The sequence below is a fragment of the Pezoporus wallicus genome, unplaced genomic scaffold (assembly GCF_028554395.1).
Source record: "Pezoporus wallicus isolate ANWC-B61680 ecotype Strahan unplaced genomic scaffold, APGP_CSIRO_Pwel_v1 contig_10094, whole genome shotgun sequence".
Lineage (NCBI taxonomy): Eukaryota > Metazoa > Chordata > Aves > Psittaciformes > Psittacidae > Pezoporus > Pezoporus wallicus.
Genome location: NW_026639160.1, coordinates 331,916 through 476,094, shown reverse-complemented (window position 1 = coordinate 476,094; position 144,179 = coordinate 331,916). Strand labels below are relative to the sequence as shown.

At 40.7% G+C, this 144,179-nt stretch overlaps 2 protein-coding genes and 1 long non-coding RNA gene across 11 annotated transcripts; 1 reads left to right on the top strand and 2 right to left on the bottom strand.

The window, feature by feature from the left end:
* Window positions 1–72,197: 72,197 nt before the first annotated feature.
* SEMA4D (semaphorin 4D) lies at window positions 72,198–113,146 on the top strand. Of its 4 annotated transcripts, XM_057413816.1 has the most exons (19): window positions 72,198–72,219; window positions 78,133–78,523; window positions 80,540–80,685; window positions 81,836–81,898; window positions 84,273–84,371; window positions 85,562–85,655; window positions 86,591–86,704; window positions 87,617–87,768; window positions 89,229–89,404; window positions 89,514–89,670; window positions 90,407–90,629; window positions 91,059–91,174; window positions 94,344–94,516; window positions 94,741–94,784; window positions 95,908–96,234; window positions 98,751–98,957; window positions 110,770–110,979; window positions 112,361–112,458; window positions 113,011–113,146. In XM_057413816.1, the coding sequence occupies exons 2-19, from the start codon at window positions 78,430–78,432 to the stop codon at window positions 113,038–113,040; spliced, it is 2,523 nt and encodes an 840-aa protein (XP_057269799.1). In that variant the 5' UTR covers window positions 72,198–72,219; window positions 78,133–78,429; the 3' UTR covers window positions 113,041–113,146. The 4 variants fall into 4 exon arrangements, with proteins under 4 accessions (XP_057269799.1, XP_057269801.1, XP_057269800.1 ...); XM_057413818.1 differs by lacking the exon at window positions 95,908–96,234; XM_057413817.1 differs by lacking the exon at window positions 98,751–98,957.
* LOC130601627 (uncharacterized) lies at window positions 111,720–113,727 on the bottom strand. The gene is made up of 2 exons (XR_008972726.1): window positions 112,906–113,727; window positions 111,720–111,819 (listed from the first exon to the last, which is right to left on the bottom strand). It is a non-coding gene; the product is annotated as an uncharacterized LOC130601627 (long non-coding RNA).
* A 1,057-nt stretch (window positions 113,728–114,784) lies between these two features.
* On the bottom strand, window positions 114,785–142,484 carry SECISBP2 (SECIS binding protein 2). Of its 6 annotated transcripts, none has more exons than XM_057413801.1 (17): window positions 142,294–142,484; window positions 140,342–140,534; window positions 138,171–138,300; window positions 137,550–137,767; window positions 136,423–136,510; window positions 133,030–133,154; window positions 132,302–132,460; window positions 129,148–129,249; window positions 127,257–127,376; window positions 125,948–126,080; window positions 123,259–123,428; window positions 121,564–121,702; window positions 120,405–120,534; window positions 118,437–118,657; window positions 117,561–117,715; window positions 116,927–117,128; window positions 114,785–116,176 (listed from the first exon to the last, which is right to left on the bottom strand). In XM_057413801.1, exons 1-17 carry the CDS (start codon window positions 142,467–142,469, stop codon window positions 116,067–116,069), a joined length of 2,571 nt encoding a protein of 856 aa, XP_057269784.1. In that variant the 5' UTR covers window positions 142,470–142,484; the 3' UTR covers window positions 114,785–116,066. The 6 variants fall into 6 exon arrangements, with proteins under 6 accessions (XP_057269784.1, XP_057269785.1, XP_057269786.1 ...); XM_057413802.1 differs by having other exon boundaries at window positions 132,302–132,457; XM_057413803.1 differs by having other exon boundaries at window positions 138,171–138,297.
* Between the last annotated feature and the right edge of the window lie 1,695 nt (window positions 142,485–144,179).

The window sequence follows — 144,179 nt, the reverse complement described above, 5'->3', positions numbered from 1 at the left end:
CAGAGGCACATTAGAATAGGGGAAGAGGTGAGAGGAGGTATTTCAGATTCCCAGCTGCTTTGCATTACAAGCAATTGGCTTCTGTGAGAAATGGTTATTTTGAAGCACTGAAAGGAAGTATCTGCATGTGACATTTCAAGGCTTCCCTCCAGGTTATTCCTAAACCAGAGAGCCCTTTGCTAACTGGAATCCATTGCTCTGGGAAGAGCTCCAAGTGGTGAGCACTGAAGCAGCTCTGCAGACTTCCCTGCATTTATGGTTCAGAGCTGCACCAGCACCGCCCAGTTAAAGCTCACCCCCATGCAGTGGCTAATGCCCACTGCTCATATGTCTTATTATTCACGTACTGAAATGTCAAGAACACAAGTGGGCCTGACCAAGCAGGGCATTGCTCTACCCTGCAGATGAAAGGCTGTGCACTCCAAAGGTGTAAAGATGTGGTTAAGCATGTACAGACACCTGCGGCCCCAGTGAGGGGAGAGGAAATCCTGGTGGAAGCACCAGGACCTGAAAAGCAATACTGGAAGGAAGACAGCCCGTCCGCATGGTGCCTGCATCCCACACTGGTGGTGGGCTGCCCAGGCCCCACAGCAAGCCCCAGCCATCAAACCCCAACCCATCACTGCTGCAGTGCTGCCCATAAGCCTCACCACTTTGTGTCCTGCAAGAGCACGCACCACATGCCATCATGGGGACCAGATCCAGCCAGTGTCAATGACCACCCCTACATCCACATCAGCACAGCCACCCCCATCCCTGCGGGACTGCCACAACAGAGCAAGCTAGAAAATCCACAGTGGAGAAGCTGTGTGAAGGTTTTCTACCCGTGCCCTTAGCAAGCTCTCCCAGTATGGCAAAGAGCAGGTTTTCTGTGATGTTTAACCCAGCTGCAGGCACCGTGTAGGTCTTTAAAGTCATCGTGACGGTCCACTACTTAAATCTGGATGTTGACATGTGGGACAAACATTGCATGTGAACAAAATCACACCCTTTCCCTAGCAGCTAAATACCCAAATGCATACTGTGTTCATATATAAATATGTATGTCACTGCATGCCTAATAAATAAGTTGAAAACAGATTGGAATGTATGAGATTTTCATTTTTTCCCCCTGCATTATAAGCCTTTAATGAGTGATAATTCAGCACTGAAAGCAAGTAAAAGCTTGCTTTCTAACTTTGTCAATTATGAAATGAAGACACAGAACTGGTGCAGCTGGCAGGCAGGCTCCTAGCTCTGAATCCCACTTCTTGCTAGCAGCCCATGTTATTAATCACTGTTATCAACACAAATAACTATAGAAGAGACAGCATGAGACAGGGTCCTTGTGCAACTTGGTCTCCTCTGGGATGCTCCAGAGGCAGGCGTTATGTTCCCTTTAGAAAACCGACTATTCGTGACCGAATGGGGGGGGGGGGGGGGGGGGGGGGGAGTGTGACAACGATGGATACTCTTATCACTACAATTAGCAGCTTCAGGAAAGGTAGATCTGTATCAGGCCCGGCTAAAATGGAGACATATTTTACCCTGACAGACACACCCTCGGCTGGGCCAGACTTCTTTGAAGTCAACTGGAAAGATGCGGACCGACGGCAGCTCCTGGAACAGCCCCTTTGATCTCGGCGGCTCTGTCACACGATAAACCTGTGCATGATCTGCCCCTACAGAAGTTTTCAACGCCTTCCACGCCCGTTCGCACAGAGGCACACCAGCAGGTCGGGCAGCCGCCTCTTCCTCTGAGCTCGGCGGCCTGTGAGTCTCTCAGTAATGAGGAGCCATCTCAGCACCGCCTGTGCAAGAACCAGGACAAACAGTGCCAGTCAAGGAGCAAAATTCACTTCCTGGATGCCTTCTGGTGCCTTGCAAACTAATTCTGTGCTCCCTGTTCTCACACTGCTCTCATCTTCACAGACTGCCCTCCTCCACCATCTTTTCAACTTTCATTTCTGTTTCCTGCGGCCATTTCCCACCCGGAGGTCTTGACAGCTGAACTAAAGCCCTGCGCTTGAAAGGGGGATGGCTGCAGGGAGAGCGGCAGGAAGGACTGGATGTGATGAGCGATGGTTTCAGGGGGTGTCAAAGGCAATAAGACGTGTGAGGGAGGAGTGCCCCAAGTAGGCACCAAGCACAGATACCTGCACATCACCCCCACTGATGCCCTGAGCCCGCCCTGGGATCCCTTACCCGCTCCTCTGGGACCCCTGTGCATGCCCCCTCCCTCCAGTACTGGTCCCCCATCTGCAGCAGGATGTGTCCCATGCGGTAAACACTGCTGTTGAGTGATTTCTCGAGGCTAACCCTCCTTCCAGGAGGCCATGGCCCCTTTTACAGGGATTATGCAGCACTGCAGCGAAGGCTGCTGAACTCTTCACCTCTTCGGTCACTCGTTTTTACAAATCACGGCACCGCTGCACTTTTGCATGTCATACACCCGGGGACCTGCCCAAAGAGCTTGCTTCCAGCATAAGGGAGAATAGAAAGAGAAATCAATATTCTAGAGGTTAAAACAGCCCTCAAAGGCCAGACACTCAGCAGCTGTAAATCAATGCAGCAGTATTCACTGCAGGAAAGCTTATGCCAGTTTAGGATCTGGCTCGAAAACAATTCAAATCATAGAATCGCAGCAACAAGATGGAAAAGAATGAATAGATCATCTCCTCCACCCCTCGGGGCAGGGCCATCAGGCTATACTGAGTGCTTTGTGCTGTGGTCAGTAAAGCTGTAGCTGGTTCAGGCTCTGCTAAGGCTTTCCATTTCTGTTTTCCTTGTGCTTCTGTTCTTTGACAAATGTATTTTGAGTGAATAATTTATGCTTGGGATATTTAAGGAACAGAAACCTAAATCCTCTATTTACTGAATTCAAGCAGAGCTAGCCTGGAAGGAAACAGCTGCAATGCTTCATCTCCCATTGCCTCCTCTCTGCTGACCTGCTCAGGACCTTCACTCCAATCCAAGGAGAGCATCCTCCCTAGGGGAAGCTGTTAGAAGAGTAGCCAAAATCGTTCATAAATTACAGTATTTAAAATTGATTGCTCAATATGTTAGGGGTCCAGGTGTGCTACAATATGTTTTGGTTTCTTGCATGTTTCGCAGCAAAGATGAAAGACATGCCATATCCTCAAAAAAAAGATAGAACCGTTCCTGTGAGTTCATGTTGTCAACTCCTGCAGCTCAAACCTTGCTTCTCTTTTGAGCATGGACTCCAAATAATGCTGTCTGATGCCATCTGGTGAATCCACAGGGGATGAGTAAACAATACCAAACTGATTTCTCTGCGTACCAAAGGAACTTGGCTTGCATTCACATTCCCTTGGAGGTAAATCATTATTATTCTGATTGCTAACTCAGATTCCACTAAGAACAGAAGGAAAGGAAGTGATAAAGGGACCTCCTTTTGCAGCATGGATGCAGTGAAGATCATGCAGACAAGGTGCAGTAATGAAAACGATTTGATAGGGGCTGCTCTTTTGATGTGCCGGTGAATCACAAGCCTTGATTTAAGCAAATAGGTCTGCATCTGCTCTACAGATAAGCGAAGGGGGAAAAGTGTGGGTGAAAAATCTACTGATTTTTAATAAGGGTAGACAGCCTGAGGTACATTTCGTTCTCAGTTAAGTTGTCACATAGTAAAGAAAAAATAAAACAAACTTGAAAATTAGGTGCAGTAGATCTAGAAATTTATAAAATGGGGGGTTGTGTCATTTAGCACACACCATACATTCGAATTATTTCCTCTTGTAGTTAGGTCTCTGTGAACATGCATTTTTCAATCTATCAAAGTTGTGCAATAATTTGACAATGAGAGGGTGCTTTGGCCCTGCAGAGACCTAATAGTGCATAAATAGGCATGTCCATAGGTGTCCCAACATGTAACCAGGCAGCTGCAGAGTTTTCAGAAGGTAGCACAGAGCACAGGCATGGGGCCACAACCATGCAAGAGGTAATGGATTCAGAAGGATGGACAGAAAAGAGTTCTTTGTCCCATGCACATTTCCAGGTGAAGTCATGTCTTTTACTTGCCCCATGGTTTAAGTCATTAGTGCGGTGCTCAGCAGTGAGGTTCTCTCCCAGCACCTGCCTCAGGCCTCCTGAGCATTTGGCTCATCACTTGGCCTGCACACCTTATTTCCTGTCCATACTAATTGCATCTCCCTGACATACCCACCATGGCCCACACCTGACCAGGTGCACCTCCCCAGCAAGGCCAGCACACCCCCAACCAACCCAAAATGTGGATGCACAGAAGGGCTCTGCAGGCGCAACAGAGACGTTGGTGTAGGATACAGCCCAGCAGCTGCACAGCACTGGCCTCATCTCAGTGTGTACAAGAGCACTTCTTCAGGACAGCTGCCCAAAGCAGCAGATGACACACTGCTGCTCAGCACAGTGGTCTGTTGTCAGAAGAAGGGTTGTCAGGCATGTCCTACTTAGGGGATGAAAAATGCTCTGTCTGTAGACACAGGGACTAGATGAGTCATTGTGACAGATGTAGAAGGAACCAAAAATGTTCCTGAAACTTTTTGCCCTATCATGGGGAAACTGTGGAGCAGAAAAATAATAAAAGGGTCACAATGTCCTTGTAGGGACCATGCAAACATCTACAGGGCTGCTCTGGGGAGAAAGGACAACTGGCATTATCCTGAAGAGCAAACTCCAGGAGACAGTTTGTGAGGACAGCAAGTAAAATGTTGGGAAGTAGTTACTTCCTCGATATAAAAAAGAAAGCGCTCAGAATGTGGGACTTTTTCAGCTAATACAGTCAATAACAGTAATATACACAAGGGGAAAAAAAGAGCCTTTCACAGGCAGGAATGAAGAATATCCCTCAAAGGACAGCAGAGCTAACATCCGGGAGGGAGTAAAAAAAAAAAATGTGGATGTGCTGAATCATCCAGGCACCAGACAGCAGGGAAAGAGCAGCCACCAGCATCTCAGGTGGTGGCAGAGAGGGAATGGGAGAATACAGGCCAGGTGCCTGGGCTCCCACCTCAGATGGGGATAGAGGAGAGGGGCCAGCATCAGAGGATCTCTGCCTGCCATGAGGAGCTGCTGCAGGCAGGGATTTGGCAGCCAGTCCAGACAGGTTCCGGAGGGAACCTTTAGGAAGGGAGAGGAGAGATTCTGTTTCACTCTGGGTTTTTGTTTGTTTTTAAACAGCAGCAGTATATCCCAGTGATTATACTCATGTTTGCTCTCATTAGCAGCAGCTAATACGGTATTTTTGCTGTGATACTTGTGGATTTGTTACTCATCAGTAGGCCAGAAACTTCCTTAGCCCTAGGATGTTTGATTTGCGCAATTCAGTTTAGGAAATCTCCCTGGATTTTCCCAGGTTTTGTATACATTTAGTTTTATTGGTGCTTGCACTCAGCACTTCAAACCCCTCTTTGCATTTGATATGTCTTCGAGGCTCTGCTCCACAGTACTCAAAGGCCAGCTGGGAAACAAAAGGAACCTCTGAGATCAAAAAGCTTTCAGCTAACACACCATCTAACATGTGACTTAGCCTGCAATAGACTTACTTTGAGGAAAAACCTGCTTCTGATTTCATTTTTTTTAAGGAGAATTGAGTGGTTGAAGATGTAACCTATATTTGCCCTTTCCCCCCCCCCCCCCCCCCTTCTTTCACGTCCTGGTGTTATAATGGTGGCTCCTTCAATTAGAAGAAGACATGCGTTAGCTAGGCATGATGAACTTTAGGCCGTGGGCAACACCACGACCTGCTAATATCTTTTTAAGCATAACTGCCCTTGGTTATACTCGTGGATTCACATCTGATTATCTGTTACGTCGTATTTTACATTTTAGTTTCAGTTAAAACTTTCACTGTGTTTTCTAACGCCTTGTTTCCCCACCCCTCCTCCCCACTAGGACATTTATATACTGGGGGAGGCTTCTCAGTTGATTCTTCCCGAATACAGAAGGAGTGAAGCGCTCTCCTGTGCCACGGCTGTACCGGTGAGGTCTGTCTGGCTGCACAACAAAGGCAGCAGCGCGCTGCTGTGTAGAACAACTGACAGGCTCACACACACAACATCGGCTTCTCCCCGCTGCCGACGCCGGGAGGGGCAGGCAGAAATGAGGAGCTGCCCCCCTTACCCCCACCTCCACCGTAACGGCCCCTGATAGCTGCGCCCGGAAACATGGGTACATCTGTGCCTGGTTTCAAAGGAAAGAATTCGGTGCAGAACATGCATAACCATCAACCTGAAGCGCAGGGGCGAACCGCCCTTTCAGATGCAAGCAGGCGGGTGACGCACAGCTTCAGGTACACGACAATGCCCTCCTGAAGCGCGGAGGATGTCGCTATTACCAGCCTCCCCTCTCCCATTCCTTTTCATCGCTGGAAGTTAAGCTCTGATGCTTACGCAAGCAGCAGCAGCCGAAGATTCTTGGCCTTCGGATCCCTCTTTAGCATTGTTGTATAGCCTAAAAGCTTCATTCAAATGCAGACTTTCAGTTCTACCTGATTATTCCAGCACCAGCAGACATCAGGAGGTCTCACAGAAGCCGGGCTGGTGGTAGTCCCTGTCACTACCTGGAAACACATTGCTGTTTCCACTCCGCCTTTTTGGAAAAAGGCCAAGAGCAGAACGAGGAGCACCAACATTTGGAAAGTAACAAATGTTGTTTGGGATATTTTGGAGGGAAAAAAGCACAAGCGCTAACATTTAAACAATTCAGAAGCTCACAAAGCACTCCTGAGGGGCTTTCTGGTCAATCCACCCGCTGAAGTGCCGCAAGTCTCATGTGCCCGGGCAGCTTGATCTCGTGCAGAGATTAAGTTCTTGGCGGAAAAAAGGAAATCTTCATATCCTTCTCCACAAATTACATATCCTTGGGTGGCAGCCAGACCAACAATCCCACAAGGTAGCACACATCTGTCATGAAGATGTTTCTTTCTCATTTTGTCTACAAAGGAAATGTATTCCAGAGATGAAAGGGCACTTCACCAGGCTGACAGAACATCTCTGTGGAAAGTCAAAGTTTCTGAAAAGAAAACCCCAAAACCAAAATGGTATACTTTTTAAATGGTAAGAAAAGCTATTTTTTCTGCCACATCCTTCCTTCATGAAAATGGCAAAGCCAACAGCAGTATTTTCTGCTTGCTGCAGTGCCTCCTTCTTTAACAGTCTGAATTTTGTGTAAAAGCAATTTTCCTCCTCTGTAACTGATATTAGACTCATTAAGCATGTAACAAATTAAAAATGCAATTATTTAGTAATGAATAACCATATTAATTCATAAGGAATGCAGTTATGGACTGCCTCTGCAAGGGTTAAAGGTCTTTTTGGCTGCTTACCACTTACTAGCAATTTGTGTAGTTAACCTAGTGCAGACTGAGGAGTCAGGCTGGGAGTTGCTGAATGTTTGCAGTGCACATGTAGGATGCAAGTCTGACATTGTATAGAGTAAATGAAGATGGAGTAATGCAGAATGCTTATTTTAACTGGGAACTTTATCCCTCTTAGAATCATAGAATAGTTAGGGTTGGAAAGGACCTTAAGATCATCTAGTTCCAACCCCCCTGCCATGGGCAGGGACACCTCACACTAAACCATCTCACCCAAGGCTTCATCCAGCCTGGCCTTGGGATGGAGCATTCACAGCCTCCCTGGACAACCCATTCCAGTGCCTCACCACCCTAACAGGAAAGAATTTCCTCCTTATATCCAATCTAAACTTCCCCTGTTTAAGTTTGAACCCATTACCCCTTGTCCTATCACTACAGTGTCTAATGATGAGTCCTTCCCCAGCATCCCTGTAAGGCCCCCTTCAGATACTGGAAGGCTGCTATGAGGTCTCCACACAGCCTTCTCTTCTCCAGGCTGAACAGCCCCAATTTCCTCAGCCTGTCTTCATATGGGAGGTGCTCCACCCCCTGATCATCCTCATGGCCCTCCTCTGGACATGTTCCAACAGTTCCATGTCCTTTTTATGTTGAGGACACCAGAACTGAACATAATACTCCCAAGTGAGGTCTCACAAGAGCAGAGTAGAGGGACAGAATCACCTCCTTTGACCTGCTGGTCATGCTCCTTTTGATGCAGCCCAGGATACGGTTGGCTTTCTGGGCTGCAAGCACACACTGAAGCTGGCTCATGTTAAGTTTGTCTTCAACCAACACCTCCAAGTCCTTCTCCGCAGGGCTGCTCTGAATCTCTTCTCTGCCCAACCTGTAGCTGTGCCTGGGATTGCTTTGACCCAGGTGTAGGACCTTGCACTTGGCATGGTTAAACCTCATGAGGTTGGCATCAGCCCACCTCACAAGCGTGTCGAGGTCCCTCTGGATGGCATTCCTTCCCTCCAGCGTATCAACCAAACCACAGCTTGGTGTCATTGGCAAACTTGCTGAGGGTGCACTCAATCCCACTGTCCATGTCAGCGACAAAGATGTTGAACAAGACCGGTCCCAACACCGATCCCTGAGGGACACCACTTGTTACTGGTCTCCAGCTGGACACTGAGCCATTGACCACAACCCTTTGCGTGCAGCAAAGGGTTGTGGTCAATGTTCTTTATCCCATTCCTTATCCACCGAGTGCTCCACCCATCAAACTGATGTCTCTCCAATTTAGAGACAAGGATGTCGTGTGGGACAGTGTTGAACGCTTTGCACAAGTCCAGGTAGATGACATCAACTGCTCTACCCCTGTCCATCAGTTCTGTAGCCCCATCACAGAAGGCCACCAAATTGGTCAGGCAGGATTTCCCCTTAGTGAAGCCATGCTGGCTGTCACCAAGCACCTTGTTGTTTTTCATGTGCCTTAGCATGCCTTCCAAGAGAATCTGCTCCAAGATTTTGCCAGGCACAGAGGTGAGACTGACTGGTCTGTAATTCCACGGATCATCCACTTTAGCCTTCTTGAAAATGGGGGTTATATTTCCCTTTTCCCAGTCTTCAGGAACTTCACCTGACTGCCATGATTTTTCAAATATGATGAACAGTGGCTTAGCAACTTCATTCTCCAGCTCCTTCAGGACCCGCAGATGGATCTCATCAGGTCCCATGGACTTGTGCATTTTCAGGTTTTTAAGATGGTCTCGAACCACATCCTCTCCTACAGTGGGCACAAGAATGAGCAAGAATGTTTAAGAATGCTTATAAATATACTAGGAGAGCAAATATTTTAGACTGCACCATAACAGACTAGCAATAAACAGAGATTTCCATAATGTTAATTCTGGTTCAGGCAGTAATCGTACACATATGCATGCTGAGAATAGGTAAATTATACCAAAATAAGTTGTGCAGAAACAAGTCATTTTTACCATTTAATGGTGCTGCATAAATAGTTAGTAATATCATACCATAACTGCTTTGTACAAAACCTGATTACACATCATTTCTTCCAATTTGTCATTGCGCTGGTTCATACCAACAGGTTCCCAAAGGAGCAGCATAGTTACCAGCTGGCATTGATTTCTGAGCTCAGGCTGCATTTTCCTACCATAACAGCTCACTTGAGAAATTAAAATGTTTCTGAAAACTGGCAGTGGGGTGACAGTCCAGCTTCCTGGGAAGGGAACATTACAAGGCATTTACTGCTGTCAGCGCCAATTCCATTTACAAAGCTATACCGCATGGGAAACTTCACTGCATTACTAATGAATAACGACTTCTGAAAGATGGGAAATTAACTTGATAAGAAGCCACCCCAGCCCTTGCAGAGCAGGAAAAATGCACCCAGGAATGCATAAACAGGACGGCTGAGTTGGCAGGGTGAAGCAGGAGGGCTCTTAGAGTAATGTAGTCTCACAGAAGCAGACCTTGACTTTCTGAGCAGCTCTTCAGGGAGCAGTTTTCCTTGGCCCTCAATGTCACAACATCGGCAGGGCACTGATTTCATGCATGGCATCACCTTCTGGCCTTCTCCCTCTGGTCCTGCTCACACCCCCCAGCAGCAGTGGCTCTGGTAAGAGCCAGGAAAGGTACCCAGAGCTTCAGACCTCCCTAATTAACTCCTTAGTCATCGCAGCCCTTGATCTTTCTAGTATGGCCTGTCTTCCTTGTACTAATTCCTGAAATTAAGGGAAGTGCTGACAAAAGTATAATTACTTGGGCTGTTTTTTCATGATACAGAGCATTTGGTGGCAATACTGCCTGAAGGTGCTCCTGATCCCCTCGCCTCCCCTTGCCACAAGCTGCCTGAGGAAATGCCCCAGCTTTGAAAAACCCCAAACATACAGAAACCCAGATGCTATACCTAGGAGAGTACGGTGCATGGGAAAGACTGGGAATGAACAGTTGATTTCAGGGGAGAGACCCAGAGGCAGAGCTGGCTCAAGCCTGGATCATCACCAAACACTTGGTGTCCTTACACACAAATGTTCAGGAAGGTTTCTCCTCCTGGAGGAACCCGCTGTATTTTGTGCCAGAAGATAGCCAGCATGGATAGCAATACAATGGCTACTGAGACTAATAGAGTTTTAGTTAGGAAGATGCATTTGAGCCTGGGTTCAGCGGGTGACCAAGTGCCTTTTAGCTTCATGCGTAAAGAATAATCAGTGCTCCTTCCTTTTTATTCTGCACTCTCAGGTCTTACTGGCATTTTTGTCTGTGAGGTTAGAGCCAGACCTATTGGTCTTTCTAATACCATTAAAGCATTGGCATTTTGGCTTTGTGAGTTACATCATTTAATGAAAGGGGAATAACGGCGTTTATTCCTGCAAAGATTAGCAGGAGGCAAAAGCTGGTATTACCAAGCTTTGAGAACAGTTGCTTTCAGGAAAATTATTCTCCAAATGGAGGCTGGGGGCACTGACCACGGTGAACTGAACTGCAACATGTAATTTCATTACTCTCGTGTAAGCTGCCTAAGCTTATTGCTACCTTCAGCAACACAGCACGTTGCCTTGCAGTTCTGCAGTAGGAGGGATGTAAGGGGGTTTAAGGGTTGGTACAATTTTCTCAAGTGCCACAGAAAGTGGCCAACTGGTCATTAGCTGATCACCGCACAGTTTACGGATGTTGTAAATATGCTGGTTAGCACTCAGGCCAGCACTGCTGTTAGACTGGCTCTTACAGAATTCCCATGCATATAGGAAATCTGCTTGATTCCCACATGTGTTTGGTTTTCAGACTTACAGGCTCCATGGCAGGTAGGGGAAAAATCAACAATCAAACCGTCATTCCCTTGAGACCATGTTGCATTATGTTACTGTATGCAATCCTTTTTTATTTATGAGGCTATATATGCCAGTACAGCATTTCTTGTCCTTTCTGGCACTTTGAAAGTGAGTAAGATGAATAGTGATCTTGCACGGTGGGTTTGTATATCTGTCTATATGCGTTTATATGTGACTTTCATGTCTGTGAATTGTTCTGGACAGATAATCATGAAAACTTGACAGCCTCTCCTTCAAAGCAGTACTGTGAGAAGCAATTACATCCACTTTGAATACCAGCCGGACAAGCTTCCCACACCATAAAACACAATATTTCATTTTGAACCTAGAGGAGAGAGTTGCATCCTGCCATCTTTACACTGTCTTCAAATGAGATTACCTGTACTGTGCTCCAGGAAAAAAAAAACCATGCTGGTTATCATTTGCACTAGCTGCAGGAAACCCCAACTGAAATTCGCTGACCTCTGTGATATGAAGGGTGAGACTGAATGATCAATCATCCTTAATCCTTAAAATCTATGAACAGAAAGAGGGAAGTGAGCAGCTCACTGTGATATGAGCTGTTCTCTTATCTGTGGTACAAACCCTAGTACATAAGGCTCTTTGCTTCCTAAACTGCTTCATAAAATCCTGCATTTATAATGGGTGTCAGTACTGGGTGTAACTAAACCAGCATGAAGAGTGGTTTAACAACATGTATAAACAAGACCAAGCAATGCAAATCACAGTTCCTGCAACTCCTTTTGAGCTGTTCTTAGAACAGGGAGGAGCAATATACAATAAAGGGCGAAAAATCACGTCGGTTTTCCCCTTCTCTAGCTTTTACTTCTCGTTAATTAATTCATGCTGTGAATTAGTTCTGGTTGGTGGATACATTCAGGTGTTTTGTGAATCTGAGAGCATGTCCTACCTCTATTCAGATTATGAAACAAGCACAACAAACATGCCTATTGACTGGGTATCCATACTGCATTTGGTCATTTGAGAAATCTGTCCCCATAAGGGTCAAATGAATGCCTGAGGACAGGAGGAAGGTGGAAGTACAAAGGCCCATACATGGCACAAGGGCTGTCAGGGCACTGGAGGTGTGGCCCTGATGTTTTGGCTTTTCTGTCAATCTACTACTCCATACATTGCTGACAGCAAAGTATTTACTTAAAAAATAACCCATAGAAATCAAGGAATATACTCAATCATATTCAAGTTATCATTAATCTGTGCTCCAAACCTACCTTCAAGTGATCAAGGACAACTTGCTGTAAATCAGTCACCAGGGCTGGCTGCAGAACACGGGAAAAACTTCTTGTGTGCTTTCTTAATTTAATTTCCTTGGTCTGAAACATCAAGAGGAGCGTTAATTATGTGGACAAAAATCCTACTCCAATTTCTCAGGATTTTAATGCATGTTTTCAAGCTGCTATTTGTCTTTTTTCCCTAAGATTTCTAATTAGCCACTAGAAGACCAATTCCTGCTGAAGTCCCTTCTGTACCTGCTTGTTGGAAAGGAGCTGGAAACTGGTCAAGAATTATTAGTAAAGCTCAGAAAAAAGGACAAAGAAGAAACTGGCAAAATAAAGGAAATAAACTGTGAACCTTTAAAATAATGTCATTTTCTTGTGTCGTTTTCTTCTGAGCGAAACCTCGGTGAAGAAGGATGTCTTTCCAGGGATTTCCACAAATCCTGCTGAGATGGGAGGGGTGACCCTGGAGGAGCAGGTTGTCCTCTACATCTGTAATTTTTCCAGAGACAAAGCTATCTGACGGGAGAGTTTGTTCCTCAGTATAAGGCCAGGATTTTGCTCGGCTTGCTCTGGTGCAGCATGGTGCTGGCAGCATGCCGTTGACACCTCAGGAAAAGAGGAGAAGGACTGTGATGCCCTGAAAACATGGGAAAAGGGGAGACTAGTGACAACACTGAGGGGCAGAGGGGCAGGTTGTCCTGCACCACCCCCGATCAAAGTTTGTTGATGCTCAGAGAGCTTGAAGCAGATGAGACCACAACACAGAAACTGGTTACCAAGCTGGTGCAGAAAGACCATCAAGAGGAAGGTCTTTCCCTTCCACGGACATCAGCAAATGTTATTACAAGGCCTAGAAAGGGACCCTGTATAATACTACTACTATCTGCAGTCTCCGTTTAACTGAAAGAAAATAATTGGCAAGACTCAACAAGGACGAGGACACAAGAAAAGACAATAATGCCTCCCAATCAGGACACATTTTTTAGGCTTAAAATCCTTCAGAACAGGCATTTTATCTTTTTTTTTTTTTCACATAGTAAATAATTAGATTGCATAAAACTTTGACATGGTACAAGTGCATACTATGCAACCAGTCCACTGCATTGAGGCTGGAGATAATGTGGCTTTTCATCTTCGTTTATTGTATCACCAGGACTCTTTTCCTGAGATCCTACCACAGATAAAATATAAAAATTGGCAATCCAAGCCTGCTTTTTGGAATTGTATTTACTCTTTGGGAGATCTGTCACTTAACATTCATGAAAGTATCTGTTATTCTTGAAAAAATATCAGCAACTTAACATGTTTGGATTTGGGTTTGGCTTACTTTTTTCTTTGCTTCACACAGAGAATCATAAGCAGCTCTTTTGATGCTGCTTACTTTTTCATTATTTCATGTTACCTAATAATTTCATACTACCAGACTTCCTGGCTGTTAGGCATAAAATGGTTTCCAAGTGACTAACTTGCAGACAAACAGACAAGGTTGGGCTCTGGAACAGGTAAGGGAGTGCCAGCAGAAGAACCCAGTACTGCATGTCTTGCCTTGAAACGATGCGATTTAGTGTGGAAAGAAAACAGGAGGATCCGTACAAAGTGTGACAGTGGGACAGTGACTGGAAGGGACCGATATGATACTGATCCCTAAAATCCATTCACACTGTCTTTGACAGAGCTATTTGTTCAGCTGTAGGTCAAAGGAAAAGTGGGCATGAAAAGCAATAAGTACCATTTTCTTATCCTTTGTTGCAGAGTCATGTACTTTTTTTCCAATAAAGGAGTGTACACAATAGACATAGACTGAATACACAATGCGAGCAGACTACTAGTGACTCTAAAAAGCATTGCTCTAAAATGCCTGCCCCTAGGCATATCACGCAACAAATCCCAGAAGCTGGAAACTCCAGGCCTGCTCTAACAGTGAGGACAGATATAATAACCAGAAACAACAGGCCTTGAAAGCAACTTCAAAACCCTAGGAAGTCTGGGAGTGAATTTTCTTTATTGCTTCTAATTACAGAATATTTCTTATCTTTATCTCAGTGCAAAAATGTATTTTAAATGTGAGAATGGATAAATAACTGAGCCCAGCTGAGTCATTATGTTTTTCTAATGTTTTTCTCTGATCTTTTTTCTCTTTTTTTTTCTTCCTTTTTCCTTTTTCTTGGCTATTTCTTAATAAAGATGCTTGCTTTGTACTAGACTTTTCCTTCTCTACTATTTTCATTCCTGAAGCCAAACAAACAATAGTGATTATCAGCAGATAATGTCCTTCATGATTCTTTTGTTGACATTTTTCTTAGCCTTTTTCTTATCTCCATTATCCTTAAATAATTAGAAATGTAAAATATTAATCAAATAAAAAGAAAGAGCAAATATTATGTCACCCCACCTTCTGGGATAGTTCTGAGGTAGCTATGGCTACCATTTTGCAATTTTTTTTCAAAAACTTGAATTTGCAAGGGTCACATTGTATTACCCAGATGCCTGCTAAGAATTCTGGGCACCTCCTTTCTTGCCCTAGGAAAATTTCCTTGATTTTAAAGCATTACCAACTCAGAACCAAAAGATCAACATAGAAATTGTTCCCAGAGAAATGGTTAATCAAATTGCTTTATCTGTAACTGAAGATTTTTTTAAGTGTTAATTAACAAAAATTAAAAGTGTCAAAATAAGCAGTCCTTCTGGATAAAAACTTTTAGCTAACGATGTCTTGATCATTTTAAGCACAAAATAAATACTTACAATAACTGAAACCTTTTCATTGTAAATGGTTTTGATGTTAATCAATGGAGAAATTCCAGGATTATATAACAAAAAAATCCCAACTTGCTCTACAATAAAACTTCCTCTTTCTCCAAGATTTTTATGGGTTTTTTTGTTATTTCTCTGTATGGCCAGGCAGTTCTGCATAAACATAAATAAACTACTTCTAAGGGGGGTGATGTTTTAGACAGCTAAAAGACATCTTTTCCAGATAGCCAAACTGATCAGCATATACTAAATGCAGTAACCGTAAGTCTTTGCATTTGTTGCCTTTCTTGGAGGAGGGAGAGAGACATGCAGATGTGAATTTTGACATTACGCACTTCTACTCACTTAGATAGTTATGCAAGGCATAGTATAGCTATAAAATGCTCCTGATTTCTGCACTCTTAAAGTGATCTTTTCTGTCTTTGTAAGTCTCTTGTCAAAGACTATCCTTGGTCCCTTCCACTCTATCCTTATTTGCCTTTTTGTATCCTCTGGAACAGAATGCTGTGTTCCAAAGGGGGTTTTGTTAGTTGCAGATTGCTCATAGCATCTTAGAGAATCCCATCCTTTCCTGTAATGTGTGTCCTTTTATTTAATTTGTAATAGTGAGGCAATTGGATCCTTCGCTTTTGTTCTCCATTTGAAGTAACAGAAACATAATAGGAGCAACCAGTGGAAAGGAAAACCCTACTGTAAGGCAGGAAAGAAATGTCCCTGTAATATCACACTGGGGAATCATGACCTGGTTTAGCTTCAGCAAAGGGCTGGTTATTAGGGCAACTTAGTTCAAGCAGCAAGTTACATCAGGTTTCTGCATTCTTTCAGAGTGAGAAGGACAAGGGGTGCCAGCAGTATAAAAAAGCTGAGAAAAAGAAGACAGCACACGAGAAGAGTAGTCCGCTTTCATCTTTTGTTCATGGTATATTTCCATTGTTGACTTCTCATTTCTCTGGCCTGTGGTTGTCTGAGTGTGGACAGGAATTAATTGGCTTGGGCATTAGTTGAGTCAGATTCCCAGTACAAGAACAGCAGTAACTATGAGATCTATTATTAAAGTTAATATTCTTTTCTTATCAAGGTTCAAACTTGGAGTCTACAGGTTTTAGCTGAGTAATACAGCTGAAGTTACAGGCACTGGTACAAGCTAAAGAATCTCACCAGTCTTGTGATCCTCTCTGAGTAAACTGGCATGTGTGGAAAGAAATTGGATTAAGATGCTATGTGGAATGATAAAAAGGCAATCTCTTCACTCCCTACATATAGGAGACAGGTCTGTGGTGATTTACAATCAAGTTTGTCAACAAACAAATACCTCATAATTCCATTTCTTAGTTTATATTTGTGAATTGTGATATGAAGGTACTGATCTGTAAAAATGATCATGGAAAATATGAAGAGTTATGAGGAATTGTAATAGTGTAGGCAATAAAAATGTAGGGTTCATATAGGAAGACTGCAAGCTTAGTTTGAAGTTTATAAATGTCTCATCCATTACTGTGAAACCCCACATGCTTTTCCTGTGTTAACTACAGGACACCTTTGTCAGTGCTCTGTTTTCATACTTCTTCATGGTTAGCAGTTACCCCACATCAGAAGTTTGATACTGACCCATGTGAAAAACACGTAATCAGAAATAATTCCTGTGATTGATGATGACTTCATGTAAAAATTTTCATTAACTTTGATCTTTTTGGAAATATAATTGCTTTTTCAGAAGGAATGAAAAACAATACAGTGAGTTTTAGTTTCTTCATTATTCTTCGTGTACTACATTATTAATGTTGCCTCATTGACCTTGTCCCTTGAGGCAGGCACTGCTGGCACCTTTTTTTATTATTTTTCTCATTAATAAACATGTGTGCCTCCTCCACTAGGCCACACAACTCTTCCACTATGTATGGTGGATAAAGTGTCCTTTATCATTGACTTATTATTCACTGACTGTTGAACCTACGATTTTCCTTACCTTTCCCATAGCTTCCTATAGAATGACCACTTGTGTGGTTACATTCTTCATTTTGTACCCATGCATGTAACTTAGCTGTTAAGAAGCCCCAAGTTTGGTCACTGATAGGTGAAAATTAACACAAAATATTCAAGCTGTTGTATTTTGCCTGGAGCAAAGCATGTCGGCGTAATTTGATAGTGAGTACTCACTGTAAAATATGAATGCTTACACAGATCCAGAATGAAGAGAATCCTTGCCACTTTTGCCATCCTTCCCTAAATTAACCCTGTCTCTCATTCTTTTAGCAAACTTTTTAACAGGCTTTGCAGTGAGACCTAACAGAGACTGGACTACAAATAACTCTTTTGTTCATTGGTTAGACACTAGCCTACAGTGCGGTTCCACTCACTAAATCTGTTATTCCAGCTTAGAAAGCAAAAGGAAAATATTCTCTGCAGCCTTTACAGGGTTCTTGACCACTAGACCCATGAAAAGAGGAGAAAGAGACCCTCCTCTTCCATATCATTCTGCCATGCACTTCCTCTGCACTACATTATCTAAATGCAGATGTCTGTGCAGCACCTATTTAACTCCTTCTCCTTATGACTTAGACATGCAATCAGACATGTGGTAAATACAGGGACAGTTTTAGAGTCTTGGAGTGTATCTTCTACATAATTGTCATGTTTATCCATAATGATACGGGAAGCGTTCAGACAAAAAAAAAAAAAAACAAACCACCACAGGGTTAGGAGATAATGCCCCTAGACCATTATAATTTAGTTCTATTACCTCTGCAATTGCAAAAGTGAAGACAATGCATTTTCTCTGCCTGAAGGGGAAGATACAGAAGTAAAAGGTCAAGATTTTGTCTGTGTGTGGTTCTGACAGTGACTTCACGTATAATCTTGCACAAATAGCTTTAAGCTGTTGTGTATCGTGTTGGTAACTAGGATAGAGTTAATGGTATTTCCCTACTCAGCAAATAATTTTAGGTCTCTGTCAATTTAGTAGTTTAATAATGTTAATCAACATTAATTTACTGGACAGTGCCTTCTGTGTGCTTATTTTTTCTGTGTTAAGGTTTTCAAAACTTTTTTTTTACTTTCTGACTCTAGAGTGCATTTAAAATCTGTATTTTTAGCATGCTAAATTGCTATAGAGATGCGTCTTCTTCCTCTAGCACTGACTGATATCAATGACAAACGGATCTGAAAAGGAGTGCCATCATAGCAATATAGCAATGAAACAGTACAGCTTGAAACTTTGTTTAGAATTGTTCACAGTCACATTCATTCAACTCAACTGCTTATTCTTTTATCTTCTCATCCATTCATTCTCTCACGTCCTCTGCTGCTGACCTATTCATTGCATTATATATTGGTCTGCAAACCTCTGTGCACGTTCACTGCCCTTTTCACTGGCTTACTAAATACCTACCACCTGTTCACTCACTCACTCTTGGACTGATCTGCCCTCAGCCTCGGACTGGCTTCCAGGACAGCTTTGGTCTTACTCTCATTCCCTACTCTCTTATGGTATCTACTACCCTGAAGCTTATTTCTTCCTGAGTTTAATTAAGGGGTTCAGATTTAAAAGCACAGTCAGCTTTGGCTTTTTCTTGCTTAATTGTTTTTTGTTTGGTTTGGTTTTTTGTTTGGTTTTGGTTTTGTTTTTCTTCCTTCATGGTACAGATTTGATATAGCTTGCCTAGACTGAAAATACCCATGGGTATATACACTCCTCATGAACTAGGTGTACTATGATTGAGGCAGTCTTTACATGCTATTATTCTGCAGCATACATCATATGTATATTCGAAGATTATTATGCTTTTAATGGAGGATTTTACAAGCATGTTTCATGCCTATCTTTGGAATACTCATTACGGAGTTGCTGTGGACATGTATTAGTAGTTGTTCATTATATGATCTCACTGCCACAGCATGTAGTATTTGAAAGAAGATAATATCTTTTAGCAAAACATAGTCAGTTATAATTGCTGCGAGGACCAGTGCCTTTAGCCCTATACCACTAGTTCACAAACAGTCCAGGCTAATGTTACAGACCTTTGGAAAACCTCCCACATTTGTGTCCCCCAGGCCTCAGAGGCCATTTTTTTTAATCCTGTGAAAGACATCACTTGTAATGGGAAACAATGGGAATTATCCATGGTGCAATTTACGCTACTAGTTGTATGTTCCCAACACTGTTATTATTAGGGCATCTCGTTTTTGTCAACAAGCCTCTGTTGGTAACACTTTTTACCTGAAAGAAGATCCTGAATGTGGCTGAGAATCTGGTATTTGACAAGGTCCAAATATCAATTCCTTGTTTTACCTCTGACCTTTCAATCTGCAATTCTCCACAGGTTTTATTGAGAATGGAGATCGAAAGCTATGCTGTACAAATGAACAGTATAATTCTTAAAGGTCATGAAATCTAACCTGGATAGAGACAGGCAGAAGCAATGGAAAATTTGTGTTGGTGCTAGCCTGTGCTCTGGTTCCTTTGTGCCACTCTGGGTTTCTGGAAGCTTGTGCAGACTGCAGGCTCCCTGAGGAAAGCTGACAAAACCTGTGATTTTTCTACTCTGTGCAAAGAACTGCCTTAGCCTAGGACTCATAAACTGCAACAGGGATTTAAAAAGCACTTCTGTTTCTTCCCTTGGAATATCATTTTGTAGCTGTATCCTTCTGGAGATGCTTAAATTCTTGTCTATACTAGAAAGGTTTTGCTGGTATATTAATACCAGTGGCCAGTCTCAGAAGAGTGCAGTTTACTCTTCTGCTGGTATAAATTACAGCAATCCCCCAAATAAAATACAGCCAGGACTTTTCATCCTGCTACTGTATTTGCATTAGGGATTTTCCAGCTTGGGTCCAGTGTTTGATCCATTTTCACGCTCCCTGCAGATACCGGGATAGATAACTGTCAGAAGTGGTTCTCTCCCTTCCCAGCAGACCCCAGATCCTTAGTTCTACCTGCTCCCCATTGCATCCCAGAGCTGCGTGTGACTTGTTGCTTCTCTATGCCTCATATCTAACTTTTTGATGGTGTGTGGCCCTATTTGATATTAACTGTGTGATGAAGGCTACAGGCCCAGTGTTGAACCAGCCTAAGTTAAACCACCATTTTGAAAATGAAACGATGGGAAGGGGATTCCCCCATGTTTTCCACACAACAACAAACTGTCCATTGGCTTCACTAATGTCCTTCCAACTCTGCTGCTTTATCTGAGGTAATTATCATGATTCTGTGTCTTTAAGAGGCTCTATTTCCTCAACAATTTTATTTCGATAGTATTTCTAAGCTATAGCTAATGTGACTTATAGACAGTAGAAATCTACTGTAGCATTATTGTAACAATACATACTGTGTAATGCTGGAAGTAGAGCAGCCAGTAATGCAAATGCCAACATCTGATAAACTAAGTATTTTATTCAGTCTTGCTTAAATGAATCCTGTTAACTAAGCTGTAGCAATCAAATGACATCAGGTATCACCTGCTTCACAGCAGTAAAACAACCCCAATCATCCATGTGTTGGTTCCTGTCGTTCATCAGAATGGTAGCACAGACGTGCATGGACATGATGGTAATCAATAACTCATCAGTGACTCAGCAAAAGCACCCCGGTGAGATCTGTGCAGTCACTGACCTATTTTCTCTGTTATGCCAAGCTGCTCCTCTTTTAATATTACCAAGCAGTCACCTACGTGGGCCTGTACTTTGAGGTGCAGTAGTTCCAGTAACGTTTGCTTTCAGTATAAATTATTCATATTTCCATTGTGCTGAGAGGCTGCATCCGGATGCAATTTGCGCTGCGGTTTGCAGCGAGCATCCTGCTCGAGATGGTGCAGAGGCAGGAGAAGGAGCATGAGGAGGAGCAGGGGAAGAGGGCAAGAACAGGAGCAGAAAAAAGAGGCGCAGGGCCAGGTGAATGGGACAAGTGGCACCAAGCGTGGGAAGGTGAGGCAGCTGTTGCACGGCCTCATTAAGCTGCGGGGGCACTGCATCTGCGTTTGGCAGAAGTGCCTCCACACCTTTCCAAGCCCTAAATCTCCAGGGAGGCGCCGATCTGCTGGTGCCATTACTAGGGCTGTCCCCGTGCGGGAATCACCAAACTGCTCCCCTCGCCGGCCGGCCCTGCAGGGATGCTGCCGGCAGCGGGAGATCCGCTGGAGCAGGGAAAGCAGCGCTTGTGGAGGATAGGCGGAGCGGCCCTGGCTGAGTCCGATAGTGCGGAGCAGCCGCCCCAGGCCCGCCCCCGCCTGGGCGCCGCCATAATGCGGGGCAACCCAAACTTGTTACACGCGGGTACCAACTGCTGCTCCTCCTCCTCCTCTTCCCGTCGACCTGCCCCCGCCGGCGCAGGGGGGAAGGGGGCTGCGCGGACCAGCCTGCCGGGGGGAAGGCGCCGAGGCAGGCGGCGGCAGCGCCGGCAGGCCCGGCAGGTAGGGGCGCCCGGTGGGACGGGCTGCGCGCCGCCCGGGGCCGCGGGAGGAGGTGGCAACGGCGAGGGGAGGAGCAGGAGGAGGCGGCGGCGGCGCTGGTGGCGGAGGCAGAGACAGAGCGGCCGCGGCTGGGGCGAGTGTGTGGCCGTGCCCGCCGTGCCTCCTGCCGCCGAGCCTCCTGCCGCCGAGGTGGGTGCGGGATCTGCCGCGGCGGTGGAGCTTGGGTCAGCGCCGCGGGGGGGGGGCGGCCGCCCTGGCCGTGCCGACACACCTGCGGAACGGGGCCTCCCGCCCGGCGCGGCCGAGCCCGCCGTCGGCTCCAGGGAGGGGTCTTAGCGGCGGTGAGGTGGGGACACGACGCGGGCAGCGCCCGCCGGCAGCGCGGCCGGAGCGGGGATCGGAGGAGGAGCCTCCCGCAGCGAATGAGCGAGCGCTGGCAGGTTTATAAATGTGCTTTTTCGCTTACTGCCGCCAAGCTCCGTTGGCTCCGGCGGCAAGCGTTAGCTCGCGGCGGCGGCTCCCCTCAGGTGCGTCCCCGAGGCCGTGGGACCGCGCCCGGGGCCTGCGGCAGGCCCCGCCTGCACCTGCCGCGGCAGCGACGCTGGCCGTGAGCCGGTGAATTGGCTGCGAGGCGTTTTTCCCAGCCGGGAAACGGCCCGGTCGTTTCTTGTTGCCGGCCCCTGTTAATGTGCCCGGGCAGTGGAGGGGAGGCTGACGTCTGCTGGGAACCTTGGTCCCTTGTTCGGCGAATAGCTGGGCGCTGAACCGAGTGCTTGCTGTGGGGAAACCGGCTGCAAACGTTCTGAAGAGCTACTCTCTGCTGGTTTTGGCTTTCGGCTGTCAAGAGGGTTTAGATCTGTCAAGCGGTGCTGAATTTGCGAGAGATGGGTAAAATGACATAAGAGTTTCCTGTCTATTCCTATTTGTGCTCCAGCTAATTATAAGGTGATGTGTTTACTGCTTCGTGGTGTGGGGCTGTTTGGCGGTATTCCCTGCTTATAGGAAACCACGCAACATCGGGGTTTAAGGGAGAAAGGAGTGAATGTATGAATGCCGTGACTGTAACTTTATTGTTGCCGCTCGCTTCTGTTATGTGACTGCCATTAGCAAGGAGAGGAACAGGAGTCTGTGCCTGCCCTGCTGTGGGAGGGAGCCTGATAGATCTGCAGGTTGAAGGGCTTTTTTATGTCTGCTCTTTGGCTCCATGCTGAAGCGTTTTTCTGCCGCCTTCTTTCCTCCTCCTTTTATTCATGTACCTCTTGCAAGGAGATATTTCAGCTGGAAATTGTGAAGGATCACCTTTAAGTCTATGACACCCAAGTATTTACAGCAGGCTCTGGAAATCAGTTTAGTAGTAATGAGCTGTTGGAACCAGATAATCTTAAGATCCTTCCCAACCCAAAGCATTCTGTGATTTCTTTATGACCATCAGGCTCAGAAATAGCTACTATCTCATACTCCCTTTTGGAGGTTTTGTTAGAGAACTGTTTAATGACTTTTCTGTTATCAGGAGCACGAGCTTAGTCATTTATGCAAGTACTCCTAGAGGAAGCTATGCTGGCTGTGAGGGCGTATGTGGAGGCTGTGTCGGAGTGGGAGTATCATTTACAAACTGGGTTAGAAAGGGGCATTGTAAGCTAACTGAGTAATTCGGGTAGGGTGAAACAGTGCGTACCATGTTCCCTGCTGTGCTGTACAGGGAACTGAGTGACTACAGTGTGCTTTCTGGGATGAGCAAGCTATGGATGGGCACTTGTGGTTCTTTCAGGTAGCAGAGATAAGGTGCAGGCAGCTCTCTTCCACTGAAAGCAAATGAGTGACATTTGAACATACGTGAATGTTCAAGAAGAAAAAGGTTTGTAAATACTGAGCTGGACTGACATTGAAATCTGTCTCTAATGGGATTTCTTGACCTAGAGAAGAAATAATTCACCCCTCCCCCCACTCCCAAAACCCCAATTACTCTTTGTATGCTTTATGATGGTCAGGGATTGCTACAGAGTCTGCTGACAAAAGCTGCTTGCATACATACCTACCAATATAGGTCTATAACTCTTAAAGACACAAAAGCTATTTTGGCTGGTGGGGAGGGCGGTAGCTCCTTCCACAGCAAATGAAGCATATGATGTGAGTAGATTTATTTCAAAGCTGTAAGACTAATTCGTAAGTTTTTCTGGATGCTGTAAGTACAGGTTTGCCTGGATACCTCGTTTAATGTGCTGTATTTCCCTCTCTTTGGTGATGATTCAGTCCCCTCTCCTCCCCCAATATAAACAGCTATTACATTAAACACTTGATAACCTTTTGTTAACCTGCTCACATAGATACAGCTGTGCCCTGCCAAAAGTGTATGGCTTTGTACCACTTAGAGGTCCGCAAGAAGGGGAGCTGATCTGGTTGCCTGCCTGTCTCCTGGGCAGCTGTGCTTGAGTTACCCACTTTGTGCAGTCTCTTACTGGAGAGGAGCTGGAGACCTGTGGAGAGAATCTGTAATCTGCCCAGGGCCACTTGGCTGGAGCTGGAGGCTGCACTGTACTCATTGTGCTGTGCCTTCTTACACTCACAGCCACCTTAGGGGGTGCGTGTTGAATGAACATCTTGTTGCTAAAATACAGTATCTTAGATGTTTTTTTTTTTGAGTGAAATAAGTGGGGATCTCTTTTAGTCATGCCAAAATTAGTTCTTGATCTGGGCTTCTAGCATTAGATCTAATACTTGTATATGCCACCTAGTTTGCTGGGTAAATTGGTAGATGCTTGTGCCTTATTCTGATTCTAAGGATGACTTTCTGAAGTGGGACTCTTATTTAAATCAGTGGAAATAACCATGCTGTAGATTTTCCAAGATGTTATGTTATCTCTGGACTCCTTGAATGCTATGATTTACTTTTGTTTTCTCCAGGAACAGTGAAATCTCAGGCCATGGTTGTTGCAGTAGGGGCTTTGTAGATCATGATAAGAATAGATAAATAGATAAGAAAATGAAGTATTTCTGCTGAATGTTCAGGGGTGATGTTATTTATGCCAGTTTTTTTCTGTACAAAGGTAACTTGAAATAGGTAGTGACAGGGAAGGAAAGTTGTAGTTGCCAAGGTTGACTAACATTTCTTGTAACCCTTCAGTGTTTCCAAGTGTTGGGTCTTGTAAATATTCGTTTTCTATGATTGAAGTGAGTTGAAAAGTAGTTTCTGAAGGTGTGTGACCATGAAAGCATTATTCATGAATGGATGCTGATCTACTATGCCTCCCACTAAACTGAGATTTAATTATTTGTAGACATGACTGAGAGAATTTTTCACAATGTTTTGCCTTCAGAAAAATTCACAGAGCAGTAATATATTCCAAGTAGCATGTGACAGTAAGGGTGGAGACTTAAAGGTGACAAGAAAAAGAAGCAAAGCAGGTCATAAACTTACCTGAGTTATTCTTTAAAGGTTTCTTTTTTTACAGCTGTATGTAAATTACTGTGTTGGAAGTTTAAAATGAGAATTCAGATTTTCATTATTGTAATATTAAAGTTTTGGGGTGTTCTTTATTGTGCCTAATAAGTGTTTAGTTAGCTGAAAAAGGTGTGCCCGTTTGGGAGGATGTGTAATTAACAAGGAGCTGGGAAGCACTTTTGATTATTTTATTGGATTTTTTTTCTTCCCCCTCTTCTCCTGTCACACTGGTCATTTCTGTGATGATAAAGCAGTATTTTACCAGGGCTGCTTCATCTGGCTTTGCATAGTGCTGTGCTTGAGTGTAAGTAGGTAGGTGGAAGTGTATTAAAAAAAAAAAAAAAAATTAGGAGGGATCCACTTATTTTACTGGGATCTTGAGTTTTAAGAAGGTGAGGTGGCTGCAGAGTTGCTTTTCAGTGTAGCACACAGGTGATTGTGTACCAAAAGGTGAGTCTGTGAACTCCAAGAAGATGCTGCTGCAGCTGCCATTCAGAGAGTTAACTCGCCTGTGCGTTGATGTAGCTGTACAGGCTAGGTGGAAGCTGTTTTAATTGTTTCCCTTCTGATGTGAGGGGTTTGGTTTTGTTTCTTGGATGAGTTAATGAAAAGAAAGAAAATTATTTTTTCTCTTCACAGAACTGTTTACTTACAAAGCAAAAAGTAACACCTTGTATTTCAGGCTAATGCATGCCATCATCTTTGATGGGGAACTTACAGGTCTTGCTGTCGAGGCCTCTTGCTGTCGAGGCCTCCACTAACAAGGTCATGCATTTAGTTGTGTTCTGGCCAAAAACCTTGAATTTTCTGTCTTTTATCTACCTGTGAAGTTCCAGGAATGCAAAGAAAAGGCTGCTCAGCTTCCTGGAGGTACTGCTGCAGCCTGCCTTTGCTGCACGGGAGGTTAGTGCCTGTAATAAGAAGGGTGTTAAGCTCCACCTCTGCTAACCGAGGGTGTTCAGGAGCCACTCTGTCCCCCCACCGCACCAATCTGTGCTGCAATGAGGGTCTGGGTACGTGAACATGTTTCTGAAAATTACATAAGTAAACAAGGAAAAACTAACTTCAGTACTGTTAGTGTGTTTTGGTTTTTATTTATTGGAGTGGAGGAGAAAAAAGAGGCTTTTTCAGGGCAGAGGCATGCACTTTGTACTGCCGCTGAGATTTTTTTGATGAGTAAGTGCTTTAAAGCACCAAACATTAGCCTTTACTTCTAGAGTATGTTCTTACAGTGCCTGAGGGGTAAACAAAACGGATGGCAGATTGATAAGAACTTGGACTAAAGACATGAACAGATAAGAAACTTTTCTAAAGACAATAAATAAAGTTAATTGAAGCCCATGTATCAAGTTTAGAACTAGTTTATTGGTAATCTGGAAATAATATCTGTCTTTCCCTCATCTTTCGCCTATTTCTTTTTCTCTCTGTTCTTGTACAGCAGTAAACTCATAATCTACCAGGCATTTTCTGCATTGATCCTCTTAAAAAATTAGTATTAGCCTATATATGAGGTGAGCCAAAGAGGATTGAACACTGTGCTGCAAAATTAGTACCTGCTGGCCTCATTGCAAGGACAGGCTAGTTGCCTCTGTGAAGCATGCTTTTGGTGGTCGGTATGGCATGGGTTTGGTCTGAGGAGTTTGGTTTGTGTGTTCCTGTGCAGGGTTGTGCCTGCCAAGCAGATGTGTAGGTGGTGGAGCACTGATACAGAAGTGACTAGGAAATGTATGGAATTAGACTGGGAAATCCTGACATGCATCTGATTACTCATCTGAGCTGGGATACAGAAGAGGATATGCAAAGCAGGGGAAAGTTTATGGAGGCAGGCGTTTCTGCTGGGAAAGCAGGCAGGGGAGTAGAAACTTAGGCAAACTTCGTTAGCTCTTTGCTGGTGTGCAGCACAGACACCAGCTGATACCTGGAAGCTAAGGCAGGTCTGACACGACTGCGTCGAGGTGAGACAGATTGGGGAGGCTGGTGTTCCCTGTGCTTGAATGTGGCCTGCCAGGTCCGGGCAGATTTGCATGCATTGCAAATGGCAGAGGGGGAGGAAAAGGGGGAAAAGTGCATGAAACATGATTATAGTTCTTGCTTTGTTCAAGAGTGTTTTTTTTCAAGGGCAGGCTTTAACTGTGTGCTTCTGCTGAGTTTTTCCTCCTTCTCCCAAGATAAAGCAGGCATTCTTCCTGCCCCAAATGGTTAGTTTTTATATGTATATGCTCATTTTGTTGTGCTGTGTTTTTTTTTTAATAAACAAATGATGCTGTATGAACTTTGTCATTGTGTATACAAAGTGACACAGAAAAAATATTTTTTTTAAGAAGTCTTTGTTCTCATTTCTACTGCAAGATAATGAGTTATGCTTGTCTGTTACTGGAAAAACAATGCAGGATATAAGGAAGAGACAGATGTGAAAGTTCTTGGACTTGTATTTGAATTCTCAGTGGAAATTTGACGTGTTATGGAGAGAACAAAACACTATAGACATTTTTTAATTAAAATTATTAAAATTATAAAAATTAAAATAATTTATGTCTCAGATCATGACACTGAGGTTGTGCTTTGCTTAGGTTTGTTGTAGTTTAACTCCGAAGTTTGAGATACTTCAGAAGGAGCTAGCTGTCTCTTGTATTGTTTATCATAAAACAGGCTGGTCAGAGTTTGTGTGAGGACACACTAGATTTAGTAATTTATCTCGGTAAAATGCATTTTACTGTACCTTCCCAGTTTGCAAGTAATCTTTTGTGGTGGTAGGAAAGCCTAGTCCAGCCATGCCTTGTCGTGTTTGGGACTGTCATGTGCATGGGTAACACTGGTTCATGTGCTGGAGTTACAGTGAATAGCAAGAATTGATAGGGTATTTTACAGATATCCTCTGTGCTTTTGCCTCATCCAGTCATGCCTGAATTTATTCAGAAGACATTTATTAAATCACATATAAGAAATAAAATCCTAGGTGTTAATGCAAGCGGAACGCTTGCCTGTTCAGTGGAAACAGATGAGATTCCTCTTGCTCATGTAAGATACAAGGAAGAGAAAGCTTGGAAAAAGGCTTTATAAAGAGCACTGGCTATACCAGGTGGACCAACTAGTATAATTGGAAGAGTTATAGCAATATAGACAGGCTTTTGGACAATCAATACTTTCCCAACCTAATCTAATAAAATATTTCTCCCCCTTCTCTGTAAGCACTGGTTGGTTGTTGGTAGGCCCAGTAATTCCTGCCAGACACTGTAGCGTGGGCCATGAGATATTCCTGGGTGTAAATCTGTACTTAATTTGAGTATGGTAGGAATTGTCTGCAAAGCATTTAAAACCAGAGGAGAGTGCTGCACACAGCAGTTAATAACGAGGGCCCTGACCTTGCTCAAGGTTTGTGCGGGAGGAGCGTTGCTGAGGTTTACCTGTAGGGCAAGAGCCCTGCGTAAGCACGCTGTCCTGACCTCTCAGGAAAAAAGCCCAAAGCAAACCCAAAATACCCGAAAAAAAAAAAGTGGTAGTTAATAGGGCAATAATGCTTTAGTTTGTTGCTTCATGTAGAAATTTGGTGGAGCGGTGTTGTGCTCAAAGCTTTTTTTCCTCTCCCATCTCTGTTGTTTCTTTTAACAAAAAGTGTGTAAAATGGCCCGAGGCGTGAAATTTTGCATTCGTGTTTCCACTCAGCGATTGCATAATTACTAGGGATTTGGTAGAGATGCATATGTATGTGCACACAGATCCCCTTCCTATTTGGCTGTAGATGTACCGTACCTAAAGGGTCAGTTTTGCAGAAAATTTGTCCATGGAAATGTATGTTCAAAGAAAATAAATAACTTTGGTTCCCCCCCCCCCCCCCCCCCCCCCGTCAAAACCAAACCAAACGAAAAACAGCTGCAAAGCTGCTAAAAAGTGTCTGTATTTTTGCTAAGGAATAAGAGCTAAATTCTTTTTTCCTATTAAAATCTAGTCATGGATGAGAGAATGGCTGCCTTTTTTTGTCTTGAAATTATTGTGATTGCTAAAAATCTGTAGTTACATGTTTAGATGCTTGGCCCTACTGAAGTAAGTTTACTGTTGAATTCAGTCTGACTAGGGCTTTACTCTGTGTCAGTGAAATTGATAAACTGCCTTGAAAGGTCATCCTGATTACCTGCTAGGTAAGTGAGACACACAATGGCCTTTTCATTTCACTTTTGCATAGGAGTTAGTTATCAGTGATTATATGATAAATACATAAGACAGGCCTTTTCATAGGCTTAAAGGATTTCCTCTGTGCAAGTCTGTCTCCCTAAAGAATTTAAAAAAAGGAAAAAGAACCAACTTACTTGTATACATTCACAGCATATTAATTATTTAAAATACAAGACCAGCTGTTTTCAGTGAGGGTGAATACTACTGAAATAGTTTTTCTTCAAGTACACAAATAATTAATTCTAAGTGTATCTTGAATCTTGTATTTCATGTGTCTAAGGCATTTATTGCAATGGCAGAAAGTGTGTGACTTAAATATCTATTTCATGCAAACACGTACAGCTGCATAAATTAAATGTGTGTATTTGTATTTGCTCACAGAATTAAGGTGCTGATAAGGAGACATTCTCAAATGGTTGTATTTGCCTATTTGGAATTGATTAAAGAAAAAAAAAAAGATTGCTTGTGTCTGCCCCTGAAATGGGCCTCCTATGTGCATAAATTGATTGTGCATCAAATGGTACATGCTGATATTCAGGAATTCCACTGAGGTTTTTAAGGACTTCTTTTTTTCCTGCTTTAGTACTGACAGCCACCAGGGGAAAAAGTAACCATTTTTCAGAGCCTGTCTTCTGTTTTCTAATTTAATTGTTGGCTTTTATGGGAGTTCAGTTCCTGTCACTGCATGTTTGCCTGTTCATCTTCATCTTCTGGAATAGGATGCAGATTTATTATATGTCAATTGCTTTGGAAAAAGAAATTTCTCAACAGATTATGAAATGGTGCTTTTGATCAGACCAAGCATCTGATGGCCTTTCCGCTCTGATTTCTGCTTAGCGTTTGTCGAGAAGGCTGTACACCTTCATTTTTCTAGTATGAAGGATGGTGCTGGAATAGGTCTGGGAGAATGTCTGGGGAAGGGACGAGTGTAACAGACAGGAATAGTTAATGTTTGTCTGTGGAAGGTGAAGGAGTCAGCGGTACTGATTTCTATGCAATAAATGGGCTTTGGGAGTCAAAGGTGTTAATGTGATCCTGTCATTACATGGTGCTTGGTGGTGAGAGGAGCTTTGAGGTTCCCACAGAGGGAACTTGGCCTGCATATTTCCATGGCAACTGCCATCAGTTATACATTTAGAACCTTTGATTGAAGACACAAAAGGAGGGGAAAACCTTTTAAATGTTACAAAATGTGAAGCTTTAGTTAGATCTTTCATTTTAACAATATCCCTTATTTACATTCCTTGGAGTGTGAAGGCTTTATAAGGAGCACAACTGTCCTTTCCCCATTTGGTAGACTTCGAGATGATGTTTTGGGACAAATATGATGCTCTGGAGATAGATACCTGACTTTGATCATAGCTGCACTAACATCACTTCACCAGTTTAGTTGCTATTTACTTACATGACTATATTTTGTGCCAAAATTACAGTTGAGGTCTGTGTCTCTGATAGAAGGGTTTGAGGTGAAAAAACCCTACCTTTATGTTAAATAAAACTTATTTTTAAAGAGGAAGGACATGAGATACAACCTGAGTTATAGTTTCTTAAGCAGTATAATGGCGGGTACACAAAAATCTTATGCTAGTATGTAGAACAAACTATTCCTGCAGAAACTGGGGCTTGTTGTTGGCTTGCAGACTGTGCAGAAGGCATGTTTTTGATGTTTATGCTTGGTGCATCTTTCTGCCTCTCCCTTCCCTACCCCATCTGCATATTCTTGAAAGTATTCTACTTCATGCTGTGGTGGCCAGGTAGCAGTGCTGTGAAAGGAATACTTTCCATTCAGGTTAGGGTTTCTCGTGCCTAATTCTCAGGTGCAGCATGTTGTGCTTTCTGGGAATTTCTTACTGCTGGAAAGCAGTGGAATTTTGGAAGAAAATTGACTAATTTTTCATTATATATTTTTTTAATCCTGCTTTTTTTTTTTTTTTTGGCCCTACCTTGGTGAGAAAACAAGACAAATGTAAAGGGCTGTTTTGCCATGACTACATGCTGAATTTCTCCAGCATGTCACCATCACATTCCTTCTTTCAGAAGGAAGAATGTCACCATCACTTCTTTTCTTTCAGAAGGAAGAAATGTATGCATAAAGTGGTGATTGGCTGTTTAAACGGACAGGGCAGGCTACATTTGCCAAAACGGGGATTTTTACTGCTACAGATTGTTCCAGCTGAATTTTTAAGGCTAAGCACACTGTATGATTATCAGTAGGCTCATGTGCTGCTTCTGCTTCTTCTTGGTGATTGGGTCATCCAGATCCTGGCAGTGTCTGGATACAGCTCAGCTGGAAGAGGTATGTAAATAGGAGATAATAGTGAAGCCTTTGCTCAGAATTTGCATGGTTTTCTGCTGGCCCCTGAAAAATGTTTCAGTGCTTTCACTAGAAAGAGCAGTGTGGATTTTTAATGTTGTGCTTTAATTACAGCCAGTAGCACTATGCAAATGTTTGTTCAGATGTCCATGTACGGTTGTGATTGCGCAGTGACTTCAAAAGTTCTTCAGATGTGATCAAATGACTTCAGTAGGCTTTTTTGAGACCTTTGTGATTACATGAGTTCAAGATACTCGAGCCTTGAGTTTTGAGATTTTATACACTTTCAAATTGCAACTATGGGATTAATACTGAAGTGCTGTATCTAGTTACCCAGGCAATATGTTGTTACTTTTTTTCTTTACAAATTACCACCTGTGAGTGTGCTTTCCCTTAACAGACAGAGGAACCTTTGATTAGAGTTAAAATTAATCACATATTGACAGTAAAGCCATAAGCATTTTATAGGATGTACTATTTAGTATTGACATACTGTTTAATATTGGCATATGTAAAGTTTCTTGTGGGAAGCAAGAAATCAAGTTTTATTGCTGAGGTGCAATAATTACGCCTATTGATTCCAGCATTTAAAGAGGAAAAATACAGAGTTTCAAGCCAACGTGTTCCTTTCAGCAAGTAGTATTTTGCAAATGCCTTGATGGAACTATTTGTACTATTGTGAGCCAGAGTCAATGTCAGGTTGGTACTGCCTGTACTGGAACAAGACACTTTATTGTTTCCTTGAATCATCCTGAGTGTAGAAATGTGAAGGCCAAAACTGTAATAAAAATGGATTATTATTTATTTTCACTTGAACGCCGTAGCTGAATTTCGATTTATTTTTAATTCTTTGTGTCATTTCTTTTACTTTTGATAAAACTGTATTTGATACTTTGCTCTTAAACAGAAGTGTGTATTCCATAAGACTCAGAATTCAGGCTTCATTAAAATTAAAACCACTCTAGTCTAAGTTTTAATATCAGACTGCCTAGAAATTTACATGGGTAGAGCTGTTTTAGTTAATTTTTAGTGACTAGCATATGTAGGTAACGTAAATCAGGTTATATGTATAGCATTTGTAATACCTAGAAGAATTATGAATAAAGGTTGCTTTTTGGCTGCCTAAAATTCCTAATGTTATCACGTACAACGAATGTACACATAGCCGTCTGTTTGCTTTGTAAACGATGTGCTACAGATACTGCATTGGCACAGATTTTCCAGACTCATTACACTGAAACACCAGCGGGACGTGTGCCAAAGGGTTAAGCGTGTAGAATAAGAGGCAGGGCATGTGATACCCAGCACATCACCAACAGTGAAATGGTTGCATTTATTGGGCTCTGTTGTGATTTGTCAAGTTTGTGCAACAGGGCTTCAAAACTTTGTATTTATACTGCTACTTTTGGTGCTTGGGTTTGTGGCAGAGGCAGAGAGTGGGAGGGTGAAAGCTTTTTGCTTGCATACAATACGTGGCGAAATGCCAAATTCAGCAGAGGCTCTGTTGTGTTAGCCCAGCTGTCAGCCAGTGGCTGATGACAGGAGTGAAGTACCCATGCTTGTGCTTGTTTTGGGATTGGGTTTTGTGGCAGGTGGAAATTGGAGTTCACTGAAACAGCTGAGTGTTTGCTGCAGTGATTATGGCATGCTTCTGGACTTTGGCTGTAACCCCCTACTCAGCTCTTTGGCAGGAGGACAGAGTGATCTGGTCCAGCGACTGAGGTCAGCTACTAAAGGCTTCCACATCTCTGGGAGGTGTGTGGGGAACAGCCTAGCTCTGAAATTCCTAAAGGGGAAGAAACTGTGATAACAGCGGAGATTAGGAATGAAGCTTTACGCTTCTTCCCGTGGCCATCTGCAGAGTCAAAAATGTGTTTGTGAGCTTTAATTCATGTTGTTTAATGGATGTCTTTGCACATATAGGGGGTCATATAGGTGTGATTCATACAGGAATACATTGATTAATCAAGGAAGTCGTGTAGTGTGAACAGGAAACTGTTAAACACGTGGGGTTTTCAGTAGCACTTCCCCTCCCGTGTAATGTCTCTGTCTACTGAAATAATGCAGCTTGCTTTTTTTCTCAACTTGAATGCTTTAAGCACTCAGTAAAACTCACTTGTAATCAAGCTTTCTGTATTTACTTACATTGCTGCTGTATTTTTTCCACTTAAGTTTCTTAATGTGCTTAAGGTTGTTTTAAGGATATAAAGCACTTTTTATTTCATCTCTCTCAAAGCAGACTGCTTTCTCCATTTTCAAAACTCTTTTACTTTAATAGCTAATTATACCTGTGTGAAGAGGTTTAAATGTTTCTGTGTGACTGTGATGTGGTATGGACCAAAGGCAGTCTAATCTTCTGTATTTGATGGAAATGTGAGCTTTAAAAATGTTGGGAATTAGAGAAGAAAGCAGGCTGAGAAGAATCTCTTAAACTTCTCTTAAATCTTTGAGAAGTTGTGGAGGAGATGATGAAGGCATCTGAAACTTTGATCCCAACAATCAAATGTGGTCAAATATAAGCAAATTAGGTAGTTCCCTTTGTGTGGAGTGGAGGTACTTCACGGCTGGAAAAGGACAGTGTTTGTCACCTTCTTAATGATTTCCGTTTCCTGCAGAAATCTGAAGGTGCTGGATTCAAGTGTAATTGATGGTTTTACGGTACTACCAGGGCTGTTGTATTCTGGTGGTGATGGAGGGCCCCAAGCAGAGCTTTGGTGTGTTAGGAGTTTATGGTATATAAACACCTGTGGGAGACACGGTCCCTTCTGTGGGAAATTTACAATATAGCGTGAAACAAGAATCAAGTGAGCCTCATGGAAGGATGAGAAGCAGAATTTGGAAGAGTTAAAGATGCTTGTGTGGTCCTGCCTCATGCAGTTGCTGAGCTGTGCCTTTGGCTGTTGTATCTGAAAATGATCTGTTGTAAGTCTTGCTGCTGATGTGCATCCCAAATGCGTGGGGGAGAGAAAAAGGCGGTAGATGTTAGTTTACTGAATAACGTGAAGTGAAATGGGTGTTGGGCAGGAATGTAAGTCAGGTCTGAGCTGTATGACTTGGTGTCAAACTTCAAAAGTAGATAACTAGCAAAGGGGGCAGAGCTGGGGAGGATGGAAAACTGGATAAAAGCAAAAAATTCAAAAAAACAAGATTCAAGTGTCCTCACAGGAAATAAGATTTTGGTGGCTCTTTGAGAACAGCAGTGGTGACGATTGTGTCTAGGTTTTCTTTTTGAAGTAAATTTTTGATGTGGGGAGGAGGAGGTGACTTGAAGAAATACATGAGTGCAATTTCTAGATGCTGATGTTCTGCTCTGGAGTGAAACAACAGCATGTTACTGATCTTCTGAAAGCTGAAATTTATATTACTCTGATCCACACATTTCTTTCTTGGTATACCCGGTGCAAAGCACGTTTAATTTTTTTTTTCTCCTCTTCAATTTATCAAGAAATAGATTTGTAATTTTATTTTCTAAAGTATTTCTGCAGAGGGGGGGAAATTCGTCCGTTTTATAAATCCAGTGTAATTCTACTGGTACCTTTTCTGCCAGGGTGTGAGAGCTTGCAAATTTGCTGCTTTACTATGTTGTTCACACTGTGATAAAAATTTAAAGATAACACAATTGATTATTGCATCTGTATATCTAGGTATACCAAATGCATTGTGAGTTCATTTCTACAAATGGATTTTCCCCGAGGTTTGTATGCAGCCTGCAATGATCCTTGGTGATAGCTGTATCAGTAAGCTAAGTTTTAATAGGCAGCTGAAGTAGGTATTTGGAAGGTGGTCTTATTGGAATATGGTTCTCATTAGGAGAGAGCAGTATATTTTAAAGTCATTTTAGCTTGTGACGATGCTGTAGTGCTTCGTGGAGATGGTGAGATTACTCCAGGGAGAAGGTGGAAATGCCTCGTATCACTCAGCTGTCTTCGTGCTGATTAGGGAGTGCCACTGTCCGAGATGCCTTTTGGAAGCAGGCAATTATTTTCAGCTGGAGAGATGTTAACCAAGAACTAAAGCCTTAGGGGAGGAAAGGGTGAGCAGGTCTGAGAGAGGGAGGGCTACACTCAAAAAACATGTAACATTTATTTTGCTGCTTCTAAGTACTAGTCTTTACAAAGGTTTCACCATTCATATGGTGCGGTATTTAATACTTGCAGCTGACTCTCTGCAGAGTGAAGTGTTCTCTGTTTCATACTCTGATTTTTATAGTTGCTTAAGTATCAGACAACTTAGTGGTAATTTGCATCCTGCTGTATAGTTAGTGAGATCAGCAGAGATGCTTTTCATTCTTGCAGCCCTTTTCAGATAGTATTGGGGGCTTTTGTGTTGTGTTTTTTTTTTATTTATTTGTGGAGGCTTGTGTGTGTGTTTTATGTTTTTTTTTTGTCTGTTTGGGCTTTTTGTTTTAATATTGATCTAAAATCTACTTTTAAGCAGCAAAGGGTTTATATCCAGCAGGCTGCTGCTGTGCAGTCATTATTTTGTGGCAGACTCATTACTTTATGACAAAATTCAGACCAGTGCCAACTGCTCAAGGCAAGCTTTTGCTACAGTCTTTATAAGATTGCTATGAGAACAGCCATGCAGTTTGGGTTGCAGGTAAGAAATTTATTTTTTAGATATTTTGTAAGGCAGTGTGAATGGAAAGCTCATTTAAAGATTCCTTATTGGGTAAATTAATTGTTACAATAGGGAATAATTTAGTAGGAGCAGAAAATAATTGTCTTAACTTGTAAAATGCTGTAATCTAGGCTCCGAGTGAGTGAGCTTTATAGTGTTGTTGCTGTTGACCAACCGATTTCATTACATCATAACTAACAACGAAGCTGTTTGAATTACTCAGCAGATTGAGATTTCTTAAACTGACTGTGCGTCATGTTGCCTGTGTGGAAATTAGTTGTAAATGATCTTATATTTATATGTACATTGGAGAGGGATCTCTTTCTCTGACTAGTCTTCTTAACATCTGTAATACCCTTAGTTCAGCTTGAGAGTGCCCAGGCACATACATGCAGGCGTTATCCCCCTAAACGGCAACGTGCCTCTCTTACTGTGGAATGGATATGATCTATGGAAGTTCTTTTTTTTTTTTGTTGCTACATTTTTTTATAGACACTGTATGCTTTCTATTGCCATACAGCTTAAATATGAGGAATTAATGAGAAAAACCTTTGATGTGTGTATTGGGCAAATTGCAGCTAACAGGCAGCTGCTTTGTTTATCCTGTGAGTGTGCAAGACTAGTTTGAATCTTGAGAGCTATTTTGAAGTCATCAGGCTTTGAAGACATCAGACTTTGAAGTGATCTGTATTAGTGTATACAGAATAATCTGTGTTTATATAAGTAACTGGCAGTTGAATATCAATATTTTTTCCTAAAGAATAGCCATGCTGAAGTTGAAAGAATAATGGGGCAGGACAATGGGGACAGGGAGAGACCTCAGTTGTGGTTGTGCTCTAGAATGCGTTACTGGGTTTTCTGCTTATTGCAGTTAAATCAAGCTGCTCTGATCTTTTTTTTTTATTAAAACTTAAGAGTATGTGTTACAAAACTAGTATATGCTTTTTTTTTTTGGTTTGGCGCTTTTAAAATTTAACTGTACCTTGATTAGCAGCATCATTGAGGCTCACTTGAATAAATGAGCAGAATTCACTCCATACAAATCCGAAAATCAGTAGAGTTGAGTTTGCAAGTATAGGCAAAGCAAAAGGCAAACGAAGAATAAAATACGCCTTTTAGGGGACCTCGGAATAATATTTTTATAGTTACAAAAGTGCTTTTTTCCTTAATAATATCAGACGAAGTAAAAGTTGATGATGGAGAAGGCTTTTACAGTAAGTGAGTATGGTGCTGACAAAAAATCAGATACCTGTCTTGAGGACATCCATCTTCGTTGAGAAGGGAGTTTTCCCTGGGAAATGTGACGGAGTAGATGATGGCCATGGGTCAGGTGCAGCGAGCACAAGAGAGCAGTGTTTGGCCTAGAGGTGGTAGATCCTTCAGGTTTGCCGCAGCAGGCTTTTCTTGGTTTTGGTTTGGCTTTTGGGGCTGGTGGAAGATAAGGTTTATTTTCGTGGGTGTAGGTTTGAGGGGTTGTCAGTGGGAGATGCCTGAGATACAGACCTGCTTTTCTCCTGAATGGCTGAAAAGTGATGCATAGTGTAATTTTGGGATATGATAAGCTGATACTTCTGATCTGGAGGAGCTGTTTGGAGTCTTGCTCTGCTGTTGGTGCTGCTCATCTCATTTTCTGTCTGGGTATGTAGCCACTCAGGTGCCATGTGACTGGTGTCTTGTGTAACTCACTCTTTTAAGGGCCTTGGTTCATTAGTGCACTTCTTGCAGACTGTTCTGCCTTTGCTTTTGTACCTGTCTCTTGTACTGAAATTAGTTTTACCCATGTGCTTGCAGGCCCTGCAAGCCAGGGGCAAAGGTGCCAGCACTGCAAAGCTGCTCAGCAGTTCCTTTGCTGACCTCCTGGCAGTGGCTGCTGCTGTGGGGCCCCTCACTGGGGCTTCTGCATGCCTGCTGCCTGTGGCCTCTTCTCTCAGCCTGCCTATGGACTGTCCGCTGCTGAATACAAACGCACAAACAGGCTGCTACGGGGGCTGCACAAGGGACCTGCTGGCTGCCCAGTGTGTCAAGGAGTAAGCTGTGATGACTGCTAGCAAGGAGAAATGAATGTTCCTCATGTTAAGTTCTGTCCTTTGCTGCTGCTGCTCTCCTTTTGCACAAAGCACGTTTTTCTGGAGCTTTTTTTTTAAACCCACAAATACTTGTATTTGCAAAATATTTTTTTGTTATGCGAATTTTTTTTTATGTACTGAGAATGAATGCTTTCTAGTGGCAGAGTTATGCTGTAAGCTGAAGAAGTGTAGTTGCAGATTTGGAGTGGACAGTGTTCAGATTTCCTTTTCATTGTTCTCTCAAGAGCTAATGATTAAAACAGTGAAGAGAGGTTTCCAGTTACCATATTTGTATCAGTTGACTGTGTTTTTCATTATAAGTGAAATGTGGCTAACCAAATAATTGTCATCTGCTATGAGAGGGTAAATGGGAGAGATCAGTTTTATGTCTTCGCTTTGTAGACCAGCTATTTAACATAGTGCAGTAGAACTTAGCAATTTCAGCAATTCAGAACGATCCTGGCAGTTTCACATTGTCTTATTGTGTGAACAAAGTGGCTGTTATTCTTCTGGTTGTTGCTGTTTGCCTTCATCAGTGTAAAATAAGGTCCACAAGAACTGCTGTGAAACTAACAATCTCTTTTGAAAGAATCGCAAACGTTTGGGATTAGCCCGGCATTGCTTCAGCAGCATGAACAAGGACCAGATGGGGTGTGTAGCACAGCATGCCAGAGCAGGAGCCAGTGGTGCATGCTGGCTTTCACAGTTAAAATGGCTTGTAAAAATAATGCTGACAAAGTCACCCCATTGCATTAGCTTCCAGAGATGCAAATAATCAAGAGGCTTTGGGAGGGCTGCAGTGGCTGAAGTACCATGTTTTGTTTGGCCTCTGGGAAACATGTAGCATAACCAAAAACAAAATGAAGTTTGGTTTTAAGAGTTTTATGAGACTTTGGGTGATAGCATCATGGTTATGGAATTAAATTATGTGGAGAACATAAATCTGCAGTTTGAATCTTACAAGTGGGAGGAAAAATTTCAAAAAGCTCTATAGGGTGCTTAAATTTGCCTGAAAGACCAAAGTAAAGTGAGTGCATAGCCTGACTTTCGTGCCTGTTGGATTTTCTCATTTTATATTAAATGTTGCTTTAAACTTTAAAGGCATCGTCAATTAAAAGTCTGTACCTTTCTAAATTGTTTTTTATAAATATTATTACTTTATTAACATACAGTCTAATACCTGTAATACATACTAATATATATTATTACAAGTAATTATAGTAATTACATTATTAATCACATAAATATTAATTGTCTGGAAACCTGGTGGAGCACAGGATCCTGACGAGCCCTATTTCCCTGAAGTTGAGACATTTTTCTGAGGACACATGAGGCACCTCGAGAAGATATAACAAGTTATACTTGTTTCTTTGATTTGAGAAACTACCAGTTACAAGCACAGGAACCCTGCAGCTCTTACTATATGATTTAGCTTCTTGCTTTGAGTTTGAGGTTGCAAGAAACAGGTGGAATATTGCAGGAAATAGTCAAGAATAGAGAAGGGAGGCTGCTTGAGCTCAGTGCCAACTGATCAGGTATTTCAATCTTTTGAGGTGATGTGGATTAATTATTTCCTGAATGGACCACCTCTGCCTTCAGAGGCGTAAGGCTTACTGGGCTTCTGGGGGTAGAATGTTTAACTGTATTAAGAGTAGTGCTTCCACTCCAGGCTCAGAGGTCCTGCTCCTCTGCTTGAGAATTTGCGGTCCTTTGGAGGTAAAGGCTAGGTGGTTGTTTGGGGGAGCGGGGGGTGTGTGTGTGCGTGTAAGAAAGATCCTTGCATTGTGTTGGCACATGCTGTTGACTTCTGTCTGGCAGGTGATTTCCAGAGGGATGGTTCTTATGTATTCTCAGTAACCCTTCAGCCCATGTGCCTTCTTGAGGGGAGTAACAGTGGGAGCGCAAATGCTTTGGTTGAATGATAATTTAGAGAGATACGTGGTACAAGAGGGATGAGAGAGTGCCTTCAAACCACGTTGATTCCATAGGCAAAACACCACATGCTGCTGCTCACCTTTTATTCCAGCCCATCCCAGACAGCTTCAGATCCTGTGACAAATTTAAAAGAGTTTTCTGAGGTCTGGCATGCATGCAGAACACACAGTGTCTTGAGGCTGAAGTTTACCTTCCCATTAACTTGATTTTACAGTCTATCACTTTCCTGGCCTATGAGATTTTTCTCCACATGGGATTTCTCATGAAGGCTCTTAATTATTATCATGTGCAGTTTGGGGAGTTTCCTTTGCATTACCGTCAGCTGATGGTCTGTCAGTGTACTTAAGTTTTAATTTATGTTGTGTATTATTGCTGTTTATGAATTATACCTGCACTATCCTAGAGTTTGTCTAGAAATTGAGAAGTAAACAATATAGCACAATATAGACATAAGCAATTAATGTGTACTGAGACATTTTCATTGCGTTAGTGTGAAATGTCTCTCAGTTAAATATGCAAAAATATGCAGAGAACATTTGTAATTATGCCATGCAAGAATGAAGGAGTTAATATGGAGAACTTGCATCAAAATGATTCATGGCAAATAAGAGCAGACTTAGAGGATTGTGGCTTTGTTAACGAGACTTTAAAATCTGGGTGGGTTTTGTCAAAGCCATGTGTACAACTAAAGAAAAATTAAGGAGATTTTTTTCAAAATAATTTTCAGATAGATGACTTGAGTAGAGCTTTTTTCTCTGTAATGACTGGACATTGTGTTTCCAAAGCACATAGGTACTGATGCTTGGATTTGGCTTCCAGCTTGGGAATGGCTTGAGCAGAGTCATTGTGAGAAAAATCTGGGCTGTAATGATTACTTTTTTTCTTTTCTAAATTTTCCACCCAAAAAAAAAAAAGTGTCTAAACCACACAGAGGACTCACTGCCTTGATCTTGTCTCTCTGAGGTGTGTGCATGAAAAGTCTTCATGAGCATTGCATAGGATTGAGAGGCCTTGTCATTCGAAGGCTGTAGCACTTCAAGCAGCAGGCACTTGAGTGGGTTGCTGCCCTAAGAAGGGGCTACACTGCAGAGTGATGAAACCTGCAGCAGCAGCATGCATTGCTTCTGCAGCCTGTAGCTACAGCTGCACTGTAGAAATATAAAGCAAAAATGTGAAAGTTAGGAAAAAAACTTGATAGAACCAGGTAAACCTCTTGAGAAAACCGTTGTTGTGTATCACCCCAGAGTTGCAGCGGCTAGTATCTTCCTTGCATCTTCAGTGTCCCCTCTCTTGCCCAAAGCAGAAGGTGGTGAGGTGAGGTGGGGTGCCTGAGGTGAAAAGGTGAAAGTAGTACCGTAGTACTTCCCTGAAGAAAAGCAAATTGAAAGTGTTATGTTAGCCACTGAGCAACATGGACCTCTGGAATGACTGGGTGAATTTCTGTACTGAGCCCTGGAGTTTGTCCACTACTCTAATTTCCCCCCCCCCCCCCCCCGAAAATGGATATCTCCTCAGTTTGTTTCTCGTGATTGCAAATCCCACGTGCCATCTTATTTCCAGTGGTTAATTACTCTCTGCCTTGACAGTCTGCACATTTAATTGTTAATCTTCGGTTTCTGGCTGCTGGATCTTTTCACTACTTTATTTAATGAAAGACTGCTGTTTGCAAGATCTGGGTTGCTCGCATGTTGCTTAGACTGTAGTAAGGTTGTTTTTTTCCTTAAGCAAATGGTTTACTGTTGAAAGTGTTGATCCCAGTGTTCAGAGAGGTGTATAAATGTTTATTGTTTGTAGTGTTAAAATTCCAGAATATAGCGTTGCAAAGCTGGAAGTCTTCAAATACTGTAAAATGAGATTATGTGAAAGAATAAGTGACTGAGCAGAATCGATAATAAATCTTTCTTGGTTTTTATTTTGTTGACTTATTAAATCTTTGAAATACAATGCTAAGTAGCTCATCACCTAAAAGCACAGTTCTAGAACAATCAACGTGATTATTTTATATTAAGTAAATAATTTATTTTGCTTTTACCTTTCTATGAGAAGGTTGGAGGAAGGGATGGATGATCGTGTTATTGAGTGGTCTAGTTAAATAAGCTAGGCTATTTACACTGTAACTAATATTAATGCCAAATAACTTTCGGAATGAATTTGTTTTCACTTAGTGTGAATAGAGAGCTGTAGTAGTTGCGTGCTGTATTGAATATGAAAACAGTGTTTAAATACAGGTAGACTAGGAATTTGTGAACCAGCAAGTGCAGCAAAACTTGAATTAAGCTTTGTTGAACAAATTAATTGTATGTTGGTAAATGTATGCTGATCTGTAAGCCGGAGCCATGTGGTTTGCTGCCTCACCTCACTCCTTCAGCAAACTTGGCCCTTGTCTGCTTTAAGTCCTTCCTTTTCTAGGAAAGGGGAGGGGGGTGTTTTAGTAAAGAAAAAACAAGCCCCAAGGGGAACAGCAGCTGACATGTGATGGACAGCAGAGGCTCAAGGCAGCACACTACAGTTGACAGTGTGTGGTGTCCCAGTTAAGATTTGGGTCCCCAAAGACATGAGGTAGGGTAAAAGCTGCTTGGTGCATTGCCTATAGGTATACTTTGGCAGTAAAGTAGACCCAGCAGCTGAAGTCCTAATTCTGGAGTATGTGCAAAATCAATTTAGGAGGAGGAAACTGCTGCTAGCAATTGTGTGAAACTGTTCTGGCAAATGATGCTGACTTGTAATGAAAACATGCACCTCCTGTATTTATACCCTTACCTTCATGATGCTGATGTGCTTAAGTAGTGATTCTCATGAGATGTGCAAATGCAGTCTCAAGTGTCCCCCTTCACAGTAGCTTTTTGTGACATACAGTCTGTCTTTCAGTGCAGTTTACTTTGACATACACTCGAGTAGGATTTTCTGTTGAAAAGGATATTTTAGGTATCATACGGTTTACAAAAGTGTTGCATTTAGTTGCTCACACTGAAGTGCTCGCCCCTCCCCACTTGCACACACTGCCCATCAAACATGTTAATCCCCTCCTGTCCTCCCCCCATTGAAGAAGCCTGATATGTTTCCTTTCGCATTAGTTAGGCCTTCTGGGAAATACATGCAGAAATAAAAGGCTTTTCTATAGCCCTTTCTCCCTCAGGAATGCATAGAAACCTGCTCCTTGGATCTGGTCCACAAACTTGAAACTTGATTTTAGGGGGTTGGTGGGGGGATCTATAATCATGCGCACATGTTACTGAGAAAATTTTCTAACTACACGTTGTGATAGAGGTATAGAATCTCATGATACTTTAAAAAAAAAACACACAAAAACCTCAGTTCTTATTTGCAATCTGTCTGTTGTGCTGAGGTTTGTCTCTAAAGCAGGTATTTAAAGCTTTCAGCTTTGTAACCTTTGTTTGTCCTTCATCTTTATTAGCAGTGTGTACCCAGTCTGCAGAGAATAGGCTTGTTTTATTTACAAAGATTACTCGAGTACAGTGTTGATTTCTCAGCTCCTCATAGTACTCAGTATACCTTAGTATACTTAGAATCATAGAATAGTTAGGGTTGGAAAGGACCTTAAGATCATCAAGTTCCAACCACCCTGCCATGGGCAGAGGCACCTCACACTAAACTATATATACTTAACTATACCTTAACTATAGGAAGAAGCATGCCCTTTGCCTTGGGATAAGTGTTTCTGCATACTAGTTACACATGCATGGAAACCCATGAGAGAGAAGGTACTGCAGGTTTTTACAGCAATACTGCTATACTGACAGTTGATATCAGTACTGTTCCACAGGCAGAAAGGCCAGGCTGAGCCTGGTGTAGTCTCTACTTCTCTGTTCACTGGGAATACAGGAATATATAGGAATGAGTATAGGAATGTCAGCAGCTTGAAGTGGGCTGACCATCATGTTATGAAGGACCCAGAGCTCTGAGTTACCTATGTGTCTCAGTGGCTTTTGGGGCACATAGGTGCTGTGCCCTTCTAAGACTTTGTGAAGAGCTAACCTGGGGTTACCCATAGTGGTAGTGCCAGGGTAAGGAGAATATATAGTTGTGTGATGGCTTGGGCTCAGGGTCTGTCCGTGTTGCTGCGCATGTGTTGGTGTTCATGCTTTCCTCCTCCTGCCTAAACCAGATGTCAGTGTGGCTTGGGCCATGCAAAGCATAAAATGCAATCCTGTATTGGCAGGACAGTGTGGTGGATCCTGACATATGCTTTCCTGTGGGTTCATCTTTACCACCAGCAAAGGCAGAATTGCTTTTTTCTCCACCAAGATTATATGTGTTGTTTGAATGTAGTTTGAAAGTTGTATATGAAATTTATCCTGTGTGGGAATACATATGCAAATATCCAGTGTTACTGCTTTCTTGTTATACTAACTTGAGAACAGCAGTGGTGGTGTTTTACGTGGTTCAGGTGATCATTGCATTCATGGAGGCTTGTGCTTCTCAATGTCGGTGCACTGCTGCCATTGCGTATGCTAGAAAAGCCAGCCTAAACTTCTTTTGCCAATTTCCCACTCTGTCTACTTGCTGCCATGCAGCCTCTTCAGAAGTGGTGGTGCAGCTGCTTGGAGGCCTGATGCTGTGCCACATCAGTGCTGCTTGCTGGTGGTGTGGCCCCACCAGTGATGAAGCCTCCTGCGGAGGCAGGAGCTGCTTCAGCTGGTTTTGCCAGCAAGATAAGTGTTGGTGAAACTGTGGTGTGATTTGTGTCCACGCTGTGGTGAGCTGGAGTATGGAAATGGGCATCAACAAATTAGGGGGAATGTGACTTGACTGAAGTGACAGTTTCTTCTAGCTGATAAAAATATTTCATAAATACTGGCTTTCTTTCAGTTCTTATCTACTGTGGAATTGTAGGTCTTGTTCCTTGGCAGCCACCAAAGGGGAAAATTATTTTTATTCCACGCCTTTCCCTGGAGCAGGAGATGATTATCTCTGTGATGACAGGTTGTCAGGTTATCTCTTGTCTCCCCAAGGTTTGGGATGGAATTGCAGAGGATGGGGTGTAGGGGACCTGTTGCATAATGCCTGTTTCCTTGTGATGCTGGTGCTTTCACCTTGTGGCTTGGTGATCTCTGCTCCTCAGCTTCTGTTACAGCTTGGTTTAATAACAGTATCAGGCACCCAGTTTTCTGCTGACAGTTTCTTAGGAAAGCTGGGTTTGTGTGTTTTGTTCTCTCTCTGATTTTAATTTCAGGTTAGCAATTGGTCTTGTTCATTCAAGCACAGTTTTTCATCCTCTTCTTTGCTCTCAGTAGGTAGTACTTTGTTCTGCAAGCTGACTTGGCTCAAAAATGGACCTTAATTGTAGAGGAGAGCACTTCATAAGGTGAGCAAAGGTGGTATAACCTGGTCTGTAGGCTTTTGGGTATGTATGCTTTCCAACACTGACCAGCTTGCTGTGATTGATCACCTTCTTACCAGTGAACTGGGGGGCCTTTTCTGTGCTTGTGTTACTGTTGGTGGGTGGTGCTTTTTCTTTCACAGCTCACATTCTGCTGCTTATGTACTTTTCCCAAGATTTAATATGCTGTTTCTAACCTGTATTTTTTAATTACATTGAGCAAGTTACTGATTTAAATAGGGAATAGTCATTCAGTAATGAGTTTTCAGGCAGTAGGCGGTGGTTTGCTACAAAACTATATTGCTTTAGCTCATCCTTATGTGACAGTTGCTAATGAAGTTTGGTCCAGTTAACTTAACACCAGACTACTTATTAGGTAAGAAAGCAGAAAGCAAATATTTGTTTTAATTTGAGAACTGTAAACTTCCTGTGGATTGATACACTTTCCATAGAATTGTATAATACATAAATATAATATATGGTGAATCTGATTTGTGACCATGGTTGGCTTTTGGGTGGTGGAAAAATTCAAAGAAAAAAGTATTAGAAAGAAAGCTCTTTAATGATGGGGCCGTAATTTTCTCCTTGATTTGAGGTTTTTATGCTTGGGTATACAGCAACCTTTCTGTATCAAAACTTGCCTCATAGGAATAGAATGGTGTGCAGCTTATTCCCTTTAGTCATCTTGCAGAATGAAGGGATGCTCCAGGCATGGAGGGACAGCCACCAGCCTTTTTTGTGGGTGGTATGACGAGCTGTGCACCTGCAGTGCCATCTCCCTGGAACGCCAGCCTTTGTGAAGGGCTGTGGTCCTGAACTGGGCTGGGTTGGACCTGCTCTGACTGATGGGTGGGAAGCACGTTGTTTTAGTTTCCTCTCAGTTGATGACCAAGAGAGGTGCAGTGGTGCCATGGCTCCTCTCAGCACCACTGCAGAAAATAGCCTCTGTTCCAAGTAATTTGTGCCTCTTACTGACTTTTTACATGGTGTTTTCAGTCATGAACACTGGGGCTTCATGAGTTTCTGACCCTGCACATCCATTCAGTCCCTCCCTGGCTTCTGTTGCTTGCCACAGGGAGTATGCCCTGAGCGTCTTGGAGCTGTGAACTACCTCTCTAGCCCTCCCCATGGGTTTTGTGGGAAAGGTGTTGTGTGGTGCAATATGGCTTGCATGGAGAACAACTGGAATGGCGGTTTGTGAGCGCACAGATGCAGGCTGGCCTTTGATCCTGCGCAGAGGAGGGAAAGAAACCAAGCCATCTGGTTCAGGGCCTGGGGAGGTGGGACTGAGTCCCTTTCAACAGCTTCAGAGGCCTGTGTCACCTTCTTGTGTCGGTGAAAAGCTGTGAATCACCTCCTTGTGTCTGTAGAGATTGAATTAATCAAAAATGGCATCAAAATGCATCTTAACGAGCAAGGTACTGTCATGTTTGGTACCAGGTGATACGGGGGGGGGGGGGCTGTGGTGAGAGCTGGGCTTCGTTGCTTTTGAGTAACGTTGCTGTTTATAAGATATTATTCTGTGTAATCTGGAAGTATTCTTTGTCCAAACTGATGTTTGATTTTTTTTTTTTTCAAATGCCATAAGTTTTCCGTGATTTACTGGGCTCATTTACAACACAGTATTATATTTTATTTCTGCTTTTCCCATTTTGGTGTTGATGAGCTCTCTCTTTGAAATCCTTTGGGTTCTGTAGCCTACTTTTTAAGTCAGTATTTTTTCTGTATTACCAAGTAGCTTTCCACAGCAGGCACGGTAGCCACAATCTTAAATCCTCATGACCTCCGCTGTTCTGATTCACTGGAGGACTGAACTGAGAGGACATCAATTACTACTTGGAACAAAAATGGTCCCCCAGAGCAGAAAGCGGGCTGGTGGAAAGCACAATGCCTATTCTCTTCCCTTGTTGTGTCCACTCTGTTTTGCTTCCTGTGGTGAACAAGGTGCTTATGTCTGGGAGGGCAGGGGCTGGATTGATGCAGCAGCATCTGGGCTGGCTGGGGTGCAGGGGAAAGTGAGGCTTTGTCAGGGGGCACTGTGGTGTTGGGCAGCATGGCCTGGGGGGACCACAGCCCTCCCCTTCCTGCCTGATCATATCCACTGTGAGTTTTTCATTTACTCTTGTCCATGTTATGTTTTGAAGCTCAGTTGGGAGGAGGGTGTTGGAATTGTTGCTGCCTGAGGGAGGTAAGTGCAGATGGTAATTGATCTGAGTGATTTCTGCTGAGTAATGAAGGTGAGAAGCTTGCTGACTCGTAATGGATGAAAGGGGAATAAAGAAATGAGTCAGGTGGTTTAATTTTGTTGTTCATAATCTCATTTGCTTTCCTTCCTTTTGGAAACTTTTATGTATGTTTCATCTAATGGAAATAAGAGGATATGAAGGAGTTTCTAGAGAAATATGTGCATAGCATGATCAAAGTTGCATCATGACAAAAATCTGTTGTAACTGTCTCAGTAGCTTATCCTGTGTCCTTACTTAGGCAGAAAAATTTCCACCTCTTGACTCATCTGCTTTTACCCACACAAAGTGTGTACCTAGTTAAAAAAAGAATGCAGAAGTGCTCTAAAGCTTGCTTTTTGCTTCCTCACCCTAGTAGTGCTGTTTCTGTGCTGATCTGGCTGAACTTGCATCACTTAAAGATTGGACGTACCAAAACAATAGCTGATTTTAAAGAACAATCAGCCAACAAACAAAACACCACAAACCAAAACAAAACCCTAGAGATGGCCTTACGGATGCCCCTTATATTGTAAACCAGGAGTACCTGTGTCTTATATATTCTGGAGAGTAAATGCTTTCTGGGGACTTCTTCTTTCAGTAGCTGTAGAGCTACCTAAATTGACTTGACACCAGAAGAGCCAGTACTGACTGCCCCCAGTGGCTGCTGGTCTGAGTCACAACTTCTGACTCTCTACCTGGTTGCTTTGAGAAGAGGTATTGGGCAGCTGCTGTCTGAATGTCTCAAAAACCAGATTTAAAAGCCACTGCTGAGAACGCATTCAAAAGTTTGGGATTTGTTTGTTTGTTTTTTTTTTTTTTGTAGGGTCTTAGGTATCAAGAACTGACTTGATGCGTCTTTTTAAATCATTGGTGCCTGTAATACATTCCATTTAGCTAAGCTCACAAAAAACCTGGTTTAGTCTCCTTTCATTATCTTGTCTGCCTGTGGACAAGTACAGCATATACCCAAGACCTGGAGAGTTGATAAGTGCTAGAAAAAATGCTTATAGTGGGACAAATTCAAGAAGCACTACTGGTGTAACTTACCAAAGAAAATGTGATGGTCCTACATTGAGAAGTACAAATGATGGGGAGGAAAAAACTTCAGTTGTCTCATCAGGGTGACATATGTAGGACTCTGGAACTCGGAAGCCTGAAGACAGAATCTTGCAGACCAGTAATAAAGCACAATTACATAACAGAAAATTGATGATGGATTCTGCCTCTGCAAGAGGTTGTATGTTGGGGACTGTCTCCTTTTCTAAGAGGAAGTTTTCACTTCAGCTGACTCTTTGGTAGCCTCTCAGGAGGGCAAACCCGTTTTCAGTGGCAGCTTTTGGCTTTGTAGCGGCATGTTTTGTCTGTCCCTATTTCCTCTCCTGTAAATGCTTAACATACATTAATTGTTCTCTGTGGTTTTGTTTCACTGCTTACAGGTTCCCTGTCTTAATGGCTGTTGTGTTACTTTGTATTTCAGCTTCCTACATTGTTTCATCTCTACCCTAGTTTAGAATAATAGACATGTAATAGTAAGAGAAATGCTGGTACTTGGGGGGAATTACAGCTTACATCTACTCTTCCAATTTCTTGAGGTTTATTTTGGTGATAGCGTTAAGGCATGCCTTCATAAACTTAAAAAATGGCTTAAAACTCATACACTTTTAAGACTTGAGTCTTCAGCTGTCATTTTTGTGAGGTTATCACTTACAGGCACTTAACATCAGCCAACCCAAATCTATACTGCTAATTGAAAAACATTTTTTCCCTACACGAATTCCTAAATCATGTGGGCACATTACATAACCTGACACTAACAGGCTGTGATAAGAATAAATCACTACCATTAGAGGCCCTTTACTTGTCTTAGCCTTTTATTTCTTCTTGTTCAGGGGTTTCTGTCTTTGCTTGTTTCTGAAGCTTTGGACATTCTTTCAGCTGTTTTACTCTTCTCTGGGAAAATTAGGATGAAAGTATTTATTTTGCTCTTTTGAGTTGGTCCTCACTTCGTCAGCTGTGGTTGCTGTTTGCAGTTAGTGTGGTTGATAGAACATCACAGTTTAGAAACTGTACTGCTATGAGTAAGAATCAGTTTTTGTATTTTAAATGTCTTGCATAAATTCATGGAACACCACAACAGTTTGAAAATCACACTTAAGTTCCTCTATGCAGGGAACCTTCTCCTTACCTTCTTTTTCCTTCTGGTAAGTGCTTTGCAGCTTCTTGTTATGTCTGCTTTTTAATTGAAGAAAAACTGTCATATCACAAATGTTTTGGAACAAGTGGGTATCTCATTTGAGACATTTGTCTCATTCAGATGTTTCAATGTATTCTATTCATATGTCTGAAAACTTGCATAAGAACACTAAATGTGACAACACTAAAGGAGAGAATAAACTGCCCTTCCTTGGGTGGCATTTTGTGCTGTCTTTTCTAGCTAATGATAGTGGATAAGTAGTATGATGTTGAACTGATAAAACTGATGGCACTTATGAAAAGGTGCCATTCAGTGAACAATTGTAGTAGAAAGCTTTTAGTCCTGTAAGAGTGTGTTTTTTTTTTTTGTGTTTGCTTGTTTGTTTGTTTTTGGTGGGGTTTTTGTTTGGTTTTTAAAAGAGTTTTCACATCTTTAAGTACAAGATCTTTTTTGCTGCTTTTTGTTGTTGAGAAGCAGTGCTACCTGCAGAAGTTCAAGTCCTTGTTGACTGTACAACCGTCACCTTTTGTTCTGCAGTTGAATATGTAAAAGAAAGACTAACAATGGTTTCCTTATGTGAAGGCTCTGTGATGGCTTCTGAATGCACTGTTGCCTGATGGGCAGAGAAGCGTCAGCTTTAATTAATGTACAGTCACTTAGTACAGTTTGTTCAGTTTGAGCTGTGTTAGCAGTCCCATTGCTCAGTGATACACTAACCTTCAGGAATATTTTAGGACTCTGCCTTGGAAACCTTTCAGGCTGCTGTATGAATTGCAATGTCAGAAATCCACTGATAGTCAGAAAAGTTTGGTTTGTGCCAGTAGCTGTGAATTACGATTTATCTGTTCCAAAGCTCCAGTTTTGAACTTAGCAGCCAGCTCTTCTGACAGGGAAGTAAATGGGTATCATCCACCCTTAGGCAGGGGTTTCAATCACTGATCTCCCAGTCCTGCTTCTCAAGATGGTAGTACCTACATAAATCCATTTATGTAATGCATTCTCTTTGTGACCCCCAGTTGTGTACATTTGTAGTGAGATAGCCATACCTTTTAAAACAAAGTATCACTTGCCCATTACTCAGGGGTGAAAGCAAAGGTCAGTGAAATGCTCCTGTGTGAAGGTCTTGGTTGTATGTTAACTTTTTTCTTTGGTGGCTCTATGTTTTCCTGACTATAGCTTTGATAGAAAGCAGGGTTTTCTGTCTGCTGCAGCTGTCATGGCTATACCATGTGTCTTGGTCAGTCTGTCACTGTTCATTGATCTGCACAGGACAGCCATTAATTATTATTTTCACTACCTCTTTCTCTAGCAGTTTTGTATTCAGGTTTTTCTGATGAGAATATGAGTCTGATAGGTGGAGATGGAAATGTTTGAGTAAAGATTAGTTTACTTCAAATTAGTTTATTTCAAATTTTTTCTTCAGAGAATTGTGTCTTTTGGATCAATTTCTGTTGTTGCACTCCTTGCTTGCTGCCTGAAGTTGCATCAAGTTGTGGGGCTGTGAGACTTGTGTAACTGTAATGCAGGTAGTTTGCATGTTTGCTGTACCAATTGCCTTGGTTTTGTAAATGATCCTTTGTGGTACTTTCTCAGTCTTCAAAACGTGGCAAGTAAAGTTTAAACATGCAAACAATGCTTGTTCATAATTTTTTTGTGATATCCAGGTAGTGAAACCAATCTGTGGTAGAAATGTACTTGCTAAACTTGTGGTTCAGGGGTTTATCTGCTCTATCTCAGCACTAAATGGGTTTTGCCATTTTGAAGTCAGTGAAGTTGGACGACAAAATAAGTAAACAGGCTTCAGCGCAGGTGACTTGCCCTTCTCTCTTCCTCAGTGTTCCTTTTGGCGTCCTGCTGCTGCCTGTTTTGAAGCATTATGTCCCTGCCGCAGGCTGCTAGCTTTCACGTGGGAGCTCAAGAGGGCTGTGGGAGAGCTGCCATTCAGTGATTTTGTAATCCTCTGTGAGCAGCTGAAGTCGAGACTGGGAGTGGGAATGGAGTAGCAGAGGGTGGGTATCCCCTGTGTGCTCCCAGGGAAGACAGGCTTTGAAGGCAGAGGGAGCCCTTGTGGTCTGTCCACTTAAGACTGAAAGTTAAATCTCTGGGACGGCAAGAAAGCAAAGGCAGCATGATCTGCATGATCCTGCTGTTCTTAACTCCAAATCTGTTTTTTTAGTACATCTGTGTTAGAGGCTTTGTGTTGTCGATACTGGCATAGATCAGAAGTCTTTTAACTCTGTGTGGCAAGTGTGTTTCAGTGGTGCTCAGGTTGGTATTTCTGAAATGTGTTCCAGAAGCACAGCTTCTGTATTTGCACTTTATTCGGTCCTCTGGCATCAAGACAGGGCTTTCAGAGCTACATGGTAGAGCCTTTCTGCATGCTTCTCACCTTCACTGGAGCTCAAGCACAAGTTTACACAGAGTTCAAATAAAATAGGTTGATGCTTGGCAGCACTTTCTCACTTGATTCGCAGTAGCACCCTAGGAGCTGATTAATGCTGTGTGTGCTGTGAGCTGAAGAGTTCATGTCAAGTCTCTGGTGCAAGTGTCAGAGGAAAATTATGTGCAAGAGACACAAAAGATATCCTCATTCAAGTATAGATTAAGGAGGCAGGTGGATCAGTGGAAACTCCAGTTTAGGAGGGACATATTAAAGATGCTTTGTCCCATGGCAGCAACTGGTCTGGTAGCTTCCAGTCTATTTTCTCTGCTTGGCAGAATTTCAGTCAAAGCCTTAATGCTTTCCAAAACTGAAGTTCTGCACAGCAAAAAAGATGGAGCATATTTGCCTTGAAAATCTGCAGTTAAATGAGCTCTCACTTGTTTCCCTGCTCTAGTATTAAAACCTGTTTGGCTGTACAGTGAGCTACATTCAGAAAGTGATCTGGCTGAGAAGTGACATGTCGTAACCTCCATTTCTCCCCATGAAAGCAAGTGGGTTAGTTTTTCAGCTGGATAAGTTTCTTGAACCAACATAAACTTTAAATTCAGTATTTTCATTTATTTCTAAGAACAAGGGAAAAAAGCCTCTGCACGTATGGCTTTCTGCATCTCTTGTGCTAGCATATAAGTTGCTTGTTTTATGCTGTTGAAGTGTCATTCCAGGTGCTATCAGCTTGGTGGTTGTTTAAAGTCTGTGATTATTAAATTTTTTTTTTCCCTCTGGTTTTATCTGGTGGTGTTCTTCTGGTCCCTTGGGTGGTGGCATTCTGTCCCTGATTGTGGAGATGAGACCTTGTTTGCTGCTGCTAAGTTTCTGCATGTTCATTATTGTTCTTTTAGTATTTGTTCAAATTCTCCTTCCTCTCCTGCCTGACACAGTTCAAACAAGCGAACTCTGGGGCTTTTCTGACTAAGCAAACTTCAGGCAGTTGGTAGTTTGCAACCTCTTTAATCTTTGATAAATAATACTGATCAGACAACAAGGGGGATAAAAAAAAATTGCATATGGAGGTGTGATTCTAGCCTGGAAAATGTTTTTGCTCAGTTTGTTTTTATATATCCCAGAAGGATGTTCTCCAGAACATGTCAGATCTGAGAACTGCAAAACCAAGTAGCAGTGTGGGTTCCTGCCTCAATCTTTTTAGCTAGGATTCCTTGTTAAAAAGGAGGTGTGCTGGGGGGCACTGTTTCTCTTTTTGTTGTGTTGGTAGAGAAAGCTGGCTTTCTCCTCTTGAAGTCTAGGCTGGTACAGTCTGCAGCAGGGATAGTGCTGTGAGATTCCCTTGAGTGTGAGAAGAGGAAAAGGAGTTGAATGAAGGTACTGTTTGAGCAGTAATTTGCTAAGTAACCATTAACTCCCAAGTACAAGATTCCCTTGCCACCGTTGATGGGAAGATCTTTTGCTTCTCTTTTGCACATTGATAAGTGTTTTGGCTTCCTGTTTTCTGGCCTGAAACCAGGAGCGTTTAGGGACTGTTTCATGGAACTGTGTGCTTGATGCATTCATAGTGCTGATGTCCAGATGATTTGCAGCAAGACCCATCCTGCCATCAGTCTGCCAGATGTGCCTCTGTGCACAAAGGGTGAGGCTGAAGTGGGTCAGTTAGCAAAGCTTTTGCATCAGGGCACAATTTCTCAGGCCAGCAGGGGAGGAGAGGTATGTGTTTGTGTGTTTTAAACCAGTGAGTATAGCAAACACCCTACTTAAACTATTTCCCTATGAATTGGGGGTGGGGGGTGGTTTTGCTTCTTGGAACAGGAAATGCTGTGTGTCAACACAGCACCCTGTTGATGCTTACTGCCTGGATTTTCATGAGCCTCATGTTTCAGTCATTTAACACATGCAGAATGAGGAAGTGGCACAGTTTGCTATGAAAGAGAGCTGGCTTCTCATAGGTGTCGAGTTTTGGGCTTATAAAGTCCCTTTGGAAGCTTTGGCCTAGTTTGGGAATCTGTTAGCTGCATACTATTGCAGATGAGATAGCGCTGCCTGTAATAGTAGTAGAATAGTTGCTTTTGGAGAATCCCTGCATTGGAAAACAAGATTACGTCTTAGTCACTGCAGTACCTTTTCTACGTCTTCTTATCCATGCTGTGAAATCCCAAAACAAGGCTGTCAGCCTTGCTTTTGTTGCTGTATGTATGTGAAAAGGCCACATTTGGTAGGCACATCTTTTTAATGAGCACAAGTAAAGGGCTGTTTTTCGTTACAGAGAAATCTGAGGAAAAAAGCCTGTCAAATGAGATAATTCTTGGGTTTCTTCATATTACAAGAAGCTTGGCTCTGTGAAGAAGCAGCGGTTTGACAATGTCCTGAAGTGTGAGCACAGAACTGGGATTTTGTTGCTCGGTGCTACAAGAGCAGAGCAACTGTTCACACTCGGGTTCTGGTGTGGAGTTTTGCTGAATGATATTATAGGAGTTTTACTCTGATCTTTTTGCGTGTGCTGTGTTGTAACTCTGCTGGGCACTAGACGATTACTGAAATTTTGAATATGCATTCTTAGTACGTTAGATGTGACGCTGGCTGAGAAACGGTGTCTTCTGAAAACTGCCATTTTAAAAAAAGTTTGGAAGAGGGATTCTTCTCACTTTCCTGTCCCCTGCAACCCAGAAAGTCTTGCCATGAGAAACAATAAAATCCATAAGATGCGTGTTGTATATTCAGGCTCATACTCTTGGTTGCTCCCCATGTAAATAAAGTTCTATATTTTTTATTATGCTGATCATAGTTTTGGTTTTTTTTTGGTGATGATGATTTGTTTGTAACTGAGCACAACGATTAATTGTGTTGGAAAGCGATCTGAGAAGGGCTAGGCAAAATTGAAGGCTCCATTGTGCTTGGCACTGTGATGAATACATTTTCTGTTCATAGATGACTTGCAGCACTATGAATTTCAGTCTTCTTGGAAACACAGCGAAACAGTTTTTTACCTTTTTGAACTTGTGTGTTAAAGGGTGTTTTTTTCATTCGGAAAAGCCCACTTATGCTTATTTATACTGCCAGGTGCAGCAGAAGTTAATCCTGTGCTGCAGCAGATCTCCCTGAAAAATCATGCTTTAAGCCTGCTGCCAGAGGAGTGCTAACAGATGAGAAATTGGAGAAATGTACTTTCGAGTATGGAAGTGTTACCTATCTTTCCTCTGCATAAAAGCAGTAACTTCATGTAGGAGAGTTACCTGTGCTCAGGATTCATTCTTGCCTGGTTGTGCCTCTTCCAGTACTCTTACCCCATACATCCTGAAAGATGAACAGCCTGACAGGTGAAACCAGCTGCTTCAGGTGTGTGGTAGTTAAGTCCTGCGATAGCCTTTTGCTATAGTCTGTATAGCAGTTGTTTAAAATCTCTTATCTCCTGGTTGGCATTTTACAGATGGCTGGATAGAGTGTTTGGAGAATTAAGTGAACATGAGGGTACAATTTCTTGTTTATGCTTATATGAGGGTGTAGCACTGAGGTATTTTAAAATTGTGAATCAGTTAGCTTTGTTGAGTTGACATTTGTTTACTTTACACAATAACATATTCAAATACTTAAATACAAGTGTTGCAAGATTCAGTTTTATATGCGCATTGTAATTTTTACTAGTCTACTGCCTTTCTTTAAAATGCAAATGTCACTGTAAATGTTGTCAGTGATGATATATGCAGATTCTGAAGTATTTTCATGTACATATAAGGAAAATGTTTTCAGTAATGCTTCTTGCTTAGCTTTTTGCAAAGGTTATAGCCTTGGGATGCTAGCCAGGCTTTGAACTGTAAAAGGGAACATAAAGAATGCAGGATTTTTTTAGAATGGTCTCAACTGCGAGCAGATGGCTTCATTAAGTTCTCTTTAGGTGGAAAGAGAGCAGTTGCTCCTTTTTGAAGAAAGTTGGCTGGAGCCACTGCTTTTATGTGCCATCCCAAGTGTGTGGCAGGTAGCAAGAATACTTGTACAACAAATTTGTGGAAAGCAGTGGGACCATAAACATTCAAAAAATAGGTGCATGAGAGTGGTGCCTGCAAGGCTGAATTTTTTGTCATTACACTTCCTGTGTGTGTTTTAAATCTTGGACAGGGGAAGCTCTGCTTATTGCATTGCTTTTCCACCTTTTATGGAGAACATTGAGGAAAACTACATTTATAACTGAATGAAATTATAAATGACTTGCGAAGGAGAGTGGTATACAAAAGGTAGTTTTGTTCTTAAATTTTCTTCTGAAATTTTGAAGAAAGAACAAATATCAGAAATGGTTCTCAGGTTCTCAGTGTGCTAGTGTGGACAAAAGTTAAGCATGGACAATGTGAGCAAATGTTTGCTTTGTTTGGACCTAAACTGTAATTGGGTATTTTATGCTCTTGTTTCCTCCCTACCCTCCCACCCTGGAAGTTAAAATCCACACTTTGGAGGTTCAGGTCAAAGCAAATTCATTGTGATACCTTTTGTTTGAGGCTGAATAGCCTGCTAAAAGCAGAAATAAAATTTCATGTGTTGAGGCTTGCCTGTTGGTATATGGTATATTCTGGGGAATACTTGGGCTTTAACCAAGCTTCTTGGTTGGTTACCACTCTGTATCTGTTAAAATGCCTCCAGCAACTAATCTGGGACTGTGATATTGAGGGGCATTTGTTGTTTGAGATGGTCCAGTGAGGGGAATGCCTTTATTTATGAAACTGGTTGTACATCAGTTTGTTTCACCATATTGCATCAAATGCTTCTGTGTAATAGTTGTGCAGAAATTTCTATGTGCATGTTTACATATGTTTGTATAATAAAGCAAGTCCGTATTTTTTTCCCAAGTTGCTTTTTAAGGGTAAATTTGTAATGTACACATATGTTGCAGAAACTGCCTGAACCAGACATCGTATTAAGTACTGTAGCTGCAGGAAAATTTGTGCTTAATTAGAATCAATACATTCCACAATGAGAGAAGAAAATGACCTTGTGTTTAGAAGAATGAATTGTGTTTAGAAGGATGAATTACTGACATGTTACTGGCTTTGTTCCAAGGCTTTCCCTGTGTTATTCTCACCCCAAATTCTTCTGTTTTGTATGTCTCTGCTTCTAAAATAACATATTTTGTGGGAGTTCCCCAGAACTGTGTAGTACTAAGAGGGGCTGGTTGATACTATTATTTTGATAGAATTATATGAGCAGATCCAGTCTAAATATAATTCTGGGCCTAGTTATCTCATACCTGCCACTGTCTGTAAATCTTACCCTGGTACACCTTCATTGGACCTAAGTGTCTCTATCAAGGCTGTAAGTGGAATGATTTCTCCCACCTGATTGTATATCAGATATTTTTCAAGATGCTCAGGATTGGAAGCATTTTTAATCTCATTTCTTGCCTCCATCTCCTTGTTGCTGACAGATGCAGCAGTGTTGCATAGGGGTGAGGAGACCCTAATGGTCAGTTTTAAAGCCCAGATGTATCCTATTTTCACCTTTCCTTTGAACAAAAACTGAATGTTGTATAACTACAGTTGAGGTACATCAATGAGTTCTAGCAATGTTTGCTCCAGGCTTTGCATGTCCTTTGGACCAGAGCTCAGTTATGTATTTCTGTCTTGTCATTCTTTTTTGATGTTTTGCAAACATCTCACAACAGAGACTGCTAAGCCACTTGGACATCTGGGCTGAATCACATTTAACCAGCTTATGTGAGCAAATGTTTCTACCCATTCACATAGCGAAATGCTAGTTGCAAAGCCTGGGACATTCTACCACAGAGATGAATGGCTTAATGTGGTTATGATTAACTAAATTCACTCAGCATATTCTGACTCTGGGTTTTTCCTGTGAAGGCGGAAATGGTTGCCACTCTGAAACTCTGGTTTTATTTTTAGAAGGGTGGAAATGCTCTACTTCTGCACTAGCTCTTTCCCGCCACAGAAAGGAAAGACTGACTGTAAATGTATCACGGGTCAGGTGCCTCTCATGTCCAGTCAGCCTTGGTTTGGACCAAATAATTTACCACATCTGAAACATCCTTTGCTGGTGGTGATAGTGTTTTCTTGTGCTGGTGGAAAAAATTACCAGCTTCTTTGAAACTGGACCAGTCATAGTAGTCGGTACGTTAAAAAGATAAAATGTCCAGTAAGACCGGAGTATAAATCGTCCTTGGTTGGACTTACAGTCTGCCTGGTTTCCAGAGCTTTCCTAATGTGTGGAAAAGGAGAACATTCTCATATTCACTCCTGCAGCTCCGAGTCTGTTGTTAGCACTGGGGCTTGGTGGTGGGAGCAGCTTCACAGTGGTCCGAGCTGCTGCAGGAAGTGGCTCAAGAGCGAGGCAGGAGGAACGCCAGTCCTCTAAGGATGCAGCCTTAAGTCATGGCTTCAGGTTGTGCTTAATTTAGTAACTTCAATTGCCTGTTTCTCATCGTCTTCGTCCCTTCCCCAACCCTGTGTGCTGCTGGTGCTTCAGTTCAGTGCGATATTAATGATGATGGGACTGTAGGATCTCCTTGTTAAAAATGCATTCTTTGTCTTGTTCCCCTGAAATAGGTTTCCACTGAAAAAGCTTGCTGGTATATTTTTTTATATTTTTACTTTCTATTCCCACTGTACCCTGTGGCCATCACCGTGGTATATTACTTGCCCAGCAGTCCGTGCTTATTCTGTTCTCATATTTCAGTGTCCTTTTTAGTGCTGAATGCAAGTCCTGCCAATCAGCAAGGCACTGTTAAGTGGCCAGGTAAAAAAAATGAGGCAGTTTTACATTAGTTTCCTCAAGTCCTGGTTGACAGGCAGCGTCCCCTGTGTAGACTGAGAGACTGAACTGTGCTCCCTGTCATGGATGGTATCTAAACCCTGGGCTGACTATGGTTTTGTCTGCAAAAGTTGACTAATACTTGACTTTCTGGCCTTATCCTCTCTCTGCAGGTGATCAGCCTTCTGCAGTCTCCTGGCTATAATTGTCATAGCCAGGCTTTTCTATAAGTGACTTGTCACTCTTACTAATCCAGTAGAGTTTAATCTTTTGAACTACAAACAGTTGACATTATTGATATGGGGTTTGTCAATAACATACGTTCTCTAAGCATTTTTATTTGCTGTTTTTCAGTTAAATTCAGAAATAACCCTGCAGTTCTGAAGACCTCTTTGTTGAAGAAGCAGGATTTCTGTTTTGGTCTTGTCTTCCAGCTTGCTTCAGTAACATGTTGAAGTATTTGCTTTATCTCCTTTAATAGATCACTTTAAGATCTTGTAATCTTATTTGTCTCAATTTCACAGCTATCGAGGGCAAGGAGCAAAGGTCTAGGGGTTATTTGTTAGCTTTTCACCTGAGAACCATCATCCAGCTCTAGGTATTGTAGTGCCTTTGTCTTGTTCAGGCAGTGAGGTGATCCAGGTGATCGTGTGTTTATTTCTTGATATCCTGTGTCTTCCCTGTTGATCAGCAGGTGTCCCAGAACAGATCACGTGCTTTGCTGTCTGAGAGACACAGAATCTCATTGCTTGTTGGTTTTAAAATCTGTCACCCATCCAAGAGTCAAAATGATGAAATGGGACCCTTCAATAGCAATGGGACAGAGTTGTCCACCTGGCCCTTGGCTTTTCTAGCAGTGTGGGAGGCAGTGGAAGGGAGGCACTGTCAGAAGTATGTGGAGATGGTCTCATTTAGGGTGCAGGGGAATTTAGGGTTCAGGGGAATTCTGAGGATGCCATTTTAGCCACACCTTTTTGGGAAACCAATATCCTGCTGCTTTAGCCGCTCATATGTGTGTTATACTGATGAGAAGTAGTAGATGATACCTGTTCTTGTAAGGTGACGTCAGAATTTGACCATTGCTGCTGCTGTGATGTTTTCGCATGCAGTGTTGTATTAGTCTGTGTGCAGGCTGTTAAAGACCAGAGAGGATGATACTGAGAGAACAGGCATGTTTTCAAACCCACCTGTACTCATAGGCATAAGACTAAGACTGTAATGTCTCTGCTGATGGTGATTTCTAACCTTGTTTGTAAATCCTGAAAGCAGGTGTGGGATTGTTGGGCGCAGTTGGGAGAGGCCTGTGGTGCTGAAAGATGAGATGGCTCCAGAAGGTGAGGAGGATGGCGAGCAGTAGAGATCCTCGGAGGGCTGTGCTGTCCACTTTTCAGCCTGTTAGAGAGGCAAGAAAATAATGTTTATTAAACTTGTGCTTCGCCCCTCCTAATAACTAAACGGCTTAGTAGGAGAAAACTATTTTATCAGTGTCATAAGCATTAAGATTTTTAAGCTGAGAACATTAAAATGAATGTTTAAGATGAAAATGGAAACTGTATGTGGTGCAGACTTTGACTCTACAGTTCGAATTCTAATTTTCGGTATTGACAGGAGAATCCTTATTACAGTAATGTGGATCTCAGTAGGCAGTCTTTACACCTGTCTGTTGGAGTTGCTGAAGACTTTTCAGGTCTTCCTGGTAAGTAAAACTTACTGTGTTTGAACTGTTGTTCCTGTGCTGTAATAAGAAGAGGGTTTCCTTGAGTCCGTCATTCACACTTCTGTTGGCTTCCTGAGCCTGGCTTTCACTCTGAGCCACTGAACACAACAGGAGCTGGTAGGGCTCTGCTGAATGGCTGTTTCCCAGGCATGGTCACCTTCTCTTGGTTTTTGCAGTTATGTCCCTTGGAGGTGAAGCAGTGCAGCACAGGCTTTTGCACTCTCTCAGGCATGTTACACTGGCATGTGTCAGGGAAGGCTAAACCTAACATATGTCCATGAAAACTGGAAATGTGCCAAAGCACTGTACAGGAAATAAATGCCATTGAGAAGTTCTGGTCATGGATAGAAAGAGCCATCACCCATGGAGCAGGCTGAGATATTGTAAATCAGTAGCTCATCTTGTCCAGGATCTGACCAGATGGTCTTTAGGACATGCTTTCATCTCTTGTGTCAGGCAGGAAGGACTCCTACAGGAAAAAAACCCTGTAGTAGGGGGGATGAAGCAACCTGTTTTCATACCCTGAGCAGCAGCAGGAGATAAGAGATCTTTAGTTCCCTGTGCATCAGCAATCGTGTAATGAACCTAGGAGAACATCAGCAAGATGAAGCAACTCACACTGCCACACTACAGCAGTGATATAAATAAATCTGTTTCTTACCTTTCCACTAGTTTGTCATTGTCTTCCAGAAGGTTAATTTTGAGCAGTACTTTCAAATGTTAATGTGCGAATACCTCATTTCGTGCTAACAAAGATAAGCAAGCAAGGGCTTTTTTCCCTGTTGAAGGGTGATGTCAGTTTGTATCATCTGAGATGACCTGCAGTGTAATGCTATTTTGCTAGAAGTCTTGAGGGAAGGGTCAATTGTAGTGAAATTGCATAACCGTTGGATGTCACTTGAATGTTGGATGTGCCACCAGTCTTTCAAATAGTGTTAGAATTAAAACTACTTCAACCTGTTCAGATATTTTTAAAAGAGCTAATGGTAAAATGCATGATACCATGTCAGAAAGATAAAGAAGCTGTTTGAGCATAGGTACCTCTCTTTTTTCTGCAGAATTAGCTATTAATATTAGGCTGTCATGGAAGTTTTGGGGTCAGTAAGGATCAGCTTGTGTTGTGCCTTGAGGTGTGTATTGGGTTGACCTTGCCAGTGGACTTCTCAGACCATTGCATGCAAACCACAGTGCAGCTTCTTGTGTGCCACGGAACAGAAAATCTGATGTTGACAAAAACATGTACCGCATTTCTGCTAAGCAGACAGGCATATGCAGCTGTTAAGAACAAGGAAGCTTAAGTGAAGCTTGCTATTTGAAATCTGCCTTGGGGACCATCAGCAAACAATCCGACAGGAAATAGGTGTCTTAGCAACAAAAATAATGAAAACTGTCATTCAGTCTCCAACTGTAGAAGAGCTGTAGCAAAGCAGCCAATAAGTGGTTGTTAATCTAAAGAGCTGATACTCAGTTTGTAGTCTCTGTACTCTTGGGTACCATGGATGACTTCTAAGAGATCTGCAAAAGCTACTTAAGAAAAGCAAACTGATTGCTACTGGATTTAAATTCTCTATGCAAGCCTGCACATCCTGTAGAAAACTTGAGTGGTCTTCAGTTTCTAAGAAAATTTTTTTCTAGACTTAAAGGTGCCTATTAATAGTTGCTGGAAAGAAGACTGTTAGAAGTTCCTTTGTTCATAAATAAATAGCATTGCTAGTTAAGCTTTCATTTCAATACTGGGGCATTGTTTTGCTTTGCTGTTATATGCTTTTTATATTAGTTTAAAACTAATACTCCAATTAGAGAAAATGGAGGGAAGCATCAAGAGAGAGTGAGAAGGAAACTAATGTTTAGTAAGAATCATTGTTCTGTTTACTGTATTAAATCTGCCGTTGTTAAAAAAAAAACAAACCCAAGAAAGAACAGAAAAACCCACCAAAACAACAAAAAATGCAAATAAACCAAACAAAAACAACAACAACAAAAAAACAAACCAAAAAAAAAAAAAACCACCAACAAACCAGCAAATGAGCTTCATAATAATTGAATTTTAAATTTAGGAAATTAATATATCCAAAGATAACTTTGAACTTGAATGTGTAATTGATTCAGATTAATATGATTTTTTTTTTGTTAGTAGAAATGTCCTCTTTATTCTGCAGGCTGCCTGGCGACTTTGGTTTGTTCTCACTCTATTAAGTGCACTTTGGAAGAGAAAGGGTATTTTGCAATACAGAATGACACTTGGAGTATAGGGAGTGATGGTATCTTCTTGAGTCATGTCTCTGCCTGTTCTGAGTCATGCAGCAGGGAAGAGGATATAGCTGTCTCAAGGATGTTCCCCTTTGTGTATCTTTTATTGATGTGATACCTGTAGCTGCTGACCTCAGAAGGTTATAAGGAGATACAGGATAGTAGCTAACAGTTCAAGCACCTCTACAGAATCTGGTTCATAAATAACACTAATTGCCATCGAATTCTCTGATGTACCTGCCTAGGCTGGGATTAATTTTTGTGTATGATTGAGCTTAACCCAATTTTTCCACTGTGACATTTGAAATGTGAAAGCTGTAAATGGTCTGGGGTGGGGATCTCTGGTTTGAGGTAAGATGTGGGTGGCAGCTGCTGCTGCATTTGGAGGTCAGCTTCACTGAGGAAGGCTTTGTGTTTCACTGTTGGGCCCTAAACCTTGAAGGAAGCACAATAAATCTTGTCTTGCCACTAATGCTTTCCTATAATGTTACACTTCTGCTTCTCTGCAATACTGAATAAACACCTCAAATTTGATGTTCAAGGGTTGGAAGCTTGAAGTAATTGTTTTGTCTAGAGACTTTGAGACAGGACCTCTGTAGAGTGCAGGTCTCACATAGATTTTTCCTTTCATAATGTCCTTAATGGTAGTGTAAACAAGATTCTTACAAGTTAATCATCAAGTTTAATAATTACTCTCTCTTGCTACATTTCATTTGGCATAAGAAAAAGCTCATTTTAGGCTTGGCAGGAGTTAAAATCTCAGTAATGCTCATGAGAATGTTCTGCAAGCAAAGCTTCTGTTAATCCCATTGCTGACATGCTCACACATAATTTGATGTGAAGTCTGAAGCAGTTTTACTGAAAGACCTGCACCTGTGTTTTTGAAGGTACAGAAAGTGGTGGTAGGGGCACACACTGATACCCTGTTCCTAGATAAAGGTCAAAATGATCTTTGCGTTGTTGATAGCAAGAGCAGCTGTGATTGATGCTCTGCAGCCTCATAGAGAGAATACAGCAACACATGATAAATCACTGTGTCTAAGTGCATTCTCCTGAAGTCAGATTTGTTCTTTCAAACTCCAGAGCTGGTCTTCACTGTATTGTTGCTAACCAAATTCTGCAACAAAACACCTGTGTTTAACAAGTTCAGTTATGTACAATCTGATTTGTAATTGCTGGTATGTGTAATTTCCTTGTATACTTTTGTGCAGATTCCCTGGCTGTACACAGTTTAACAAACAGCAAAAGTTAGTGAGTGACAGTACAGTAGCGATGATCACCATCACAGCAGTGGCCATTAGTAAAATCTGTGGCTGTGCTGTCTTTGAAAAACACTAGCAGCTTTTTCAGAAGTACAGTTCTGTTACCTTTCAGCATAAAAAATGACAAGGTTCCTGTAGAGGTTTTAACATGGGGGAAAAAATAGGAGCTTGTTAGTGAGCTAGCATAACTGTAAGCACAGCAAAACCCCAAACCTTTTGAAATGCTTGGCACAGAAACTGTTTGCATTAGGTGTTTTTGTTATCATGAAATGATGATTTCTTAAATTTTTAAGGGTGTTTTACTACATTTCCGTGGTGCTTGCCAAATAAATGTAAGTTGCAGTCTGCCAGTGGAGAGTAATCTCCTGTTGAGATCTTGGGTATTTAAAATGACCTTTGCAGTGTGGTGTGAATTCTGGATTTTGACCCTGAACCTGGCATATCCTTAATTGTGTGGGGTTGGCTGGTACATGTCGTTGTCCCACAGTGAGTGGGACACCCTTGTGACCAGGGGTTTAGCCGATGAAGGAACTGTAACTTCTTACTCACACTGGCAGAATAAATCAAACTGTTTTCATAATAATGCTGCAGCAAGAAAAGAGTAATGTTTACCATCGGGACAGTAGCCCTGCCCTCAGGCTTTTCTGACTTTAGTCTTTTGAAGATCTCTTTCATCAAGCAGACCCGAAGAAAGCTCTGTATTCTGGTGGGTGCTGTGAAGCAGCAGAGAGCTGCATCCTGTCCATCACAGGCTGAATTTCAGACAGCCACCAGTCCTTTGGGGTTTTCTTTTGTAGGCCGGGATGCTTCAGCTCTTACTTGCTTTTTCTTACTCTGGCCCCTGGGGGAGAGGCTGGGAGGACTCAGAGTGAGTGTAGCACTTAATGAGGTTTTTTTCCTCCAGGAAAGCTCAGACTTAATGTTTCCAATGTTGTTGCATATACATTTCGTCTGACACAAGCAAGCTGCTACTGAAAGAGGCATTGTGGGTGGATTTAAACCGTCCTAACCCTTCCTGTCCCAAAAGTAGGTTTTAACTCGTGGAAGTTGATCAGTCAACTTTACTAACTGGTTGCCCAGTGGCACAAGTTTGGGCTGGGAGGTGGGAATGGATGGAGGCCAGGGGACACAGAAGTTGCCAGAGGTAGCAGGTTGGCAGGACAAGCAAGCAGGCTGAACCCTTGTAATTGTAGGGCAAAGAGCAGTTATCCAGCTTGTGTCTTCCAGCTGCATTTTGGGGATCCAGGGAGTGAATTTTAAGATATTCGCCCTGGCACATTGCTGAATTTCTGATGTGTGTCTTAAAACTAAGATGTTTGCATTATTTCTTATCAGTTCCCAGTTGCTGTCTATGTATTGAACTTATAAAGTCTAAATGTGCTGTAATGATATGAGAGTATGGCTGGAGGAGTGGATTGCCACATACTAGTGGAATACCTCAAGGGAAAGAGGAAAACAGCAGTAAGCTGGTGACAGGCCAGGTGTGAGAGCTGAGCATGTCCAACTGCTTGTGTCAGTGCAGGGAAAACTGCATTGCTGCTTGGTACTGTTGATGCTGTACCTGAAAATAAAATTTGATATTGTTGTCTGAGTGTGAGATGTCAAAGAATGGAAGGCAAAAATAAGATGTTTCTCTGTCTTTTCCATTAATACAGGGATGAGCAGATCTGAGGGAAATCATCAGGTTTAGTGTCTTTTTGGTTTTGTGTTCTTGTGGGTTTTGTTTGTTTCATTGTTGTTAATTTTTAACCTGTAGCATGTTCTCAATAGAAATATATTTGGAAAGTCCACTGGCTTTAGTTTAAAATTCCGTGTGCAACTTTATTCCCACAACTTGTTGACAGGGGAAAAAGGAATTGGTGTTCTACAAGGCTCAGAATGCCCTGTCTGTCTTGTGTGTGGAAATGTGAGAGTGCTGAAACTTGCTGCAGAGAAAGCACCTCACAAAAACAATAGCACTTTCCCGTGGGCACTGGTTTCAACTTGGTACTTAGGAAAGAGAGTTGACACCACTTGATGGTGACTCTTCAAGTAGCTATCATACAGTATTCATTTTTCTTAATAGAGGAAAAAAAAACCCATGGTATTTTGAAAAAGGGCTTTACTTCACCACCTTCAGCATATGTGCATGCCTGATGTAAGAAAAATTGCAGTTTTCACTGTTTAGCCAGCATGGTTCATGTTAAAGCTGGTTGCGTGTAGTGGGCAGCAGGAGCAGCTCTGTGGAGTGGCAGGTGAAGTGCTGAGAGCAGCAATGCTGCTGTGTCCTCGCTTCCATCCAAAACTGAAACCCCAAAGTATTACCCCAGATCCACTTGCCAGTTGGATGTTGTAGCTCTTTGTCCCAAGTGAAACTGGGAATTCAGGAATGTGAGTTTCCTGCAGTCCATCCTGGTTGTTTTGCAGTGGAGTGGGCATGTTTTTAACATGATATGAAGTATCACCCTAACCAGTCTAATGACATTCTCATTATGTTATGACTTTGTGCAATTGGACATCAGAGAGAGGAAGGTAGTTATAAAGAGGTGTGTATGATAAGGGAGTTGTAATGCATGATCAGTAAGATAAGGATATTCAGAAGCAGAACCATTTTTACCTGTGTTCATGAGTCAGATCTCCTTACATAACTTGCAAAGCTTTAGGAAATCCCTTTTTATAGCTTGTGGGTTGTGTTGTTTTTTTTTTTTCCTTTGGATGTAAACAGTACTGGTTTGTTTTTACAAAAAAGTAGGTAAATTCCACCTGTGAATTCTAATTGTTTTTAATAATGAATACTGCTGCAAGGTTCAACTTATGAATTTCATATAGCCAAACACAGTCAAGCTTTGTTTTTATTGTTTCTCCCCTGTTTTGAATAACTTGGTCCAAATTTCCTACTTCAGCAACCTCACGCAGCTCCCTCAGGGAGGCTGTGCTGTGACTTACACAACCAAGGAGCTTCTGTCTGACTTCTTGGACTGAAGTCTTGTGTTTTCCTAGCACAGAAGCCTTACTCAGGACGGGCAGGTAACCTCTGCCAGAGCTTTTCTTCAGTAAGTTGCAAAACGTCTTCCTGTGCAGGTTGGAGAAGTGCTGTTTTTCAGTCTTGAGCGCTGAGATGAAAAGTACTCTTCCTCCTCCATCTAATCTAATGCTAGTTCATTTTGGGGGGTGTTGAGGGGGGGTGTGGTACTGAAAACCTCTGCTGTGTGGGCACGGTGGCTTTTGTATTTGACTACTCTGAGAGTAAAGAAACTTCAGGGTCTGGTACCTATCAGTAACTGACATAATTTGTTAAAATGTCTTGAAAGCCTGAAAAGTGTGAATCTGCCTTGTCATGGTGGTAAAATACTTTGTTCTGTATGCACAAGACATGCATGTCTTCACACTTCCTTTCTGTGTCTTCACATTGCCTTTTTTTTTTTTAAGATGCCATACATTTCTTAAGGCAATAGAGGAAAAAATGTCAAGAAAATAAAAACGCTAAATACGTAACACTACGAAGTAATGCCTGGGTGTTTTTGTAATTGGAGAAGGTCAAAAAAGGAAATGCCAGAATAATAAATAGCTGAAACAAGACAAAAGATGTGATCTACGCTCTTAAGAAGTTAGGTGATATAATACAGCATACTGATTTTAGCTTTAGCTTTTCGGGTTGCTGTATTGTTACAGTGAATATGAAAATGCATGACATTCATTCAGTTCTCATGCTAACATTACAAGGAGTTTCCACATAATTTGCAGCTGATAGTCTTTTGGATAAGGCATGTCTGTGAAGCAAAGCTTGCAGTGCAGACTTTGTGAGCTGTTTTGGTTGATTGGTTTGCAGTGTGCTTCATTTGTTCTGTTTAAGAACATTAACCAAAATCACAATCAGTTTAAACTTTACTTACTGTTATTTTTCATTGAGTAGCTAAAGTAAGATTTGGGGGCCCATCTTCTGTTTCTTCTTGCTCAGGTTTTAGCACCAGCACATCATTTTCTGAATTGTTCCTTTTCTGGTAGAAGAAGACCTTGTAAGAGAAAAATGGATAATGATTGTATGGTGAGAGGAGAGACTCCTTAGTACTGACCTTGTTGAAGTCAAAATGTGTTGATGCTCCCAAGGATCTCTGCTCTTAAAAGACTGTGTTATGTTTTGGCCAAAATTTTCTGATGCTACTTCTGAAAGACTTTTTACTTTCCTAGGCAAATGCACCCTGTGACAAGTAGATACAAATTTTACATGTCCTTAAAGTGGTGGTTTAAGGAAATCAAAAGTGAAGCCAAAGTGCTGCTATTTGCTTTTTTCTTTGTGCAGTTGTGCATCCTTTCCTTTCTCTAGTGTTCTGTGTCCCTTTGTCTCACACATTTGTAGTGCTGGTGCCGTCTGTCTTTATTGATTCAGTGATTCAGAACCATTACCATGGTTTTAATGAAAACTTTATTAAAATAATCTTGTGTTGCTAGTTGTATAATACTGTAGCTGTAGGAAAGTTAGAATTGTGAAATACATTCAAATCCTTCCTGAAGAAGGGTAGGGATGCATAGATGGTATCATGAATGCTCCCATCTGGTTTCATGAAGCTAGGTTGCTTGATTACATTTCCTCTTTGGAGGAGCTCTGTTCTCAGCAGTTAGTGGCCCAACCTTGATACTTGGATTTTCTCACTGGGACACAGGAGGGATTTGTAGCAGTCCTGGGCTTTTTGTCTCCATGCTAGTCTCTGGGTTGTTCTTAGCTTTTCTCAGGATGCTTGTGGGATCTGAGCAATGTCAGGGTGACAGGGGAGTTGAAAGCTGAAGATCCCAGTCTAGTTTGGGCTAAACTGAAATACCTGGTTGAAATGTTTTTATGGAAATGTTTTTATGAGATAAGGTAGCAAATATACCTCTAGTTGCAGTCATCAAGGTATTGATCTGGTAATTGTATTCAGTAATGTCAGTGAATAGTGCTGCAATACTACAGATATTCCTAAACTTAAAATTTGCCTCCATGCTTTCCTGAAGAGTTCTCTGAGTAAGTAAAACTTGCTTTAGGCTAGTTTTCTTCCGTATTTTCTTTCTTCGTCTCATTTGAATCCCTAGGGCCTGGTTACAGCAGGCATATGCTTGAATAGTGGATTAAAGAAATGCTTCTGATCTGGATGATAATTGATATGCAGAAGGAAGTAGTACAAGTTACATTTGGTGTTTTTTTTTTTTTTTAAATACAAGTGGGCTGTGACAGGCAGAAGTACCTTGTAATAGATTAATGTGCTTTGGAATTTGACAGATTAGAGGAAAGTCCTCAAATATATGCAAAAACACGCATATGAAGGATTGTGGCTCTTTCATGAAAATTTTCCTTAAGGTGACTATCATGTTATTCTACATAATATATTCCAGGCTGTCTTTCATTTATAATCCAGTAGATGTGTTCTTTAATCTTTGAGGATTTAGTCACAGTTGTCAAAATAATGAGCTTTCCGTGGTGTATTTTTTTTGTTGTTCCTGTACCCTCCCCCAAAGCTTAAGTAATTCTTACCAGAAGAAAAAGGTTTGGGTTTTTTTTGTTGTTTTCCTTTTTTCCTTCCTTTACACTGAAATACAGTTTTCACTCGTAAAACCCAGCAGTGTTTAAGTTTTGTTAGGGAGCTCCTGCAGTGCCTGCTTTAAAGGACCAACTGTGGGGCTTTGGGTCAAACAAGAGGACTTGAAGGGTGCCTGCAAACCTGCAGTGCTTACATGGATGTTAATTGCATGCACAAGTCCTGGTTGGATTAAAGAGTTTAATTGTGTTGTTGCTTTTGGCAAGTTGTGAGTAGTTACTTGTGTTCAGCCTGACTACAGGTGGTGTCCTGACAGGCAGCCAGCAGCAGGGTGATCAAAGGAGAAAAGTCAGTCCCTATGTGCAAACCACCCTTAAGCTCAGCCTGGCCACCCTCACACCCGCCCCACATCCGTGGGCTTCTCTGCCCCAAACACTGATGGTTAGTGGCCCCTTCCCAAGGGGCAGTCTGAGGAAGGATGTGCTGCTCTTGGAGCTGGGCTTCTGAGCTAAAGTGCTGCAACTCCAAAATCCTTGTCTCTCTTGCCTCTCCCCACCTCCACAGAGATCCAAGGACTGGCCAAGAACTAGCCTGGGCACCAGCCATGTGCCCATCTGGCTTTCAGGTTCTCAGTGGCCTCAAGCCCTAGGTCAGGTGCCTCTTGTGGAGACATAGAAATGTCCACAGTAGGCGGTTTTGAGAGCCAGTGAAGTTTGCAGGTCAGCTAATTTGTTGCAAGGGTTTTGTGAGCAGTTTGACACCTACTTTAGCTATTTATTTAGACCTGCTTTGTTAAAATGAAAGTGCTTATACAAGCCACAGGCTGCTAGAAGTCCTTTCTCAGCAGTGGTAAGAGAATTTTTATTTTCCCCTTAAGGTACCTACAGCTAAAGTGGATGATTATATCTTTGCTCTGCAAGCAGAAAGCCATAAGGAAGCACACTAGGATCTAAAAACTCTGTTTAGCAATAGCGACTCTGGTAGCTGTTGGCCTCCTGTGGCAAGCAGCAATTTTTGTGGATTTTAACTCTCCACTTAACTTTGAGTAGCTACAGCTGTAGAGATGATCTGGTGTAAGCTGGCTCATGTAAAGCTTTATAACTGGTTGCATGATTCACAGTTTGCCTGCTCTGCTTTTCTCTGCAAAATGAAAGGTAGATGGTTGCTTTTACAGCAAAAATAAGCCAGTTGTATCCTGCTAGTATGTGAAATATATCCAGCAGGTAATAGCATAGATGGCCCACGGATTTTTGTGGTGTATCTTATTGAAAAAACATTGTAGGGAGAGTCAGATGAGATTCTGCTCTCTGTAACACAAAAGATACAAAAGATTTTAAGAAGATTTTTTGTAAGCAGAGTGGGTTTTAATACCTGCTGCTGTACTGGCAGGCACAAAATGTGCACTGTTGGAGACAGTGAAGACAGTTGAAGGGCAGATACTACACCATTAAAAAGACTCTGTGTAGACTCTCTCTTTTCTTAGAGACCTGCAAAATTGAGCTGTTCTGTGTAACTTTGGCCTGTTTCTTTTGGGCCTTTCTGTCTTGTGGGCCTTTCTTTACAGTCTTGTGGATCAAGAATCAAGTCTTCAGATGCTCAGTGGAAACTTATTTCAAGGGCACCCTCCTCCCATTTGGATCTGTAGGAACCCTCTACTGCTGACTTCAGTGAAACCCAGATCAGACCTATGGTGACTTTTATTTAAAAAAACACTGTCCCTTCTGGTAGCTTATGCCCTTCTAAAAGCAGTTGGGTTATCAGTTGGTAGTATATATGCTAAGCAAAAGCTGATGTAACAGTGTTACAAGTCTGTATATTTATAAGAATGTTACCTAGAACAGTGTTGGGGTAAATATGTAGTGCACCCTGTTGAGACTGCTTCAGGGTGGGCCACTGTTTTCGTTTGATTACACCAACTTAAATACGAACACACGAGGCTTCATCATAAATATCCAGATATTCTTTTTCTAAGCTTGTGCATAATGAGGTTGTTCCGTAACGCAGGAGTGTTTGAGCTGCCTTATATGGATTTAGTAAAGGTAATTGTTTGTGGGCCTGGCTGGTGTCTAACCTTTCTGAGCTTTCTTTGTATGTCCCATACCAGTGTAAGATGGGTCCCAGCCTCTTGCCAGGATCAGTAATTGCTACTGCAAGGCAAATGCTGAGTAATTTTATACTGAGTGTCAGCTTAGGTTAAAGGAAACAAATTGAGTTTGAAAAGGGCTGGTGTGTGTGTTTTTTGTCAGGACTGCTTAATAGATTTTTGTGTTAAGTACAGTATCAGGATCATGGCTTGTTGGATGCAACTGTGTCAATTCTGGTTTTTGTCAGAAACTGTCTGCCTTTGTAATCTGGGAACTAAAAGCCAAACTTTTGGGTGAGGATTTATTATAATTCCCATATCAGAACTTGCCCTTTGGGTTTATGTGGTAACGATGTCAAACCCTGCTTCTCATCTTTCTGCAGAAAGGCTGTGTTTCTGAGTGCTTTCCAACTCTGGGGTGTGTGGAAGGCTCCAATGGGCAGCAAGTACATGCAGTGAAACAAGGGGTATCTCCCCACTTCCCTCCCCAGCAAGGGGGCTGTGGTGAATTTGTGGTAGCAGTATTACAGGTGTCTTTGTTAGTGAAACAAATAAATACACTGCAAGAACACTAGGGACTTAATTTACATGGAAAAAAAACATAAATAAGGATTCAATGATAAGCTTGATACATTATTTTGTATTGCTTCAAGACCAGAATACTTCTCAAGAAATATATTAGAAAAGGGACTTTTTTTTACTTGGGAATGTACTGTATTGTAGAACACCAGGTTGGAAGGGGCTTCAGCAATCACCTGGTACCACCTCTCTAGACTGGGTGTCCCAGCACCCTGTGCAGCTGAACCTTACAAGTGCCCAGTGCTGGGAAATTCACCACTTCCCTGGGGAGGACACTCCAATGGCTGATAGTTCTCATTGTGAAAAATTTTTCTCTTGTGACCAGTCAGAATCTCCCCAGCAGTAACTTGCATCCATGACCCCTCAGCTTTTCCCTGTGACTGACTGTAAAAGGGGGACACTGTCTTCTTTGTCCTGATGTTTACCTGTGCTTTAGTTACCACTGAAAAGTCCGAGTTCAGGATTGCAGCTTTCCTGTGTTACATAGTTTGTGTGTCAGGAGGTACAGGGCTTGCTTTCAGGGAATTTTGAATCTTGAAAGTATTGCATAACACCTAGAATAGTTTATTTAAAAGTTTGCATGCCTGTTAATTTAGACACACAGGTGTTTTCACCATTAGTTGCCAGTAGGCTTCTTCAAATCACTTTGACTTAGTCCTAGATTATAAATATTCTCTGGTTTAAACTCAAGTATTTGTTTTCTGAGTACTACTTAATGACGCATATATTGTGCAGAATCAGGAAAATATTGTCTCTGCGGAAGGTTTCAGCCCAAAACTGGGAATTTTGGTTTCCTCAGAATTCTTATCCTCTTTTAGCACTAGAGCACTTCCTCCAGCAAGCTTTGTGGTGGAGGTAAAGTCCACATCAAATTATCTTAAAAAGCTTCATCTAATTTGTAAGCACCTGGCAACTGCAAAGTATTACTGGTTACAGTTTGAAATGTAAATAACTCCATGCTTTACATGTATGTTAGTCATAAAGGGCTGCTGGTCTGCTAGTTTTAGGTTTTAAAGTAACTCAGCAGAAAATAAGTCCATGCATATTGTGTCATACAAAAAAGATTGTTTTTCATGAAGTACTCTAAACACGGCGCTTTGTTTGCGGCTTTGAAGGGGTGAAAACTAAAGCAAAGGCTATAGCTAGTCTGTCCTTACTGGTCTGAAATAAACTAACTGTATAAATAAAGCTCAGCTGTCAAAGGTAAGTTGCATAGTAATTTTGATTACTTAAAATACAAGCACTGCAAACTTTATTTTTGGAAAAAAAACTTGGGGCAAATTGGAAAAAATAGGGTTTAAGCAGAACATCACACTGGGAGTTCGGTGGTTTGTTTTTCCCATTTGTGAAGCCTTAAAACATATGTATTTTTTTTACCAAATAGGCATCACTGAAGCAGGTCTGTATTCTGTTAAAGCTTTCAAGAGCCTTTAAAGGAAGTTATTTTGGGACAGCTTATAATTTATGCCCTCTGATGGAGGGCATAAGTCCGTTAACTCCCCCCCTTTTCCTGCTGGAAGAAAAAATTTGCTCATGAATTTGCCTGTCTCCACAGATTGAACTTCATATCTCTCACCATAGTTATTTATGAGCTTTGCAAATGAATATATATATGTATTTTATTTATTTATATATATATGCATTTTATTATTCCAGGGTAGGCTGCCTGGAAAACGCTGCCTTGGTTTTTTGCTCCTAGTGATGAAAACGGAGATGCCTTGCAGTCAGTTGTTGCTTACTGTGAGGCCCTTGCTTGCTGTGCTAGGATAGCACGGGGTGTGAAGGTGATTTCATGGAAAGCTAGGGAAGTGTGTAAGAAGGTCTTCTTTCCAGCCCAGAAGAAGGTGGTCTTTTGTCTGGCAGCCTCACCAGGTCTTGTGGGTCATACAGTTGTGTGCTGTCTGTGCTGGGGAGGAGGTGGTGGTGGCAGCATGGTGGGAGTGTAGCCACAGAGTAGGTGGGGGATTGCAAGAAAAGATAACCCTGGTGAGGAAAATAAAGTGCAGTACAAAATGGGAGGAAAATGAAGTTATGTGGGTGCTTGATGTGCCTCAGGAATCATGGAAAGAGTAATGGGATTAGGTCAGGAGGGCCAGTACCCATTTGGCTTTCTTCCGGGAGAGGCTGCATGCTCCATATAATGCTAATGATCTTTTCTTGGGAATTGAAAGGATCCCAGTTATAGTGCTAAGTGCTGCAGCTGTGTCAGTAAATTTTCATTCAGTTTTACCTTCATAGAGAAGATAAAGATAGATCCATTTAGCATTTTGTGTAACACTGAGCAGAATTCAGAGGTTGCACAATGCAGCTAAGTATTTATTAGAAGAATAAACAGTTTCAAAACCAGGTTGCAAAACTGGGCATTTCCAATCTTTGAAATTCCAGAATGTAGATAGCTTTTGCAAGTATCGTGTATGAGATGGACACGTGAATGCAGCTTTACCCATGCTGACTGGGGAAGAAAACGTGGAACTGGTGTTTTGCAGTTGCATTTTATTACTTATAAAAAAAACTAATTTACTACTAATAAAGGTTTCTAAATTGACATCTGTGAAAGATTAAATCTTTTGTTCACAAATACCTCTTTGTGCTTACTTTGCCTCTGTGCCCTGGAGGATCAGAAAGATGGCAGTCGTCTCTCCCTGTTGTAGGTTTTCCAGCTTCTCTTGTTGTGAAGCTAGCATTTTGCCTTCTTCTAGAAGGTGGACCAGAGCACTGTTTCTTTGATGCCCACTGACACAGGCGATGTGAGAGCCAGATGGTTGTTGATGGTGGTAACAGTCAAGATACTCTATCACAGCTCTCTGCTTTCAGAATTTGTGGTAGTATTCTGTATTAGCACTTAGGCAGACTGAAATTTTCTTTGTAATAGTTTTTGAGTTTTCTCTTTTGAGAAATATGTCTCTTCCTGTTTCTGTGGCTGTACATTCAAATTATTCATGTCAGTGGGAATGTTCACAGCTCTGAACTTCCAGCTGTGCTCTGCCAAACTGACAGAAGCTCTGTTGATTGTTTAATTCTTCTGTGGCTGCCCTGTTTTCGGTTACCACAAATACAAGCATTGTGGAGAACTCTTGCGAGTAGCTTGCATATTATTTTGCTCCAGTTTGTCATTTTACGCTTACTTAAAATCATCCTCAGCAGAGTGCCTGAATTAAAATTACTGGCTTAAATGTACTTCAGAAAATTTTCAGCAATTTTGCAGAAAACAGAAAAGTAGACTTGTCACTTTAATAAGAGTTTAAGTATGTAACTGTTTCAGGTTTTTCTGCTTTACTACTTAAATGTTCTTGTTTTCAAGCAAAGCGTGGCTCGTTTTCATGGGTAGAACCAAAAGCGTTAGGAGACCTAACTTTGGAGAAATTCAAAGCCCTCAAATCTTATCAAATCCAGTGAAAACTGATGGAACTGAGCTAACCTGGAAATTAGGACATTGTCTGGGCCTTCCCCCTCCAATCCTTCTACCCCTTGTGTTATATAAAAAAAAAGATTCATATTAGATTATGGATGACTTCCCAGTGCATGTCAGTGAAGGAGTTATTCCAGATAATTTTCAGCACAGAGAAAGGGGGGTGGTGGGGGGGTGGTGAGGGAGAGTAATTAGATTGAAGGCTAAATTCGAGGACAAAGTCCTGAGTGCATTTCCATCTCTATTTAAAGTAATAGGAATGAGAACAAAGTGGATCTTGCACAATTGGGCATGTAACATTCATTATAGTTTGGCTCACTCTTTCTTTTTTTTAACATGCAGAATTTTACCCTAGATTGACAAATAATGTCCCACAAATCAATCTTACTAATGTGAAAAAGAGCGTGCCTTGCAAACGTGTACGTTGGGAATGAAATAACAAATTTCTGCTTCAGCAAAGTAGGCACTAATTATCCAACCAGACCTTCTGTCATCTTCCAAAAGTAACGTAGTAGGCTTCAGATTTTGTTGTAGTTCTGCATTTTCTAAGGTAGGTGAGCTACGTTAGGAGAGTAACTGTGCCTGTAGGGGAGACTCAGGGTTTTCCTTTACAAGGGCATAGATTTATGTACTTCAAAATAGCATTGGCAAAACTTACAGGATTTGAGAAACCTTCTCTGGAGACCTCCCTACCATATCGTTCTGTACATAAATGTTTGCTTATCACTGGGACTGATGCTGAATAATGGTGTTCTGGCTGTCTCTTCAAAAAAAGAGAAATAGGGAGTTAACTGGGAATAAATTATTTCATGGAGTGTTTTCAGTAACAAACTGTGGCATCAGAAAAAGAATTAGGACTGTGTAGAAATAGGGGCTCAAAGATCTTTCTTCAAACTGCTGTTTTTCACCTTAAATTTCCATTAAAATAAAACTGCTAAACTGCCTTGAACTTAATCACTGAGCTACTCTTCACTCTGTAAATACTTGCTTTTAAAGCTGTTTGCCTCAGAATAACCTGCGTGATACCTTGCAACCCTGAGGAGTGGGTACTTTTTAACATGTTGAAGAGCAAATCATGGAATTGCTTATGTATGATGATAAACAAGAAGGGTGCAACATAGACAAACAAGCCTAGTAAGCTTAACTGAAAATACTCCAACTTAAACCCCAAAATTAATCTGTATGATCCATTATAAACAGTTGGATCTGATCCAAAGTGTTTATGAAAAGTTAAAAAAAAGAAAGAAAATTAAGTCACAGGTTTAGGTTGAGCGAGTTGTGATTGTGTGTGTGTGGAGTTTCTTAGCAGACAGAAGATGGGTAGGAATAAGACTTTTTTTTTTTTTTTTCCCTTTCCTTGTTTTCTTTTCTGAACCTTCCATGTTATCATTTGGTAAACCAGGTGTAAAAGCTTCTACTGTATTTGTCCATCCTTTACTCAGCCACATGAGTTCTGTGTTTGTAGTGGATCTGCTGGCTGCATTTTGAAGAGGTTCCTTGCCTTTGCCTGCTCAAGCATGGGGCCTGTCCCTCCCAGAGAGGCTGTGAGCATCATGCTTGTCCTTGGAGACATTCTTGCTGCAGCTCATGTTAGTTTTAACTTCTGTCCTGCTCAAGTGCTGCACCAATCCTCTTGAACACTATTAACTCTCCTTTTCCCTCATGCTGGATAACCTCTGCATATCACAGTTCTAAAGCAGTGAATGGTTTTATGGATTGCTGAGGAACCTGCGTAATGGGTGGCTTGGAGACAGAATGACGTTCATACTATACTAACAGATTTAGTATTTAAGCATTCTCTCCCTTTATTTTTGTAGGCAGTGCATTAGCTCTTTGTTTCTATAGCAGTCTTACTTTCTGCCCCCACACACCTTGAGTACATTAATAACATGAAAAGACATTGCTAAAACTTCCTAAGGATCCCAAGGATGGGAGGTGAAGAGGTGAGGCAGGTTTGTGTAAGTGATGCTTAAGGTGAATGCTGCACTTCTCAGTGCAGACAGTTCTTTACTGTCTGAACTTAGTCATGTTGATTTTTATCTGTATCATATCAGAGAAGTGGGATTTTCTTCAACTCGCTGTTTAAAATAAGAAAATATGTAGTGTCAAATTTGATGTATTAAACATAAGTGGCAGTTCAAAATATTGATACCTGGCACTCTAGATTGAAGTGATTGCTATAAACTATTGCCGATTTGCTGTGTAAATGTATGGCTTGTTTTCAAGAATTGTATTTTCACCAGTTAATGTATTCTTTAAACTATGTGGACAGCTGCAGAAGTATTGTAAGATCAGTGCATACAATGTGCTTTTTTTGGCAATACTCAGTTTTCTTTCTCTTCTACTTCTCGCTTTCCTCCTCTCCCCACAGCATCATTTATTCTGTAACGAAACAGAAGAATGCGCTCAGTTGCCCTTTTCAGCAGCTACACAGCCTGTGGAGAGAGTGGGCAGTCTCTGTATGCAGCATCCTGGAAAATGTGCGTTCCCTTGAAGTGATCTGCTGAAGAGCACGTACAAGTACAGTTGCTCCAGCCTGCCTTGTTGCGCTGATTTCAAGCTCTGAAATGCTTGATTTCTAGTAGTCCCTGAATATACATTTCTTCTGCCAACGAAACTCTACCTGCTGCAGTTACCCAAGGAGCCCCAAAGAGCAGGAACACTGAAGATGGCTGTATGTGCTTTTTATGAAGTTTGGTTTTTTTTACTGGAAGCAGCGATAGCATTTGGCCCAGTACCGAGGATCACTTGGGAACACAAAGGTAAGAAGTGAAACTGTAATATTGTGATGTGGGACATTGTCACAACCTCGGGGGTTTTGTGGGATCTGAAACTTATTGAGGCTGGATGTTCTTCAGGCTGCTTGCTGTGCGTTTGGTCAGGTGTTGGTTGCTTTGGTTATCTTATGAAGTGCTTAGGACAAGAATATTTGAAAGTGATTCAGGCACTGGGTTAACTGAGGTTCTTTCAGGTCCTTCAAGCAGATATGAAAACATAGCTTTTTAAAGGAGAAATTTTGATTTTTGGCTTTCTCAGCTGAAGGATCCTGCTGCTGAAGCTTGTTTCAAGAGAAAAAGCTAAAGGCTTCTCTCTCTTCCCTGTGCAAAGGGAAGTAATAGGGATCAGAAAATCCTTTAGCTTTTGGTTTAATAGTTTAGCCTGTATTTGAAGAGACCTCTAGAGCAAGGACTAAAAAGTAGTTATTTGCTGCTGTTTGTGAATTACTTCACACCCCACACACCCCGCATGTAGCATGGATACTTTACATTTTACAAGGTTTTGTGTTTGGGTCCTCCTTTACTACTAGTTAGTTAGCAACAATTACTTACTCAAGTGTGCTGTAACTGAACAAAGCCAAGCATGTGGGTAGTGTGAAGAAACAGCTCTAAATAAGGATTTTAAATACTGAGCAGTTGCAGTGTAGGAAGAAACAGATGGAGATAGAGAATGTAGTAAGCTTATTTGAGATGACTGTAGAAAGTGTTTTCCCTGTTTATTGGTATAACAATTAGCGAATTGCTGGTGTAGCTTTTGAGAAAGAATGATCTAGATGAGTTTTGTGGTTCTTGCTTACACTCCTTGATGCTCCTGTCTTGTATAATAGTTAAAATTTGGCAAGGTTCCGTTTAATGGTATTATGGTAATGCACTGTAGACCCATACCCAAATTGCTCAAAAAAAAAAAAGGAATTTATTTTCATTCCTGCTATTTTTCCCTGTCTCTGTCTGCTAAAGATTGTTGAGAAGCCTGCTTTGAAAGGGAAGGGGAACTTAGTTCAATGTAGGAATGAACATGTGGAGTGGTATGAACCAGTTCATCCATTTAGGGAAAACTTTCCTAGCAAGTAAAAGATTTTAAAATTACATGCCTCAGAATCTAGTTTAAAAAGAATGTTTCTCCAGTATTACCGTTGAAAATGCAATTTCTAATGTTAGAATTGGGAGCCATAATTCATAGTTTTCTGCCTATTTGTTAAAAAGCCATGTTTAATCAATCTTGTGGTAGTCTCCTGCACAAAATGCAGTCTCCCAAGCTTTCAGCCATATTTCCACTATGGCTGTACGTGCAGAAAAAGTATTCTTGTATATTAGTCATTTTGTGTCATCTTTCTCCGAGCCATTCTGTTACAGTCTTCATAATTCCTCATTCTACTGCCTTTTCCCCAATGTCTCTCTCTCATCTTACTCCATTTCATCTTGATTTTCCCTAGTGTTACTTCTTTATCATGTGCGCTTCACCTTTGGTCTCCAACATCAACTTACTGATACCCTGTAAATTGTTCCGTTTTAGCTTCTGTGTCTTCTTTCTGCTGTGCTGAAGTGTCATCTCTTAAGGCGCACAATTTTCTATGAGAATTTTTTGGGGCACTTGCAAGGGATGTGGTGACTGAGCTTATTTTCCATGGGAGGTGGGTGTATGGAAGGGAAAAGGTGAGGAAGGACCTGACAGTGGAGGTAAGATGGAAGATCAGGCAAAAGGGAATTAACAGGTGGAAAAATATGAAGATGTGAGTTACAGGAATCAGTATGAGAGCAAATATTTAGGCTTTTGAAATTGAATGAGAAGTGAGGACCAGTGATTTTGATGTTGATGATGGGGGCTCCTGTTTATGCTGAACAAAGCTTCTGATAGCTTTCTTGTCTGTTACATGGGTTGTCCAAACTAACCTTTGTTTCCAAGATATCAGACAGCTATTAGATAACTTAGAAAAATGACACGTAAACTTGACCCTAAGTGATCCTGTTTCTTCATGTGGTGTTATTTTTCCATTCCAACAGAGGTCCAGCTCATACATTTTCATGAATCGGAAGTGTCAAACTATTCAACCTTGCTGTTAAATGAAGACAAAGACGTTCTATATGTAGGAGCCAGAGAAGTGATCTTTGCATTAAACGCAGTGAATATTGCTGAAAAGCAGCATGAGGTATGGTTTTAATACATGATCATCCATGCAAAAAAAACCAAACAACAAAACTTCATGTTTGGCTTCATTTCCTGGTATCAGTAGCACTGCACTTCAAGTTTGGCTTAGTGTACCTAAAAGGGAAAATACTGTGTGTGGGATACTTACTGGAAGAGACTATAGAATAACATTCCATCAGATGAGAGGAAGAAAGAAGTTGGATGTAAACAAGGAATTAGAGGTTTCCTTAGGTGTTGTCTTCCTGGGGACAGAATGTTGAACTGGAGGGACTTTGATACCAACTGTCATGGTGGCTTTAATACATATTTTTATTAGCAGGAATGGGCCATCTTCTGTTAATCTGAATCAGAAGGTAATCTAATCCAAACAGAAGCAAATTTTGTTTGCTCAGCAGTAGCAGGCTTCAGATGTGTTTCACATGAAATGAAGGCCTGTGCAGTTTCAGCTTCTATTTTGTGTCTCTAGGTGTGTCTGCACCACAAGTGGTGATGCGGACAGGTCTGATCCAGCTTGTTCAGAGAAGTACTTTGGATGTGCTGACACTGCCTTCTCAGAGTAGATGAGCCCATGCAGAAGTCTGCTAACATTGTATTGTTTCCAGTCCTTCCCAGGCTGCTGCTTCTCATCCCATCAGCAGCACAGGCTGACGCTTAGAGGCACGGGCATCATGTTCACAGGTGGTGGGCAGTCTTCACCGGTGTATAAAACTTGTTTTACGAGTGCATGTAGCTGTCAAAGTTGTACTTCTCCGCGTAGTGTAAATCGGTCCAAAAAATTTTCTTTGACCTCCCCCCTCAAGTGTCTTTCATTCAGATGTGAATGAAATGGAGAAGTAGTTAAAATGGAGAAGTACTTGAAACAGTTACAGTTGCATTTCCCTAATGGCTATGGTAATGGCAACTGTGTTAGCAATTTGAGGGGAAACCGAAAGATAATGGCAGTAGTTTAACCCCAGTTAAGTCACATGCATTTGGAAGTGTCACCTTTTCAGGAAAGAATGGCTTTGAACCTTTGAAAGCTACTTGCAAAATGGCTTGCATTTGCTGTAGATAGGATTGCCTTTTTTGTGTGTTACTGCAAGATCTTCAGACCTTGTGTTGAATTAAAGTGCTTTGGATGTGCCTTTTTGTTGCTTGTTTTTTTTATGTAGTTACACTGGAAGGTCACAGAGGATAAAAGGACTAAATGTGCAGTCAAGGGCAAATCAGAACAGGTACGTATTTTTATTGAACTTTGGGAAAAAATGTTATATGTTACATTTCAAGAGGAGTGATCTTTAAAGAAAAAAGGCTTCAGCTGTTTGAAATTAAAATTTTCAAATGATCACCTAATTTTTTTAATTAACTTGAGCTTTAGAAACGGCAGTGTTCCCTAGTCTTCCCTCTCTCCCTCCTCTCCCCTCCCCATTCTTAGCTCATTTTTTGCTGGTGAATATTATTTGAATGTTTGAAAATCCGAACACCACCCTAATGTGTGCTTAATACTACAAGTTTTTCTATTGAAAAGATAAACCAGCAGTACTTTCACTGAGGTAGTTGATAGCAGCTGTTGTGTTTTGTTGTTGCAGTAATTCTTCCCAGCATTTGATTTCAGAAAATGGCTGATAATTTTGTTTGCTCTGCTTTAGGGCAGGGCTTTTTTTATTAGGCCAGTGCTGTTCCACCAGCATATTATTCACTAACAACATATATCCTTATTGTAGCGCTCAGCGGGTGTGCCCCTTGTGGCAGCAGCTCCTCACTGGTGTGACTGCTCAGGCAGCATCCCAGCACCTGAGCAGCCTGGTCTCCTGCCAGATCGGCAGTGCAGGCATCTCAGCCCCTGGGATCCCACACACTCCTCGCCGCTGCCAATGACCAGGCTGGCTTGCTCATTGTGCCTTTCTGTGGAAATGGTTTGCTTGTGGCAGTTGGCTGTATATGTAGCACCACTTCATTTAGTGATACAGGAAAGTGAGGGTTTGCTGTGCAAGACTGATGGTCAGGCTTTTAAGCACAGGTTAAAAAGTGGAAGTCTGCAAGCCCTGCAAATACAGAAAGCAGTCCTGCCCTACACTTGCAAGGATTTGACATCGGCACATGACAGCTTCTTTGGTTCACACTGTTATAAAATCCCAGGTGCTGTATCCAGAGCTGGTACATCTCTTGCATTCGTGGGGCTCCTGCAAATGGGAGTGGGCTCTCTTTCCCTTGGCTCATCTTACTGCCTTTCTTCAACGGACAACCATCAATAGATTATCCTGACATGAGGTGTAGCAGGTATTTGAGGGCCATTTTGTCCTTGTCTGCCTCTTCAGGAGGCAGTGGAGTGTCATTTCTGTTCTCCAGGCTCAGATGGGCTTACTAGTAATAAAATTCAAACATCCACAACTGAATATGGGAAATGTGAATTTCTCTCACATGCATATAGTTTAGTAGGTGGTGCATGCATCACTACCACTCCTCTGCAGAGATTATTAGTGTTAGGTAGACAGGGTGTTAGACCTCCAAAACAGGTACTTTGCCAGCAGTCCAAACTTCCTTTTTTTTCATGCCTGCAGTTTAGCAAGTCACGTTTATTGCCATCTGTACTTTTCCTTCACTGTACTCATAACCTTTATGAGTCACATTTATAGTAGCTCTGATGTTTTATATAGTACAGTAGTTTCAAAAGCGTCAAGGTATTAAGCCACTACTGCTCTTCCTTACACTAAAATGGGCAGTCGTTTCCCCCAGGCATCACCCCTGTGCTGCTTAGTGCCAGCAAAAGGCATTTATGCAGCTGTGGAAGGACCTCATCTGGCAGAAAAAAGTTTAGCTTCCTCACCTAACCCCTAGTTTTCTGCCACATCAAACCCACCATACAGTCACAGAAATACCTTGTTTGGCTCATAAGAAGGAAGAGTAACTACAGTGCTTATTCTTGCTTAAATAGTTTATGAAACTATAGTACAGTGGTGGTGTCTGGCTGTGTTGCCACCAAGGATTAAGGGGTGTTGTTGGTACTGGGTTTCTTTTCTCTCAGTGGGAGTTTAGGAGTTCTTTTTCTTGGTGTGTATTCTGAAACTTTATGGTATCCTTTAGTCAAGGCTTTGGCTCAAACTCTTTGTTCTGTTTCTGAGCCAAAAGAATGAAGAAGCTTCCTTGGATGAGCAATTGATAGTAGGGACTGGGGTGGTGGTGGTGGTGGTGATGGTGGGGTAACCCCAAACCAACAAAATGGGTACAAGTGACAAAGCTTTGTAGCTAATTTAATGGTCTTAGAGGTTTCTCTTAAGAAGTAGCCTATAGTATGACTGTTTCATCTAGGCTTGCAAGGGATTGCAAAGTCTAAAACTTACTCCATGCTTAACTAGACATTCCCATGGATTGGAGGTGTCTTTGGAGCTTGTGCTTTCATGGAACAGCTTGAGATGCACCTTGCTGAGTATATGTTACTTGGTCATGCTACACTGATAGATATACAGCTCCTGGAGATTGCAGGGAGAAGGGTGTCCCAGCTTTACTGGTGTGGCATAAGTAGTGGCAACAGATGAGCTGACAGCACAACTTTTGTATATTTATGTTGGAAGCTGTGGTTTATCAGCCTTTTCTCATTCCTTATTACAGACAGAGTGTCGTAATTATGTGCGTGTGTTGCAACAGCTGAACGATACTTTTCTCTATGTGTGTGGAACTAACGCATTTCAGCCAACATGTGATTACCTGGTAAGAATGTACATACAGTTTTGACGCAGTAACAACTGTCGTTTACAAGCAGCTCATTTAAACAATGAGTTAATCTCCATTCCTAAAGACTCTTGCAATTTCAGTGCTGGTTGTAATGTTTGGAGCATTTATTACACTGTTCCACAGTAATGATAGAGGATGGAAATAAATTGTATTGTTCCCGTTTCAAAGCACTTACCGAATTATTGATTCACCTTGTTTAACTGTGGATTTACTTCTTAGCTTTCATAATTCTTTGCATATTGTGCATTAGCATAAAAACAGTTTCTAAAATTGAAATTACATTCTTCGTGACTTCCATCCGTTACTGAATGTCCCTGAAATTTCTCAGATTCCTGTCTCTACTTGTCTCGTCTCTGCTCCTGGCTATGCCACAGCTTCATAGTGCTGAATGCTTCAGAGTGAAGTCTTGGCACAAAATCAACTCCCTTTTCTTGCTGCTGACTCTTGTATCATTAGCCTTACTGTGGCTCTTAATTCTGAAATTGAGAAATCTTGTAATTGTTTGTTCTTTTCTGGCTCCCCTGCCTGCAAGTTGGCCTGCCATCGCCTCTGGAACATTGCCAGAAGTCATTGCCCTTAGCCTTCAATATCTTCATTACACAGTGTAACTGATCACTTTCCCAGTACTGAGGCTACAGTCATCTTCCTGATCCTCATTCCCTGTTTTTTTAGGGATTTATAAAGTAGCAGCTGAAGTACTCTGTTGCTTTCTGAAATTTAGTTAGGTAGTGACCCATCTTCAAAATGGCCGAGTCTACTTCAGAAAGCTGCTCCAATTTCTAAACCTCTCAATTTTTGTGCAGGGTAATTCAGTAATTGCCAGCTCTCTCCATATACCAGTTAACTTCTGCCTTTCCTGCTGTCTGGCTTTTTTTGGTGCCCTCTCTTGAGGTCTGTCTGGATTTAACTTTTCATCTTCTGTGCTTTTCTGCTTCCACCCACAAAATATAGGATCACATTTCCTCTCTATCTGCTGGACTCAATAAGATTTTCTGAAAATGCTTATTTGCCTTTTATAATGCTACCAAAAAATGCCTTTGATGCTGGAAGTTGATGATGTGGTCCATTATTTAGTGTTAAATCTTTCAGTTACCTTTGAGAGTGAAGTAGCTGAAAGATAAAAGTGCTAACAGTTGTTCTGTGGTTTTCAACTTAATTTTTTGCAGAATTTAATTTCATTTGAACTTGGAGGTAAAAATGAAGATGGTAAGGGCAGATGTCCATTTGATCCTGCTCAAAGCTACACATCTGTTATGGTTGGTAAGTTCAGACTTCAGTGCCTCATTATTATGTATAAAAGTAATATTTTCTACTGTCATTCTCCAGGCTCCCCATATAGAAATCATAGATTGTGACTGTGTTTTTACATCTTTACTGTGTATTCAGGTAGACGCTAAAATGCTTATGTAGTCAAATTTAGCATGTTCCTTAAAAGGAGAATTTAAAACTCTGTTATTTTATAAGCAACTCTTTAAAAAACTAATTTTTAAACTATATTTTCAGGTGTTGAATATATTAAGTTGAGGTTGTCTCAGTGTACTTTCACTGCCTTTGTAGTATCAAATACTGTCATTCCAGTAAATGTAATAAGTAGAATTTTTTTGCTGTCCTGAAGACATATCCATGAGACAGAATGGGGAAGTAATACATTCTGAGTGTATTTCTGTATGGTTAGATACACTCAATCTTGATTTAGTGAAATCAGAGTTTTTGGGTGTACCCTAGTGTCACAAGACCATAGAAAAGAAACCGAAGTAACACAAAATGGGGAATAAGGAAGGAAGAGCACACTCCCCCTATTGATGCCTAGATTCTTAAAAGTTGATTTTGAATAATGTTGGCACGGAGGGAGTAAAATAGTTGCAAAATTTCTGTGTCATTTTTGAAGAAAATTTACATACTGGTACATAAGCCATAGGTTTATATGTTAAGTGTTGAAGTACCACAAAAACGATACTGACTTTTGCCAGTTGCCAGTGTTAGAGCAATAATAATCCCAAGTGTGGAAGTCTCAGCCTTGAGAATGGTAAGGAGAATTGTAAACATTGGAGACATGTCTGGGGCAATTTACAGGAAATCATTGTTTATCTTTTCTTGTGGGAAGTTTAAGCTTACATTGTCTCCTGAAATATGTATATACCCTTTTTGATTTCTAGTACATAAGAAAGTCTGAAATATTTGTTCTTGTATTAAAGATGAGGAGCTTTATTCCGGGACTTCCTACAATTTTTTGGGAAGTGAACCTATCATTTCACGGCATTCTCATCAAAGCCCTCTCAGAACAGAGTATGCGATACCTTGGCTTAATGGTAAGTGGGCATGAGAACTGTCTGAATCAAATTGTTTTTCATTCTTCAGTGTCACACAGAGTCTAAGTAGCTTACCACAGTTAAAGGGCAGTTGTCTAATATCTCAAAGATATTGTCAGCATTCACTGATGTGTAAGGGTGTGCCCTTGTGTGCCCCCAAGGAACATAATTTTGAAATATCAGGATTTTTATAGCATTGGCAATGAGAAGCCTGTGTAGCTTAAAACTGTTCAACTTGATGTTTAAATGCTACAGTTTATTTTGTATGTACTTGTTAATCCTTAAGGTAATGCGGCTGGTGATGATATAGTAAGAAGGAGAATGGTTTTGCTCTGTAGCAGGCTTTCAAATCGAGTTGAATGTGGTTCCTGATGATTTCAGTTCCTGAAATTGAGAATTCACCAAGTTTTGTGAATGCTCAGAGGCTTGTGGCTTTCTGCCAGAAATGGACAAAGTCATGCAACCAAGAGATGCATTAAGTCCAAAAAGTACAAAATACTGAGTTCTGTAATACATGTGGTAATGATACCGTCATTTTTAGTATTTCTACTAATAGCTGAAATAAGGGAGCGGTATGCAAGCGATGATACCTTTCCAGGCCTGTTAGAAAACTGCACTTGAGGCTGAAAAACGTTGGAAGCAATGAGATACCAGACCATAGATGTCTCTCAAATATCTTAGTGCTTTCATGTAGGGTTGTGGGTTTATGGGTTGTTTTTTTCCCCCCCTCTATTCCTATTTCTTTAGAAATGCTATTCATATTATGAACAGCGAACTGTGTAGGCAAGTCAGTGACTGGAGAGCCTATATGCAGTGTGAGGTTTGGGTGAAAGAGGACTCCTAGAGGGTTGTTGAGGGAATCAAGTTAGTAGTCTCATGTATAATATACAGTTCTTCTCTTTGTATTTGTAGAGCCTAATTTTGTTTTTGCTGATGTCATAAGAGCAGACCAGAACAGCACAGATGGAGAAGATGACAAGATATACTTCTTTTTCACTGAGGTGCCTGTGGAGTATGAATTTGTTGGAAAACTGATGATTCCAAGAATAGCTAGAGTGTGCAAGGTGGGACGTAGTTCAGTTTACTTTTAACTATTTCAGTCTCTATTTTAACTAGATTTCAGTCTCTATTTTAACTAGATTTCAGTCTCTATTTTAACTAAATCAAGTAGAATTTTGTGTGTGTTAAAAATAGCATTTATTATTGTGGACATACTGCCAATTAAATGGAAGTGGTCAAACTTGGTGAATCAGCAGTTTCAGTCAGTTATTCAGAACTGAGAAAGCCTTATTGTTGCTTTGGGAGCAAATACTTGATTTAATTTTGCACAGTGGTAAGATTTCATGAAGCTGTTGGAGCTGCCAGAACCTCAAGGAAAATGGTCACCAACAGCCTGTTCTGTCACATGTGATGTGTTTAAACTGCAGCGTGTTAGGCTCGTTCAAGTATGTACTTAGGAGTACTGGTTAAAAATCTTGATGGAAAAAAGTTATTTTTCAGTAGGTTGATTTAACAAAAACTTTTTCACTGGAATGTATTAATTTCCTCAGGATTTTTTTTTTCACCAACAGGAAATTTATCTAGCCATTTCATTTTGATGAGGTTGAAATGTTTTATTTAGACCTTACTGTTTTATATTTAAACATGGAAGTCGAAACATCAATAACAAGTTAGTGCTCTTGAGATTTCCATTAAACAAGCAGCTGGAGGCAGGTTTACATGAGGCCTATTATTGTGGCCCTCTGCCCACTGGCGGGTTATGCACTCCTTAAAAGGGGAGTATCGTGGAATATGAGAGCTTTATTGCTGCTGTTTGTCTGAAATGGGAATCAGTGGCAGGTTGCAAATCTATAAGCATTTATACTTAAATTTTGCAGGTTTCCTCTAATACTTTCTTTAGGGAATATGGAAAATACTAGTAATGTTCAAATATGCCCTGCTTTTTGAAGAAAGTAACAGAGCTACAGCTTGAGTACTAGATATTTTTAAACATTTCTAATCAATATATCTTTACTACTTTAAGTCTGGGTCCTGCGAATCCTTAATAAAGGTGGTAACTATTTGCAGAATTAAGTCACTGCTGCCTTTTTTTCTAAGGGAATTATTAATATCAGGCAAGTTCAAGTGCTTATCATAACATTAGAATTTAAAATCGCAGTGTAGATGTCACAGAACAATGCAATGCTTCTTACTTGTCTTGAGGGACAGTATAATACTTCCATACTTATTTTACTTGTTCTAATAAGCAGGTTTTTACTCAATTTTCAAGTGCTGCTGAAGTATGATTCCTTCTATAAGTCTCGTATCTCATCTTCCCTGTGTGCACTGATAGAAACCATTCTGCAATATTTTTGTTGACTAATTGTCCTGCGGCTTCTTTATTTTAATGTGCCTATGGTGAAATGTTAGAAAGTAACAGTGCTCAGGAATTTCATGCTATAGAGCAGTGGTTCTTAAATGCAAAAATGATGCTAAGTCTCCTCACAAACACCTTTTTATTATTATTCTTTTTTGTTGTCAAAAGAGGGACCAAGGAGGATTAAGGACCCTGCAGAAAAAATGGACTTCCTTTCTGAAGGCCAGATTGATTTGTACCAACCCCGATAAGAATTTAGTTTTCAATATTATCAATGATGTTTTTATTCTCAAGTCTACAACTTTGAAGGAACCAGTGATATATGGAGTCTTCACACCACAACTGTAAGTGTGGTACAGCCTTTTCTTGGATAAGTACTTTTAATCTCAGTTGGTTACCACCATAAGTAATAATTATTCCTCTGGTTTTCTTTCTTTCATTCTGAACTTTTAGGAATAACGTGGGGCTGTCTGCAGTGTGTGCATACAATCTGTCTACTGTAGAAGAGGTTTTCTCAAAAGGAAAATACATGCAGAGTGCTACAGTAGAACAGTCTCATACAAAGTGGGTACGATACAATGGTGAAATTCCTCATCCTCGACCTGGTGCGGTAAGTTTATATGATTTTGAATCTGATAACAAAAAATTAAAAAGAGACTTTTCTTTATAATGCTTAGGACTAAGGAAACTGGTAAATATTAGGTAGCTGGCCTGGATACTTCTTGTTTTAAAGGCTTTGTAGAAAAAACACTCAAGTGATGTATTCTGAACTTTATTTCTGGAAATCAAAAGTGGGGTTTTTAACTATACAGTAAGGTTATTTTCTGGTTTTGCATTTTCATGATTTTGTTACTAATTTTCTAGTGGCAAAATAGATGTCATTATACACTAGCCAACATCAAGTATTTTTTAGGTCAGTTGAACAGAAGTACAGCAAACACTGTATTGTCTCAGTGGGTTCAGCAAGTTTATCCAATACAGTGCATTGCCTGCAAACCAACATATTCATAGTGCTGGGTCTCTTTCACATTTCTCTTAATTTCTTGCATTCCCTGCAGTTGCTACTATTGAATGAGGTGACAGTTAAAGTAGTTAAGAAGCAGGAGATTCTAAAATGTATTTTGGGCCCAAATAAAAATGTAGTCCAAACCTCAGGGATTTGTACATCACAGAAGCTAAAGTGCTACGAGGACCCTCCTCAGTAGAATGAGTATAATATAAATGTGTGTTCACTGGCCAGAATAATGCAGAAAAGAAAATGTGCGTAGCTGCTGTTAATTGTCTCCCTTTTGTACAAGGTAATGGTGTAATTTGGTTGCTCTTTTTTGGTTTGTTCCTCTCACTAGTGCATAAACAATGAAGCCAGAGCATCAAACTACATGAGCTCTCTGAATTTGCCAGACAAAACATTGCAGTTTGTTAAAGATCATCCCCTAATGGACGACTCGGTGACTCCACTGGGAGACAGACCTCGACTAGTAAAACGAGATGTGAAGTACACCCAGATTGTAGTAGACAGAGTCAGAGCACTCAATGGCTCCATATATGATGTTATGTTCATCAGTACAGGTGGGTTCTGCAAAACACTTTTTTTTCAATGATGTACTGATTCATTAGGCTGAAGTATGTTCAAGGGAAACTCTTTGAGTGTCCATATTTACAGTGCTTTTACAGCAGTTGGTGCTTTCATTAAAGGGCAGTGGTGAGTGGAGAATCTTGCATGCTTTGAGAAAGCAGTGCAGGAAAAAGACTGCAAAACTGCAGTGAGTGCAGCAAAAATACATTTAAGATAATCCCTAAGTGGTCATTCTTTGTTCCAAAATGTTATTTCTTGCTGAGAGGTCCTTACGGTGACAAATTTAAGGATTGCCATTGACACACATTGTGTGAAATCTTCAGCTGAACACCAAGCAGATTGAGTCAACTTACAGCAGTTGTGCAATTTTTTCTCTGGCTTTTTATTTTAAGGATCTTAAATATTTTACTTTGTCATTTCAGATCGAGGAGCCCTGCACAAAGCTATCAGCTATGAAAATGGAATGCATATTATTGAAGAAACACAACTTTTCCCCAAATTTGAGCCAGTCCAAACTCTCTTACTTTCATCCAAAAGAGTAAGGGCTATAATCATCATATCATTCCTCTCATTTTGCTCTTCCTCAAAACTTTTTAGTACCACCTTATAATCTTGTTGTGACAAAAAAAGGCTGGAACTGCGCACAGAGACAGAGGCTGCATCTGTAACTCCTTGTGCTGCAGCAATATTATCTATTGCCTGCTGCATTTCAGTGTAGGTGCAATCTTCTAAAAGTATGTGGAGGTTTGGGTACAGGTATAGGGGTCTTCACTGTGATTTCATATGCAGAAGCTGAAAGTTGTGTTTTAAGGTACCAGTTTTCAGGTTAGGACCTCTGTAAAAATCCTGACCCCTTGTGGCCACTGCAAATCTGTGAGGAAAAATCCTTTGGGGGGCTTAGCTGAGGAGTAGAATATCTTTCTGACGAAATAGACCTAAGATGATTGAACAGTCTCATTTATTAGAGAGACTCATATCTGTGTAACCCAAATCTTGCAGGCTTCTACATGCTAGATGTATCATTAGTGCAGCCACGTTAGTGCAGCGGGGGATGAGGACCTCTGGTGAGGTCCTGTCTGTCTGGCAGGCACCAGCTGCAGCTCCAGCCTGGGGGTATAAGCCTTGCTGCAGGCTCCAAACCCTACCTATTAATCAGTTGCTTGGTTTAATACTGGGTTTGTGAGAGTGGGTGGATAATCACTCTGTACTTTTTACATGAGTTACACTTCTGGCCGTACTTAGACCAGCAGATCTGTGAACGTCTATGGAATTACCAACTAAAGCAGTGGCTTATAGTATCACACCCCTCAGACTGGTGAAATTTTGGGGTTTCTTAATCTTAAGGAAAGAATAACTCTTGAAATGTCTTGTAGTAATGCTGGTATTCAGTAGCTGCCTGGTGATCAGTAAAAACTCTGCAGCTAGGCATTTAGCAATACTGCCAAGATATCTTAGAAACAGCTTTTATTTTTGCGTGACACTTAATAAAAATTTCAGTGCTTGCAGATCTTGTAAAGATAGTCATATTTTTTATGAATGATGCATCACAGGAGCAACTTACGTATATATACAGTATGTGTGCATATATATACGTATAAAATGTTTGCTGATGTCTTCTGTTTTATCTGCAAAGAAAGCTTTAAGTGCCTTACTTTGACAGGAAGTTTCGGCATTTGCTTTATGATAGAAGATAATGATAAGATAATTTCAGCAATGAGGAGTGGAGATTGGGTCAAGTGTGAGTCATGAAAGATGCATAGTTGTGGTATCACCCAAGCAGGGATTACTTCTGCTTCCCAGCATGAAAACACAAGTTTCTACCTCCCTGGACATCACAGTAGCAATCACAGTCAGCTACTACTGAAGTCATTTGTCAAGCTGGTATTGCAGTATGCAATAGTGGCCATAGTGGCCATAATAAGGATTAATCCCAGGAGGTTAATAGTTGCTACCTTAGACCTCTCTGGAGTCAGTCTTTTCTGAACACACTACGGCAGTAGTCTTCAGGCCCTTCCCATGATTCTCTGCCTTGTTTGGAGAGTAGTGAGCAGTGTCAGGTGAGCCTACAGTAGATCCTCCTAACTCCTACTTTACTGAAAGATGTGTCTTGATTTTAAACCATGAAATTTCAGAACGAAAGACTGCATTTGAGCGTATGTCTCTTGAGGCTGATTGTCTGTCAGAGTCCATCTTCAGGTAATGTAAGCAGATTCTTTTTTGATACAGTTTTGACTTTCATTGTGCAGCGTCAAGGAGTTTCCTTGAAAGCTGTCTGCACACTTCATATGAGATGGATCCAACCTGATTTGTGCTTGGTCTTGTAACTTACTCTAGGGAATGCTGCTAGCCAGAATGCATCATTTGGTAGCTTGATTTTAAAACACTTCCTCGTGACCACTGCATCAAAGATACTAACCAGTCCTGAATTCTCATGGCAAAACCTCCTTACATCCTTAATGAAAGAATGACAGTGAGCCCCAAACCCTAAATTCATTCCTAAGATGCCCTGTTAGTTGAGGCTGTTTCTTATATCAAAACCAGAAGTCTGCACCATGAAATGAGGTTTTTCAGAGAATGTTTCTCTACTGGAATCTCTTGGACGTCTGTCCATCACTTTCTGACCATATTCCTCTTGCCACAGTCACTGCAGACACAATCCCTGAGTACGTTTCTACATACTGAGATCTGTATGGTTGCAGTACAGGAAAAGCTACTCTGTGCTTGGATCTGGCTCATTTGCCATGACAACTGTGGTAGGGTGCCGATAAATCCACTCAGTATTCTGCTCAGGATGAAGAAAACCCACTGCCAAGGTGGGGTGTGCTGTTCAGCTTTGTATTCACAGCCTTTCAAAATGACTAGAGGGTTGGTCACTGGTGGTTTTGGGTTGCAGCGCAGGCTCCTTTTTTAAGGCTTTGCATAATAATATGTAAATTCACAGTGTACCTTTTGCTGTCGGTTTCCCTGAGCTTTGGAACAGATGAGTGAAATAAGGAAGCTGCCTGCCTTTTACAAGAAGGATGTTTGGGATAAGAGTGGTCTTTTCATGTCATGCTCTGGGTAATAATTGTTTGGGATCCCCAGCAGCAGTGGGTGAAACACCTGTTCTGTTTATATTCCCCTTTTTCTTTTCCACCTTTTCCAGTGCTGTTTCCTTTGAATACTGTCCAGTGTTTCTCCATGAGCCCCAAATAGGTAGCTGAATCTGACTCTTGTAAGGCTGCTGCTGATGCAGCTGCAGAGACTCAACTGGCAGAAGAGCTGAGGGCAGCAGTGCTGCTTTGGTTAACAGGAGCAGGAGCAGGTTCTACATACAGCAGGCCTTGCCTGTGCAGGCTTGCATGTGCCTGCTTCAGCCCCTGTCATCAGCACAGACTTGCCTTGCCTCACCTCGTAGGAGGATTGACAGTGGATTTGTATTTGTGGAAAAACTCTGTGATGAAGCCGTGGTTAGATGTGGTTACTTTCCATTCTCATAAACCATCTATTTCAGGTTTTTGTTCTTTTGTCTGTTTTCACTTCCAGCCTAGCTGATATTTTCCTAAGCTTCCTTTCTAAAGTAATCAAAATGTTTGTTCTGCTCCTGTTCCAGTTTTTACAAGTATGGCTGTTATATATGCAACTCCTTAAATTGTTTCATGGATTGGTTTGTTTGGCTTTGAGGAAATGACTGGCTGTGTTCTTTTTTTGTGCTTTGTTTTTTTTAGGGCAGAAGATACATCTATGCTGGTTCTAATTCTGGTGTAGTTCAGTCTCCAGTTGCATTCTGTGACAAGTACACCACTTGTGTTGACTGTGTTTTAGCAAGGGATCCTTACTGTGCTTGGAAACCCCATGAAGCTTCCTGCATTGATATTTTTAAAGAAAATGAAATTGAAAGGTAATGGTAGCCTTTTATTACCTTACTGTTACAATCAGTATTGCATCAGCCTCACCCATTATTGTTAGTGCTATTTTTTAAGCCAAATGTTTTCAGATACAGACTTTCTCTTACCAGTCTACGTCTGCTTGTGCTGTTTTAGATAAATCTTGCTTAGGACAACAGGGTGGGCAGGCTATAGGAAACAAGATTTGAAATTGTAATACTTGGACTTCCTTTTACAGGAGCTGGATTCAGAACATAGGTGGAGATGCATCATCTTGTTCTGGTGAGTAGGTCTTCGAAGAGCTCTTTCATGCCTCTAGGTGAAGTAGTGAAAGTTGTGTTTGGTTTGGCTTTTTTGTGATTATGGGAATATTCATTAATATTTTAATAGGTATGATACTGTACTTTTGAATATTTGAGCACCTGTACAGCCTGCATGTTGTCTTAAAATGTCTGTTTGTCTGCATTTCAGTGTGCAGTGCACAAACCGCTGAAATGAATGGGGGCACCTCAACAGCAACTTGTCAATGAAAGCAGTATTTGCCATAAATAATTCTAGGGCAGAGGCCTGTCTCTATGATACAGCATTTGACATTCTACTGTGAGACTTGATAAGTGCTTGGTTATTGTGTCTGGATCAGAGTAAATGGTCCCCAAAAGGCTGGTTTTCTGGTGAGAGGGAAGGGTGACTCAGAACATGATACAGAGCAGCTGAAGTACCCTTTGTAGTGATTTAATAAAAATAACCACAGGTCCTTTCTTTGTAATATGTGCTGCTGCCACCAGATGAAGGAGATCTTAGAGCAGTGTTACAGGAGATTTTTACTGCAGTAAAAAAACCTGAGGAGTTTGATTTACTCTATTTTTATTTCTAATTCAAGCAAAGCATGGACCACCATCAGAGTTTTGGTTGTTAGTTTTTCATTAATTTATGGTGTTGCACTGTGGATGTGCCATAAGTGCTGGTATTTTTTTAGAAGAGAGTTCAAGTTGAGTAACAGCACTTTGTTCAATTCCTTCTTGAATATTTTGTAGCTGCTGATTTACTTAAAGTGCACTAGTTGCATATAAAGTGATACTAAATTCAGCACCTTGTCTCAAACAATGACTCCTCTCAGATGCACACTCAGTTGGGATCAACAACATGTCATCCTTATTTGGAAGTGGAGGCTGTCTTATGAGTTTGAGGTGTCCTATCTCCTACTCTGTCTTAATGTCTCGCACGCAATTGTAGCTTGGTATTTTGCTAACATCTTTGCATGCTGTCATCTTGGTCTTGTGAGGTAATCTGAATGCCTTAATCTTTACACTTCTGTTAAGACTATAGCACAGTCTTGTGAAATTACACAGATTAGAACAAAGGGGAATCATTGCTGATACTCTGCACATTTATTTTGATGTTCCAGATAAAGTAAGCGAGAATTCCCTACAGCATACATTCAAGCATGGGAGCACAGCAGAGCTCAAGTGTTCTCAAAAGTCCAATCTGGCACAGGTAGTTTGGAAGTTCAAAGATGATGTGCTGAGAGTGGAGAGTCCCAAGTACCGTCTGCTGGAAAAGGCACTGCTCATCTTCAATTTATCAGAAGGAGACAGCGGTGTTTACCAGTGTTTGTCAGAAGAAAAAGTGAAGAATAAGAAATTTTCTCAAGTGCTGGCTAAGCATGTCTTGGAACTGAAAAAGATCCAGCATACCACGGTGGGCCCCACCGCGGCAGCTGTACCAACAGAAGGTAATAGTGATGTGCCGAAAGTGTCAACTGTATCAACTGAGGGGTCAACCGCTCACACTTTGACTACTCATATGGTACCAGTAACAACAGCAAGGATAGTAACAAAGCCACTTGGCTCTGTTCTAACAAGTGCACCCTCCAACACAGAGCTCTTCAATTCCATTCCTGACGCGGTCCCGGAAAAGACAATGTTCCTCAAGTCAAATGATAATTTCCTGTTGATGTTCCTCTTCCTCTTCTTTTTTATTCTGTTCTTGTGCCTGCTCTCCTACAACTGTTACAAAGGGTACTTGCCAGGGCAGTGCTTGAAATTCCGCTCCATCTTGCTGCTTGGTAAGAAGAAAAAGTCAGATTTTTCTGACTGTGAGCAAAGTGTGAAGGAGACACTGGTGGAGCAAGGCAGCGTCAGCCACCAGAGCGGGGAGCAGCCAAAGCCAGCGCACGACACTGGCTATGAGACTGAGCCCGACTGTGGGAACGGCCAGCTGCAGGCTGGGGATTCGCAGGCATCCCGAGAGGTGAAGGACAAGCCCTTCGATGTCAAGTGTGAGCTCAAGTATGCTGACTCGGACGCAGATGGGGACTGAAGGACCCAATTGTCTGATTGAGTGGTGGAAGTCGGCCGTGGTCCCGTGGCTAGCTATTTGAGCACAGAGAGCGCGGGTGTGACCGCTGAGCCATAGTGGGGATTACATACTTATGCTGTACAGCAAGCCAATTAGCATTCAGATCTCACCAGTTTAGAGAAGTAGTGTTCTTGTCTGCAGACCCTAGCATCTTGTGTTGTACTGTCTTACACTTTTTTTTTAAATGGCCAGTTTCAGATCACCATTTGTTTGTTCCCAATTTTACCCCCAAAGAGTGCTTTGCTCTTGTGAACGGTTATTTGCTTGTTCTTCAGCCTTCTTCTTCCAATAGGATAAAAGTAATTTTCTAATTCAGTTGGCTTTAAAAAGTACTTCAGTCTACACATATTTTTTTGCTGACATTAAAAAGACCTAGTTTCATTTTAATTCCAAATTGGAAATTAAGTTTAGTTTATCAGATTGGTAAATTATAGACTTTGTCCAGATTGGGACATTTTTTTTTCTCTTTGCTTCTAGTGATTACTTTTAGTTTTATGCTTTGTGTTTTGACACACTAGGTCTCTTTAGTTGTTTAAAGTTAATTTTTTTAACTGCTTTTTAAGTATCTGAGATTTTAAGGAATAATGGGGATAGCATTGCCTTGATTTGTGTAAGACTCAGGGATAATCTTGTTTAAAGGCTTTCTTTCTTGGCTGCTTTCTAGCAGTTTAGGTACAACAGTATCAGTACAAAACATCGAGTAAGTGGGGGGAGGGAGGAAGTAATAGGTTTAGGAATGCTCTTTTCTTATATTTTTTCCCTTCCCTACCCCCCCCCAGCCAGCAAGCTGGACACAGTCATATTCTGTTTTGTGTACAAGACTGAATTTCTTTGATTATTTTTTTTTTTTTTTCCTTCTTGGCTTTATTTTATTTTGTTGGGTTTTTTTTATGAAACAGTGCAGGCAAGCAGGTATCAGCAGTGACGCAGAGAGGTTTTTGCACGGTGGAAGCAGAGCTGGAATCCAGAAGAATTAACTACAATAATTCAGCTAGTGACTCGCTGGAATGGACTGTTAGGATACAGCCTGATGAGAAAACATTGCCGATTCTTTTTCTTTTTTTCAGATTCAGAAATAACTCTGCTTCTTTTTGTGACAAATCTTTGCAGTGTCACCCTTTCTGGATGACACCTCCCCAATCTCCTATGCAGCTGGAGACTGAAACTGGAGCTGCTCAAAACAATCAGTTTTGAACTCTTTATGTGAATCATGCCTGCAATCGTGAAAGTGTGCATTTGTTCTCAGCCTGGTTCACAGCAGCACTGTTTGTCTGTAAAAGCATTTTGTGCGGTACAGTCTTGAAGAATTGTTCCTCTCACTGCATCTTTCTGTAAATATTGCTAGAAGTAGAATACATTTTAACAGTAAACAGTATGCCTGGGCTGCTTTTCTATGTTGAACTTTCACGTGAATACAATTTAGACCATCTTAGTGTAAACAGTTTATATTTTATAAGATTCAGTTTGGTTTTATTTTTCTATTTTTAATTATGTACATATAACAGAATAAATATTAAAATAAATTGTATTATACCTTGACTTTTATGAAACTTGACACAGTGACACTACTTTCCATATTGCAAGTACTGATGCTCCTTGTGGTTTCCTTTAAGGAGTGAAAAGCAGTTAACAGAAGTTTCAGTTTGGATCATATTCTCTTCTCAGCTTTAATTGAATGGGTTATAACCCAGGGCAGGGTGGAAGGGTGGAAAAATAAATGTGGGTGAAGGAAGAAAGCGCTCTTCTCTAGCGGCTTTGGAATACTTCCTTTTACTACTCTTCTAAAATTCATTTGTGTCTCTGCATTATTTCTTCAGTGTGATGTATTTCTTACAACTTCTTTCCTTAGTGTACCCTCTTTTTTCTTTTCTGTCCTCTTCTGTCACACAGCCTCATCTCCTATACCTTTCCCTCCTACTGGTACCTCCTTTTTGTCCTGTGTTGGGAGTGACTCATCTCCTTCACCCACCAGTACCCAGCCTGATGTTTGGTCTAGCACAGACTCTGTAAAGATCATGTTGTTGCCACCTTTCTTAAGTGAACAGGCACAGCATGTTAGTGTCTGGGGACCCTTTCGCCTCTTCTGCCAAGCCACAGGTAAGTTGGAGGACCCCTGTCTAAACTAGCATTTTCTGCATTAAAGGTTTAGATATATTGTCATATACTGTGTATGGTTTACTTTTTGGATGTTGGAGGGGGGAAGAGGGAGAAGGAAAGGAAAGAGACCGTTTCAGCCTATATTGTCAATATGCTGTTGCTGAGAATCTGGCACTGTGAATGCTGTGAAATGCAGGCTCTTATTTAGCAGGCTACTGTAGTATATTAATAGGCAGTTAATTTTAATAGGCTCACTTTTATGCTTTGAAGGAGTTCACTGAATCATGTTTGCATATGGATGTTTAGCAGGTAAATATCTACCATTTGTATGTATGCTATTTAAAAATACACTTCTGTTGGATTTGTATTTAGTGTATGTTTCTGGTCTAGGTCAGTTACATTTTCTTCAGCCTTGTTTCAAGTGGTAAAGTACTTACAGTAACGACAACTTCCATTTTATGAAGAATATATTATCTGAAGTTCACAGGAGAGGGGCAAAGCTCTTTTCTGTATAGAAATTCAACATTTGTCTTTAAGTTTTTGTTTACATAGTGGTTGCCTGTTCAAGCTAAGTGAGATTTAATGGACCTAAATTAGTCTTAAGATGTAACCTTATTCCTGAAGAGACTGTAGGTATTTATTTTTAAAATTATCATTGTTTTGTATTGTGTGTTAGTGTTACACAGAATCAGATCAAAAGTATAAATTATTTTTAGAGTAGGTCTTAACAAAGGCATGATTTTTATTTCCATGGATAAAAAGAACAACAGTGGGATGCAGGTTCTTTCACAGAATAGAAACACAGAATCATTTAGATTGGAGAAGACCTTTCAGCAATAATCTGTTCACTCTTTTTATGGACAATTCAGAAACTTTTTGTTGTCCACCGTGAAAAAAAAATGTAATAATAGCACAAAGGATTTAAACAGTTTGATCGTGCTTAATATCTGGAATTTATTCTAAAGTTGCTTTTTTTGTCCAGCAATGTCCATTTCAACATGATACCTGTGCTGCTTTTAAAAAAATTGGCAGTAATTGTAATTTGCCTTCACAGTGAACTTAAGCAATAAGGAGCAGTGTCCTAAAGTCAGCTTGTAGAATTTACTCCTGAGGAGATATGGACAAAGACTGGAAGAAACAGGAATCGGGCACCCAAGAGGTGCAGGGATGACAGAGGCAGGGACAAGAAGAGCCAGCAGCAGAGGCATTTCTGACCACTCTCAGAGAGTGGGAAAGGACTGGGCTTTGTGGTATGAGTGAGGGGCTGACACCCTTTGGGAAACAGGACATTTGACTACTACATCACACCCTTGCCCAGAACTGCAGCTTTATTTTCATCATTTAAAACAAACAACCACCAAAAAACACCCAACCAACCAAAGCCCAACCAACCAAAAATATCCAACAAACAGGCAAACGAACAAGCAACAACAAATGCAAACCAGCAGCTTACCTGACTGATGCAGACCTTTTGCTTCATCTTTCTGGGACCTGCACGTGAAGATGTATAAACCTATCCTGGATGGGGTGGCTTAGCAAATACTTCTGCTAGGAAGCCCTGTGCTTGGGTTTACTTGGATTCCATTAGAGCCTGTTGATATTTCTTTATATAAACATAACTGTAATGAAACTTCATTTCACTCAGCTATGCACATAAGGTAAAATGTGTTTGCAAGGAGCAGAAGGGTTAAACAAGACTGGCAGAGTGTTAAATGTTGTACCTGGCCTTCTGTGTAAATGATAGGTACCAGCAAGTGTTATGATGCAAGTACAGATTGCCACATCATCCAGTCAAAAACCTGAGGTTTATTTTCAGTCAAGTTTCTAACCTTTTTATGGGAATTGCTGAATCTTTTCTTTTTTTTCCTTTTAATTGTACATATCTGTTTCAAGTTGTCTGGAAACTGAGCAGGAGTTGGTGAGTTCTCTTACTTGTCTGTTACTCATCCCACAAGTTTTAACCTGAAAGGTGCCTAAGGGTAATACTTTACAAGCTTGTAACAGTCTCATTTCAACAACATTAAGTTAAAGTGGATACAGCACAAAGAGCCACATGCACACTTATTTTCTTCTGTGAAATTAAGTTTTTCAGGAATGGAATACTCCTGCCTTTCCTGAAAAGGAGGGAACACAGCTCCCTTCACAAACTGCACCTCCCTCTTCCCCCCCCCCCCCCCGATTCTCTCTGCTCCTCTGAAGAGTCTCGCATCTGCACAGTTCTCCAGAGACCTCACACTGCCAAGCCTTAGGTCTCATATCTGCTTTCTCCAACATTGTAGAACTTTAAACTTTTTAAAGGCATTTGAGAAAGACTACAAATGAATTGAACAAAATACTACACCATTTGTTGCCAGAGAGCGGCGGTGAGTTGATGCTGTATATACCTGCTGTATAATTTCTCTGGTGTGCTCTGTTGAATTCAGGTACAGTTGAAACAGGCTTTTTCGTAGTAGTTTTGGATCCACTTACAGATGTTTTACTGACACCTCGCCCAGCTGTAGAGTAGTATTTTCTCTACAGACAAGTGATGAAGTACTAGAATATCCTGAGTGTGCTGAGCAACAATTTAAATACATTTATAATCAGAAATAGTGCAAAATGTTATGCTTTATTTGTATTTTTGGCCTCAGATTCGAAAGCTCTCAAGCATCCAAGATTTGGATGGTGTCAAGAAGTCTGATCTCCCCCTTTAGCTCCTCTGAAGCTGGAGTTTTTCCATAATGGTTTCTTAACTTTTCAGTCTCATTAAAATAACCCCGGGAGTGTGAACCCCATGTAAAGGTTCTGCAAACTCAGCAATATACTTTAAAGGAGTTACTATTTCATGGAGATATTGAGATGAGTATCTGGTTAACTCCCGCATACAATGCCTGTTCCCCATGGCCATGGTATTTTAAAGGGAGTGCAAGACAGCTTCCCACATCCACATGGGAAAAGATCCATAACTGATAAGAATGAGACTCACAAGTGATTAACTGCAGTTCTTCTGTCTTTGGTGAAGCTTGAAGTTGCACTGAAAGGCCGGGGGGTGGGGGGGGGGTGGAGATACGGTGCCCTTCACAAAGTGCTGCTACAGACTGGATAAAGTTCTAGACAAAGTCCATCTAGAGCGAGTCCAGAACAGACCTTGCGACCCTGTTGGCCGAGGGTTGGCTGTACTGTTGTCATGCAGTGCTGTGCAGCATGGGTCTGGGCAACGGGGCTCAATCCCTGTGCCCCAGGGTGTGCCCAGTCTGCCCCAGGAGGAGGAGCAGCAGCTCATGTCAGAGGCTGACTTGCCCATGGAAATGAGTAAACCTTCCCTCTGGAAGTGGCTCTCTAAGTCATCTTGGGGTGAGGCTTCCTAGATCAGTCGCATCGCCTGTGATGCGCTGGGGTGATCTGATTGCCTGACCTGGCACAAAGCATTCAGAACTCAGGAGAGGCGTGGAGGTGCGCAACACCCAGAGCAGAGGGAGCCTGTGGAGGAAGGGGCTTTGTGGTGGACAGCGACATGTTTTTCTAAGACTACAAATTACAGTTTTTTTAGTTGCAGTGTATCAGTATCTTAAAATGGAGTTTACTTCAGTTGTCACTTTGTTCTACTCTTACAAGAACACAAATAGCATTTCCTACGGGGACACACATCTGTGTCAGAACCAGTTGCAGTTTTCCAGTGTTGGGGCTTTTTTTGTTGTTGTTGTTTGTATTTGTTTTTTTGGTAGTTTTTGTGAACTGCTGTATCAAAGATTCCCCAGAACATCTCTTCATGTCTTCATCAGTGTTTCTTAGTAGTTATACCTGTAGACAGATGTATCATTAGTTTTTGATACCTGAAAATGGTTTAACTGGTAGCTTAGAAAGGAAAAGCTCTGCATTTCCCAGAACAATTAAACCTTCTGCACAAATACTTTAAAACTTTCTTTTCTTTTTTTTTTTTTTTAAGTGTGCAGTGTACCTGTATTTACATGGTGATGCTTTGTTGAAACAATAGCCTTGAATTTGATCTCTGTGGTTGCTTAGTAATCTGTGGTTGGTTTGTCTTTATCCTCATCCAGGAATGCTAAATTTGTACCTTTTAAACAGTCCTGTATCGCGCTTTATGGATTACATTCTCCTCAGACCTTTGGTGTTCTATTGCATGCTGTCTGTGTATGACTTAGTTTCAGCATCTTCTACAGTAATCTCACAGCAGTGGTCAGCTTTTAATTCTGTAGTTTTGTACCACTTCTGTCAGTGATTTCTGCACTGACTGTTTGTCACTTACAGGCATCTCAGAGTAAAACCATTCCTTTGTGCAGATCTGTGTCATGCCACCTGGTTTTTATTTTTTGAGATGCATCTAGAATATGCATCCTCTAAAAGATGCATCTAAAATAATAAATCTCAAGAAGCTGAAAAATTAAGATTGTTCCTTTAATATATTAACAGAAAAGGGCTTAGAAGTTGTGACATAAAATTATAAAATGACATAAATATTGCAGACCATAATACACAGACATTAGAAGTATCTTTCTTGTTACTTTAGATTGCAGGATCTCAGTGCTCCAGTTATCTTACTAAGACATTGGCACTTTTCTTTACAGTCACCAGGGTCTGCTGTGGCTCTCTTACATGCAAAACTGGCAGCATTAAACACCTTTGTGTTGGTGTTACCAGGGCTCTGATGGTTTCTCCACTGGAGATTCTGTAGCACAACTGGAAGTTAACGTCTGTGGGGACTAGAGGATGCATCCTAAAATTCTGTCGTAACAGCAGATTTTGGATAATTCCTGTGGAAATTTCTCTTGCTGTGCACTTTCAACTGTAAAGGTTGGAGTCAGGCAAAGAAATACATGGAAAGGAACACACACACCTCTTTTAATGTTTTCTTGTAAGGACTAGAATAAGCTCAGTTGGGGAAACCTCCCCTTGTTTGACTTACATTTGTAAATGCTTAAAACATAACGAAACATTAGAATATCTTTCTCCCCGTGAGGAAGTTGTGTCCAGTTAGGAGTTGTAGTTGTGGTCTGCAAGTATTACCGGTGCGTGATGTGCTTAAAACATTCCAAACTGCACTGTGTGCTGTAATGTATTCCCCCCTATACCAGTATGTGAGTGTTCTTGCACACTCATTGGTAGATTCTATCTACAGCACACTCATTGGTAGATTCTATCGACAGCATCATGTGTCAGTGGGTTTAGGTAAATTAAGACCACCACATAGTTTTAAAAGGGTCTGATTGGTATCTGCAGTTTCAACAACCCATCCTTATAAGAACATAATTTGTCAGAAAGTCTCTTGAGACTGAGGAATACACCAGGTGCCCCTATGGAGGGGTACCTCTGTGAAGCAGCAGCTCTGCTCCTTAGTTGATCAGCTGAGCTCTTCAGCTTACTTTTGGAATTGGGTGCTGCATGGGCCATTTGCAGAGATGACCTGATTTGGTCACAAAACAGGCACTGTTCACCATTTCAATTTAATATACATATGATTAAGGGGGGAATGCAAGAAAAAAAGGTACTGCAGAATCTGTGGCAGCTTCTATGGTTTGACTAGGTATATATAAAAGGAGAAGTTTGCTTCACACTGAAGGCTTGGAGGTCCAGATGTAATTTGTAACGACTTTTGGCTTATGTGTTGTTTCAGGAGAGATTCACTTTGGTGTGTTATCTGCTCCCGTGTACCATTTGCTTACAAGACCTTTACCTGACCTTCCAGCTAAGTCTTTCTTCTTTAGAAATGCAACATAGTTAAAACTGTTTTTCTCCTTACTAATATGCAGCTGTCATTCAGTGATGTCTCAGCCAGTCCTGCCTAGTGAGATGTGGTGGAGTTGGTTGGGTGTCAAGAGTCTCTGGAGCAGAACCACAAATCCATGTGCTCTTCCTCAAAACTTCTTGTTACCCAAGCAGCCCAGTTGCAAACCACCTACCTGTACACTTAATTTTCCTGTCTTTCTGGAGAGAGCTACAACCTGTAGGCTTGTGATAACTAATCCTCTGTGTGATGGCTGATAAAACTGGGTACTGGTTTGGAACAGAGCTGTCTCCTCTTTTTTAACTACTTCAGCAGCAGGTGCTTACCAGAGTGTCGTGGCTTAAGCCCAGCTGGTAACTCAGAACCACGCAGCTGCTCGCTCACTCTTCCCCTTTTTCCTCTGCCAGCTCCTGGAGGGATGTGGAGGATTGAAAGAATGTAACTCCCACGGGTTGAGATAAAAACAGTCCAGTAACTAAGGTATAACACAAACCACTACTGCTACTACCAATAATAATGATAAGAGAAATAATAAGGGAAGAGAATACAACTGCTCACCACCCACTGACTGATAGCCAGCCTGACCAGAACAGTGATCTCACCCTTCCAGGTAACTGCCCCCAGTTTATATACTGGGCATGATGTGCTGTGGTATGGAATACCTCTTTTGCTAGTTTGGGTCAGGTGTCCCGTCTCTGCTTCCTTCTGGCTTCCCCTCCTCCCTGGCAGACCATGAGGCTCACAAAGTCCTTGGTCAGAGTAAACATTACTGAGCAGCAACAAAAACCATCGGTGTTATCAGCGCTGTTCCCAGGCTGAAAGTCAAAAACACAGCACTGCACCAGCTACTGAGAAGGAGAAAAATGATTACTGCTGCTGCTGAACCCAGGACACAGAGGTGCTTCAACATGTCATTGATCCCTCTGTGGAGATGAAAATCTTATTTCCAGTTCTTCACCTAGATCTATCGGGTGAACAATGAAGCAAAAGCCATAGCTTTTGCCCTCTGGAGAGCAGCAGTGATTTCTAGGGAGTATGTTACTCCCTCAAATACATTCTTCAGTTCTTCAAATGACATAGTAGGTGTGTTAGCTGATAGGAGCCAAAAATCAGTGAGCAAGCTCAAACTGGAACCTGTTTTTTTTTCTGCCAGTCCTAATTCTAGATGCTATTGCTTCTTTTAACTATTCTATAAAGACAGTTATCTGGGTTCATGCTGCAAACCCTTTTTTGGGCCCACTCAGAGAATATCTGAATAAATGCTGTTCATCACAGGGAGCGTGGACAGTTATGGATCACATTTTCATCTCACAGCCAGGAGCCATTTTCCCAACCTGCTTTTGCATTGCACCCTGAGAAGGCAGATGCGGTGTCCTACCTCCATCTCCATGCACTGTGCCTCATATCCTCTGGTGACAGGCAGCTTCCCCCAGCTTCTGTGATTCACAGGAAACACTTCCTGCCTTTAATCTGCCTTGATAAGGCCACAACAGCTTGTGGTGGTATTACACCAATAGTTTAGTAACTGACAAAAGCACCAGGTTTTGAAGGAGCATGTCATGGGTTCCTCAGTATGAAATATTTGGTGTTTGAAGTAATATTCTTTGTTAGCAATTCAGAGAGGTCCGTCTTCCTGGGATTTTCCTTTTTCATTGCTGTCAACCTATTCCTAGTTTGTTTTCTAAGAAGTATTGCCCCTATTTAAGAAAACCAACCCCAAAATCCCCAGTGACGAGATGCAGCCTACCAACCTTGTACACTGTTCTCAGAAAACTGCAGTGATGCTTGTCTAATTTAAAGATTCTTTCCCCTCTTTTCCAATCTGTTTCCCTCTTGATGGCTTCATGTACTATTTATTTATTATTCTGCTAGCATGTCAGCAGCAGTGGCTGACTCCTACAACTTAAACTGTGACCAGCCTTAAATCTAACTTTCAGCCCTCTGTGGAGTAGTGCTGGTGGCTGTTTTCCATGTTAATGATTGACTGACTTTCTGTGCCAACTCTGATCTCCGATTTAAAATAATCTTCCTGCACCCAGATTATAGTGTCTGTTTAAAACTTAATCCCTGCTCTGGATGACAGCTTTCCTGTATGATCTTGGGTTTCTGACATCTTGGATGTTTAGTTCAGTAGCATTTGGTACAAGCCAAAGCTGCAAGTTAGATAGCAAGCATTAAATCCAGGCATCCCTTTTTTAAGATTAACCTTATTATTTTTTATCTGCTGTGCGTTTTGAGCTTTGGAAGGGGTTTTGGTGTGTACTGCGGGAATAAACCTGAACTTCCTGTCACTGAGGACAGCCTCTGGTAGCAGTTCTGTGTCTAGATCAGAGGAATTTGTGTGGACATCTTGTTACCCTGCCAGGATTCCTCTGTGGGATACCTGTCGGTTATCTTCACTGGATTTCAGTTTGCTGTCAGGTTTCAGAGATTAGTTTTGCTGGGGAAAGCTTTAAGAGGTTTAGGCTTGCTGACTGCTCCTGCTTTTTTTCACCCGACTTACCTCCCTCTATCTTGAAGTGTTTCTCTGAATAACTTACAGGGAAGCGTTGTTTTAATGTCGCCCTCCAAGAATCATGTTGATAATGAGGTGAAACTGTGTGCTAAGCCAACAGCAATGGGATAGTGCTTCTGAGTGTTTCATGGTACAGCTTCATTGGGTGGCTCTTGAAATGCCTATACAGTTCTGCAAGTTGCAGCATTCGGCAGGAGCTGGCTTGGCCAGTACTCCTTCTTGCTCCCCCACCCCAGGCTTATGTCAGTGATCTCTACTTAATCCATAATCTCTTGCTTTCAAATTAGTATCTCCAAGCTTTCTTGCAAGCCATATGTCTATTAGGATTTGATGTGCACATGGCAAATGCTTAATTTGGTACTGTTTATCAGGGCACACCAGCTCTGAATCTGTGGCTGTTCCCTTAAAATTCTTTGTATCTGGTGTTACTTATTATTTTAACCTTAAGATCAAGTTTGCACCAATAATTCAGTGAATGCAGTTAGACTGTGGATAAAAGTTTACAAGCAGCTGCAGTGGTTCAGGTTTCTGATGCTATCTATGGCTGCTGAGGTTTCTCCTTGTGGAAAATCTTGTGGCAGAATAATCTGGCTATTAAATGCATGGTTTGTGCAAACCTGCCTGACCTGATGTAGGTCAGAGAACCTATTTTGCCAGCAGAAACTACCCATACAGTACCTGGGCAGTACCATTTCACTCCAAGTGCTGAAAGCAGAGGTAGAGAAAATGAAATCTATCCAGAAAAGCAGCAAACATTTTCACAGACACTGGAAATCACAAAGGGCTCATGCGGAGAAAAGGGGTAGTTCAGACAATGCATCAAGGCTTTTTCATTTTTGTTTGGTAACTGTTAATCTTTCCCCTTCTAAAATCGTTAATGTGCAAGTTGATAATTAATACTGTATTTCTGAGATTGAAGTAATGTCTTCAAAACTGTTTATAACATTTCACTGTTGCTTAAACATAGCTATGTACATATCTGAACAGATGTGCTGTTTAATTCTCTGCTTGAATGTACTGTTTTAATATGACCTTTTTCAATCTTTCAAGCATTCTTAAAATGGATGGCAAAGTAAGTAGATCAATTATGTTAGAAGTTTTGTATTTTAAAGTTTGCACTAGGCATGTAATTAATTGGTACCACTACTGTAGAGTATATGTTCATATTTATTCCTTAATCTTCAAAAAAATACTTCTCTATTACACCCGAGTCTGAATTTATCTCTCTGGAGTTGTAGGAAATACTTGCATTTAACAGCTGTGATTCAGAGCTTTTGCAGATAAGCTCTGTTGCCTAAATAATAAGGTTTCCACTGCCTAATCCTGAAGAGAAAGTTGAAGTAGAGAAAGTAGTAGCACAGTGCCTGAAACCAGAAATATGATCAGTAAAACCCCTGACTAGTGCCTGAACTTTGATTTTGCTGTTAACTAACTGGTATCATACATTGGATGGGGATGAGCGTATCTGTGGGGATTTCCACAAAGAAAAGAAAGGGAGGGTAAAATTGCCCAATTCTGAAGTTGCTGACCTGAAGCAACACAACTTGCAGAATTTTCCGCATTGGGAAAAGGTTGGATTTTAGTCCTTTAGTGAAATGCGTGTCTAAGCACAGCCTTTGACAGATTTCTGGAACAACTGTGATCTTTAGCACCAGCAAACAGAGCGGCTTCTCTGGTGTGAACAGTAATACTTGAAGGCAGCTTAGGAATCCTGAGTCCCACACAGAACATGCCTCTTCCTCGCATGGTCCCAAACCAGCATTTTTTCAAGTTGGTGGATTTAGGTAATGGTCCTGTTCCCATGTCTCATGCAAATAAATTCTGTGAATTTATCGCTTTACTCAAGCACCTGGCTTTTAGCTTTGCAGTGCTAGAGCAGTAACTCTTCTAAGCTTGGAAAAGTTCATCCCTGTGGCTTGTGCCATATGTGGCATTCCCTCCTTTTATTGATCTTCACTGTGGTCAAGTTGGTCTTAACTTCTCCAAGCCAGCTTGCCCTCTGCAAATACTATTGCTTCATTTTATTTCTGCATGAATGCTGTGACAGACTGTGGCATCTTTTAAAAATTATAATCCAGACTGTTTTTTGAATGTAGGTTTCTGCTCTTCAAGACCTTTTTGTTGTTTTCTTTCTGCTGTGCCTGTATTTACTATTCTTCTGCTTTGTCCAAACTCCAACTTCAGCACTTGTTTACTGAAATAATTTGTCCTTGGTTCCAGACTTCCCATGATTTTTACATGTAACCCATCTACTATTAATTGTAGAACAAGTACAGTCACCCATAGACCTCTGTATTTTCATAATGAGTGTGTGCCAGGCTGTTTTCAGTTCAGCATATGCTCGCCATCTCCACTTTGTCAGTGCTGTTGCCAGTCCCTCGAGATTCTGCCATTTCCCTCCCTCTTTCCTTCAGAGATAAACTCTGTGCCAGGCTTTCACTTGATGAGGTTCTCTCTCATTCAGCCTTACTATCACTACTAACTTATGTGTCCATATTTGTAGTGTATTAGTTCTATTTCCAAATGACTTAAGAATTTAACACAATATTCTGAGGAAGTGCCAGATGTAAAGAATACTTGTTTAATATCTAAATTTAATTAGTTCTCAGGGCACTAACCTAGAATCAGATCATCTAGAGAAAAATGACACACCAGTTTGCAATCTGAAATGCTCATAGTAGAAGCTGACCTAATAGGTTACCTGTTCTGTCAAGACATGCTTGCAAAAATAGTTTTTCTTTTTACACCAAATTTCTCTTTACATCTTCTCTTGCAAAGGCTAGCCTGGATCCTAGGTCCTGAGGGGGAAATAGGCATGTTTTTCATATCAGAATCACTCTGAATTCTAAGCTTGGCTCAGAGGTCTCCTTGCAAAGGAGAAGGCCTGGATACTGCCAAATACACTTCAGCCAACCTTGCTGGTTTTCTGGGAGCAGCTGTTCTGTCCTCTGGGCTACTGTCAATATGTGACTCGGATTCAGTCTTCGCAGGTTAAGACTAATAACAGCAACAAAGATAAAAGATTGGATTGCTCTTTGTTGTTGATCCAAGCTTCTTCCAAGTTCTGTCTTGCCTAATTGCCTGCTGTGACTAATGGTCCTGTGCTTCTTCCAATTCTGCTTCTTTCATTATTAGTTCCAGCATCTTTGACACACAGAGTTCCTGAACTTTTTCCCCTCCTGGCCTTTATTTCAGATTTTGCAAGGCATGTCTTAGATGCTTTGTACCAGAAGCTAGCTGGATCAGCACTAGATTATGTGGCCTAGCTCCAGAGGAAATCGTACAGGCAGGTAGATGCTGCTGATGTTCATCATCTGCTTTATCATGTTTGTGGAGCACATTTTCCCTCATGGGAATCCAGATGGAATTTATAGACATGAACTCATTTACAACTTTGGCTTTAACACAAATTACCAATGCTAGCTCCATTTATCCCAATTTACTTAGAATTTAAGAAGCCTATGAAATATTACAAACAGCTATGCTTTTGAGCCTAATTTTGATGTCTTGAGGTTTTGTTTTCTTTTCAAAGACTTGTATTTTCTTATAAAATAAGCTGACTGACATTTTTACAGGTCCGGATGGCTCCTATTTTGTCTGGAAGAAGAACAGACAGATGATGAAAGCATGCATCACTGAGCAATCTCATATGCTGTTTGATGGCAGAGTGCATGTCCTGAGCTGGGTGAAAGATTCAGTATCAGAAAATACAGAATACAAATGTTCATTTGTCTCAGAAGCTGGGAACATAACATCAGAAGTGCTCATCACAGTGGAAGATAAAGGTAGGCTGGTTTTGAATGTAGTCAATGTTTGGCCTGACCCTGACATGAACAGAGCTCTGTAATTCTCACCCATAAAACGTGTATATCTGAAGATGGTAACTCTTACTTGATGTGTCTGCTTTAATTGTTTTTGAAAAGGTTTTAGAACCACCAAAATTCCTTCTACAAAGGACTGACCTGCCCATTAGCAGTTACGTTCTAGAAATGAAACTGCTGAACTAATGGACACAAATTAAGTCAGATTCTTTTTAACTAGAGCATTAAAAACAGGCACTCTGGGGAGAAAGCAGAAAAACTTTGATGCCAAGGAAATCAGATGGCAAAGAGAAACCCCCAAATTGCAACCCAGGATGTTAAAAAAATCAAGATTATCAGCAAACCACGTGCTGTTGGGTGAGGTCAGTTCCTACTGCTTGGTTTGGACACTATCAAGGCAGCAGGTCAGTGCTAACTTCAGCAGCTCTGCAAGATCTTCAGGTACCCACAACTAACCAGTGCAACTCGAGCAACATTAGCAACTAGCTTTCGAGAACTTATCCAGGCCTGAAGAAGGTCTGAACAGTGTTTAGAAAGACAGCAGGAGTGATGAAGTTGGCAGGGTAGGGTGAAGTTAAAAATAATTAGCTGGTTAGTGAACACGAACTTGTCAGGAACAGCTCTTCTTTTTTCAGTGATGGAGAAAAGCAGTAGGAGTTACACAGTTGTCTTGCCATCACTCCAGTTACTTTGAAGTCTGCCTCGGTAGCAGAATGAAGGTCATCTCAATGAAACAACTGTAAATGTAAAGCAGAGGGAGGCTTTCAATGTGCTCCAGAAGTACTGTATATTGATGCTTGTGTCCTGAAGGATAAACAGAAAATACTACATCTGTGTATGTTGCCACCAGTGTTACATTCTGCAAGAAAAACTGGCAGACAGAATCTGAATTAGAATTTTATCAAGATGCACCAAACAGCCCTTAAGTTCTCAGTGGATTTAAGAATAACTATATAACATTACCAAAAAAATGAAGAAACTACAAACTGCATGTGGACAGCTGCATCCTATTATTCTTCTCCCCAGGTGTGGTATGATGTAACTGCAGCATTCCTGAGCTGCTTGGATGGGACTAAACCCTAGCCTGCAGGTTGTAGGTTTTCAGATATTTTGGATTACAGGTAAAGGCACTGAATCTGTTTACTCTGGAGGTTATAAGGTTTGCTGCAGAGGGGAAGAGCCATGACCGTTTCTACAGACCTTACTTCCAAATATCATGAGAAGAGGTAGAACAAAACAAAGGACAAAATGGTGGCTTTCGTTCCTTCTTTCCCAGTCCTCCACATGAAGTATTACAACTGAACAGATACCATCCACTTACTTCATCCCCATGTACAATTCTCAGATAGTGCTGGTCAGGATGGATGGGCCAAAGAATTCCATACCTGGAGAAGTGCCATCACTGAACATGACAAGATGATGCGAAGCTGGAGGAAAACATGGGTAAGAATTTCCAGAAATTTCCCACGGTGCTTTCTACATGGCACACTACAATCCCAATTTTATAGACAGTCTATGATGCTTCTATGTATTTATGTAACAGTGATCCGTGTTCCTGTACGTGTCATCATTCTTTACCCTCTCAGAAGTAAAGTCTGCTTGATTTGTGACATCTATTACAGTTATGACAGCTTGCTCCTTCAGTCTACTAACCAGTCATTTATCCTTATCCTTCCTGGAACAGTTAAATCTGTGTATATGGAAATACTAGCTTAATTTCAGCACATCTGTACACTAACTGGATTGCAGAGACTATTGGACTTCATAAACGGTACTGTCCATAAACATTGGCCTTCCTTTAAAGAACAATAGTCCAGAGCTAGCTTTTAGTATTTTTCACCTGCAGTTAGAACAGATCATAAACTGATAACCAAAGATTACTTCTGATACCTTCTGTTTGCTGCAGGTGGAACAGTTAGTACAGGCAACCCTTAAACCCTATGTTAACTTTCAAAGCAGTATTAACACATCATTCTGAACTTCTTTCTTCTTCAGGAGAGCTGCAACAAGAAAAACAGCCTCTAATGCACAAAGGAACAAACAAGCTAGGAGAAGTGTATGCAAGTTAAGCATAGCCAGCACTCTTTTAATATCACAGCTTTCAAAGACTTATTTCGTAATGATGATATTAAAATGGCTATTCAGGAAGATCACCTGAAGCTTGAGGTTGGAGAGGGTATCTTTACTGCGCCAAAGAATAACTAAGTTATGTGCCAGAAGAGGTGCCACTCATCCCATGCTGGAACTATCTTTGGTTTTCTGATGCCAGTTATTTCAACTTAATGAAGAAAAAAGTGGTCACAGTAAAAGTTGTGCTGCTCAAACAATATAATATGATGTATGGCTTCTGTTTTGAGTTCATTAAGCAAACCAGTTAATTTTGGGCTTGAGGATCTTGTCATATGATTTAGAGATTAATAATAAGATGTGGATCACCTTTATTTAAAAGCACTTTAACTTGGCTACTTACTTTCTTTGAATACGTTTACCCTTACACTCTTTTCCCCGTCTTTTGAACAGCAATCCTTTCAGGTGTCAGCAAGTTAATTTGTTCTAACACATTTCTTCTGGTAATAAAGTTTCTGTACCAAATAAAGAAGTTCTGATTAATGCTCAAAATAGAGATTACAGTGCACCCAAGTTAAAAATATTGAATGAGTACTAAGACTATTCCTAGTGAACAACTGCAGAATGAAAACGTGAGGGCCTACTTAATCCGCAGTGGAACCGTTTTCCTGCACTGCTGTTTGATGTTCTTTCTGCATCTAATAAAGAAATGTCTAAGGCATTATTCAAGTTTTCTGTCTTATCATCTCCACAGTGGTTTTCAGCAATCTGGAAACAAGTAAAATGCCATCTAAGAATCACTGTAGCTGGAGCCCAGTGAGACAGCTGCTCCTAGCAATAGCAGAAAGCATTATATTTCTCCCTAGATTATCCTATAACAGGCAATTAGGTTGTTTCCCACAATGAAGAAAATATTTTCCTCAGTTTAAGATTTTAACTGAATGATACCCTCTGCCCCCAATATCAGAGCACATACCGAACACATGCAGGGTGAACCATTTTCACTATTTTTTACATTGGTAATCATAAACTGATGCAGACTTCTGACAGCCTTCAGAGGGTATCTCTGCCCCACATTGTGTTTCTCTTCTGACATCTTTTATGGCTTAGGGACAACCATAAAAGATTTTTCTTGCAGTGTCCCTCCTTTTTTGTGTTCCATAGATTTCAAGCAGGCTAAAGTTTAGTTTAATTTAGGTAATGCTTTGTAAGACTGAGGTCAGATGAGCATGGCTGTACTCTGCCTTGTCTCTGCAGTGAAGTACTGCAAGCAGTAAAAATTTTGCTACACTCTTAAGAACAAGAAATAATTTTGAACAACCTGTTTCATTTCCAAAGTAACTTTTCATGCTCTTCTACAGAAAAAGAAAGGAAAAATGAGCTGTTAGCGTGAATAGGCCCCTATTCCATGCAGTGACTTTAGTTGTTTCAATGTTTTAGATGTGTATCAAAGTGGTACAAGTATGAGTAAATCACAACTTACCTCTGGATCAACAGCTGCTGGCCAAAACCATCTTTCATCACTGGGATGTTTCACTTTTTTAATTAGAAGAAACTAACACAAAAAGATCATCGTCATAACCAGTGATCAGCTGTGCACCGCAGCTTAAGGGGACTTCCCCTGCTGACATTCCTTCCCTTGCGGACATTTCAAGTATCATTAAATGTCCATCAGAAGAGTTCAATTAAGTCACAACCATACTTTATAGAATCAATATATTGTAACAGATTTAATACAATTTACATTCTACAAAATGGTTTGAACTTCAAAATTATTCAAAGTTTTTATGTCACTTCTAACTTCACAAGGCCGCTACTTTCCAAATTATTGCACTACAAATGTTCCATATATGAAGCACTTACTTAGACACACTTCAGAGATGCTGGCAGCAGCACATGGCATCTCTATCATCTTTCTGAACAACTGCCAAGTTACATGTGCATCCTTCATTACTTTCTTCAGGCTCCAGTTTCTTTATTTGTTCTCTTATATCTGCAACTTGTAAACACTGGTATTTATATAGGACATCCCCACTAAGGTGCTCCACCATCATTATGAGCACATTTAGCTTTTTAAGATAGATAGAAATTTTCCCCGCCTTAGATACATTCTGATATTGATCAAAAACTTTTTCATATATGTACCAACACAACCCCAAACTGAAGGAATGAGGAGTCTGTCAGCATTGGAGAAGGTACAGATAGGATGGCAGGCTGGCATATATGCTGTCCTTCAGAAAACAGCCTATAACTTCAAAGCAGGACATATGTCAAACTAGTCCTTAGTAGCAAAATCAACTTCATAAATTTCTAAAGAGAACGTTTTCACTGCAGGCATTTCAGACCTTTGTATTTTATACTCTCCCTTATACCTGCTGTATGATCCCAGAAGAACAAATATACCACAAAGAAGAGCTGACTGGGAACTTTGTCATGATGGTCTTCCTTAATTAGCTTCAACCAAACTGCCTACCCAGAATACATTTCTTGCTGACTGCAGGACAGTGACACCGATGCCAGCCTGCCCATCTGAGCAGGTTTCTTCAGAAGAAGAAAGAAAAAAACAACCAACCAAAGCAAACCTACAACAAAACCCAGGTGAAGTTCTTTAAAAAAGAGTTACAAAAAGCAAATCCCAAGTCCCAACCTTCTGGCTCATGGTATCTCTTCCCAAATAAAATTACTCTTCTAGCAAGATCTTTTGCTATGTTGTATCACTAACAAATCAATGCTAGTCTATAAATCCACTCCAAGTTGTTTCTGGGGGTAAGACAATTTGCTGTTATCAGCTGCTATAGTGATCAACCAAACACATAGAAGCATTAGCCAGTGCCTCATTTGCTCCAATGCCTATTTTGCTTAGAGGGACTCAGAACAGTTTACATAGCTGACTTCAGGTATTTCTTAGATTATTGTATTTTACTACCCTCTTCTTAGTGGTCTGAAAAAATATAATTAAAAGCCCAATAGAGTTGGATCTGGATTTACTGATGCTCTGACACGGTGACAGTGAATTCAGAAGCCGCTGCACCCTCTTCCAGTTTCAGTGCATATGGGTTATACTCTTCTTCAAGTTTTCTCCTCCAGATTTTAACTAGGGAATATTAGAATAAACAAACAGGTTACTGTATATTACTTGAGGAAATACTTAAAATGAAAAATCACATTAATTCTCTACTTCCTTCTCAGCGTAAGTGCTGAGATAATTTGGCACTCTGGCATGATACACCATGTGACATCAGATGACACATGAAAGAATACTTTAGGAGTGATGGGATCCATTGAAGTCTTTATGTCCAGACCCCTGCTCAAGCAAGGCTAACTCTGAAGGTGGGTACAACTTCAAAAAATCCTCAACGTTTTCAACACTTTGAAAGAAGTTTTAAGTTCCCCATTATCAGTGGTAACTGTTGTTGCCTGGTGACTGAGCAGAGCTGCAGGAATGTGCTTCTGGAAGTAGAAGGCCTTTACAACACATGAACACTTTTAGACAGGAGGATGCATTTCAAACATGCTTCCACACAAAACTTAAGTAAGTCCACCATAGTTACAGAGTGTGCATTTCTAGCAAAAAGCTTAGAGGATATTTTTAGAAATAGAAATAATAAGAAGCTCTGTTAAATATCTTTGGACAAAGCAATGAGGACCACCTGCCATCAGTGGATTTCAGAGAGCATTTTTCTCCAAGACTTTTATAAAATTAGGGGAGAAATCATAAAGAATAATTATTTCCCACCCATACCATCTGCTAAAGTGACAGGTATCATTTGTTTCAGTTAAAATGGTAACATTGAAGAGCACTTTGAATGAAAATTTAATCAAACCCAAGTCAGTAAATACTCACTATAATTTGGTACATCCTCATCGGAGTCCTTGGAAGGTGTTTTCCCAGTTTCTAATAAGCCATTTTTTTCATATTCAGTGGTTAAGATGCTGGGTTGGGTTTCTCTTGGTCCTCCTTCAGCTTCTTCCTCTAAAGCTGCTATCATATCTTTGTAGGCCTTCCTGGCCTCTGTTGTCAGTTGTACCATTCTATGAAAATGGTCCTATGTAAATACAAAATATTAGTAGAGCTTAAATCATATAGTAAGTTTATCATCTCCATGAAAATCTATAATGAATACTCCTTATAGATCATATGTAAGTTTGTACATAAAAGCAGCCAAGTATATATAAAGATAGGAAAAAGCACTTATAAAAACACCCATTCTCTTGAAAATAAAACCAAAAAAACAATAAACATGTAGATAGAGGAGTAGATATCAGGAAAAGGTGGCCATACTGCTTATCTGAACTGTGCTGAGTGTCTGTACTTCTAAAACCAATTTTTCAGATGAGCCACCGGCTTCTACCCCAACTGGGATAAAGCATGCAATATCAAAACAATCAAACAAAGCCTTAAAGTCACAGTATTTCTCACCCTCTACAAGTAAAAAGTAAAGCTAAGCAAAACTATAAACCTACGTATTTCAGCTTACCTGAGCCCCATCATAGCTAAAAATTCCCACCACACTCACAGGCACTGCTTTGTTCAGACATCGGCCCAGAGCCTTGCGATTAAGGGCAAAAACAAATGGGATATTCTGTTCACAGGCACAGTCAATAATATTGTGTAGAGTCTCATCCAACCCACCTGGAGCAGACAATAAAATCAGCAAAGAATGACAATATTCAAGCTAATTGTAAATAAAGGACAATATTCTTAAAAGTACAAAAGCAAAAAAAAACAACCAAAACCCTAAGATTATGGGACATTTTGAAATTAAGAGTTTACAGGAAAAAATACAAGGATAACAGCATGAGATCTGAATTTTAAAGGAGAATTTGATTTTTTTTTTAATTCTTAATTAGCAGTATCTTTAGACTACCTGTGTTCTGTATTTTGTTCTATGTGTAGTTTAATCTAATTCAGTATTCTTGTAAAAGACAAGACCTGGTTGCTACAACATTGTTTAAGAATTAACAGAAAGTAATAACAATAATTACCACAGATTTTACACAAACTATTACTGACAACTTATTGTCAATCTGAAAGAGACTGATACAGCAGGACTTCTTGTGGCAGCACAGCTGGCATTAGTAATGTTTGTCCCTTCTCAGCTGTACAAGTGCAATCTTTTGTGTGGCTGCACTGCAAATTAATAACCAGAACCTAGTTTCAGGCAACTTCCACCACCCCAGACAGTCTTGATTTAGCTCATTCTTCAGCTGCACAGCAGTAAACAATCTAAGTAAGAAAGGCATTTTTGTATGACTGATTTCAAAGGCTACGCAAAAAAGTTCCTCCAAAAATAATACTTCCAGTATACAGAGTCTGCTTTTTTGCATTTCTTTTATTTAACAACCATATTTACCCTTTGACTGAATCTTTTCACAGTTAGGAGAGATGATGACACACTTCAGTTTTTTCAGCTTCAGGTGTTTCAAAACTTCTCTGAGACCCATAACAAGCCTGCGTTTTATCTTGGCCTTTACTGGATCTTTCTGATACAAGCGATCTTGGAAACGAACCAGTTCTTTTAAGAGATCTGTCACACAATTGTCAACTTCTTTACTAAGTACCTGGCTGCAATAACTGGAAGAAAGGATCAATTAAATGTTAAACCCCCTAAAATTACAAATATATAATACAAATATGTAATAAGTATGTAAAATTTAAACAGTTTACCTTCTATTCTATGTCTCTGGCTTTTGTTCTATTTCCACTCCAAACATACTTGCTATATACATGAAAACAAAAACTTAAATACAAATTTTTTCACTGGCTAAGAACTTCCAGTAAGTTCTGTTACTTGCAGTATCTGGCTCCCCAATCAAACTATACTGAAAAATACATGCACACATGTACAATAAATATATTTATATATTATATATATAAATATGAATAAATACATATATACACACGTTTTTCTATTGGAGCATTTTTCTGAGGACATTTACTTTGACCTGTATCAATCAAAGTACAGCAACCAAGTATAGAATTTTATTTTATTTCTATAAATGCAAGACTATCTATAGCAAAGATGGAAATCTGGATCAAATTCCTTCTCCCTGGTGTCATTTTTTTTTTGCCTGTCATCCTATTTTACTTATCAGAGTACAGCCTTGTGGTGCTCTTGGGAAAGGATAAAAATGGATGTACTTAATTCTTCCAGTATTCCTTGGGAAATCTTTTATACAAAGAATCATTCAGTAAAGAAGGATCTCAAAGAGAAAAACCTGAAGATATCTCAACTGCAGAGTCAACAGAAAGATGCCAAGTTGTAAGTTCACATAAGATTATGAGACACGAGACCATAAAATCTGTCCCCCATCTTAAGAGATGCAATTATCTCAAAACTTTGAGGTTTTTATTTACTATTTCCAGACTTACTAAGTCTCAAAGACAAATCTATTAAATCACTGAAATCTAATCCAAAGACAAAAAATTCTAGCTTTGCTGAATGCTCTACATCCTGTAATAGGCAGAACAGTTACACTGTACATATTCAACTCAAACTGTGCTTTCAGTTAAACAATGTTGCATGGACACAGATTAAGTAATTTCAAATTTCTAACTTCAAAGTTAGAAGTTAAATTAGAGATAACACATGACATCAAGAAGATAAAGAATGGGTGCATCAATATTAACTGATACTGTAACGCCAGCTGCAAAAAGCCCAGTGGTGCATTTATGGGAGGAAAATTAAATGTTAGAACACTGCTTAACCTAAAGTAACTATTTTAAACTGTCATGACTGGATCTCCTACGTCATATAAAGTAATGACTATTTCTTCTTCTATAAGGAAACATGGATACACATCTGTTTAAACTAAACTGAAAGTGTTTGTGCATAATAACCCATAAATCTCCACTTCTTTGCCTAACCACACCATGCAAATGTCTGGCTGATTACATTCCTTACATTTTTGTCATTTGGTCGAGTAGCAGAAAAATCAAAGTACACCCTAAAAATAAGAGTACTACTTGTTTTCTTAAATCCTAAGTTGGTACTCCAGTTATGTAAAATAAGGTACTTTAAGAGCACCTCCTTTTCTTTCCTTAGCCTCTAATGAATTTCTCATCTCTTTTTATAACTCAAGGAACATGCATTTTGAAGTGGGAATTACAGAAATGCACAGACTATTTCTGTGCATAACACTTCTCTGTTTGTGTGTCAGCACAGAGAAGAACTGTGAGGAAAAAAAAAAAAGGAAAACCAAAAGAAAAATTAGAACCTTCAGTTTAAACTCCAGTTGTTGTTACACAGAATATTATCCTTGTTTCAAAATTGCCGTTATCAGTGATACTATAGAAATACATCAGTACAATCAATACTTACTCTCTGAAATTCCTGCTGTGGATTTTTGGAAGATTAGAGGTTGGCTGCTTTGAGGTCACAGAAGTTTTTGTTGATTCCTCTACCCCTGTGTTCTCAAGAAACCCTTCGGCAACTTGTGTTACAGGAACAGCTATCATGTAAATAAAGATATCTCAATGAAAAAATGCAGAAAGCATTGTGAAAAGACAAACTTGTCAAGTATATCTTGAAGTGTCATTACTTCAGTATTACAGCACTCTGTGGTAGCAGGGAAACAGGTCATACATTTCTTTTTCTTTTTTTAAATCACAGAATGGTTTAGGTTGGAAGGGACCTTAAAGATCATCTAGTTCCAAACCCCTGCACAGGCAGGGATACCTTCCGCTAGAGCAGGTTGCCAAGTCCCATCCAACCTGGCCCTGAACACTGCCAGGGATGGGGCAGCCACAGCTTTTCTGGGAACCTGTTCCAGTGTCTTACCATCCTCACAGTGAGGAATTTTTACCTAGTATCTAATGGAAGTTTACCCTCTTTCAGCTTAAAACCATTCCCTCTTGCCCTGTCACTACATGCCCTTGTAAAAATGTCCCTCTCCAGATTTCTTGCAGGCCCCCTTCAGGTGTTGAAAGACTGTTACAAAGTCTCCCAGAGCCTTTTGTTCTCTCCCAGCTGAACAAGCCCAGCTCTCTCAGCCTTTCTTCACCGGAGAGGTACTCCAGCCATCCGATCACCTCTGTTGCCTCCTCCAGACTTGCTCCAACAGGGCTACATCCCTCTTGTGTTTGGGCCCAAGAGCTGAATGCAGTACTGCAGATGGGGTCTCACTGGAGCAGAGTAGAGAGGGAGAATCACCTCCCTTAACCTGCTCCTCTTGATGTAACCCAGCATACGGTTGGCTTTGTGGGCAGCACATTCATGCTGTTGGGTCATGCAGAGCTTATCGTCAACCAACACCCCCAAGTCCTTCTCCTCAGGGCTACTCTCAATCCAGTTTCCACTCAGATTGCCCCAACCCAGGTGCAGGACCTTGACCTTGTGAACTTCACGAATCTTGTTGAACTTCGCTTTATTATTGTACCTCTTTTTAAGCACATTTCGTACACATTTGTCAAAGCACTAAGTGTGCTGACTATCAAATCTCCATCTACATGCTGTATTATAGCTTTCTTTTGAAAGATACCTGCTTGACCATCTGGTGGAAGCATTTCATCTTCGATAATATTTTCTGCAGACTTACAAATACTATCTTCATCTTTTGGTACTGCTGTCTGTACTAACAGGTGTTGCTGTTTTCGTTGTTCTCTTTCTTTCAGAATAATCTAAAAAAAAAATAAATATATATATATATGTATGTAAAACCCAAATCAATGTCACACAGATAATACAGCAGTTTCTCTTACCAAGTGTTACATACAAATCATTCATAAAGAGGTTTGGCACTATCAGTCAAAGTTTACAACATTTGGGGCTTAATCTGCACATAGAAAGAAGGAAATATATTCCCTAGCTGTACACAGAAAAGTACTTTCTCCATGATTATTAGTGTCTGGATGGAGAAAATCATTACTATGGATGAAAGGCAGAACTAAAAGTTAAAGGAACAAACTGCTTCAATGCAGAGAAGCATGTGAAAGACTTCATCTTTATCGTTCTTCTTCAAACTGTCAATTTGAGGCAATTCAGCCAAACACTCAGGTACACACATACACGTATATATGCACAACTCCTCTTCCCCTTTATTTCCTTGTTATTTATTTCATTTCCCTTGAGTCAGACTAATAGATTGCTGTCTCTGCATTTGCTGGTTGAGGAAAAAGAGAAGAAATTACTATGGACAGCTAAGCTGTATGGTACACAGAAGGAAGGAAAGGATGACGTATGTTGGCTCCAGATACATTACTGTAGGTGAAAGCAATAATCAGTTTCCTGCAACTCATCTTCCTTCTCCGCTTTTATATCTGCTAAGAAGCAGTTACTGTATGTATGATCACTAGCTCAGCCAGTCTACCCAAAATTTGTAATTACATCAGAGAACCTAACTGCAAAAGTAAATTTCTCCATTTGCATTTGTCGAAGATGAACAAACAACAAAAATAAGTGTCCTTCCGTAGTCAGAACACAGATATTACACAGAAAAAGTAATCCTTGTCTTCTCAAATCTACTTTGAAAAACAGATTACATGAAGATAGAACAGCCAGAAGACATAGTAATTAGTATCACCCCCTACAGTTTTGTTACATGTTATACGTTGTTTATATTGTGCAGTTCTCAAATTCCATTAAGCAGCACAGACTGACTACTTCGTTACCTTCACTAGCTGTGTAAGAATTGTTCTAGATCAAAAAGTAACCCTGCAATGGAGTGTTATCTCAAAATCTCTGTATAGAAGACATGACAGGAAGCAATGTGAATGGATAAAGAGGGGAGATACAAGAGAAATCTCCAGGTGGATCTAATACTAGTTGCCACAGAGTCAGCTGAAGTTCTGGCTTGGAAGAGCACAGAAATATCAAATTATATCTTTGATCCTTTCTCCCTAGTCCCGCAGATCAGCATAGCTTTTCCAAACCAAATACGGCTTCTTTGGATGCCCCGCAATACCAACAGTGTGTTCACACTTCTGTAGTGGCACTTTTTTTCAGCTATCAAGTGATTTAAGTGAGAAATTATATTCTGGGAGAAACTGTATGTGCTACTTAGCAAGACGCTACTGTTCTTCCCTCCCTTTCCTCCCCTTTTTTAAACCAAGGAAAGAATTTAGAACAGCAGAGGCTGAGATGCACATCTCCACTCCAGAAGGTTTAACAGACTCACAGATTAATACTGAATGTACATTAACCTATGTTGTACTATTTGAGGTAAACATACGAGCACCTTTTTAAGAGGTGTCGGTCTCTTTGCTTTAGGGACTTCTCTCTGTTTCCCTTTCTTTACCAAAGGAGCACTGGAATCCAAAGGGTTATGAGGCATCTTTCCTTGGCTTGATCGGTGACTTTTTGTGGCTGTAGTAGGTTCTTTAGAAAGCAATGGTATGGCACCACCAACTGAAATACAAAAAACAAAAGTCTGCATCAGACAACAATAACAAATACCTAAACCAGTATCCAATGCAAGTTTAATGACAGGATTAGGACTAGTATACACATATTAAATCTTTGTTGTTATTAATAATACTTATAGGCAATCCTCTGTCATTAACTCTCCAAAGCAGAATTTGGCAAAACACTGCACTCCAAGCTACCTTCAACACCACACCAAAGTGGCTTGGTAAACCTTCAGAAATCTCCATGTTTTATGACAATGGCATCCTCCGGAGATTCTGCACTGCATTAAAATAAATACTGAGCAGCAGTACTGCAGATTTAAATAAATACATAAATAACCTGTAACACTCCTACCATTTGTTACACCTTAATGAAGTTGGATGAAGTTCATCTGCAGATGGGTAGTGAGTAACTCAAAGCTACAGCTATGTCTCTTTTGCTTAACCAGCACAGGTCTCAGGAGATGTCTACTTTACATGTATTTTTCAGAGGATTCAGAGCAGAGAAGCATTAAATGACTGGCAAAGTCACTGAACCTGGACCTTCCACACCATGACCTGACACCCTAAACTATTCTCCCTTTTCAGCTGCTATCAGTAGAAATTGCTGTATCTTGTGAGAGCACTTTGTCAAACTTCAGTTACCTGCGATATAAACCAGGTTACATTAGAAAGTCAATGAAGAGGATGAGGTAAGTATCAGTGGAATGAGCTTGACACCTTTGTGCCTCAGGCAACCTCTCTCCCCCTAAAAAACACTCAAAGATTCTGGCAGTTTGTCTTGAGCCCTCTTCATTTACGGTTTTCAAGGTATTTATATGCTGATCCTCCAACATCACATACAGTACTATTAGCATGAACAGTTTACTTCATAAAACTGCTACACTGCAGCTTTGCGGCTCTGTAACAAAGGCAAATTGAGAACACTGCCAAGTAAGTTGAGCAGTATGTTAGCACAGGTGGCTACAAGAATTGAAGCTGGATTTAAAGCAGTGCATAAGTATACATCTTGCAGACAGATTATATTTCCTTCATTGTGTACATCACCTCATTCATTTCAAATTCAGAGTTCTCATGTTCCTGAACTTGATGGCTTCAACAGTTTGTGTCAGTTTGCACTACCGATACATTTCCAAAACATAATTTAAATCAGAATAATTACTACATTACTGTGCTGCTTCATCCGTAAGTTATTTCCCAAATTAAGTAAATCTGGTAAATGGAATAAAATAATTTTGTCTGCACACTCCTTGCCCTTCTTGTTCACTGTGCTGCTCTTTTGGTTACAAAGGTCAGCACAATGCCACTTCTCAAACTAAAGCTAAATTTTGTGTAGACACCAATTTAATGGGTGCACTGACTGTTCAAGTAAGTGCAAAGCTGAGGTAACATCTACTTTATACTTCCAGGATATGAATATGACACACCAATTTCTCTCCTGTACCAGATTAAGACACAGGCTTAAGACACAATTTACTCTTAGAAAACAGGTATTGTGACCCATAACTTTCTGTTCCACTATCTCACCAATTCACATACTGTGTAATTTTACAGAAATAAACCTGGTTATTAGCACCTCTGCAGTACTGAGTGTGGCTGACTCAAAAGAAAAAAACAAAAAAATCAATTACAGAAAAAGTATTTTTAGAAGCATCTTATAATTTCTCTCAGTTACTGGAGGAAAACTCATTGAGGCTTGGTATTTTAAGCGTTTTATTTCAAGCTCAGCTATCATATTGCTACCATTTAAATCATACTGCTTTAAATCCTCTCATGATTAGCTCCCTTTCTGAAATAATATTTAGAAAAAATCTTTACTCAAATAAGGAGAGAAAACTTATCACTAAATTCTAACAAGTACTGTTTCTTTTTTGCAAAATATACTGCACTAACACAGCCAACACTAAATTGTGACCTACAGTACTGTCACTGAGCTATTTGTTTCTGCTTCCTGGTTTTGCATCCGCATGGCCTGAAAGTCTCTCCATCACCAAAACCTAGCACTTTGTTGACAGCAATTATTCCATAATTATCAGGCATGGCACAACTCATCCTCTGGCTGGGGCTGACTCATATAACCCCTCTGTTTGCAAAGGAGCTTTTTCACATAAGTTAGAGCTCTAGGATTTTAGAGGAGCATAAGAAAGCCTTTGTTACTGCTTAGTCCCTTCCTGCAGGTTCAGATCACAAACCTGTTTTTAAGAAAAAAGCAAAATCTTCCACAAACATAAGCATTTTTGTCAAAGCCAAATTTCAATCACCTTTCACATTTATGTAAGGTGTTCTTTTTTACAAGTCATTCTCCTAAAGATCTTCTTTCCCCAAGTCTACCCCCAAACAATTCAAATCGCCATGCTTCAAAAATATTTTTTTAAAGACCCTTCATTTTCTTCTGTTTCTTGTGAACTGCGCTCCTGCCTGCATATTCAGACATCATTATAGATCCGAAATCCAGCTACATTTAACTTTTGAATACTTAAAATCAAATGGAAAGAAATGAAATTTCACTGTAACCAATACCTGAAAACACCACAGGTTTAGAAGACTGTTTTGACTTCTCTATTTGCTGCTTTTGCTCCAAGACTGCCAGCATGTCACCCAAATCCAACTGCACAGGAATCTGACTCTTCTTTCCACTGCTCCTGGATGTTTCCTGAACAAGTTCAGAACCAATTAATAATGCTCTCCATTCCAGAATGCTATTTTGCAAAGTGTGTAATACACTCCTAACATTTTCATCCATGATACTTTTGATTTTTTAACTTAATACAATGAAAGTACTTTGATACTTAAATACACAAAAACTTTAATGTGAAAAATTAAAAAAATCAGAAACAGCTCAAATACCTTGAATAGCTACTTGAACAAAACATAAAAGCATAAAATAATAAAGGAGGTGCTTTACGTTGGGCTCCCACTTTGGTCAGACTGCCACCTATCTTTGAAAAAGAAAAGGCCTACCAGAATTGAAAAATAAAAGTACAGAAAAATTACTCTGTGAATCTTCCATGGTATGTCACTGCAGTTCACATATATCATTACCTTCAATGCCTTATTATGAAGAGTTGTCATCATCTTTATGCACACATCCTTATAAGCAGTAATCTTTCTGTCTGCTTTGAAGAGAAGGCAAAAGTGGTGTTCCACACTTGGCACCACATTTAATGATTCAGACTATAAAAAGATTACAAACGAATAGACTACAAAAAGGCAAACTATGAAGGCAGAACAGACTAAGTAAATGACTCTCAGATTCTGTACTTCTAGAAGTCTTATCCTGGAGATCAACTCATTATAGCTTCTGTTACAATAGGGTTAAGGAATGTGACCTCCTCCTTCTGAGCTAGGACCTCATCTTGCACTGGAGTTACAGCAGAACCTACTCACCAACATGGAACTACTTACCCCCCTCACTGATGCTCTGTATGTCTTCTCCTTGCCCCAAACTAAGTGGATCTCCTTGCCTCCTTGTCTTAATCTACTAGAAACACTTTTAAGAGGTTCCCAACTCCTTAAGACAATCATTTAGGAGTGGATTTATGCCATGATCAAATAAGAGAGGTGAAAGAAAAATTCCTGATATCTGGAACTACATTAGTAGTAGACATTAATGAAAATGTAGTATTTTTCCCTAAACACTCTATCACAAACTGAAAGCTAGCAATTACTATTACTGAGTGCTTCTAATAAAGAAGATCTTGTCACATCTCAAAGTATGAACAACAACGTATGAGTACAATCGCAGATGAGCTTTGACTTAGTCTTATGTTTAAACATGCTAATTTCCTTTGTCATTTTGAAATTTATTTTCAAACATGAATTCAATTACCTGCATTTTCTTTCTTTCTAATACAGAAGACAAAGCTTGCTTCCCTGACACACCATCCACTTTGGGAATTCCATCTAGTGTGGGAGACCAACTATTCCAAGGCTCTTCTGTTAGATGAATCTTTGAAATTCAGAGACAAAAGGTGATAAGGAAGAGTAACTATTTAGACACATGGAAAGGGCAAAGAAAGGTGATACTAAATTCAAATGGAACATATACAGTAGCATTGAGCATACCCTCAGCAAGTTTGTGAATGATACTAAGCATAGTAGCACAGCTGATACACTTGAGGAAAATGTTATCCAGAGTGACCGTGGCAGGCTTGAGCACTGGGCCTGTGCAAAGCTCATGAAATTCAGCAAGGCCAAGTACAAGGTTCTAGACCTGGACTGGGGCAATCTCCAGCATCAGTACAGAGTAGAGGTTGAAGGGACTGAGAGCAGCCCTGCAGAGAAGGACTTGGAAGTACTGGCAGATTAAGAACGGAACATGAGCCAGCAGTGTAGGCTCACATCCCAGAAAGCCAACCATATCCTGGGCTGCATAAAGAGAAGTGTGGCCAGCAGACCCAGGGAAGTGATTCTGACTCTCTGCTCTTACGTGTCCCCAGCTGGAGGCCTGTGTGCACTTCTGGGGTCCTCAGCACAACAAAGACACAGACATCCTAGAGCAGGTCCAGAGGAAGGGCACAAAAATGGTTAGAGATGCAAAAGCTGTATGGAACAGCTCTCCTATCATAAAAGGCCTTCAGACTTGGGGTTCTTCAACCTGAAGAGGGGAAGGCTTTGGCAACATCTTACTATGACTTTCTAGAAGTGTGATCATCTATTGGCTACCATGCTACAGACTCATGATTTCCTTCTTCTTTTTCAGATTTGGAACTAAAAAAACCCAGTAAGGCAGTTTCATCTTCAAATACCTGTTACAGAAGAGTACGAGCAGCTTACTGAACATGTCTTTACAACTTTATAAAAGCCTATATCCTACATATATTTACAAAGCTAAAAGGTTTCTATCATCTAAGGTGCAAGTCTGAATAGCATAAGAAAATTGATTTGAGCAGCAATCTGTTTTTTGCTTCTTGTTTCTCCCTATCAATGTAATTTACTGTCTCAAACAAAGAAAACAAAGGGTTTCTTTCTTTGTGTTTTGGTTTTTTTTTTTAACCACTAATATTCATAATGATACAAAACCAATGACAAACATTTCTAGCAGCAAAAGTAGTTTCAAAGAAACAGAAACCTGTAATTTGACATTTATTATTTATGTGATTTACTTTGCAAGAACAATAATATTTCTAAATATTTCTAATCTTGTGATTTAAGCCTGGGATCCATTCTCATATTGAATGAATTCCCAAATTAATATTTGGGATTTATTTCACTCACGGTAAAAAAGAAAATACCAAAAACCCTTGAGTTTATAATTGCTGTTAGACTCGAACTCTTACCCTTGCACAGATTGAGAACAAAGTGTTAACACTATTCAGATGCCCTTGAAATTTGATTATATGAACCAACAGCAAACACAGAAATTAAAAGCAATGTACTATTATTTTTATGGCATGTAAAATTAAACTAGAACACTACCTATAGGAAGAAAACCTAAACACCATTTATCTCAACTAACTTTGGGTGTTAGTTAGAAGTGTCTATACTGGAATTAGCAGCAGTTCAGAGACCAAAAAGGTATGTCCTTTGGTATGATAAGAATCTACTGAATACAGTGATTAGCTCTTCATTGTCCGCAGGGTACCCAAAAGGACTGCAATAGTCAGACCCTCATGTCATAAACACCAGGAAAAAGAATTCCACCTTTAGTCACACTCAAAACTTGTAGATTTTTACTGCTCATTTTCTTAACATTCACATGATATCTTAAGATAACTTACTTCAGACTGCTTCCTGACAGCAGGAGTAAATGATGATTTCTGAGATCCTAGCCTGTTTCTTCTATCAGAGGCAGCTGCCAGATCAGGAAACTCCTCGGCATCCTACACAAGTAAATCAGAAGATAACAGAATCATAGAACAGTTAGGGTCGGAAAGGACCTTAAGATCATCTAGTTCCAACCCCCTGCCATGGCCAGGGACACCTCACACTAAACCATGTCACCCAAGGCCCTGTTCAAACTGGCCTTGAGCACCACCAGGGATGAAGCATTCGCAACTTCCCTGGGCAACCCATTCCAGTGCTTCACCACCCTTACAGTAAATAACTTCTTCCTTATCCAATCTGAACTTCCCTGTTTAAGTTTTAACCCGCTACCCCTTATCACTACAGTAGCTAATGATGAGTCCCTCCCCAGCACCCTTATAGGCCCCCTGAATTATAGTACTAATAAGAACTATTTAGTCCATATTCTCAAACTTATTTTTCCTACATGAAAATTTATTTTCTCTCTGCTTATCAAAAACACTTGGCTTTTTGATAAACACTTGCTTATCAAAAACTCAGAAGCCAAGTACAGTGCCAGAAATTATGATCAGCACTACAATGTTTAAGAAACTTCCAACAGCAAGCTGTTATTGCTGTCAGCTGATACAAATAATTAGAGGTAAATGGCTCCTAAAGGAGTGTTCTTCAGATCATTTAACAGCCTTCCAAACAATTTCCCTGTTCTCCAGTACCATTTCCAGATGTGTAATTCTGCCTTAAACGGGCGAGTTGCAAAGAACAGAATGGGCAGGCAAAAGGGTAGCAACTCTTGACTACAGTATGGAAATAAACAGATAGCTCAAGTGATTATGTAGGCTTAGATACAGGAGTAATTTTATTAGCAGAGGAAACATTATCCAGACTCTATTAACTAAGTGCAGGCAGACTGGAGCTTGCTCTACACTGGTCACCTTATATCCACTATCTCAATCATAATGAACCTGATCCACCAGCTTGGTTTTCATTCCATTGCTTCTCCTCCCACTTTCTGAAAGGCCTTTTTAGCTGTGATACAGTGCTTCTGAACAGACCATTTATTTTGCAGCCTGAAAGACTTCATTTAAGCAGCCCAAGCTAGGAAGCTGTAGCGTAAGGACAGACATACTTCATGCAGTGAACTACTTTTAAAGAAGCTTGGGAGTATGTGAAAAGATGACTGCAAGAAAAGGAGTTTTTCATTAACGCACTCTTAGCTTAGGGATATCCTGAAATAGAGCTAGTACCTTCACATATATACAGACCTCACTAGAATTAATTTTTATTTCAGTCTGACCAAACACTTCTTGAATTCAAATAAAATTCTGGCATTTTCAATGTCCTTTAGCAGAATGAATAACTAAACTCTAGTGCTTTCAAATAAAATGAGGACAAAGATTAGATAATTTATTTTTTATTTCCTTGTCACTTCTGATACCACTTAGTCATCTAATTTACAGACTGAGAAGTACTAGTTTATTCAGTTTTGCCTCCCACAAAAATTGCTTCGTATCTTTGATTATTCCTGGAGCCTTTTATCTATCTATTTTAGTTCAAGTATGTGTATCTTTTTATGGAGTGAGGGAAACACAAGAAAACAAAATTCACACTATATTTAGACTGGACACGTTCTGAATTTATATATTATCATAACCCATTTTTTTTCTATTTTCCTAATAATTTCCAGGACTGACTGCATGTTTGACCAGTACTGCCAGCACCGACCTCAGTATCAATAGCAGCTTTAATTTTTTCAGGGGAAATACCTAGCTTAGGGTCTATCACTGTGTATAGAAAAACAGGATTACTTATCAGCAAATGCATCAATTTATGGTCCTTAAGAGTGTCTATAAATGAGTGAGTTTTATAAAACTAACAAGCAATCCAATGTATTGCTCCAGTGAGCTGCTGCACATAGCAGAATTTTCTTAAACATCCTGCGTGGCTGTAAAGTTCTGTGTGTATGATCCTTTCATGCTGGTCTATCTCAAGAACATTATACAAGCGTCTCACCCACTTTTCACACTAATGAGCACACAAGCATTCCCAGCAAACCAGGAGGGTCTGAAAGCTGTCCCCCTGCTGTCGCAACAGATGCTGCATCTACATCACACATTTCAGTGCAATGCATATGATCTGTTCCACGATTCTATGCCACTGTTTACCATTTTTGTCTTCAACAGCCCCATTACTATTTTCTGTGAATACTACTATGCCGTTTACATTCAGATAGTAAGTCATTTACAGGTCAGACATTGTATGGCAGCATACAGTAAAAATAGGGATGTTCTTATGAGGGAAAGAACCTGCAGATCTTTGATTCTACTTGTAATTGTCTAACAAAGACATCTGTAACAGTAATTTCTTGTGCTGTTCCAGGACAATGGATGGCATCATGAAAAGAATGTGTAGCCGTAATTCTGCTCCATCTTCCATGTACAGAACTGAAGCCACCTAGGAAGGCTTCCTTATGCTTTTATTTCACAGACTGAACATTATGTAACACTACATCAAATTTATAGATCAACACATGTTCACAGTGCTGTACAATACTGGGCTTTCAGTGAAGCACAGTTAAACCACGGACCTACTATTCTCTAATGTGGGAGTGCCTAAAATCTTCAAACCACTTATACACAAAAGTATCAAAATACTAATATGCATATATTAATTTGGAAAAAAAAATGGAATTCACAACTGTGTTATGCAGAAATTGCTTCCAAATGTGATATGGGTAGAACTGTAATACCAGTACCACATTCTTTAAAACTGCGGTACCCACTATGCTCTCCATCCCTTGTGCACTTTGCTTTCTGCAACAGTTACTACAGAATGCTTGTAATTTAGGAAACTGGACTTTTACTGTACCTTGCAGACTCTCAGATGCATCACTCCAAATTTAATCCTAAGACTTTTGTACTCCCCCATGCTTGCTGAACATGTGACAAGTCAAAAGGCATAACTATTCCTTACCAGTAACTTCTGACAATCATCTCAACTGAAATGGACTTCAACCAATATCCTCTACAAATGGGATTTGAACTTAAATTTGTACAAAGCTGTGTGAACACCTGGTCTTCTAATACATTTATGTAACTTAAAAATACAACAATAAAGATCTCTTCACCGTACCTCAATCCTTGGCGGTTCCTGTATTATAACAGATTCATTTTGAGGTTTCTCCATATCAGTGGGCGACTTTGTTTTTTTCTTTTTTTTCTTCTTTTTTTTCTTCTTTTCCGACCCTTCTTCAGGCTCATTATCACTAGCGTCATTTTTTGTTTCTGACTGCTGGGAAAAAAATCATGAGGTGTGATCGTTAGAAATTGATTTATTTCAGTACCACCTACCAAAATAAATGCAAACAATCACACTTACACAACTAAAGGGTATCTTAATCAATCCAGGCTAGGACATTAAGTAAACAGGAAAATTCAGGATCTCTTAGAAAGTTAGAGCTACTGGAAAAAAAAAAAAAATCTTCATTTGAAGCACACTGCACGTTATCAAACTATATCGGGTCTACTGGGATTTCACTAGGAAACATTCACCCAAATAAGGCAAGAGTTTCATGTTTCATGTCTCATTCTGAGGGAAAGGAATCTGAAGAAAAGTCCAGCTTAAAAGCTGAAAGTTCATGTTGCTGGAGTAGCCCTGTCTTTTTGACATCTTGTTATTCTTTTCCACTACAAGCGAAGAAAAATGCTAATAAGAACAAGGTAACTTTGTATTACTTCTTAAAAAGCTACATTAGAAGTAGACACTGTACAGAGCCTAGGAAAAAAATGGCAATGTCTCACATCAAGAGACACAATCACACAGTGACAGTAATTGGTTTAGAGCAGACAGTTCTCAAGTACCTTCACTTTACTATCCTGCTTGCCTTTGCCTCTGGAAAGACGTTCAGGTACTGGTGATGACACAATTTTCTTTGAGGGCTGTGAAAGTACCATGGCCCAAGACACATGTGGCTGAGCAGAGCCATCTGCAGGTATTTCAGGAAATGCCATTAGGAAAAATACAAAGATGTCTCAAAAATATTTCTCGAATATTCAAAAGAAAAAGGATCAAGCATTAATCAAGAACTAGCAAATACAGCAGAGCACCATATTCCTTCTGAGGAAGGACTGAAATAAGACACTCACATTTCTTTTCTCCAGAAAGCTTTCTAGAATTGTAACCACCCCATATATTGTCCAGCACTATATACACACATTTAGCCAAATCAAATTGTAATTGTAAATCACAGTGATTACATACAAATAATTCCATGTTCATTTTCTAAGTTATTTTTTTCTTTAAAATAATGAACTATTGCTATATTTATACACAAAATTCCTTTAATATTTATCTCACTCACACAGCTTTCACATGTAAGGCCACATCTGTAATTTCTACTTTCTAAAAACTCCACAGTTTTACAGACATTTGTACTAGGTGAAAGACATCCTAATGTGCCTCAGGGTACAAGAACATAACCCACCACCACTCAGAGGTATCAATGTTTTCAAAGAACTCACAATTAATTTTGTAACTATTCCTGTAACTCAGATAACACAGAACAAAACCTACTTTGTTCTTTAAGAATGAGGAAAACATTTCAGTGAAAAGCTGAATTGTGTAATGGGTTTACATGGCAAGGTCCTGGTAGTAGGAGGATGCTGCAGGGGTGGCCTCTGTGAAACAATGGACTCTGCCAGCCCCAGCTGGCTTCAAAACAGATCCAATGCCAGACACACAGCTGAGCCAAGCAGCAATGCTAGTGGCAGCTCTGTGATAACGTATTTACGAAAGGGTAAAAACACTGTGCAGGAGTTGCACTGTGCAGGAAAAAGTGTGAGAAAAAGTGTGAGAAAAAGAGCCCTGCAGACAGCAAGGCTAGTGAAGGAGGGGGAGGAGATGCTCCTGCAGCCCATGAAGAATACCATGGTGAGACACGCTGTGCCCCCGCAGAGGAAGGAGCTGCTGCTCTCTGCTGAGAGAAGCTGTTAAGAGCTGACTGCAACTCCCATCCCACTGTGCCACTCAGGGCAACAAAGAGGCAGAAGAGTAAGCAATGAAGGAGTGAAGATGAGCCTGAAGAAGAGAGGGTGGGAATTAAGTGGTTTTAGTTTGGGGTTTGTTTTGTCACCATCTGACCCTGTTTTTAATTGGCAACAAATAAAACTTTGTCAAGTCAAGTCTGCTTTGCCTGTGATGAGTGACTGGTGAGCAATCTCCCTGTCCTTATCTTGAACCACAAGCTTTTTTCTCTCATTTTCTCCTCCTGTCCTGCTAAGGAAGAGAGTGGCTGGCTGAGTCTAGCTGCCAGCCAAGGTCAACCCACAACAAACTTCTACTTATTATGGGGGACAGGAACTGAGGATAGTGTTAGAAGAAAAACATTATCAGATGACTTTAATGTTTCTGGAATAACTCTATCTTTAGAGGGCCCTTCGAAGTACTTTGACAGATTAAGCTGTCCTTTCTGAAGGTCAGTGGGAAGTAAGGACTGAACTGTCCAGACTGGTGCATGCCTGTGTACACACAGAAATCTAGTGAGAGGCACTTAAGACAATTCAATGCATAATGCATGTTATACCTCCAAGAAGAGCCCTACTGAACAAAACCTATTACTACATAATTCTGGATTTAAGGATTTCAATTAAATTTAAATATTTACTTGAAACTAGCCACTTGTTAATGTGTTCCAGTTTATTAAAATAAACCCAACAACAATAAACAAAACCAAGTTCTGCATCTCCATAGCCAGACAACAGGTAAATAAAAAGGGGGCATTTCAGCACCATGCTTCTCCACAGCTACACTTCTTAGTTTAAAAAACCTGACAGAAATAACATATGCCACGGAATAATTTTGGGGTACATACTAGACTCCAGACTGCCAGCTATTTAAAACAAATCTGCTCACCTAAACTAATCCACTACTTACCTCTCATTTACTTTAGGGAAAAAAATATAATCTTGGCAGGTGTGTCAGACTAGATGATCTCCAGAAGTCCCTTCCAACCCTAATGATTCTGCAATTCAACAGACTTCCAATAATCAATATGCATTACTTTATCTCCTCTCACACAACATGGGTGACAACTACAGCAACACTTGCCCTTGAGCAACAATGACACAACAGAGTACTCAGTACCGGGGCCAGTCCTGTTTAGTACCTTTACTGATGATGCGGACAAGATAATCGAGTGTACTCTCAGTAAGTCTGCAGATGACAAAGTTGAACAGCAGTATTGATCTGCTTGAGGACAGGAAGGCTCTACAGAAGGATCTGGACAGGCTGGACTGACAGGCAAAGTCCAATGGCATAATAAATCTCAACAAGGTTCAGCGCTGGGTCCCGGACTTGGGTCACAGCAACCCCATACAACACTACAGGCCTGGGGAAGAGTGGGAAGTTGCCTGGTGAAAAAGGACCTGGGACCTGACAGCGCCTCAACAAGAGCCAGCTTGTGCCCAGGCAGTCAAAAAGAAATAGCATAGCCAGCAGGGCCAGGGAAATGATCATCCCTCTGTACTGGGCTGCACCTTGAACACTGTATTCAGTTCAGGGCCCCTCACTATAAGAAAGACATTGAGGTGCTGGAGCACGTCCAGAGAAGGGCAACAAAGCTGGAGAAGGATCCTATAAGGAGCAGCTGAGGGAACTGGGGCTGTTTAATCTGGAGAAAAGGAGGCTGAAGGGGAGGCTTATCACTCTCTATGACTATGTGAAAGGAGGTTGTACCATGGTGGGTGTTAGTCTCTTTTCCCAAGTAACAAACAATAGGACAAGAAGAAATGGCTTCAAGGTGCTCCAGGCAAGGTTTAGATAGGGTATTAAGAAAAAGTTCTACATCAAAAGAACTGGGACAGGCTGCCAAGGGAAGTGGTTGAATTCTTGTCCCTGGACCTATTTGAATGATGCACAGAAGTGGTGCTTAGGGACATGGTTTTGGTGGACTTGGCAGTGACAGATTAAGGGTTGGACTCGATGATCTTAAATGTCTTTTCCAACCTAAACAATTCTGTGATTCTGTAATCCATTTTAATTTGATGATGAAACCTGAGAGCAAGAATGAGCAATAAGCACTCATCACATTTGAAAGAAACTTCATTCTTCAGGTTTTATTTCCTCTGTAACAAGTTTGCTGTTTAATTCCTTTGTTATGTTACAACCAACAGCTCTTCAGAACAGTTTAGCTTTTCAAACTGATGAAATGCAAGCAGTTAAAATACAGGCAAATAATTTGTATTTGGAGTGCTTACCTCTACCATCAAATGAAGAGTGAATTAAGCTGGCTACCGTTTCATCTGAAGTTTTGGTTGAAGCTTTGCTTTCTGCAGAGGAATCACGCTGTAAAACAGACACCCAGCTGTCAGAAAAGTAACATCACTGCACTAAACAGTGCTAAACACCCCCCCCCCAAATTAAAAAAATCCTCAACCTGTGCAGATAAATGTGTAGGGGATTCTGTAGCCTGGCTTTTTTTGTCGCTTTTCTCAGTGAACCCATCATTTCAACCCTACAGCCCTATAAAACATAATCAAATGCCTCTCCAATGCTGTAAAAGCAGGGTGATGACTTCTTACATTTTACAAAAGCACCCAAACAATTATTCTAAGAACTAACAAAATGAAGTTTTAATGTTCCAAATACCTTAGAAACAAAGTCCGTATCATACTCAAAGTAGCAATGTAAAAGGAAACACAACTGACAGCAGCAAGATCTTTTTTCCATCACAGGCAGTTTTCCACCCAACACACTGGAAATAATATGATGTTTAGATCTTTCAAGATTATTCCTTTTTAATCACTGTTGAAAAATCTGATTCAGTGTATACAACATGCTGCTAAATGTGTCAGTATTGTATTTACTAACAAATAGAGAATCAAAGGAAATCAAAAAGAATAAAATTAAATGCTTACTTTTTTTTTTTCTTCTCCTTCTGGAGTTCTGTTTCTTATTTTTATCTTTTAACACAAAGCAATTACATTATTTTTATCTGTTAAAACTATTGGATAAGTGACTCCTTACCTATTTTTTTCCAGGTAAGAGAGAAAACAAGCAGCTGTTAAGAAACCTCAGGAACATGCACGCTCCATACAGGCAAGCTAGAAGTCTAGACCCTAGCAGTACTAATCTAGATTTTAACAGTACTTGGCTTTCCCCTACCTACTGGCAGTACAGACAACAGAAAACTACTGAGAAAGAGAAAACAGAGACAGCAAGCACTAATAGCACCCACAAAAAGAACTGTAAAATCTCTAACTCTGAACTTCCTTGCTTGCAAGGTGAACTACCACACTGAATGCAAAATACTTGCATTCAGAAATGCTTGAACTTGGCGAGTTCTACAACATGAAAGTTCTACAACATGAAAGTATCAGCTAACCTGTGTGTTCAACCAAAAAGACATCTGTGGTTGACGAAGGCACGTAATATTACTTCCCGCTGAACACATGTGTCCACTCCTATGCTGTGCATTCTCATTGCTTTCCAAACTCTGTGACTTGTGGAAATCCAGGATGGCAGTTTCAAATGCAGGTACAGGAAGAGACTCTGTTTTTGGAGTCTGAGTTGACTTCCTGTTTGTAGTTTTATTGAACCTGTCTGAAAAAAGCATGTAAAGTCTCAATAATTAAACCTGCTGGTGATCATTTCAAGGTATGTTATATAGCACAGTAGTTAACATAACTATAGTAACCATCACAAGAACTATTGCTACACACAGCTCATACTAAAAAACAGACAACAATTATAACCAATGGATATAAACACCACCTACTCAACAAGCAACTGTAAATTCAGATGCCTGCTTAGGAAAATTTTCTTATCAGTTTACCCGAATTTGTTCAATCAGCAAAAAGATGTAAGTCACCGTCCCTTGTCAAGAAGTCACACAGGAAAGAAATCCTGCTTCTTAATTATTCTAGATTTAGAAACATGGTCATGAACCAGAGTCAACCATTTCATGTCCATCTGATGTATTTCTAACCAAACAATACATTCATACCTGGCTTCATGGAATCCCTGCTGCATGCAGAGGTCTGGTATGATGTCTTGTTCACAATTCTGACAGAACAGTCATCTCCATCATGCCTTTTCTTGTCTAATTTTTTCTCACTCTCTTTTGGTCTCCTCTGCTGCAAGTATTTGTTACATATTTAGTTAATTTTATTTGAACTTTGTAAAGTCATCAAGTTTGCCTTGGGTTACAGTTAACTACCTGTACATGTGGAGCTTGACCACCAAGTTAATACAACATAGTTAGTATACCATAACCACAAATAACCAGTAAAACCAGGAACAGCCAGTTAGAGATTTGTTATTTATTTCTATCTTGTTAATTGTGCCATTTTTAGCACACATTATAGCCCAAACAAGAGGGATTGATTACTCTTTATGTAGCTAGACAACTGTATTTTTAAGATCTCAGCATTTCCACTAGTTTACAATTGTTTGGCTTTAAATCACCCAGACTGGTGTTCTAAAACAGCTTCTTCGGGACCAGGGCAAAAATCTCAAAAGCATTCAAATCTTTCAACTAAACCATGTATTAAAGGCAAAACTAGGCAAGACTGATGTCACAATATCCAGAACAATCAGCGCAGGTGAAGTAATTAGAAAAGATACAACTATTTAATTGCAGTGAAAGAAACACATTCACCTACACTGTGAAGTCCTGAAAGTCTTGTGATTCTCACAAGAAAGTTTGGCAGAGCTGGCTCAGGAACCAGTACCTCAGGCAAGGAACAATCACTTGGCTTGCATCTCTACAAAGTATATTGTATAAACCTAGATGAGTGGCTTAACTCTTTCTGATCGCAGGATGCTGGACTAAATTCAAAGCACATCTGGCAGCAACATTATTTTCTTGGGTGGCAGTACAAGGTATTTCCTGGCCTCCAAAGCTAAACTGTTACAGCTTTAGGAGATGTGATCAAATTAATGCAAAGCTGCAAAGACCAAACATTTATCTTCAAGCTCCCTCCCCCCCCCCCCCCCCCCCAAAACCAAACAGAACACTCAAACCAAAACAGGGAACAATGGCAAAAGGACGGTAAAACTGTACATAGTGCGCCCCAAGCTCCTGCAGAAACTACAGAACTCCTAGTAGCTAAACTAAGTTTCTTCATATTATATCACCTGCGCTAATGCTGAGCTAGCTATCTCCCCAGACAGCTTCAGTGTTTAAGTTTTCTCTCAGCAAGAAAACTACTGATTTTAGGTCTCTAGCCTTTGTATGTTATGTCTAGTAATGCATGCTTAGGACCTAATCTTACAACTTCCCTTACACATGCTTGACCACAGTGAAGTTACCAGGTCTCTGACTAGAGAGTAAAGTCCACCACAGGGATGTGACTGAAGAACAGATTACTTGAACCTGTTGGAAACAACAATAGCCTTTCAAACCCAAGAGACACAATACCTAACCACAGAGGGAGATGTGTTAATAATACATTTAGTTTTTTTCCTTTATTTTTGTATTTCAAGGAGTTTGTCTACATTTTTGTTTGAAAATATTATCCAAGTTTCATGACATTTACCCACAAACAGGCACACACACAAAATGACATTTTTACTGAGCACCTGTTTTACTTTGATTGAAAGACAGTATTTCTAACACAAACCTTTCTTCCTTCACCATACCAACACAAGTTCGTACTTTCCTATGGACTGTTTTCTACCTGTAGCAGTTCTTGGAAATCCTTCAGTGACAGGTGTGGTCTCACCACTAATCAGCCACATAGCTGATTAGAGCCACCAGGTCTCTCTTAAATCAGGTTCATGGAAGCTGCCACTGGGCTTAAAAAAAAAAGCCCTTCCACTCACCCCCTTAGGCTCAAATAGTCAAAAAAATAAAAAAAAAGAGTAAAAAAATGAAAGTAGTGAATGGTTTGGTTTTTGTGGGTTTTTTTTTGGTTCCTACCTTGAAGCTGCTCTCTGAGGAAAGAGGATTAAATTCTCCTCATGTTCCAAAAATAATGCTTGAAAAAAAATGTGGCATTCTATAAGCTTTTTTTGAAGTGTGACTGGGCACATTACTACCATCCTCTTGAAATGACATACATTATCACAAGAATAGAGAGTGATTACTTGCTTTAAAAAACAAACCAAACATTTAGAAAGACTGATTTAAAATAAGAATTTAGTTTTAATTTTAAAAAAAAAGTATTTGCTCACCTTTGAAAGACTCTTACTCTCTTGTCTGATTAGATACGTTTGCTCAGCTGATTCACTGACTATTCCTGAACCATTACAGTGTGTTGAGTTGTTACAGTGATACGATGAGCTAGCTACTGGATATGCATTTGCAACAACATCAGGTGAGTAAGAGCAGCTGGAGTATTCACGGAAGGCAGGATCTCCTAGAATACTATGTGACAGACATTGAGAAATAGATCAGAAGTCATTCCAGGGCACAACTTCAGCATATACTTTTTGCCTAAATAAACGTATCATTCCATGGCTGAAGAATTTGTTTAACAAGAAAGCTATGTTTCAGAAGAAAACTATTCTATGTTACTTCAATTAAGTATTCAGTCAATGCTGTGGACTGCATTAAAAAGAATTAATTTTGATTTGGGCAATCATGCAGTTTAGCAAATATTTTAAAACAGATGTTTTATCTGTCTCCAAGTTTCAAAGCTAGTCTGCTTTGCAGTTAAAGTCCTCATTTCTGTTTAAGGTTATCAAGATTATTTGTACCTTCTTTCAGTAGGCTTTTTCTTGTGGAACAAACCAAAACCACAGTCAAACTACATGACATGAATTACATACTTGACTACAACAATGCAATCATTAAGACCTGTCTTATAATGCTGTAATAACAAAGTAGGAGTATAGCATCTTATAGGGTATAAGACATGGGCTCAAGATCGAGAATTAATAGATGAACTACAATACAGAATGACAAGGTAATCATTAACTGACCTGCATTTAACCATCACAGTTTATAAAAACATGTGCCTGGGGCATGCCTTTTTCCTTCAAATGTACACTCAACATTCCCTTCCAATTTCATCCTACAGTTTGGACAGAAACTATATGCTGAGATCTAAGTGTGATTAGTGAAAAAGGAAATTTCTCAGCTTAAGAAAGCTGAATTTAGTTTTTAAACTTGTTCACCATGAACGGGGTCAACCTCTGAATCTTTGGTAAATAATGAAAAACAGAAAACAAGAGGCTTCAGATAACATATTTCTTACTGCCTGCTGCAATTCTTACAATCATAGTTCACACACAGAGAAGTAACAAATGAACAATCAAAAAAACAACTATGGCTCAGTCCCAACAAGGGAAAACATTAATCAGAACATTGCTGCTGTCTGCTGGTGGTTTTTAAATGCTAATTAATTTAATGCTAAAGCTGTAGTTTTTGTAATGCACAGGTCAGGCCATACTTCAGTGTTAAATTTCTATTACAAATCAAAATGGGTTGAAAATACTTAGATTTCATGTAGGATAAAATAAAGGCCTACAAAGAATGAAGGTGTTCACTAAGGCTCTAACCTAACTTGTTACAGTGCACCAATAACTTTGCAGAAACTGCAAAATTAATTCAGTGATTAAAAGTTCTGAGAAGCACCCAGAGAACTACGTAACATCAAAAGATTCTTACAGGACTTGATTATTTCCTATCCTGCTGTATGGGCTATCTTCTAGCTTGCTCTGCGGTTAACAATACTTTTGTAAGTCTACCACGAATGCCTTCTTTTTCCAGGCCTTATTAGAAAAAAAGCCTTTGAGAAACTTGCACCATTTTTACTAAAACTGCCTGAGGATGCATGGGTTGTGGAGCAGAGATCAAGGAGGAGCCCCATGCATCATTAAAATGTTTTACAGCATGAGAAACCTTCTCAGAGGATCTTTCTCTTCCTTTTATGTGACTATATTTACCCCAGCCTTGTCATAACACAATCATTCAAGGACTGGATTCAGCTCTTTCTAAAGTACAAACAGATTACCAGATATACACCAGAACACAACTGCAAAAACCTAAAGCATTAAGACAATGCACAAGTGTTTCTACAGTTAGAACATTAAGGCATGAAAGCCTTGACTTTATAAAAATATTCAATGTTCAAAACGAGATTAAAATCCCCCAAGGAATAAGAATCAGAAAATATACATACTTATTCAAAGATGGTTCCTGAACAAGTGGGTAGCATGTAGTTAAGTACCTAGGAAAGGCACATGCTTCTGAGGGTTCTGACCATGCCACAGTTGCCTCCGCGTGTTTTGGAACTAGTTTGACTTCCGCTGACAACTTGATGCCCTGAGAAACAAAATGGTTTTTGGCTACATGCATCTGAAGATTAATGCTTTAAGTGAAAAATACTCAACCTTGTGACGTTAACTGTCATAGGAAATCGTTAGTTTGCTCTCATCTAACAAAACATGCAAAACAATAAAGCTCACCAAAGGAAATGGAAAGAGAAACAAAACTAATGAATTCTAGGAGAACCATGACTGCTCTGGAAAGTTATTTTCTTTAATACATTTAACATGAAATATGCACTAAGGTCAGTTATGGAAAGAACAAATGTTTACTTAATAAGAGATGTAGTAAATGCTAATAAATGAATTCTTACTTTAGATTTGAACAAGATAAACTACAATTCATAAATACAGTAGCACTACTGTAAAACCAAACTCTGGAAGCAGGTAACAAGAACGCCTTTGAGTACATATGTACTTTAAGGTAGCCCGTCCAAAATGAGTACTTCATTACATAGCCTTAAGATGTACTTGCCATCTGTTCTGAATCACCACTGGTAAAACTAGATACGTATATGTGGAAGGTGGACACTGCAATGAGACTCAGTATTTACTGCCATTACATTACACAGCTTTAATCACCCCAATACATGACACAAGTCATTTTGCTAGCTGATTGTGTATTCTAGGGTAACTGCCAAGCTACATGAAACCTGGGATTCTTTTCACTTGTGCAAGCAAAGTTTCAGTAACTGAACAACGCACAAGGCTTTTAAAACCATTTGGAAGGTAATTTCAGTGCTTGAGCATATGAAATGGACTCCCTGCATCCTCTGCTGTTCAGCAGTCACTTGTATCATAAACGATTAAAGACCTCTGACAGCCTAACATAAATTACAACTAACTACAGATTTTTCTGTTTTTGAATTTACCAGGCATATCCACATATACAATGAACATCCATTAGTAACAGTGACAAATAAAACGTGAAGTTGGCACAGCTGAGTACACATATATATGAACAGCATCAGCTCAGGAAGCAGTTAAAACAAAGCATTAGTCAGCAACGGTTGAGGGCTCTTTATTCACTGAACACACACCGTAACACAGAAATCAACTGTGACTGCATGCTAACCACTTAAGACTCCCAATCCTGACCAGACCATGTGTTGCAACGCCCGTGATACTGGTAAGAATTTGGGCACCCATCTTTAGTGACTGGGGTGTGTCCGTCCTTCCAGCTGGCTCCCCCCTCTCTCAGCAAGAAGCGGGTTTCACACTCACACTCACTGGAAGCGGTGCCTGGGGTTCAGACACAGACACACACAAACACAAACACAAACACACAAACACACAAACACACAAACACACACACACACACACACACACACACACACACACACACACACACACACACACACACACACACACACACACACACACACACACGCCCGCCCACGCGGTGCGCAGTGACCCGCCGTGCATCAGCAGCTCCGGCTTCCTTCCCCGTTCTGCCCTCCCAGAATGCCCTTTCTCCCCCCGCCCGGAACTACATCCTGACTGGAAGCGCGGTGCAAGTCACCCGCCCCACTCCTCCGGCCCTGCAGCCAGTGACAGCGGTGCAACTCGCCGCGGAACCCGGGGCCGCTACGGGCCAAGGCAGGCCGCCTCCCGATCCCATGCTGGGCGGAGGCGGCGGCTCCCCACCTCCGTTTCGCAACGGCCTAAGAGGAGCTGGGGCGTGCGAGGAGCCGCCGCCGCCGCCCTTACCTCGCCACTCGGGCCCGGCCGCCTCTCCGCG

Excerpts from the sequence above, each read along its gene's own strand:
- SEMA4D (XM_057413815.1), top strand. The coding sequence starts at position 78,430 with ATGGCTGTATGTGCTTTTTATGAAGTTTGGTTTTTTTTACTGGAAGCA. Across the intron at positions 78,524-80,539 it reads GATCACTTGGGAACACAAAG|AGGTCCAGCTCATACATTTT; the intron begins GTAAGAAGTGAA and ends CCATTCCAACAG. Across the intron at positions 86,705-87,616 it reads TGCGATACCTTGGCTTAATG|AGCCTAATTTTGTTTTTGCT; the intron begins GTAAGTGGGCAT and ends TTGTATTTGTAG.
- SECISBP2 (XM_057413801.1), bottom strand. The coding sequence starts at position 142,469 with ATGCATGTAGCCAAAAACCATTTTGTTTCTCAGGGCATCAAGTTGTCA. Across the intron at positions 132,461-133,029 it reads AGCAGGATAGTAAAGTGAAG|CAGTCAGAAACAAAAAATGA; the intron begins GTACTTGAGAAC and ends TTTTTTTCCCAG. Across the intron at positions 121,703-123,258 it reads GACCGACACCTCTTAAAAAG|ATTATTCTGAAAGAAAGAGA; the intron begins GTGCTCGTATGT and ends TTTTTTTTTTAG.